We start from the raw sequence: 111367 nt of genomic DNA, 5'->3' as shown, positions 1-111367 counted from the left end.
TTTGATTTTTTTCCTCGGTCCTTAGAGTCAATACAGAATGGGTATCTGATCACTGGAAGGTCACTGTTGAAAAGATACAGGAAGTTTAGATGGGAGGAAGTGGAAAAAAAAGCCAAGCACCTGGAAAACACTTCATTGCTTCTTTTATTTAGATGCACCCACAGTACAGAGCCTCTTCAGCATGTGCAGAAGAGGAAGATCACACATTTATAGCTGGGAGCACCACTGAGTTTGAGTTTCTTTGATACCATTTTTGAGAAAGTAAACTATTTCCAAAGAATTACATTTGAATCCAAGAACTTAAGACCTGCTTGTACTTTATCCATCAGTGGAGATTATTTTTCTTTTATTATTACTTCAATGTAAAGTAGAAGACATTTTCAAAGTCTGGTTGAACCAGTCTACGTATTTTCATATGCACCTTCTAATTTATATGAAAAAGGCTTCGTTCCCCCCCCCAGTTAAATGCATCTAAATTTAAAACCAGTAATCAACCAGAGCATTCCTTTGGGGAAAAATGAACTTTTGCTGCCCTCTCCTGCTTAAACAATGAAATGCTAAAATATTAAGATCTATTAATCTAATGCTAACCTTCAACAAAAAGCATGACAGGTCATCTGCTATACTAGAATCAAAAATAGGACAACAAGAAGAAATGTATTGGTACTATTTATATTTGAAAATTCCTCATCATTACATGAGGTTACGAATACAACATATTTACAGTAAGTGATCCAAGTAACAAAACCTTGTATTCAGAGAGGTCATGATAAAAAGTGTTTGCTTCTGTGGATAGGAAGCAACAGTTGGATAAAAGTTTTCAATGAGAATTAGCTCCATTCTGTTTCAAAATACTGTTTCATAGACTTCAAAACAAAAAAAATGGGCTATGCAAAATCTGCTCACATTAGCAACTAGCAAAACTAATCCATGGCTCAATCCAGAGCTGCTAAGGGAAGAGGGTGAGCCAAAATAAAAAAGCCACATCTAAATAAACACATTCTTCAGTCCTGAGCATTGTCACCTTTGTCTTGTTTTAGGGGAACTGCTTCGGGATGGTATTGTAACAGTTAAGAGAATAGGCCATCTTTGTTTTCCAAGACAGAAATAAAAGCAAATTATTTCAGTTTTACTTGAAGGAGAGAAGAAACTTGTCTTTCTCCCTCCTCAAAAACAAAGTTTTTAGAACTCCTAATGTATTCTCCTTTCCACAAAGTGAGAGAGCCTGAGGCTGTACTTAATGCACTTACAATATAAGTACAGCTGCTATATTTCTTACTCAAGCAATTCTTGGCTCTAACACCCTAAATTTTTCCATAAATAGGAGGAAATAAAAAAAAATTAAATCCTTTTATTTATGCTAACAAAACCAAGATTAAATTTACTGTAAGCCTTCTAGTGAATACTTCAACAGCATTAGAATACTTTTATTTAAAGCATTCCAACCTTTTGAAGAGACACAAAAAACACTCAAAAGCAAGGAAAGAAAAAAAATAAGGGAGACTTGCAACATAAAGGTTGGACTCGGTGATCTTAAAGGTCTTTTCCAACCTAAACTATTCGATGAATCTATGAAGAAAGCAATGTGTGCTCAATTTAAAGTATAAACTTTACTTTTACAGTTGGTATATCCCCATGACCTGATGCAATGCCCTAGCATTGAAAATGCAGCTCTTTCCTTTTACCAGAGAGCATTCAATCCTTTCTCCTGAAATCAATATGGTACAGGACACGAGTGATCACCCAACAACCACCGTATGAGCAGTTAATAAAAACATTTACACAAATAAAGGTAGCTTCTGGAACTCAAGAAGCAAATGAAAGCATAATTAAATAGACACACTGATCACACTTGGGCCCATACACTGCCACCTTCTTTGCCTACAACTCCAACTGATGGGAGCATTGCAGAGTGGCAGGAAATTGCATTTGGATTGTGGCAAAGAGTGGACCCTGGGGATGAGGTCGTATCATTGTGGCAAGTGCTTCTTTCATGTACATCATACAGTGCAACCTAGCGCCGTATCAGCCTTTTAAACTCAAGTGACTAATATCACATCATCTCATTCACTTTAAAGAAACGTCCCTTCTTGGAAGTGACAAATCATCTATGAACTTTAGGTACTTCCCACCATCCCCACATCAGAGGTAACATTAGAGGTAACAAAATATTGCAACCCATCAGGTTCTCATCAGTTTCGCATGATCAATACCGGAATGTCAGGTCAAAATCAAAAATAGTTATGAACAAACAACACTCACCTAAACTCTAAGTACAGGACAAGGTGCTTTTTCTAATTTCACATTGTTGTGTTCTACTCCACCAGCTGGAAAACATTAATCTTTTTTCCTCCATTCTATCTCAGTTTTTCACAACTGAACATTAGTCTTTGAGCATGAGTTTGGGTCCACCCCTCTTGTAAAGCATGATCATTTCACACAAAAATCACACTGTCTAGTATTTTTTTGGTAACAGAAATAAAAGACTGTCAAAATCAATGGGCTAAGGGACACGATTTGTTATAAATTTATTTAATCTTCAGTATTTCAGCTTGCACCTTTGCTTCAGCACTTTAAAATAAAATGTTTCAACTATGACAGTAACTGCCTAATTTACATTGCGTCCCAGTCAATGTTCTTAAAAGAAGCTTGTACTAATCCCACTAAACCATGTTGTGTTTGGTGTTGCATATGACTAGTTCCACTTTTTTTTTTCCAGAATTAACAGTGTCAAGTTTTTACAAAATTGTTGAGTTTACAACACCTGTGTGCGCGGACCCGGGAATACAAACCGTGACCTGATAATCCTGAAACAGTCAGTAGTCTAGGAGGGAATTCTTTTTTACCTCTTTTCCATGCCTGAAAACAAGAAAACTTCAAATCCTACTGTATATTTAAATGGTAGGAAGAAAAATATACAAGCTTGTATTTATACTGTATTTCTATCAATGGCAACAGGTCATAAATTCATGTTTGCAACTATCACAAAGACTCAAGAACACCAATTCAGTTTTATACTGTAAATACTGCTGGATTGATGGTTTAGGATTATCAACTCACTGTTATCATATGTCTGTAACAGTTCAAAAGCATCCTGGAGAAAAATCCTGAAACACATACCTTTCGGTATATAATAATGCAACTGCATTAGCTAAATATATACTGTACATAAATCTTATCAGCATTTTACCTACCAAAGATGTAAGATTCCACTTTCAGATACAAAGCAGATAGCCAATAATGTATACTTATAATACAGCCCTCTCCTTTGTTTTCGTATTTTTTCTTTAGTTTTAAACAATTTGGTCACAATGCACCTTTGATATAAAAGCATTTTAAACTTTATTATTAATACTCAGAACATTAGGATTTCCAGAATTTTTTTCAGTAGCATTTGTAGAACCAGTTTTGGTAACAAATACAGTAGTTAGGAATGAGCATCCAGATGAGAATGCATAAGTATATTACCCAGAATCCTTTCCAGCTAAGACCATAGGGCTGGTACTGTGATGAATAATAGTACTAGAACCACAAAAACACTATAGTATGTTTCTTAGAGGCTACATCCTCTTTTGCTGGAACACTTTATAAATACATATTAAAAAGTAAGGCAACAACTCCAAACAGTCCAAACTGCTATCTCAACTCAATTTCCAATTAGATTCATGACCACTGGAAACTAATTTCATGCTCACACTGTTTAGCATTTGTCTTCATTCTTTCAAAATGGTCCAATAAAAACATACTGTAATAATTTAGCAATTAGTATTTCTAAAACAACTCTGGTACGTGTGTCCAATGCCACATCACTAATACTGGTTAGGTACTGAAGTCCAGGGTGTTACCACTGCCTGTTTTTAAAGGATTGTGGACACTACTTTGGATTTGCAATAAATTGGTGCTCAAATCCAAAGCTCCCTTTCCTACTATGTTTATCACCTACTTGTTTTTTTTAACTCCTAATGTTCAAATTAAGGAAGCACCAGAGACAGGCTGGTACTAAAAAAATGCTCACACCAGTAAACAAAACTTTTATTCAGGACCTATGTTTTTCATGGCCCTGATCTGAATGGACATTCAACTTATGAAGATGTGCAAAAGGAAAAAAAAAGTCAAATTACAGTAAAGTTATCCAGAGAAGGAGGATGTTACACAAACTCATAAGGAAATGACAGTCTTTTTTCTCTTTTACTATAAATACATTTAACAGTTTAGCAGAAAGACAAGCTAAATTTTAAGATTGTTCACATTTGAAAGTTGTATTATACTCTCTGCTAACGATAAATAAGGAACAGGTCCTGACAATGGAATTTGACATCGCAATTTTCATCAACATATCTTTGAAGACTGGTTTTAAAGAAGGGTTAAAACAATGACTATGTTTGTAAAGTTCTGAGAAGTCCATCTGCTGTCCAAACTTTGGATTAAAGTCCTTATTTTTTCCTTTACTTAGAGACAGGTATATACAGTGCTGTTGTAATAATGAAACAAATGTGAAATCTACTGTAAAGTTGCACAATACAGAAAACTGTTGCTCCATCTTCTACTACATAAATGTGTGACTCCACAGGTTAATAATGCTGTTTTGTTGGGTTTTTTTGTTAAGTTGGAATTATTCCATCACGTCTAAGACCTCTCTTTAATTCCAAATCCTCCAGTTTTTTCCACAGTTCTTCACGTTCTTTCTCCTTCTTCTTCTCACTGACAGATGAAATAAAACAAAAAGTTAGCACAAGAGAATACTGTAGAATGTTTATGTTAAAATATCTACAGCTGACATGAATTAGCAGCACTGATTTTGTTAAACATAACTGCAATTTTCCTAACGTATTTAAGTTTCTAAAAAATTTTGTTACCTACGTATCACTGAACAAAGCAGCACAAACAGAATATAAACCATAAGCTGACTGAAGTGACAGCATGCACTGACACTAATTTGTAATGCAGAAGAAAAAAAATGGGCTTTTACTATGGAACATTTTAAAATATTGGATATATTATGGAACAAAGATATCATAATTACAAAAACTAATGTTTCGGGACTGGCTTGCATTTAATTATTTTCAAGATACTTCTAAGAAAGGTATTTTTTAATCTTATAAATAGCCACTTTCTGGAACAAGCATTCCCTTATTCTTTTGGAATCACTGTTCTAACTTACATTGACTGGTGGCTTTCATATCACTTAGGTAGCAGCCAAGGAAAAGTTCAAGCTACAAGATGTGCCTTTCAGTGATTTATTCCTTTTCCTTACAAATTCCTACAAGATCTATGTAGCATTTGCTTTAACAACAGACTTTAACAACTAACCTAACATTTACTTTACCTGCATTATTTACTTTCTGAACTTCTGTCTCTGACATATCTTACTCTGAATAAACCTCCTTGATATTGCAAGGTACAAAATCCTTTCCATTTCTACTACATCACCTTGTAGGTTCAGATGAAATGGAAATCTTAACAATTACAGACACATTCTCTGCCAGTCACATTAAAGAATTCTTGAAAAATATTTCAGTGGATTAGAAAATTCCTACTCATCTTGATTCAGTCAAAATGCCAATATCTGGCTCATTTATCTGAAATTTTTATTTCCCAAGTGTATTTTAAACATATAAAAATACAATCCACTTTCAGATAAATCCCTGAAGAATGTTAAAGGGAAAAAGAAAAACAAACAAAAAACCAAGCCCATTGTCACTAAAAGTATTTCAAATTAAATATAAGAATAAATGAAATAGCCTGACATTCTCAGGCTACTTACCAATATTTACCTTTTAAGCACTATGAAATACATGCCTGCTTACCTAAAAGACTGTTAGAAGATGATCACCTTATTCAACTTACCTATTTGACCTATGAAAGTCATTAATATCTAACATATTTCTCCTCAATATTTAAGTCGTATCAAGTTACCTTTTGAAATGCAGTTCTATTAAGATGCTGAACATTTTCTGTAAACATTAAGGCTTTACATGTTTTAAAATGCTAAGTAGTAAATAAAAATGATGAAATGGTTAGCATCAGCCTTGACAGGAGCTACAACATCAGTAGGTTCAAGGGAAATTCTTTGTGCAGTTCAGACAGTAAGCCTCATGCATTATCCAGACATGGGACATACTAATACAGTGTCTGGTCCTGTTAAGAGCAGAGTTCCTCACCTTAAGGGGCAAAGTGCAATCTCAAATTGATGTTAAGTCACTGAGCTCCCTCAGTAAAAGGGTAGATTAGATGACTGGTCCTAAGATTCTCTGCCTTTTCTACTAGAAAAGCATTCAGCATTGTCTCAACTGCACTAACGGATTGAGCCTTATTTATCCACACCTATCTGGAATTGATCTGGCATCTTAAATATATATCTACATCTCTAAAACTAAAATACTGTATTAATGAACTAACCTGTTAAGTGTAGACTTTTGTGTGTGTGTATAAAACTTTGTATTTTACAAAAATGAAGCAGAACAGAAGGACAGTGTGATTCCAGGCCTACAATTCAAAAAACATGGCCTCCAAGACTTTAGAGACAATGCTAACTAACAAGCTCAAATGACATACAGTACCCTTTGCTTTGCTTGGGAGAGCCCTGAGCCATAGAAAAGGTATGACGTAAATAAAACTGCAAACTGTTCAGAGTTCCTCAAGTTTCCTCATTTTTTTCACCTGACACTTTGGGTAAGCTTTAATTGCTCTTTAATTGGAAAATGACGATTAAGAAAAATGGGAGAAAAGACAAAAAACATTTTACTAGGGTGGAAGTGACATATATATGATTGGTGTATCTAATGGATCCTGCATGTTAGAAGACTCCAATATAGAGAGACCCAGAAATAAGAAATGAAAGGGTTAAGAGATGCTTTTTTGCTTTAAGACCGTATCTAGCCTATGGACAGTAGTTTGGCAAATCAAATCTTAGGATGTGCCCCCTCATGTTTCCAAACCTCAGTGTAACTTTTTTAAAAGTCTTTAAACAAAGTGTTAGCTTTAAACCCTTGTTCTTCTTTTGCTATTGAAGATCTTGATACTCTCAAGCCTTTTGGAATGTGGAGTCAAAAGGAACTCCAGGAGGAATGCAATTCCCAAGCAATGCAATGGATACTGTATTTCATAAGGGGTAAAGAACAACCTGTATATGATATTATCTTGCATCTTTCAAGCAGAAGGCTGAAGAGCATGCAAAGGGAAAAATGAAGCATTGTGTCTATTATGTGTGAGATTATGCAATTGCTCCTGAGTGTGAGGGAAAACCTAAAGAGCAGCCCGTGTGCACAGCTGACAAAAAAAGCTTTAAAAAGTTACCGCTGACGATCTGACTTGTAAGTGGCTGTCAGCTCATCAAACATGGTGCTGTTCATTTCCATAAATGCCTTCAACACATTGTAGACTAAAGCCACAATAGCTCTGTGAAACATTAAAACAGAAAAAAGAAAGGAGTCTATTAATTTCAGATGAAATCAAATACGAAATAAGTGTCTTCTCTTACCAGCATTGCCGCAAACAATTCTGCTCTTGCGAGTGTGATAATATAAATTCTTTGATTTCAGTGAAACTACTTCTGATTAACATATTTAAAGGTGAGAATCAGCTTTCATGTCTCTACTAACTTCTTCAATGGAGCAACCCAATACTCTAGGGTAAAAGGTAACAACAGAAAGCTATTACGTATAACTACAGACTCTTTCCCTTGTGCTGTGGAACAATTCTGAATTCATCTCCAGGGATTCAAATCATCAATGCTGTCAGAAAGAATAGAATTTAAACATGAAATGGGAATGATTCATATTTCCTTATGATTTCTCTATGAGGCTGAATATTCAGTGCATCTATGCAAAATAAAGCTGTGTTTCAAGCGTGATTTCCTTGTACTCATACATTTCATATTCATTTTGATATTGATACTGCAAAAAACTCTTAAAAAAACCCAAAACCACAGATCCTTGCAGTACCTGTGTAAAACTATGTGTTTATACATAAATACACATATACATTTTTTCATAGATATATAAAAAAAATGCATGTATCATATCTATATATCTGTCTCTAGATAACCTCGCCTACTTTGCATATTGCTGTTACTGACCCTACCCAAGACCCAGTACACTGCTGCTTATTTGAATTCAAGTTGCTTAATTGCATAAAACATAACAGGTATGATATGTTCACACAAGAAGAAATGATGTGTAATCATAATTTCATAAAGGCTTCAAAGGCATTCTGTCCCACAAAGGTTCCAAAAAGAGAGATACATTTTAGGCTTTTATATCATTTGACTGGATAACTAACCTAAAATATACTAGAATTACTAAATTAAGATGGATCTGCCAATCATCTGATTATCTAGAGGTCAAAACTTCTTTCTGGCAGAATTGGAAATAAAGAAACAACGAAGCAACTGAAAAAGGTGAACGGAAAGAGAAAAATCTAAAAACCTTTTGAAGAATTTCGAATAGATTATCAATCAAGAGATCCTAGTTCTGATCCACTACTATTCAGACATGGGGCTGCTTAAGAAACAGCTTAGAAGATGCTGAATTAGCCAGGAGACAGTGAATCACCATTACAGGTGATGGGAACCTTTGGAAAAAACCTATAAGGCAGGCAGATTCTGTGCCATTTCCTTTGCACCCTGTATATCATTCACTTCTTCCCATAAACTTTCATTTTTGTTGCGTACATTTAAAAATGATGTTACAAATATAAAAATTCTTTAAACACCTTCTTTATTTTACATTTATCTTAACCTGACTTGTGTGTCAAAGGTATGACACTTGTGTGTCAAAATTCCTGCAGGTATGAAAAACTCTGCAAACTGGGATAAGTGCAATATTCTCATTACCAGAAGCATCCCAGTGCTCAGTATAAAGAGTTGGGCAGGAGCACAGGCAGGTTGGAGAACGGTGATACAGTAATGCCATGAGAAGTGTCCTTTTGTGACCAGCATTATTTAAAGCTTTCCAGTAGCATTAGATTCATCATTCAGTCTCACAAATTTGAGAGTTTGGAGGGGTCCAGAACAAAAAGACTAATGTTTGAGAAGAGGAAATATTTTACAAATCCTTTACAGTAAGGTCTTACAGCAACTGGGACTTGAACATAGCATAGCTCATTAAAAATACTGGGTTTATTAAATGGTAGCCATCTTGACTTCAAAAAACTTCTCAACTATAGAATACATGGCATCTCAGTATAATAGTATTTTTCATTAAAATACTTTTTACTAGGTTGTTCAGTTTAAAAATAAAAATGCCAAATTAAGAGGATATCAATACAGATCAACTGCTCTATTATTGTGTGTAACAGAGACCAGCTGTGTTTAAATCAATTCAGAAAAAAACAACCCAGCCCAATGACTATATGCTTCATAAGACGTTTATAAAAATGCCAGTACCAGAGGTCTACCACAGGTGTCAGTATCATCCACGATACAGCCACAAAGCTTTGTTAATGCCAAGCAACATTCTTCTAGACAAGCTACAATCAGGCTTAAGATGTTAACCAGTTTATACAAAACTGTGTAGGAGAAATGCTTGATGAGCAACACTTTTTCTTCAATAACAACCTAACATCTAATTTCTCTTTTTTCCAACTTGTGGCAAAGTCTATTTTTATCTCACAAGGTACTGATTTTTGTACACATACCAGATAATTAAAATCATTTTGAGATAAACTCAAGTAAAGACTAATTTATCCTGGCATTAACAGAGTTGCACCTGTTTATGCCAGCTTTGAATCTCGATCCCTCCTGTTCTGATGTTCTCCAGCAGACAATCCCCAAGTTTATCAGAGGCATATCAAATGGTAAGATAAAGTATAATGGCAAAAAACTTACGGATTCCAGTGCTCTTTAGAAATCCTATAAAGGCTGGAAAACATGATGGGAAGTATAACATTTGAATTCTCCTCTATCAAACTCATGATGTATTCATTATTCCAATAATATAGCGCTCTTTCGGCCACCTTTGCGTCAAAGGAATAAATATTAACAGGAATTCAGATAGCTGTAATTTTGCAATTTTCTCAAGGAAAAATAAATCACAAAAATTTTGTGAAGATGTTTTAACAGGAATCATTAACTTTGGAATTAAAACTCTACTTTAATCAGTAGCATAACATGCATTAATGGAATTAAGTTTTTATCCTCTAATTCAAATCACCCAGCATCCACTCTCTGTTTCCCCTGAGCATGGTATGTTGCTACTCACTGAGGACCAGGTGCAGATAGTACATTAATGCTGCAGCTGTGGAGGGGAAGGGAGAGCAGACAGACTTCCCATCACCCCTTTCCCTCAATCCTGTGACTGCAGTCAGAAGGAAGAGAACTGTGCTGGGATACCAGGGGAAGGAGAAGAGAAAGGTCCAGCAGCTGAGCTCCATGAGGGAGGAGGGATCTTAAATGTGAGTAAGGTGCCAATGATAATAATCACGTTGGGGAGGAGCTGGGGGGGGGGGGGTAAGGGCTGTCTTAGGAGGGAAAACACTGATCTAAAGTATGCTAAATACAAATGTAGTCCAAGAAAGAGATGAAAACAGACATATCTGCCTCTGAGACAGGATAAGTCACCTAGCTTAATATGAAGGCACTACAGGTCATACATCCTACCTCCTTCACATATGATTCAATTTAAATCCTATTCATTCCCCTCCTTTCTGCTATGCAACGTGAACAGGCTATGGGTAATACCATCTCTAACCAGACATCTCCTTACAGAAGGAGGTAAATAGGAAAACAAGAATGGTGCACAATACTGCGTTAAAAAAGGAGCAAATACATCCTACATGGTCTATCAAACCCAAGGCCATATGGTGAGTACACATCACCTACAGTCAGAAGGGCTCAAAGCCTGCCTGGATACAACTAAAGGCCTTACATGGCTCAGAATAGCAAGTTCTGTGCTGTAACCCCAGATGTATCTAACAAGTTATTCATGGAGCTCAGAACTAAACTTCCACTGCAACATAACCTTTTCCATAGAGATCCAGAAGACAAGTATTTAAAACAATGTAACATGAAATTATATATACATTTGGAGGGGTGTTATGTTTGATACTGAGACAATACATTCCTATACAAACAATAACCTCTACAACTGACCTGAAAATGAGGGCTAGAGACACACTTGGCAATTTGTTTAAACAAGGGTTCCTGGATTTTGACAAATTGTGATGGTTCGATTACATCCAAGATTTCCTCCAGCTCTCCAAGGAACATGACCTAAAGACAAGGAAGAAAGAATTGAATATAAAACATCTGAATCATCTTGATCAGCAAAATGCTGATAACTCTCAAATTCTACTTCAGGGAGAAATGGAGGCCACACTAGCTTAGAAAGACCCTCTCTCAAAAAACATGATCAGTTCTACCTTTAACAACTTCTAGATTCAGTCTCATAAAAGAATGAGGACCAGTGTGTGCAAACACTGTATTTAAAGTAGTCCTTTCCAACAAAATTCAGAATTGCACCAGTATATCCATGCTGAAAACCCAGCCTAATACAGTCAAAGAATTTGGTCAAGGCTTTAACTTCGTGAAGCAAGGATAGTATCTTAATTTCACCTCAGTTTCAGAAGCAGTGTTCAAAATAACGGTTTCATTGTGGCACAGCATCTCATTAGGGAATCTCAGATTTGCATCAAGGATTTGAAACAAAAATATAAAGATCTAACTGCACCTTTTACATGTTTACTAGGTAAATGCTAGACAATAAAATATCTTTAATCCTCCCTGGAAAAATACTACCCTCATATATAAACAATTCCAAATCTAACAGAATTTACCAGTCTATCCTCAACTTTATGTTCTTCTTCTGAAACAAAAAGAAATTCTCTGCAGAAGAACCAGTGAATAGTCAAACATGGTTATCAAACTTTTCACAGTTAAAACTGGCAAAAAAACCACCCATAATTCAAGTAGGGAAAATCAGCTACAAGAATTAATACCAGGATCCACCACAGCATGTGCTATCTACCTGGAAATATCTAAAGATTGCCTGCCTATTATATTGTAGAACAAAATAATAGTTGTGTTTTGTTAATACAAATAATACACACCCTTAACCCTTTTGTTAAGGGTGGTGAGGCACTGGAATGGGTTGCCCAAGGAAGTTGTGAATGCTCCATCCCTGGCGGTGTTCAAGTCCAGGTTGGACAGAGCCTTGGGTGACATGGTTTAGTGTGAGGTGTCCCTGCCCATGGCAGGGGGGGGCTGGAACTAGATGATCTTAAGGTTCTTTACAACCCTAACTATTCTATGATTATGTAATACTATAATATCACTTACCTCTTTCTGACTGCAGGTTTTAGGCCAGAATTTCATTAAACCTCTAATGACCTAAATTAAAGGGAAAAAAGTTAGATTTTTTTTCTTTTCCTTTCCTCTCAACAGGGTTAGCCATTTATGATACAAAAAAAAAAAAAGTATGAAAGAAATATTTACTGGTTCTGTGAGTGAAGGGTCTTTTTCCAGAAACTGTACTATGCAATACGCCAGCTGTGAAGCAGTAAAGATTTAAGAAAATGAAGTTAGAACATTTCTATAAAGAAAGCACAACAAAACCGTTATTTTTAAAAGAGGGACTCAAGACAAGATGCTACAATAGCTTTCTCCAACTGCATCCAATTTTAAACTGAGATGCATGGTTTGCACTGTGCAAATCCACCCAAAGAGCAGTTCAAAAGAAACAACAGAACACATTACAAAAAAAAATAAATAAAGGTGACAACGTAGCATATAGAACAATCAGAGCAACTTAGAATTCTAAATACAGTCATACAACCAATGTTTAAAAGCTTCTGTTACTCTCTGAAATTGTGTCTTTTTACACATTTTATACATCAGCAAAATCATGAAAACTCTTGGCAAGATGAGCTGAGACAGCTAAAAACTGGAATAACTATTTAGAAAGTACAGCTTTATCAGCACTACCTGAAAATTGGAGAAAAAGGCAACAGGTATCACTTATCAGAGGAAAAATTACATCATGAAAGCTAGATGTATAAAAAGATACATGAGAGCATAAATACAGTATTGAGAAATATGTGAGCGAGAATGTTAAAGATTATGCAAAAATGTGGGTATTGGTATTCAGAAAGTTGCCAGGGTGAAGAAGAGCCTTGACAGCACAAGACTAAGGAAACCCAAATATCCTCTTGGGAGAGGAATGGAAAACGCAAACTTGTGAGAATGAGAAAGTATCAAAGAGAAATCTAAAGAGTTTACTAAACAAAATCCCCAAAATAGAACCAATTTCTGTTATACTTTTAATTATCTAATCAGAAGGAAGACATTTATAATACAAAGGACATTAAAGGAAAAGAAAAAAAAAATCACATTTTTTTCTACATTTCAAAACTTTCCCCCATCTTCCATTTAACATGCAATTAAATTTCCAATGCAACCTTAAAAAAAAGTATCTTCCTGTATCACCCCACTGAGCAGAAAATATTTGTATTAATTTCTACCTGTGCATGGAAGAGTGATAAACTCCTGACAGTATGTAAAGGGATCAGCACCTTCACCAGAAACTGTTTATGCTCTGCCTTAAGAGGTAAAGCAAACCCATTGATAATACTGGAAATTAGAATAGAAATACTTGTTAGTGTTATCATCACAGAAAACATTCTTGAAGTCTGAACAAGCACTTCCTAGATTAAAATAATTTAACAGTCAGCACCTGTTTACAAATAGCAGGCTCATCCCATTTGTAAACAGGTGCTGACTTTCATCCTGCTTTATATTAGCAGTGCAGTACATATCTAGGTAGCAATTCAGCTCTGACTTAGGAATAATCATATAAACAACTGCACAAACCTGTTGCCAAACAGATAAGACCTTGTCTATGTGGTCTGTAAATTCATATAAGCAAGATGTTCTGGAGCAATTAACTTAGAAAAGTAGATTTCCTTAAAATATTAGCACTGTTAGTGTGCTCAAGATAACGTAATTATTTCTACAGCATGTAAGGATGAAGTGCACAAAATTTAACACACACATACAGAAAGTCAATCCTACACTTTTGGCTCTAACTTGCATCCAGTTATATATTCTTGGCAAAGACATGACAGAGATTTGCACATGGGCATAAATATGAGCATGTGCGCACATCTGTTTTCAGAATCAGGGCTTATAGTTACACTTTTTCCAAATCTGACGCTATTCTGATGTGTCCAGAAGGGAAGTTCGAGATAGGTAACAAATAAACACTCATTTACCTTCCTAAAATTTCCAACAGTTCAGCTACGCCATTGAAGTGTTCAGTTTCATAAACAAATCTGAAAAAAAAAAAGTTAAATATAAGTAATATATTGGTTTCCTAAAGTGTTCATAAGCAAAATGTACCTTCTTCCACAACTCACCGTAGAAAAATATTATTAATCTGTTTTCGGATAAATGCTCTAAGACCCAGAAACTTGCCATAAATTCTGTGCAAGACTGTTTTCAGGTAGTCTCGTTCCCGAGGGTCTTCGCTGTCAAACAGCTCCAACAGCTGTGTTTAAAGGAAAAAGAGAACTGAAGCAGTAGACATTTGACAAGTATGACACGCAGACTTCTATATAAAAGAAAAATTACATATTCATGCATGTAAAAATGCAGTATCAGTTACCCAAGGTGTAGAAATACAGTATTAAAAAAATCTGTAGCTGTAACCCCACTACATCACCACAAAACTCAGTTTATTAATTTCCACTTCTGGCATAACAAAACTTTGGCAACCTCAAACAACGATAAACTTTTGATTAACTGGCTCCAAAATGCTGCCTTCATTCTCCTCCTCCAAATAAATAAATTCTTAGACGTTGCCATATCTACAAAATAGGACAGTTTACCCCTTACCATTCCCCATTCCCTCAGGCTGCAGAAATAAAAGATCCTCATTTGGTCTTATTTGTTCCCAAAACATTGTGTCAAGGTCACATTTTTCTAATTGCTTGCAATTTATATTGCGAATTCTTAAGCCTTCCTAGTGATTGCATGGCCTTCACACTCTGGAAAGGCTCAACAGTGAAGCCTATGCCAGCACTGGATCTGTGGTTACATAATCTCCACCAATCAACTGAAATCAAAGCACCAGGTGGAATTAATCCTCCATGTTGAACACAATGGTAACTTCAATACCCAGTTTAAACAAACAAACCTCAGAAAACCTACAAAAACAGAAAACCTACATTTACTAAGTAACTTATAAGTACCATTTTAAAACAGCAGAATGATTATGTGGTACTCGGTGAAAAGAGAATGCCATCCCATGTCTTTCACTGTACAAAATATATCCTGAAACACTGACACCTAAAGTTGTGTCTAAGAACTAAGGCATGACATGAGCAGCAGGAATATCACCTGCAGATCTTTCTTCTATTCCCCTTGAATCCCCTACCACAGAAGTATGAGCTTCCCCTTATCCCGTCTTCACCTTTTCTGACACCACAGCATTGGCTATTCTGGCAGACAACTGGAATGAGTTAGAAAGTAAACTTTTATTTAAAACACAAAACCAACCAAAACACAAAAACCAACCACCACCCCTCTAGTGCACAGATAAAAGGTAAGTTTAAGGTAGTTATCATGAGCAACCACTTGTTTGCATGAAAAAGAAATTAACTGTCAACCAGTACCTGTCTTGCAAGAGAAATTAAGAGTTTGTCAAAGAGTTCTGACAAATGCATAAGATGCTGTCAGAAAATTACTACAGGAGTGGTAGAAAACAATGTTATCTTGGATTCACAAATGGATACTGACATGTATAAGTACATATGGCAGTGTATGTATACTACCTGACCTCTGTTAAACTCCTACAAAACTTTGAGAAGATAAAATGAAAAGACAGAAAAATATGATTAAAATACGTTGTCTGGCATTTTGCTTTCTAATATCCAGATTTAGGACTGACGTATATATCCTTTCACACTATTCTGGATTTTTCTGTAGCTTGTAATAAGATCCCACTATCTCTTCCTTGCAGTAAGAATCTGTGCTGGGAATTTCATGTGGAAACAATGAGGTATATCAACTGCCCTCCAGAGGTTATGAACATATTGCTTTGGTCAATTAGCTCTACAGTTAAATAAATAAACAGTCACCTCATCCTTCCGCAAATAGTAAATTTCACCCAAATGCAACAAACAGCTGGAAACACTTATGTTTTTAATTTTCTTATTGGACTGCTTTTAGGAGCAAAGTATTTATATTTCCAGTTCTCTCACACAGATCCTCTATGGAAACATTGCTGAATTAAGACTTGGTCTCTCGTTTAAAGAAGGACAATTATTTTGATATGCCAAATTTGTTACCAGGTTTCAACAATAAAGACTTATTTTTATGGATAAGGTGCAAGACTTTTGTAATTTACGTGACTGTTCTGACACTAAGCATACGTAGAGAAGGGAAATAAATTTTCCAAAATAGCAACCTACATAACACAGACACTTGTGGATATATTAGAATAGTATGTCTCTTAGCAACCACTGCCAACCATTTCAGACTGTATATACACAGGCTTTGGAAATGAACAGTTACATTGTTAAACACAGCATTTTATCAAAACATACAGCTGAAATCCAGAAACACATCCATATTCAAAAAAACAAAAGCAAAAAACAAGTAAATAAGAAAAAGCCTAAAAGACACCCATTAAAGTGTCATTTTTTTATAAAGGCATTCTTATCGCTAAGAAATACTTCAATAAAGATCCTCACATTTAAAAAAAAATAATTTAGAGAGAAAGCTGATTTCAGACTGTCAACACTTGTGTTGTCATGAAACAAACATGCTTAATGTCCTTAAGTCTCAAATTGGCTTCCTATGTAAATGGTCTATAGTCACAGATTCAAAGGAATTGCTCTAAACACACAACAAATACAATAAGAAGTGGAATAAGAAGTGGAAGGACAAGCTGGTACTTACACGCTGAAGACAAACACACACACAGAGATGTATTTCCTTACATGTATCTACACAGCTCAACATTAACTTCTCACAGAAAAAAGGTGAATTTTAAATCAACACACTGTGCACAACAATACGTAAAAATGCGACACTTAACCATATGGCCAGAACTTAGGGCTTCTTAGAATTCTTTTGAACTCTAAACTGTAATATCATACATTTTCAGATACGATGGTTTTAAAATGTTGTATTTCCCTCTTTCAGTAGGTATCATTCTTTCACTTAGTAGATTTAATAAACACTATCAGGATTTAAAATAAGAAAGTAAAATCCTTGTTTAGACCCATTCTACCATTCCAAACTCTTAACATGTTTGAACACCTTGAAAGGGCATGAGTGGAATGCCACCAGTCATGACCAAGTCCAGCAGCACATAACAGAAGCATCCAGGAATTATTTTCTCTAGATTTCTAAGTGGAACACAAATATTTCTTCTAATGCAATCCTACTAAAGAAAATAAAATCAGTCTGGAAAAACCTGTAGACTGATTATCTCCCCATGCATATTCTTACATCTCCACCAGGTAACTGTATGATCAGACTGGTGTAGCCCCTTGTTCAAGTCAGCATTTAGATGAACAAAAACGGAACTCCACCACAGAGGCTTTATCTGGATGAAAAACATTGTACTTAGAAAATGGATAAAACATAAACATCATGTTGCTTCTATAGGGTGAAGAAGGTCTGTAATATTAAGAAGGAAACTTAAGTCCCTCATTTGAATCTTTGAATTTAGGGACAGAAGTTGTTCTATGGTTTTAGTTATCCATAAAAATAATACACATGGACAGGAAAAGCACTACTTTTATTGCCGGACCACTACAGGGGAAAATAAAAGCTGTAGGCCAGAGTGTCTGGTCTTCACAAATGCCAAGTGTCTCCTGACAGTTTTAGTTTGGCTTCGATTCAAGTTTCAGCCCACAAGGAAATTTCTTTTTCTGACTAAGTAGGAATCTTTCTAAATTTCCCTGATTTCAAAAGCAAGCTATAGACAGCATTAAAATTCTTTCTGACTTTGCAGTTATACAAAAATTCATGATGGGAACAGAGAACACAAGACAGGCCTATTCCCAAAAGCTGAAGACAAAAGTCTTATCTGTGGAATTTCCTGGCTTATCCCAAGAAACACCTTCCATCAGCCACCTGTGTTCTGGTGTCTGGACAAAAATTCCTCCCCATAGAGGAGCAAATACTGTAGTTTCAAGTGAAATAACAATGCATACACGAAGCCTAGCTTGTACAAAAGGAGGAAGAAGGTTAAATCTGAAACACAAAAACCCTGGCTACCAGCTGACCGAGTAACAGCACCCAACTCTTCCATTTAGCCATAACAATGGTGAGCAAACTACAAAAATAAAGGTACACATTCTTTGCCAATGTTGTTTATTATTGATGCTACTTCTTCCATGCTTTTAATAGAGCTTGAACTTCATATAGCCTTTTGATTTACTTCCTCCCCAACCACTACAGCATCACTGTTTTCAGAACTGCACTGGGAATAGGTTTCCTGATGAACTTCTGTCCCTGTTGCTAACTCTCCAGCAGAGACAGAAGGGAGAAATACTCTCCCTTTCCAACAGAAATATTTTAACAATATTAAGACACCTTAAAACAGGCATTTAAGTAGTCTTTCTAGATAGCAGCATTTTTGGACTACCTGACAGCAAACCTTTCATTTTTCAACAATTACTACTTCAGCTCCCTCTCATAACCGGTAAGTCAAATATTTTGATTAAGGTATCAAAACTGGATACAAACCATCCATTTTATATATCTATAGCAACAAGACTGACATATAAAGACACACACACACACTTCCCCTACCTCCATAGACTGAAAACTCTCACTGTATATGCTTGTTTAGCCTTTTTCTGTTCCAAATAAAATTACATTTTCAAATTCTAAACAAAATATTTTTAAAGACTTTTTTTTCAAAAGCAGAATGAAGCCTTAAATTTAGAATAAACGCCAGCTTACCTGCAATACAAATTTCTGATCTATGTATTTTTTGGCAATGCTGGGCTGAAATTCTTGGCTTTCCAAAAATCGTATGAAAAACTCATATACAAGCTGCAAAAGAAAAAAAAAAAAGGTCCACAGTTTAGTTTTTGAGTTTATTGCTCTTTCTATTTTAAAGTCTTTCTCTAAATTTTTTTGCTAGAAGATAAAATGCTTATTTTTCCACAGAGCAAAAGGTTGAAAAAAATGAAAAAGGTTTTTCTCCTTTATCAAACTGCTATCTTAGAGTTACAATTAATTATACAAGCTTTTAAAGTTAGTTTTGCTTATTTAAGTCCAGTCAAAGACACTTCATCACCAAGAACAGGCACTGCCATTTTGTAATGCTTATTATCAACTTGTAAAGCTTCCAAGAGTAATTGGAAAGCACATTTAAACTGCCCTCTGAATGCCTGAAGTCACATCAAATACAGACATTACAATTCTGAAAGGGCTGGGGAAACAGTTGGAAATATTTAAATTAAATTAGAAACTGCTTAGAGTAGCTTTTACTACAACTTGAAACAAAGAAGAAGAATACAAACCAGAATTTATTCAGAAGTTCCTAACTTACTGTAAAGATTAGCCTCAGGCTGGAGAAAACCTGCTTACTTTCAAGCAATTCCATTTCTGCCTCAACTATTCAGCGGGACAGTAACAGACTTTCAGTATAGTGGAGAAAAAGAAGAGTATGAAAAACAGGCAAAAAGGAAGGGAAGTGAAACAGAGACTGCTGTGGCCTTTTTGTTGAACCTTTTCAAGAGGAACAGCTATTTAAAACTTCTTTTCTGACTTAAGAGTATGAATATTGATACTGAAAGGAGAAAGGAAGCTAAAAATTACATCTTAAAATAATTTTTAACTTTTCTACGCTAACACCAATATGCTGAAATACTGTTGCTGCTTTACATCAGTGTTCTCTGACTTCTAAGAGGATAGGAAATCAAAAAGGGGGAGAGAGGTTTAGAAATAGGATATGGAAAAAGTGACAGCTTACATAACTAATATTAAATCATCAGGAGATCGATTCCATCAACTCCTGACAAATACTTTGGTGCATTTCTTTCTTCCTGACAAGGGTAAATCACCCACCAGCTAAGAAATGCCATAATTTCCATGTAAATAATGACTTTTAAAATTACAGCACTGCTGTCAATGAACATAAGATAGCAGATACACATGCCCGTGCTGTTTCCTGGAAGGCAGAGCTGTTCAGAGCTGCCTTGAAGCTTTTAAGAGTCTTTTTTTTTTTTTTTTTTAAATATGAGAGATAAAACCTACATTTCAACAAATTCTAAATTCGTAGCACAAAAGAGTGAAACAAACTGCTCACAGGCAAGGACTGTGCATGCAACTGTCCAGTAAAATCCTCATTTCAAGCTGAGATCAGCTGTGCTCCTTTGCTCACAGAAACTCCCAGATTCCACAAACTGTTACCTCTCAGGCAAACTTCTTCTAAATTTACTAGTGATGTAAGCTGTTGTCCTGACTAACACAGCCAGAATCCGCATCTGTATTTTCTATATAGGATTCTACTGCATTAGCATCAGTGATTCTTTCTCCAAAATTAGTTTATGGTCTTTGCTCAAAATACCTTGTGTTGGCACGTGAGGTACAGAGGAAGGGATGATACACAACAGTGAGCATGCATCCTGCTACAAACACCAGAAGGCAAATCTCGATGAGGGAAGAGGAAGGAAGACTTAGATAGGCATGTAGATTCTCATTCATATTTCTGATCACCTACCAACACCAGTGGACTTTTGTATGAAAATTAACTACCCTCTGTAAAGCAAAACTGAGAGCAGTATCATCCTCACAATGCCCTCGCTGAAATTGCTGAAAGGCACTTGTGCAATGGAACAGTTTGGAAAGCAGAATAGTCTTTAAATCAGTGAAGGAAAACATGAATATGAGTGGCACCATCAATACAACTGTGAAAGAAAGCTTCAAATTTTGCAAATTTCATAAAAGTACTCTCCCGTCTTTGTAGGTACTATACTATGGCCATGAACAATATTAGTAAATGTGTCTTACAGACCAGTTCAGATTCACAGGGTAAAAAGCAGCTGAGAAAATTAGATACATTAAGCAGTGATGAACATTTCTGAGATAAATTATCAAAAACCTGTAAATGTGGCCATGATGCCTCCAAGGTGGGCTCATCTTCTTCTGGATCAAATTCATTGCTGTCACTAGGTGGGAGAGTTCTGAATATATTGCAAGATACCTGGAAAGTGAAAAGAAAGAATTATGAGATCTGTTTTTCAAATAGGTACTAGATCTCAGGACTCTGTATGTCTGTACCTACTCTCTCCTCCATCACGTAAGCAGTGTTTCTTTTGGCTGCTGTCTAATAAAGTTCTTTAGCAAAAGCACAGGTCTAAGGAACTTGACACTTTACAAACCTCCCATGAGCCTTGCCCTTCTCCACAGTGTTTTCGTTTCTTCTTTCCACTACTATGCTGGCATTACCATCTGCCACCATTTCTGTCCACCATGTTCCAGATGTGCCTACCGAATTGTAATTCCCAATCCTGTCAGGCACCGGTGAGTTGAGAGCCACAACTGTTTAGGAGTTGCAGGAAACGCCATCAACACATATAAGTGTTTTCATACAAACTTATTTCCTGTTACGCAGGGAAAACATTGATGATATCCGATTAAGGTCTCATTTATCAGCACTTGTTAAGAATTGTGAGTGCTATTTACACATTGTATGCCTGGACACCTCATGCCAAGCACAGAAATCGGTCCTAAATAAAAGCAACAAATAGTATTTGCTCAACACTTAGCCTGCAATTTATTTCATGGTCCTTTCACTTTGCCTAATCTTATTTAGAGGAATTTTGATGAGATTGCTTGGCTTTCTGAGGTTCATGCTACCAGCAAAGGCTGAACCAGAGTGCTTTCCTGGGTTAATTATAGTGCTGAATGGAGTGTACAGCTTATTATGCAGCAAATCTGATAAACTGCAAACATGGTGTACAGCCTTTTCTGCACTTTGAAGGTGATGTTGTGCCTTCTTTGCACTCTGCTACTGCATTTGACCCACCTCTAAGCTGTTAATCAAACAGCTGGGAAAAGCAGCATGCTATCTCCTAATCCTGTCTATATATGACCCGTTCATTGCAGTTCAGACAAACTAAGCTATTTAAGAAACAAAGCTAGTATATTCTGCAACATCCTTATTTATTTTTCCAGCTTTTACTCCTGTAAACATTTACAAGTTAGTCTGTAAAGCGTATTTTCAATATATCGATAATTCAGTAAGAAAGAACACTTTAAAGTCAAGAGTTTAAATACAATTCAAACACTGTAAAAAATTGACTGAAATAGAAAAAGTAAAGCTTTGCAAGAAAATATTTTCAAGAAAATCAGAACAGATTCAGGTACTGCATAAACAGAGAGATAAAACAATGCAAAACTGTAGGAAAGCACATGTGGTGCATACCAGCGAGGAATATTCACTGAGCACACGGCAAAGATAAAAGAAAAGGAAGGCAAACAAGTGAGCAGAGGAAAAAGATAAAGAAAACACAACCAAAACCAAACCCAACACAAACATAAAGGGGTCACATGGGGTCTCTGCTTGGACTTCTCCCTTCTTGCCACAAGAGGGTGCCTTTCACTACAGTTACAGTAAAACACTTTCAGACGCCTCCACTGTGTACATATATCTCATGTTTTCAAGTCACGTGGCTTTCAACCTTAACAGATAGAGCTCTTATTATAGTCTGTGCTGATACTGAACTCTGCTTGCCCTGTGGGCGTACCTGCCAAGTGACTACTAGTATTTATTAGGAGACACTCTTTTCCTCCCTTCTCCATCCTCTTCCCCTGACTCATTTACTTCTCTCAAGAGCCCCTCATGAAAAGACTTGCATGAGGAGAGGTCAAATAACTATTCCAGGAATACACATTCCTGAGCTCCTCCTTCTACTATCCCTGATTAAAAAAAAAAAAAAAAAGAAAAAAGACAAAAAAAAAAAAAGACACAAAAAAACAGGGAGAGGAGGAAAGTTCTCAGAATTGGCATGACAGTTGTTCCTGTGTTAAGAGCACACGGCAAAATAGGGTAGATGGCCCAAAGGATTATTCCCAAGTAAAAAAGTTAAAATGTACTTATTGGGGCCTTGGTTCTGAACATCTGGGATTCTGCAATACTTACTGAAGCATTTTTGGTTAATGCTTCACATTCAAAAATCTCAGCCTTCCCAGGATTTGGACCAAAATAGGAAACTAGCAAAACCAAAGGCATTCCAGAGCTATTTTCTTTCTTTTTCCCCTGCTTTAAACTACTTGAAACAAGAAAGAAATTTTCATGCAAATTTAACCATACATAAATTATTGAAACTTGTACCAACAGATCAGAGAAAATGTAAGTATTCATCAGCTGTTGTGTTTAGAAACTCAAACAGATATTGAATTACGGCACAAGCAAATCCTGCAAGGAAAAGTGCCTACTTTCAGAATTAAAAGCTAAACTAAGACAAATTCCTCTAAGATTTAAATTAAGTCAAACCAAGCCTCAAGCAGTTAGTGCCAGGGCCTTAACAGCATGACAAAAGTATGAGGGGTTCAGCAACAATTAGTTAAGTGCCAGCACTGACATCTGAGTCTTGAGCTTGTAACAAAACCAGTATTTCTGGAGAGCACCTATTAAAAAGAGGCCAGTCTCAAGGCAACTCTAAAGCAGTATTTTTGCATAAGAAAATTAACATACAAGAGTAAATGAACAAAGTAGAATATGGTCCTAGTATACAGTTTGCTCTCTTTCATTTTCCTTTTTGCATTAGGAGAAAAGATAAGCTATATGAAACCAAAATGCAGATATTCTCTGAAGAAGAACAGACAGAACAGGTTATCTTTAAGCGATTTCCCCAGGTTATCATAATTTTAAAAGATAATGTGTGTCATTACCGTTACATTAATCACCACAACACAGCACGATAGCTCATTTACATACAGTGTCAATTTTATAGCATGCTTATCTGAATCAGTAGCCTCTGGGTGGCTGATGTTATAAGCCTCTAAGGGAGAAGTGAAGGCAACAAGTTCTTCCATGCATGAACTGCCCAGCTGTACATTAGAGACTTTGACAGCCACCACACAAAGATGGGAATACGCTACATCAAATCCAAAAGAATAATTTTTTCTCAGATGGGCATAAGGTAGCTATTTAATATTTATCCCTGGACCCACTCAGCATGCCAAAATTCCTTCAGCTGGATAGCTAAATCGTTTCTCTTCTGACCTCTGTTGCACCATCAAGCCAAAGGACATGACTGCCAGCCGGCATATAGAGTCCCAGATGATTTGTCTCCCATAGCCAACACAAATGACTATTGATCATACTGACTTCCGTCTTCCACTAGTTAGGAACACCTCCAAGCCTGGATGCTATTTTTGTAAAGCAAACCACAACTGTAATGTTGTAGAAAGTTGCATGATGACAGATCTCCTCTTATATTCTCCATTACTGTCCCTTTTAGAAGCAAACGTCAAACTGGGCGTAGAAAAGTACATCACTGCTCCCCTGGTATGCAGAATTTAAACACCCAAGTGCCAGAAACCAGTTTAACAGATCAGTAATATCTACCAACTGGCACTGAATCTAAAATTTCCATGATCAAGTTGGAAATGCCAAAATGACAGATTTTTAAATTCAAGATGCCAGAAGCCTCTATGCCCCATGTCAGTGTGGCAGTCAGGCACAACTCTGACCAGAAGAAAAATGAAAACGAGTTCTTCCCTGTGAGGATGGTAAGCCGCTGGAACAGGTTCCCCAGAGAAGGTGTGGGTGCCCCATCTCCAAAAGTGTTCAAAGCCAGGTTGGACGGGGCTTTGAGCAACCTGGCCTAGAGGAAGGTGTCCCTGCTCAGACAAGGGGGCTGGAATAAGATGAGATTGAAGGTTCCTTCCAACCCAAACCATTCTATAAAAACCTTTCCAGGCTATTACAAGTCAGTGTCAATTCATTAAAAACAAACAAGATAGGGAAGGCTGCTCTGATACTCCCACACAGAATGAGCTGCAAATTCTGTATAGATCGGATGACTAGTACCTGGCAATGCAGAACTATGAATATACAGTTAAAGTAATGAGCTTCAGGAAAGCTTTGATTTTATCACCAGATTTATATTTTTAATAGCTTTTAGGAAAGAAAATACTAAAAAGCTTAAGTCTGACGGTAGGAATAAATGTTTTGAGAAGTCCATTCTCTGTCCCTCACCAGAGTGCTATGAAAATGACAATGCTGTAACAGAAACACTTCACAAATTTAATTTCAGCTCAGCACTCCTACTCTGTGCTGTTCAAAACAAAGATTTTCATCAGTAATAGTTTTCCTGAATGGAACCTGAAAACAAACATGCACGCAGGGAAGCTTAGTATATTAGCTATAAAAAAAACAGGATAAGTGAATAGCCAACTAGTTCATAGGAAATGCCTCTTCTTCTATTATCAATAGGTGGAATCATCTAAATAAACCCTGTGTGCATATGAAATTGAAACCGGATATCTCTGTACATGCAATGTTTTAACTACTATGCATATTAACAACATACAGTAACAGTAACATGTAACTAAGTCGTAACATGAAGCCATGTTAACTGGGAGACAACAATGGCCCATGGAACAGACACTAAACTTGTCCTTCTTAAATGTATTTCTGTGTGATTTTTTAATATTGTTTATGGATTTACATATTTTAGAGCCTGAAATGACTACTGCAGTCATCCAGCTATGTCTCTATATAATCCATTGAATTGTTCCCAGAAGCTTGACTAAAGTACATCTTACAAAAAGTAACACCTACTTTTATCTTAAAAGATTATAAATGATTCCACCACTCTCCTAGTTTTACTACTAATCTAACGACAGCCTGCTTCACATTTCGAGGTTGAATTTGCCCGATTCCCTGATGGTTCTCGTTAAATCACCAGATCTATTTCACATCTGCATATATATTTACATATGCAGTATATATCTATTTATACGTAGGTACTTTTATATAGACATGACAATTCTTGAACTCTGTGCTGCTAAATGAAGACCTAGAGCTTCTGAACCCAGGCAGTTGTTAGTTTCTTTGCTTGTTTATAATCCTGTGATTACTCTTGCTTCCTTCCTTTGAGCTCCCATCTGTGCACAGCAAGGATACTGGGGTAGGTATAAAACACCAGACCCTCTCCATCTTTTTTTCCTGCATGTTGCCATTTTTATCAACATTCATTTCTTTGAACAGGGCACTGTACCAGAAACTCACATTAAGATACTCATGATAATAAACCACAATGCCCAGGTCCTTTTCTGCACCACTGCTTGCCCGAATGCAGTCTTTCAAGGCTTAGTATTATGAACCTTCTTTTTGCCCAGCAGCATTACTTCTGACTTGGCTGCACTAAATTTACTACAATGGACTGCAAACACAGTCAACAATCCAGATCGCAGGGTGGGGGGAAAAGAGTCCTGCTCATCTTTTCTTGATCTTTAAGTCTTCCAAAGATCTAATCAATAACCTGTAGGAATTTAGCTGTAGATCAGGGTTCTCCTAAACTTGTCAGCTTACCATCACCTACTTCCATAGTGGTAGCAGCTTCCATCCCTACAGATGAGCAAGCAGCAAAATTGAGATCCTTAGAATTCTGTTGGCTGACAAGTGCAACAGGAGCAAGTTTGTAGAACAAAATTTCTGGTGCTCAGCTGCAATGTCTACAACATGAACGTTTGGAGAGGAGTTTTTCTAGTGATCCCTTGCACTGAAGCCCATTAGCAAGTTGGCAAGCATTAGGTACACTCCTTTAGCAGACATTTTGTCCAAAATTAACTGAATTTTCAAACCCTAACATTCCCCTGTCACAAACATGCAAGTGGAGTGAGAACAAATGGGAGATCCACTTCAAGAGCACACTCAGGATCTGAGTTAGTAGCACCAGCACAGACCCATCCCCAGGCAGCATCCCTGGAAACTGCTCTGAAATCCCACTGCGTCACCTAAACCTGCACCATAACAGGATACCCTACTAGTAACAATCCTGTTCCTCACTACCTACATGTAACTACAGTTCCGAGATGATCCAGGGAACACTTATTTATGTAATGTGTCCCCAACTAATTCTATACAATGCAGTCGTAAAAATTCACAGCAGAAACCCAAGCATCTTGGAAAAATTAAAGCACGGTACCAGCAGAAGGAGCCCCTCACCTCTAGAGCAGGCATCAGATGAAGTGAAAGCCTGCCAATATCTGAACTTGAACTCTAGACAGCATTACAAAACTCACACTGTCTCAGACTCCAAACTGAAGAACAAAACAAACCAAACCCCAAGAAAACAATCCCCCAGAAGATTCATACTGTCCTTGTCTACAGACACAATGCTTGAAAGGTGTTTTAGAAGATGACACAGCCAAAATGGGGGTAGAGATGTGCACTCCTTAAAAAAACAAAAAAACCCCAGCTGCAGTCAGCACACGTATTTCTTGGAAAAAGAAACAAGAAACTGTTTTTCCAGTTTATTTCTTTGTTTTAGACCTAGTGACTGTACTATTATGCAGATAAGGTCTGACGAATGAAAGGCCTATGTAACCAGCAGGAGGAATAATGGATACGGGTAAATGTAATTACATACTGTCGGGAAAAATTATTAGGGACAACTACCACAAGAGGAGCTGCCTCCAACTGATTTTTTGAGAGGCGCACAGAACATCAGAGCCTCTTCTTTTAATAAGCATTGTGGGTTTTGTACAAACCAGGTGCATAAAGAATGTGAATAACAAAATGCATCTAACAGAGGGATTTGCAAATAATGCATAAAAGAAGCTAAAGTTAGATTCTTCTCCTGCTTCTACAGAATTGATAGCCCTCACATTAAAGATACAAGAACAGAAATTAAAATATGATGTGATGCTTATCTTTTTTTTTTTTTTCTAATTTCCATAGCATGCTTGCTCCATCACGCTGCATCTAGATGACAATTTTTAATCCAAGTCCATTTTGGGGGTCAAAGGATATTGCATCTTCCTTTCAGCATTTCAGATGGTTTCAGAACAATCCATTCAGCTTCTACTGATTAGAGTTTAAAATTAATTCGTAACAATTTACAGAATTCCTAATGGTACATAAAATTCATATTAGAAAAGAAACATTATTTGTTAATCCTTGTAAGACTGTATGATCTCATTTACTGCCCTTAAACTTGAAATTACATTCAGCATTATATTTTTAACTCTAATACAAGAACCAACAGGAACATGCACATGGGTTTTGCTAAATCAAAACAGTAAGACTGAGTATAGGTACATTTGCACAAAAAACTTAATCCAAGAACATTTTAACATTGAAAACCCTATACAAGATGACCAGTTAGCAAGCAGGGTGTCATACTTAGTCAGAAGCTATAGCTAAAGCTGTAGAAAATTTAAAGATTCGGAATTCCCATGAAGTCAAACAGCTAGAACACTTCCAAAAAATACGTTCTTAAGCCATGGCTTTTTTACATGTTAACAAGATAGTGTTTAACAGGTCTGTCACAAAAACTCCTGATCAGATTCTGCTCTCACTTCTGTTGAGACAAACCTGCAGTAGAAGGGATTCAATCCTGCTATATTTATGTCAATAGAAAGAAGAAAAATAAATAAATAAAAATGCAAATTTGGTATTTATTTGGGTATTCATTTAACCAAGTTCCTTTCACTGTGTAACTCAACACAGCTTCTAAGGCACAAGACATCTAATATGATGTTTCACTTTGGCTATGGAGATTAGAGTCTTATTTAACTTGATTTGTCATTACAAAAAAAAATAAAAACAACAACAGGAAGTCAAAGGCATTTCTGCACTTAAAAGAGAGGAGAACAAAGTAACAATATTCCATTCTAAAACATGTATCTCAAAAATGTTTCATTAGCCATCTCTTATGGGCTGACAACCATCCATGGCTGCTGCATAAACAGCATGGTAAATGTCAGGGGTCAGGTTTACAATTTTTGAAGCAGCAACAGAAGAGCTGAAATGCTGCTCACCAACAAACAGCTTCATCCAGACTTCTCAGTTTAACAGCTTGTCATTTTTTTCCATCCGATTTTTAAATTGAAAGGCATCAGCTTTCTTAATCTATGTCTTAATACCCAGGAAACGAAAAGCTCTACTTCATACACCCTTTAGGATACCACAGATAATAACAAACATTTAATTCATTCAACTACTATTGCTTAATCTACCAGCAATATCAGCATCATTAGTTTAAGCCTCCACATTTTGCTCAGACAGGATCACATTTTAGATTAAGCATCCAATTATGGGCTCATAAAGCCACATTACTGGCATTTCCTTCTTAGCAGAGTGTGGTTTAATTGGCAAGGGCCTTTTTTCCTATGACTAGCCTAATTCTAAAGAATGTCATATGCCCTTCCGAACAACACATCAAACTGCAGGGGAAGCGCTCTGAGCAATACCCTCCTGAATAAATCTGTCCAGCTTACAGCCATTAACACAAATCCCAACTGCTCTTCCCATCAACTGATATTGATGACAGTGACAAGGACACTGCAAGCTTGCTTTGGTGGCCATTAGTAAATTCAATTTCATTCTTTAAAAAAAAAACAACACAATAACATGCCAAACACTTGTGTATATATCAAGCTAAAGACAATGGTTTAAAGAAGCACAGGTTGACAAATAGCCAAATGACCTCACATTTAGCTATATTCAGCATCATATTATATGCTCAAGAGAACAAGATGCAAATATGTGATATTACAATTAGGGATTAAGGTTTTAATGCCATGAATTTAGGATAATTGGCAGTAAAAATATTGAGGAGCTGTTATGCTGGTTACAACAAATGACTTTTTCAAACCCTTATAACATAACACCACCACATTTTATAAGCAATTAAAAATCTCAGAGTTTCTGAAGAACTTTACAGGCAATCTCTCTCTATTTTAGCATCTATAAAGCCAAACTCCTTTTGGGTCATGAACAGAGAGTACTAATATACAAATACGTTATAAAAGTTTAAAGCAAAAAAGGCTCTCCCACAGATAACTATATTTTTTGACATTCTAGATTATTAAGATAGGAAATCACTTTTTAGCCATTAATGCTTCTTTATAAATACTATTAACTTTTAAAATATCAGCTTCAGACCTTTTCTTATGCACCTTTTCTTATGCTCTTACATGACAAAAAACCTCACAAAATAGCTTCTTTCTTTTTTCCCTGTTTACAGTACTTCACCTCCAAAAGGTGAAGCCCAAAGTGCCAAGCAGGAAATATTAATTCCTGGATCCAAAAACACTAAACATAAGGGAGTATACCTTCCAAGGGGACAAAGAACACTTCTGCTCCATTTTGATCAGTTTTAAGATACTGTTTTTTCAATCACAACACTCCTGTGACAATTGTGGCAGGCAGTCCATGGGGACACTCATTTGCTCAGGACATACATACTGCTGGTTTCTTTACTATCATGACAGATCTGAGATTGCCAATGTGACAGCTCCTTTGTGTACACAGTTGGAGACTTAGATGAAAATCCACAAAAACAGATAAAGGCAGCAGTTGCACTCATGAAGTCAACTATGTGCAGTTGAGTCTCTCTTAAGTATACGATTGCAAGCACAGTTCCTCTTGAAACAAGAATACGCACTTCCTGAAAAAACAAGTTACACCAAACATCATGCTTCAGAACAAAGTGACTAATGCTGTCCCTTCACCAGGCAATATGCACTGAAAACTTCTTTCATACAATATTGTAAGTCCTACTTTTCCCTCTAGGGCCTGTTTAACTGAAGACAATGTGATGAGGAAGTCTTGCTTTTATAAGCAAAGACCAGGAGTTAAAAAAAAAAAATCATTTTTTTACCTGTAAAATACAAAATACGTGCAGCCCACAAAAGCCCTGATGATGTGGTTCACTAGAAACACTTCATTAGCATTCACTGGGATGACAGATAGAAATCATTCATGTGTTTGCCATGGATTCACTCTAACAAATTCAATTCCAGAGCACAGCATCCTGCCCACATGGGATACAACCACCAAAGGGTTTTTCCAAGAGCACATGCAGCAAGAATGCTGCTGGCTGCAACAGGCACAATTAGGGGACTCCAACTTTCCAATAGCTTCATCAGCACACAGGTGTCTGTTGCAGGCTGAAGTTTCTTGCGAAATTTAAATATTAGGACTTTCTCAGGAAATTCTTTAGGGAAATAAGCATGTCCACTTCCAAAACTATTTAGGTATCTTTTTATCAGTTAAAACTAAAAAACCAAAACAACCCACGTTTTGGCAGTCAAGTGTCACAGAGTAGCCACATAGACTTGAGAGTATTAGCAGTCTTCCCCTGCTTAGGTACCCTGGCACTAAAAAGAAAACATAGCTTGAGCTCAGCATTGGAGCACAAACGCAAGGCAGAAGCAAGAAATATGAAGGGCATGATGCAATGAAAGGATCAGGGGAATACTGGAGAAAAGACAGAACAGTATTCCATCAAAAATGAGCTAAACTGAAACTGAACTCTTGAAGCTCCATTAGCAAGTACCTGTAAAATCCACTAGAAAAATTCAAATGGTATCTTTACTTCCAATGACTCCCTCCTTATTGTAGTTACAGACTATTTGAAGAAAATTATTTAGAACTATGCTCTTCAAACTATTTAGGCAATGCATCACTTCCTTAAGATAAAAGCTGTTTTATGAATGAACATAAATGACTGCAAAGACAGTGGGACATACAGCAGAGAGGTGCTGTGTCTCTTCCAAAGTTCAAGTTCAGACTGCTTCATAGGTTATGATTTACGATTCAAACTGGAATATATGAGCAGTTACATATCAAATTTTTCCTTCTTGGGACCCAACAGACAACACTAACTTGCAGCATCTTTATTCTACAAATATTGCTGCAGTAAACAACTATAACTGAAGTCAACGTGAGAATACAATCTCGATAACAGAAATGCTAAAATAAATACCAAATTATCCCAGGAGGTGAGTCTGGAGGCATCTGCTACACACAGAAAAAATACCTGATTTTATTGAAGTTACCTGTGCACCAGTGTCCTGTCTATACAAAGGGTATTATATACTTTGCTTATCATATGGGATACAAGTAAGATTAAGCTAATGTTTGCAAACCCTTTAGATACTACAGTGCAGCACCAGTGGAAGAACTGAGCAAAGCAGCAGTAATTCTGTATTCAGACTGGTATTTGAATGATGCATTAGACCACATGCTGAATAAAACAGCACAACAGACTGAAAGCAGTTTGTTCAGAAGATTGGTCCAGTACAGAAGGGAGAAAGGGAGGGTGAAAGAGAAGTGGAAGAATCTGGTCAGATAATTACAGGCTTTCTGACAATGCACACACACAAAGCAGCCATATCAAGATTTTTCTATACACCCTTAACTCTGTTCTATTTTTCTTCATTATTAGCTGCTTGATAGTTCTGTCACTATTTACAGCTATTTGTAAATATTTCAGACAAACAACACAGCATGTGTCCATGTGTGTCAGAAAAGAAGTTAAGGAGTAAAATCTATTCATGTTTACATGCTTACAGCACACAGCCAGTGGATTCCATGATCACATACTACCATTAGGAAACCAACATCACCAGATTTATATGTAACTAACTGCCTTCACATTTAGATAAGGGTTACAGAACCCTTATAACCTGTTATGAAAGCAGTGACTGATTTTGCAAATCACAATGAGCATTTTTTCACCATATAGCTAGCATCTGTTACTGCTTCCATTTTTACATTAAAAACACTATTTTACAATCTATATATACAAGGTATGGCTTTATTACCACATAACCCTGCTCACTCTAATGGCAGCTATGATGAATCCACATAATACAACCAGGAAATTTCCATATTGACGCTATACAACACTTTTAGCATTTATTCTTTAAAAATCATTACCTGTGTATACTTTAGGTTATCTCCACCTAAAGTACACTCTCAAGACCTTGGATAAATTTCAAAGAAAGACATTACATTATTTATACTGGAGTGGCAGAGAGGGTGGATAGATGGTGTGGAACTCTGATTTTACAGTCCTTCCCCAACAAGAAACAATCCAGGTTTCCTTTCATGCATTTGTGACACTGTAATAACCATCATCTACTTGACTTTAATTAAGAATATATAAAAATTAATATTTTTCTCTTTGGAGAATTATCCCCAAGTGATGTCTACGAGAAAAAACAAACCAAAGGCCTCATTTAATCCACCTACTCCAGCGTTCAATTTCGCCCACAATGCGTAACTGGAATTGCAAGTGGATTTAAAGAGACCATGAGAAAGAAGGAACTCACCATTCTAACTACTTCAGGGTAAGTCTGCTCTGTCAAACAGCCTCTGCTTATTGTAATGTAGTCCACCAGTTCATTAAGAGTGGAGCGCTTGTATTCTTTCATTTTAAGGTCTGAAAGCGTGTCCATGAAGTCAAAAATGACACAGCACTGTTGAAGTTTCTTTAGGAACAGTTCAGGCTGCTCTGAAGATGGAACGTCTATGAAACAAGAAAGGAAATATTTGTGAGTCTGACATCTTATTATACAAAACAGGATTTCTTTCTGAAGATCAATTTCAAAGGAAAGCAGCATTCATATAATTTTTGTAAAACAGAGCTCAGATTAACAAACAAACCCCTTATAGAAACTGTATTACTACTGTGCATTTCAGATCTCTAACAACATGCTGTAGAAGTAATTTAATCATCACCTGCTATTAAGAAAATAAAGTTCACCAATAAAGTGCAGGCTGAAGCAGCAAATGCGCACACAACGGCATTCAAGATGTAATTCTGTGATATACCACTGTTTTCACTGAAGGCTGACATTCACCATCAATAACATACACTCTGAAGAAGGATGAAAGAACTGTCAAACAGATCAAGCTTGATTAATTTATATTTCTAAACACCCTATATGAATATACATAAATATGCATATGAATACACAGCAAGACTATAATTCTGCAAACAAGTTTTCAGATTCAATCATTACCCCAATGTTGACACTTTCCATAGCAAAATCAATTTTACTGAACCATAGTGAGGACTATTTGCTGTACTATGAAGACATAACATACATCAATAGGAACATTTTCACAGAAAATGATGATACGTGCTTGACCAGGGAAGTATGAGAACATACTACTTTTGCTCTGTTTTCTTAATTCTTAGCAAATAAAAGACTTAATAAAATAGGAAAAGGAATGTAAACTTCCTCATGGTTTGTTAGTTTACCAAGTTCATCAAAAGAGCACACAGAAAGCTTAGTTTATCCAACATTCATGTACACCAGAGGCTAACAGCAGCAGAAAGTTGCAGAAATTAAATATGAATTTCTACTCTGAAAGTATGCCCTCAAACTAGAGGACACTTCACTTCCTTTGGTCAACTTTCTAAAGGCAAAAATGGTCTGTCAGCACCAGAATCCAGCAAATTACCTTCCAAGCCACAACACATAAATTAAAACTTTTGCTGATTTCAACTAGAAAATTTTAATAGTAAAGAATTGATGTTCATTTCCTAAAACTTGTACATACTTAAAAAAAGCCAGTCTAAGGCAGAACTTCTTATGGCTGACACGAGAGTATGTTGAGTTAAGGAATACTTGTCAAACACTGGAAACTGTTAGTAATTGTAGAGTAGTTTTAAGGACAAAGTACCATGAATCTGTTTTAATTAAAACATACAAAACAGTTATTAATTTGAAGTTCAAAAAGCCTATGAAATATTACAAGGTCACAGTACATAGTTCCTAAGAAGTACTGATAGAGATGCAAGGACCCCAAGGCACTTCACATCAACTCTCTGCATTGCTTAAACACTGAGAAGAATAAATACGGACTGCAGTATAAATAACTTTCTGACCTGACATGATGAAGTACAACAGTTTATTCAACCTTTTTCTGCTTATAGTACTGCAGTAGTGACAGGATTCAATAGGTTGTGCAAACTGCATCCCAGAAAACACAACCACGATCCGGGTAAAGTTTAACTGATGGTATCAGGCAGTACACACCAATCTCTTATTCATTAGGCTTGGGTAAACTCTGCAACAGCTGTGTCCAAGGGAGATTAAGGGAGAGGAGGGAAGCTTTATAGTTATGACACCACACTTCATATCATCAGAATTGTTCGCCCCATGTTCCCAAAGGAACGGTGGAACATCTGTGGCACAGAAGATGCAAGTGGACCTACAGACTCCCAACAGCAGCAGCTATGCAAGAAAAGAATCTTCCTCAAACACCTCTGGAAAAATGAAGGTCCCAAAACCAGGTCACCCTAAAGCTATTCCTCTGGCCAGCTCTCTTACACAGGTTCCTCTTGCCTCACAGCAGGCAGTGGGGAAACCTAAAATAAGCCGGAGTCAGAGAAACTCATTAGCCTTCACCCATTACAAAAACCGACCACTTCTGTGAGCAGCCCCTTTCTCAGGTTACAGCCTCACAGGAGATAAAGGGCCTGGGGAAGCAAAGTACTTGTTTTCTTGACTACTCGCCTTCAAATAATACAAGAAAGTAGAGCAGACTTCAGAATTCACTGTTATTAGCATGCAGGCAACAGTTAATCAATTAACAATTTCTTTCCGAAGCTGGACTGTAAATACCAGCTGAAAAGAGAAGAACAACAAGGGAAAACAGAGAGAGAGATAAAACTGCAATTAGTTACTTTTCAAGAGTATTGTTTTTAATTGTAGCTTCCACTCTTTCGTATACGATCTATAATCCACCACAGAACTTGACAACATGTAAATGGTATCAATAAAATCTATGATGTTACATGAACATCGTTTTAGTTGCATTGTTCTACATGGCTTTCACACATTCACTTTGACCAACAAGACTATCATGGTCAAAATGAAAAACAGACTGAAATCAAACAGGACTCCATTAAGACACAGTTCAGCACAAGTTACAACCAAACTCATATGACTCAAGGCAACACTCATTTTAAGGTAGGGTTGGTGTTAAATAAAAATTTAAAAATGACTAAAGCATTAAAATAACTAATAAAAGTTTGTTTTCATTTTTCCTCAAGTTAAGTGTCTGGATGTGTGGGAACACAATGAAAAATATAATTAAGTTCTTCTCAAGAAAAACCACTCTAAAGCAGTAGATGAAATTCATTGCTGCCTTACTACATTGAGCCATGTGAACTACAGTGGTAAACCAAAAAAATAAACTCAATCATAAAACCCCACAAATAACCAACAAAAAGAAAAAACTACTAAAGCCCCCTGAAATAAACCTCGCAAATCAATTATTCTGGTTAGATCCGCTTTTCTTTATTAAGCAAGCTGCCATTTACAGTAAAAAACAAAACTTCAAGAAATGTCATGCAATATTTCTCGTTGCTCCTCGGGATTCAGAGTGCCACCACATGCCTTCGTTTTTCTACTTGGAAACAGCAAAAGTATATGAGTGTAAATTTTAAGGGGTCCTAATGTGCACAGCACAAGAAAAGGGCATCGGAAATCAGTAAAAGCAGCATTCCATGTTCCCAGTCTTCCCACAGAGACCATACTATTAGTTGGCTTGGGTTTGGGGTGGTTTTGTGTTTTCTTGCTTATTTGTTTGTTGGGGGGGGGAGGGGGAAGAGGGTTTGGGTTTTTTTTTTGTGTGTGTGTTTCACTGTTGTACAGACCTTACCGAAAGGTCACTAAGAGTGGACTTTCCCAGCCATCCTCTTGCTATTTGGAGCAGGAAGCAAACTGGTGCTTGGGGTACAGACCTATTGAGCTCCATAGCAGAGCTGAGCTCCTTAATGCAATGACTTGAAAAGAAATGTGCAGCTCCTTACAGATGTTCACAGTTTGCAGATGAAAAACAGCAAATAATTTCTTCTCAGCAGAAGCATACTCAGAACTTTCAATGAATTCTGCATCACTTTACTCTTGCACTAAGGTGCAGCCAAACATTTAGGGCCCAAAATTTGACAACCTGCAATATTACATTGTATCTACTTTTAGTTGAAAGAACTGAAAACTCAGCAACTGCTCTGATAAATCTGTGTAAATACCAGTAATACTTTAATAATCTAAAAAGTTAAACGGAAATGACACAATTAACTGGTGTGTGTGATTTATGTCAAATGCACAGGAGAGTATATATTTATTAAAATAAAGATTTAAAGAAAGATAAACTTCCATCTGGATGACTGTGAGAACCCTCCTCATTTTCAGAAGGTCTTTGCTACAAGTTAATTTTCAGGCTTGTCAGTTTTCTTTTTGGCCACTGAAACCTATACAGAGCTTTTGAAATACACTGCGTATTCAAAGATTCAAAGGAAACTGGTTTAGTGAAAGCAAGTACTAATACATTGGAACAATGATAATCAAGAGAGCATCAGAGCCTTTAACAAAAGAAACTCTTTCACAAAGTTATCAGGAAAATTGTCTGAAAGTAGTGTAATCGGGTTTTTTAGACATGGACGAACAATTGTTACTACAAGGGCTGAAATACTAATTCTAAAATGGCCAAAGCAATTCAGTTTTTCTCTTAATAGTCTCTCCCAAAATAATCCTAATCCAAGCAGCCCATCCCTTCTCATCAACCATCTCTGCAGTCTCTGCCTTCTGTATCTTTCATCAAATACAGAGTAAAAATCTGACACCATACTACTTCTGCAAATCTCCTACATGCATAAAAAATATTCATGTTTAGACTACATTCATATTTAATTGATGTTATGTACAAGTAAATAATTTTGGATCATAAAAAACTAAAACTATGCATTAGACCAGCAAAACTGCATATAGAGGACTAAGCTATGGTTCTCCTCTCAGTGGTTAAAAGCAAGAATGGAGAGAAACTAAACAGCTGGATCAGTTCCCTGATCCGTTTCAGCCTGTAGTTCTCCAATGAAAGGTATAATGCTAGGAAGTGAAGATGGTGGAAGGGATTGAGCTGCTTAAAACCAGCATGGCAACTATAAGGAAAAGTCCCAGGACTGCACATGCAAGAGATAATAGGGCTTTGAATTAGAAGAAAACAGGACAAATAATGCAGATCACATATAAAATATTAAGCAAAACTAGGATATGCTCACAAATGCTACCCTGCACCCACATAGGTACTATCAAACATTTATTAATAATTAAAACAAAAATGCCCTCAGAATTAACTATTGCTTCCAGTATGTAAGTTACTGTTATTAATCAGCTTGAAGGTGACATTTGCATACGGAACTAGCATCACCTTCTTGTCTGACAGTAAAAGCAAGCTCCACATTAAGCATGAAAAATAAGAACACACACACAAAACCCAAAGTATGTCCAGAATGTGGGACAGTGAGATTAATACTAACTTTTTTACTCACATTAATTTTAAGAACTTACTTACAGTTTCCCAGCATCTAAGAACTCTATATTCAATTGCCTCTGCCCACTGGGATTCTTTCATGTATTCTTTCCCTATCAACTTAATGCAAAATAATTCCCCAACTTTTCTTCAGTTTCCGTATCTTCCAGTTATTAAATAAACCTAGGACCATCATCTTTCTAGTTCACTAAAATTTCCTTGTGACAAAAAAGCCCTAAAAAAAAAAAAACCCAACTGCTCCCACTTTGCTGCCACTTGCCAAGTCACCAATTTAAACACAACCAACTACTGAAGCAAGAACCTACCTGAACAAAGCAGGCAGCTGTGCATAAATCTGTCCCCCACAGGTCACTATGAAGATTCTACTTGGTAAGAATCTAACTTTCTAGTTTTTATTCAAATAAAACTTGCAAATTTGAATTTGAAAGCCTTTTTTGCCTGCTTTGAGAAGTTGTCTTCAAGAGGAGGTCTAGCGACACCCAACTCAAAGCTTTCACTAATTCAAGGTCCTGTCATACATATACCTGAGTACATAACAAGCCACATTTCTATAAGCCACTTTTTACAGTAGAATATTGGTCTTAAGATGTCAAGAAGTACAAATGTTTGCCCTCTCTTTCTTACACATACTTCTTGAGAAAAGTAATCACTATCCTGATTACATTCATTTAATTTTCCTGACTGGCTGTCGATACTATGAATGCTTTGTGAAGTCAGCAATCACTCATTTATAATAGGTGTTTTTTTCAAAGCTGTTTTCTCAAACCATTCTCTCTACTTAATAATTATACAGGCAGGGCAGTAGTTAAGCACTGTGTTCAAAATACATAGTCTAACCACTACCACCTTCATTCACTCAGCAATAAATATAGTGGGACAAACTCAAGCTGATTTTTATGAGTGAACATGCACAAAACGATAAGCACAACATGAACATACTGTTTCCAGCACGTTCAAAATGCACTATTAGAAGTGCAACACAGGACATACTCCACCAGTTTTCCAGATAAACAGTGTCTCTCCAGATAACCAATCACAAAATTGAGAATTAGTTCCCTGACCATAAATTTCTTCTGATCAAACCGAATAAAGGTCTCACCAAGTGGCAGTCTCCTGGGTAGTTTCACAAGGATCCTAGATATTACAAATCCCTCTACTGCTTGCAAATGCTCCCCAGTCATTTCACAGAGGTTTTCAACAAACTTCATTTACGAGGATGAGTAGTCTGAAAGCAGAGATCCAGCATTTCATCTGAGTGCCTTGAGCAGCACTAAAAGCAACAGGGGATACTCCTTATTAGACATATACACTGCCAAATTTTATAGCATAGATCTACTTTTAAATATATTAATCAAAATTCTGCCTTTAATCATGTATGTAGAATCTGACAAGCTTCAGCACCTTAACAGAATGCATGGATGAAGGGCTGCTGCCTCCATCACAAGACCAAAAGTTAAAACCAAATAGACAATTAAAAAAATTTCAATAAAGCGCATTTTTAGACCAGATACTTCTAAATTTTGTTAAGCTTCAATTATACTTTTTTCCTACTTCCACAGCAGCCAAAGTGCAGGCAACACTTTAAGGCTCCTCACTTTCACCTCTATGGCTCAATCCAGAGCCACAGCAGCAAAGCTTTCAGTGAAAAAAGACTCCTTTAGGCTAGGCTTTATCATTCTGCGACCAACACTTGTTCATCCCACTACTGACTACACCAGTGGTGTGTGTGCTGTGAATATCTTTCAACCTGGAAGTGAACAAAGATCACAAGCTTGATTGTCAAAGCTACTGATGAGCCATAGTAAAGTACTATTACATCCATACTTGTTGCAAAAAGACTGTATTATTGCAAATTAGCACCAGTGACGTGTCATTCACAAGTGAGTAGAGCGCTTCCAGGGTGAGCGCTAGGTTTTAAAGGTTTGGGTCCTCTTACTCATCACTAACTCAACATGATGAATCCATTATGAAGCAGAGCTATATCAAACACTTTGGATAATAAGCAATCAAGTAAATATACTTGAATTCATGAGCAGCTACTGGAAGACATGATTATCAGGGTATCTGGGTACACCAACTGTTGCTCTGGGTCCCACAAAAATACAAGAGTTTTGGTAGTATACAGTGTCTGTCACACTAGTACTAATAATAACCACTTAGTAGTAATCGTGTCTTCTCATAGTCAAGCAGCAATGCCTTCTTCCACAGGTAAGCAATGCCTTCTTCCACAGGTAAGCTGACAACACTTCTCAACCCATCCTCACAACTTCTTCAATGAATGGGAGGAGTTTAGGTTAATGGAGTAACCCAAGACAAAATTTACCTATTCTACCTACAAGTACGTTCAAGCCAAAATCATGCAGGTCAAAGAAAATAACAGAGAAGGTATGGAAAAGGACTGAGATTAAGCCAATTTTGGAGAAAAACTGATGGGGCAAAAGCAAGTAGATGAGTGGACCAAAAGAGGTGGAAGAACAGCAAAGCACCTATGAGTATTATGACAAGGGGATAGAATGGGAAGCCAAAGAAGGCAGAGCAACAACATAACAAAGTTTTAAAAGATGAAGAGGGAAAAAGAATGAGGTAGAGCATGAGCAGAAAGCCTGTAAAAAACAGAGAGGAAAAAATTGTTCAGAGAACAGGTAACACAAAGAAAGTAGTAGAATATTTTTAAAGGAAAAAAACATGAACTCAAAGTGTTTAAGCAAACAAGAATGAATGAGTTAGGGGCTAGATTTGATTAAACATCTACATACCTGGAGGTTCTGACACTCTTGTGACATCTGCAATATATCCCATTACATTATTTATGGTAAGTGTGCCTAGACATCAAATGAACACTTATTTCGTAGCCCCAAGCTGATCGCAGGTCTTGTAGGTTGCCTTCTCTCTGCTCCCTCTCTCCCAAATTTTTATTATTATTTCAAAAACAATTATTAGCAATTTCTGCTTTTAAGGGAAGCAGAAAGGCAGGCAAAAATACACAGAAATGTCATTTCAATTTCCAAAAATGAATACGTGGCATAAAATCCCAAGATAAGACAAAAATACTTTGCCAAAACACCAAGAGCTATTGTGGCCAATTTTCCTGGACTGACTCAAGGATTTTTATACTGGCTCAGAAAGTTTATGGTAGATAAGTAGGTTATTACTGAATTGCACTTTTTAAGAACAAGCTAACCTTTACTCGGAAGAGCTGAAGTCACTAGGTTTGCTGAACAGTCACTAGAGAGAGCTGCTGCCCATGTGTCCTGCCACTTGAGAATACTGACCTGCTATACAACTTCCACCTAAACTTATGCCGAATCTTCTACCATTAGATATGAAAGACATAATTGTTATTTTTCAAAACCTTCTCCAAGGGGGAGGGGAAAAAAGAAAACGAGATTAACTTCAAATATTCTTAAAACAAACAAAACAAATCAAATAAACATAAAACCACACCAAAAAAAAAACAAAACCAAAACCACTCAAATGATAAACCTCCTGTTTGTCTTCTTCTTTCCACATTTGTATAAACATAAACATATCTATACTTATAGGATTTGTGGTTGTTTTGGTTTTTGTTTGTTGGTTAGCGTTTTCTTGGGATTTTTTTGGCACTGACCTGTTAATTTCATATGCTGTGGTTTTTTACCATGCCTAGTTATGCTGGGAGACAACACTTAAACGCAGCTCACCAGCTCCCAGAGCTGTTATAACATCCTTAGTCTAAGAATCAAAATATCCACAAACTTAAAAGATCTCCGAGTTCTAACAAAATGCTCCATTACAAACAAAAAATTGATTCTACATGAAAAATCTTTGTAGTTAGGTTTTCTGAGACTCCACAATTAGTATTACTCCTTATACCTTTGCTCAATTCTAGCTGGTAATGCCTTCAGTGCTGAATCCTCAACTGGTTCCTTTCAGCTGTTGAAGGAGCAGCTGTACATGAGAACTGAATTCAGGTTTTCCTGTAGACATTGTAATAGCAAAAGCTATATAGGTAGCGCAAATGTAAATCTAAACCAAGCTGAACTTACCCAGTTGCTCAGCTCCTCTACCCTAAAGGAGAAGACCAGAGACAGGAACCCAATGTAAACAGAGCCATCTCAGTTTTCAAAGTGATTTCTCAAATTACAGCATAGAGCAGAGCTACACAATAGCAGCTCAGTGCTCTGCTGGGTCACCCTACCACTATCTTCCTTTCCTTTAAGATCACCAACAGTGCTTCAGGCTGGTTTTCAGTGTATTTTTAACTGCCTTGCTAGTCTCTAGGACCCTGCCATCTTCCATCTGTTCCTAAATTCTTAGTAGAGCACTGGAATTCCAAATGTCAACAGACACAAGCCAGCCTCGGCCCATTACTTCAACTTTGTTATGCTGTGCTTATATCACTTTTATCTTAGTCTGTTTCTGTTAATTTTAGGGAGAATGATGGATTACACTGCAGCTTCAACTTTCCCTGGCTACATCATGTGGGTTTTGGGGGTTTGGGGTTTTGGATTTCTTTTTTTAATGTAAATTAATGGCAAATATCACAAAATTACAAGACCAGCAATTTATAACAAACACCTCATTATTTCCCTCTACCATGGCCTTGTGAGAGCCCAGCTGGAGTACTGCGTTCCACTCTGGGGCCCTCAACAAAAGAGGATGTGGACGTGCTGCAGCAAGTCCAGAAAAGGCCACAAAGATGATCAGAGAGCTGGTGCACCACTCCTATGGAGGCAGGCTGAGAGAGCTGGGGTTGCTCAGCCTGGAGAAGAGAAGGCTCCGGGGAGACCTTACAGCAGCTTCCAGTACCTAAAGGAGGGCTACAAGAAAGCTGGAAAGGGGCTTCTAATGAGAGCACGTAGTGATAGGACAAGGGGAAATGGCTTTAAACTGACAGAGGGGAGATTTAGATTAGATCTTAGGCAGCACTTCTTCCCTGTGAGGGTGATGAGGCACTGGCACAGGCTGCCCAGAGAAACTGTGCCTGCCCCATCCCTGACAGTATTCAAGGCCAGGTTGGACAGGGCTTTGAACAGCCTGGTCTAGTGGAAGGTGTCCCTGCCCATGGAACTAGATGATCTTTAAGGTTCCTTCCAACCCAAACCAGTCTATGATTCCAGGTTCCTTGGATGGCAAGAAATCTAAAACCCAGAATAAGGTTTACAAATTCCAGGCTACTAAGAAACACGTTTGCAATAAAACCCTCATCATGGCCTGCTGAACAGGCAGACAGAAGAATCCGAAGAGGACTGTCTTCCTTTTCATAAGATTCTTATCAGATTCCTTTTTTTTTTTCCAGCATGACATGGGAAGCTTTTGCACTATAACAATCATTACATGTAAAAACACAAAGGTGTCACAGAAGTCTTATAGTTACTTTCCATTCTACCTGGGGTCACAAGGCAGTTCAGGATTTGCACTGGAATTTCTTGGTGCATTAAGCACATAACAAAATAATGATTAATTATGTATGCGTACATAGAATCATAGAATAGTTAGGGTTGGAAAGGACCTTAAGATCATCTAGTTCCAACCTCCCTGCCATGGGCAGGGACACCTTATGCTAAATCATATCACTCAAGGCCTCGTCCAAACAGGTCTTGAACACTACCAGGGATGGAGCATTCACAACCTCCCCGGGCAACCCATTCCAGTGCCTCACCACCCTTACAGGAAAGAATTTCCTCTGTATATCCAAACTAAACTTCCCCTGTTTAAGTTTGAACCCGTTACCCCTTGTCCTATCACTACAGTCTCTAATGAAGGTTCCCTCCCCAGCATCCCTATAGGCCCCCTTTCAGATACTGGAAGGCTGCTATGAGGTCTCCACACAGCCTTCTCTTCTCCAGGCTGAACAGCCGCAACTTCCTCAGCCTGTCTTCATACGGGAGGCGCTCCAGTCTCCTGATCATCCTCGTGGCCCTTCTCTGGACTTGTTCCAACAGTTCCATGTCCTTTTTATGTTGAGGACACCAGAACTGCACACAATACTCCAGGTGAGGTCTCACAAGAGAAGAGTAGGGGGGCAGGATCACCTCCTTCGACCTGCTGGTCACACTCCTTTTGATGCAGCCCAGGATACGGTTGGCTTTCTGGGCTGTAAGCACACACTGATGCCAGCTCCTGTTCATTTCCTCATCGACCAACACCCCCAAGTCCTTCTCTGCAGGGCTGCTCTGAATCTCTTCTCTGCCCAACCTGTAGCTGTGCCTGGCATTGCTCCGACCCTTGCACTTGGCATGGTTAAACTTCATCAGGTTGGCATCAGTCCACCTCACAAGCGTGTCAGGGTCGCTCTGGATGGCATTTCTTCCCTTCAGGGTATCAACTGAGCCGCATATCTTGGTGTCATCGGCAAACTTCCTGAGAGTGCACTCAATCCCACTGTCCATGTCAGCGACAAAGATGTTGAACAAGACCGGTCCCAACACCGATCCCTGAGGGACACCACTCGTTACTGGTCTCCAGCCGGACATTGAGCCATTGACCACAACTCTTTGTGTGCGGCCATCCAGCCAGTTCTTTATCCACCGAGTGGTCCATCCATCAAATTGATGTTGCTCCAATTTAGAGACAAGGATGTCGTGTGGGACTTTACACAAGTCCAGGTGGATGACATCAACTGCTCTACCCCTGTCCATCAGTTCTGTAGCCCCATCATAGAAGGCCACCAAATTGGTCAGGCAGGATTTCCCTTTAGTGAAGCCATGCTGGCTGTCACCAAACACCTTGTTGTCTTTCATGTGCCTTAGCATGCCTTCCAGGAGAATCTGCTCCAAGATTTTGCCAGGCACAGAGGTGAGACTGACTGGTCTGTAATTCCCTGGGTCATCCATTTTCCCCTTCTTGAAAATGGGGGTTATATTTCCCTTTTTCCAGTCATCGGGAACTTCACCTGACTGCCATGATTTCTGAAATATGATGGCCAGCAGCTTAGGAACTTCATTTGCCAGCTCCTTCAGGACCCGCGGATGGATCTCATCAGGTCCCATGGACTCGCGCACATTCAGATTTTTAAGATGGTCTCGAACCAGTTCCTCTCCTACAGTGGGTGCAAGGTCTTCATTCTCACAGTCCCTGAATCTGCCTTCCAAGACTTGTGTGGTTTGGTCAGAGCCTTTGCCAGTGAAGACCGAGGCAAAGAAGTCATTCAGAACCTCAGCCTTCTCCAAATCCTGGGTAGCCAGCTCTTCCGAGAGCTTCCTGAGGGGGCCTACATTCTCCCTAGTCTGTTTTTTATTTGCTATCTATCTGTAGAATCCCTTCCCGTTATCTTTAATACCTCTAGCTAAGTTTAATTCTAACTGGGCCTTAGCTTTCCTAACCTGGTCCCTAGCTTCCCAGGCAACATCCCTGTAGTCTTCCCATGCCGCCTGTCCTTGCTTCCACTTACTATAAGCCTCTTTTTTCATTTGAATTTTCCTCAGTAGCTCCTTATCCATCCAAGCAGGTCTCCTGGCCCTCCTGCTGCACTTCCTTCTGGTTGGGATGCAACACTCCTGAGCTTGTAGCAGGTGATCCTTGAATATTAACCAACAGTCTTGGGCCCCACTGCCCTCTAGGGCTGTATCCCATGGAACCTTCCGAAGCAGGTTCCTGAAGAGGCCAGAGTCTGCTCTTTTGAAGCCCAGGGCAGTGAGCTTGCTGCATGCTCTTCTCACTGTCCTGAGGATCTCGAATTCGACCATCTCATGATTGCTGCATCCAAGGCTGCCCTGGAGAGTCACATTTCCAACGAGCCCTTCCCTGTTGGTGAGCACAAGGTCAAGCATGGCACCTCTCCTTGTCAGCTCCTCTATTACTTGCAGAAGGAAGTTGTCTTCCACACAATCGAGGAACCTCCTGGATTGCTTGTGCCGGGCCATACCGTCCTTCCAACAGATGTCAGGGTGGTTGAAGTCCCCCATGAGAACAAGGGCCTGCAAGCGTGAGGCTTTTCCTATCTGTCTATAGAGTGCTTCATCCGCAGGTTCTCCTTGATCAGGTGGTCTGTAACAGATCCCCACAGTAATGTGTCCCATAGCTATATTCCCTTTAACCCTGACCCACAAACTCTCTGTGGACTGCTCACCTGTCCCCAGACAGAGTTCCATACTCTCCAGCCTATCCCTAACATAAAGGGCAACTCCCCCTCCCCGCCTGCCAGGCGTGTCCTTTCTAAACAGCCTGTAACCTTCCATTCCAACACTCCAGTCATAGGAGCCATCCCACTATGTTTCTGTGATGCCTATTATATCATACTCCCATACACGTGCACACATCTCTAATTCCTCGTTTGTTCCCCAACCAAGGCTTCCTGGGAGACAACACTAAGACCCAGTTCATCATTTCCTAGAGCTGTGTAACAAAATCCTTAGACTAAGAATCAAAATCTCCACAAACTTAAAAGATCTCTGAATTTTAACATCACGCTGTATTACAAACAAATAACTTATTCTACATGAAAAATCTTTGTAGTTGGGTTTTCTGAGACTCCAAAAACTACACCTTGCTCTGAAACTGCCATCTTTCCAAATCACAGAACAGTTAGGGTTGGAAAGGACCTTAAGATCATCTAGTTCCAACCCCCAAATAAAACTATGCAGCATTCATTTTGCTCAAACTACAGAGTTGCTCTATGAAATTAATGCAAAAACAGACTCTTCAAAAAAAAAAAAAAAACACAAAAAAACCAACCAAACAAACAACCCTGAACCAAGAACACAGGAAACCCAAAACATAACTCTCATCCAAAAGGGGTCAGAACCAGTGCCAGCATTGCTACTCTGCTTGGTACTGACCCACTAATTTATCACAGAAGTCACAGGAGTACTTGATTCCCCAGTGGAAGAAGTAATTAAGTGAAAGCTATTCTACAAACACAACCCCCTAAGAGCTCAGGCTTATATTTAAAAATATTTACATTTATTAACTTAAATAATATACATACATATAAAATACAGATTTCTCTAACCATATTTATACATTGAGAAGAGTTTAATTGAACCCTGAAAACACAACTTCCATTCCCTTCTCATTTGGTAGTATAAATTTAGTCAAGAACATATTCTACTCTATGCTAATTTACCACAATAGTCTCCAAGCATTTTCCAGTAATGCAGTATGCAATCCCACTGCCTGTCATTAGTTTGCTCTCTCATTCTTTCCATTGAAGGAGCAATGTTTGTAATGTATTAAGAATTTTATGATTTTAAGGAACTGCACACATGTAAGATGCTATGTTTGTGAAAGAAAAAGACAGGATTTAATAAACATACCCAAAGTTATGACGGAAGATGTGGAAAGAAGATGGGAATTCAATCTAAAGTCCCAAAATGGACCCCCCTGAAAGCTCGACTTCTTACACACATTTCCTCTTCACTGCAGAAACTCAGGCACAACAGAAGGCCAAAATTATTTGGTTTGGCTTTCATTATTCATTCAGTCTTCTAAATACTAGTTTCAGCCCACTAAGATCCTCTGAGATCAGAATCAACACCTCAAGCTGGATTTAAATGTATGCCAAAGACAAGCTGGGGTTGCAGGGCATGATGAATCTGCAGCGACATGTCCCTCAGGAATACGAGTCACAGCACTCGCTGCTCATCTGCATTTCCTGAGCACAAGAACCTAACCCCCACTACATCCTGGCTGAGCCACGAGAAAACACAGGAAAACCTGAAGGTATATCTTGGTCACACTGGAATAACATCTCTTTGACAACTTGAAACTAGAAAGCATTACTCAAAGGATGCTGTATGAGGACTTTGCACCCACAAGCAAACCACACGGTTTCTTTGTCAAAAAAGGAGGTTACCACATCATTCCCTCCTTCAAGATATGTTCCTTGCATAAGGCCTTCCAGTGCTTTGGCTTGCTCAGCTGCCCTGTGATATGGTCATTTGTAAGGCTCAGACTATGTTATTCAATGCCTTATGACAATAACTCAAATTAGTCAAGCTCTTTGTTAAGGGAACACCCTTCTCATGGCCAAGCCCAGTAGATCTGTCTAAACGACAGAAAATAAATAATCTATTTTCTTTTGCTTTTGTAGTTACTGTAGATTGTCTCAGATTCCCCAATGCACAGAAATATATCCCCGTTCTAGACCACATCTACAGCAGCTTCTTGATCTGGATCAGTTCACCAACAGAAAGGAAAAAAATGCCTTTATATAACTCTCCCCTATACCTTGTCAAGTTAAATCTGTGTTATGCTGGATATTTTATGTTACTTGTAGTATCTTTACATATGTCTACATAAAAATACCAGCTGTTCCTTTAAAAATCAGGATCCCCTCTATCACAGAAGGGTTCAGCTCAGTTTAAAGGAATGTAAATGAGAGACTCACTTACTAGTAATTATCATTCACCTTTAGAGTCCACTGTTATGTTATACCTAAACCGGGTATTATTGCTAAAACTTAGAAACTTGACTGACAGAGTATTTAGGCCACTTTTCTACCTTTTAAACAGCAACTTTACTTTTGCTGCAGGAATCCTAAACAGGGTAGACATTTTATCTCCCCAACACAAGGTTCTAGAGGGCAAAGACCTCCTTTCTGAATATCTGCAATTGTCTAAAGAACCACCCTTATCATAGCCTTGCATTACCATAACGTGCATGGATGATTTTCTTTACTCTGACCTCGTCCAAAATCACTGAATTTTAAAAATGCAGTTTTCGTTTGGGAGAATATATTTACCTGCATGCATACACATCAGTCATAGGGGTTTTGTGCCTCAGAAATGCCACCTGCTACTGGACAGACAGATCTATCACTGGGCCTTGGCAACTGAAGTGAATTTCTCTAGAGATTACTTAGCTCCTCTGAAATATGACTATAGGTCTACAACATTGTATCACCTTCAAAATACATATTTGACCCATTACAAATAAAGAGTTTTGTATTATGTTCTTAAGATTCATAAACAAGTTTGAGAAAACTGAAAAATACAGAGACTACAAGTTTATGTCACACAACTAATATAACCACAGGTATTGCTCTGCTGTGCTTATCAAAGTCACTTGCAAAACATTTTTAGTTTAGACTGTTACAAATATCAACCAGACATAACATTTTAGGCATTAAATACAATTAAAACGTATCTTCCCTGGTTACCAAATAACACTGCTACCCTATCTCTTCCAAGCTACTCATCAGTAAAGGTGCTTCTCTTTTGAAGATGATAAGCTGATTACCAACAGCTTATTTATCCTCAGCTGTGCTGTGGTCACAGACTTCATTTTCAGTTGGCATCCTTGCCAAACTGAAGTCAATGGGAGTGTTACGTTGGTTCTTTAGAACTGCAATTACACCTTTGCTCTAATTGGCAGAAAGCTCATTGCTTACTAATCAAAAAAAGAACAGCAATCTCAGCATTTTGCATTCCATGAAAAATTAACGGAGAAAAACTCAGTAGGAAAAGTGTGTATTTTGCAGATTTATACATACACAAGTAGAATCTGAAAGCTCCTCTTCATAAGTGAGATGATCCAAATACATTATTGGTGAATTAGCATAACTTTTAAAAGGCATTTTTACAGAGTCTCTGCAGGTACAGATCACTGATCAGGAAAGCATGTACAGGACAGCAAACATGCTTTTTACCTGATCATATGAATACACAAGCTCCTACACTCTCTAGCTTGCTCATACTTTTTAGGAATTGCCAATCTCACGATTAGGCTACTAGCAATAGTTCAGATCTTGCACATATCCTTTGTGCATTTAAATCTAGGACTTCAGGTGCAGCCTTCTTGACTTTTTTTTCTCCTCCCCCCACATGATATACCAAATTCACTAATACAAGTAAAGCATGCCATTTAAAATAAAAATAAGTAATTACTGCCACTGAACTGAAGTTTATCAAGAGAAAGCAAACAGCATTTGACATTCTCTTTACATTCAGGCTATATCAGCAGGCACATGCACAGATGGCCTTTCCCCAATCCAATGTCTAATGCACAGTCAAATTAGGCGAGTAAGGAACAAGAGTTTTAAACTACACTAATCCTGTGGCTTCAGTATCCTACAGAAATAACAGACAAGGAACATCAAAACTCTCATCACAGGATGAAGTTATAACTGAAAAGACTAGAAAGCAAGATACAATCCCATGCCATCAAGTTCTCTGCCCTGTACCTGGAATATTAATTGTTTGGTCTAGGAGACTCCAGCAATAGTCAACTAATTGCCTTCAAGCTAACCTGCTGAAGCAGCACTTCTGTGTGCCTTACTCCTTTCTCTGACTGAGACATTGAAGTATCAATCCCTAACATAAGACCTACCAATTGAGAGAGCTGTACACCCACTTCTCTGGTTCCTGTATTTTCAGAGGATATTACAGCTTGTTTCATTTTAATATCAATACTAATATTATTTGTTTTGTCAGAAGGGAGTGAGGAAGAATCCAGCTTAGGCATTCCATCAGCAGCAGAGGCCCTTCAGTTTTAGGGTCCAATTCGGTATTGCTTCCTGACATTTCTCTGGGCTAATCCTACCTTTGCCTGTGTGTGGAGTTTCTCACAATCATGTCTGTAATACTCCTTTCTGAAGCTTGCCTCTTTGTCTTGCTTCTCTCAGTCTGCAGCTGAAGACCTTCTCCAAAACAGCCCCTAGCTTCTCCAAATGCCATCTATTTTTACCTAGGCGCTGCCGTCTCACTCCGGATGCTGCTAATTGGCCCCTTAGTCACAACTGGAGAAGTAACCTAGTTGAGTAACTCTTTCTGAGCTGCTGCACTGAGGAATCTGTATGTCTCATACTTGCATTAACTCAATTGAGGAAGCTTCCAGTGAATTTGTTCCCATTCAAGATAAAGCCCAAAGTGTAACACAAATTAACCAGAATTTAGCCTCCAAGATTCTATTTCAAGTTCACTCACACACTTTTAAGTAATGACCTCACACTTTTAAGTAATGACCTTCCTGCACAAGAGTTTAGGCATTTAAAGTTCTAAATCCTGTAAGGAAGCAATACATAACACATGAGATTAACTGTAGTACTAGAGATCAACTGTACTTGACCTATTCACCAGTCTTCCCCACACACACACACATATTACCTGTAAACTTGCAGGTATCTTCTCAAAAGAACTGACATAAAAAACATGTATAGTTAGATCTTTAATGAGTGAAACGAGTGATGACAATGCACACACATAAGCAGCCTATTCTGAAACAGTTTTTTTTTTCCACACAGACTTCTTACATACTCAACAGAAAACAGCTGGCTTCACAGCTACAAAATGATGTTTCAGACAACTCAGCAAGCCCTGCTTGCTTCTTAATCACTTCGCTAATGAAAAGTTAAGTTGGAGCATCTTGGAATTTCCTCCTAACTATTCTGTTTCTGTGTAGTTATCAACCAAATTGGTACAAACAGGAAAAATGGATCATGAGACAGACTAGTTAGGCAGTTCTTGCTAGGAAAACACTGGGAAAAAGTAAATAACTAAATTATCTAAATTCATTCTAAATTACTTTACAGTGATGGTAACACTTTATTATTTGACTAGAATGGCAAATTTAAATGCTAAGTATTTAAAAGCCATTACCTCAGAAATATAGAACGTAAGTGAGAAAATTACCATTTATTAAGAGAACTTGGCTCATTTTCACTAATGAAGACTGCAGTCGTTTAATACTAATATAATGAATCCCTTTTAGAAATTTCGAGGTTACCACAGACAAACACAACATGCGCTTTTGACAACATGAATGCAACTATAAGATGTCATGAACATCATCTGTAAAAACTAAGAGCAGAGCTTTTCCATACATTGGTAATCCTGGATTCAGTTAAATACTGGCAGGATTAATACTATTTCCTAGGACAAAAAAGGATCCTGTTCCACCCCATGAAGACAGCATACACTGCCAAGAGAACAGGGAAGGGCCTTCAGCTGCGAATCATTAAAAAACAGCCATTTTAAAAAAATGGGATGTTTTGGAGAACACAGCATCCGGTAAAACGGTGGAGTACTTTTTCCATGTGGACCCAAGAGAACTTGAAATCATTTATTCTGCAAATGAGAAACTGAATGCTCCTATGATGATCTGTTTTGCTGAGAAAGGACCTTCTTTTCACTTGAAAAGAAGGCAAAAAGGATCTGCTTTAAGTGTGAATCTGCTAAAAAGAATGAACATATATAGCAGACTGCAAAATCCTTGCCCTGCAAACCACCACCATTAGCCCTGTGCATCCCTACCTCCCACTCCCTCATTAGTTTGGTTTGGGTTTGGTTATTTTTGTTTTTAAAGAAACAGGTCTGTATGGCTGTGTATAACTTTGGTCCAGAATGAAGACTCCAGTAATACAGAAGTAATACAGCAAGAACTCCAGTAAATTATATTACAGAAAAGGCATGCACATCTATTTGGGTTCAAACATATGGTGCCCCAAAACCAATGAGAAATACTCACTTCTCACGACAGCACCGTGACAGACATTCTGTTCCTGGAAGAAGCGAGGAGTGAGCAGAGAGCAAGCTCCCATAGGACAAACAGAGACCATCACAGGAGTACCAGGCAATCTGGGCCCTCGAACCCAGCTCAAGAGCATCCCTCTCACTGTTCAACTCCTAGACTTCATGCTTGTTGATCCAAAATGTTGGAAAAATGTAGGAGTTTCTAGCTGTGGACACAACTGTAATGGGACAGGACATGGTTAGTCCCAGTTACGTTCTTGGATTATCCATGGGGTGTTCAGGCACAGCCAAAATAGTTTCTACACAGACCAAGGCCTGATGGTGACTGATCATTTTACAGGAGGCTATTCTCCAATGTTCAAAGCAGATGTGGCAGGCAGGTGCTATGGTGATCTGTGACCAGCCTAGAAACTTAAGGGATCTCTGAGGGTACTCAGCTTCAATCAATCCCAATGTCCTGCGCTGACCTCAGTACAGGAAAGGAAACCACTGACTCTCCATGGCACTCTTTCCGGAGGGGGCTCACAGGTCCCTGCTCCCCACGGGGCTTTTCTACCATTTCAGTGCCATCTCCTGCACTCACCCAGGCCTACCAGAGATGGCTGAGCTCTCCTGAGTTGTTTGTCCCCACTCACATTAGGTGCAAAGAACAGCCCAGTTTGTCCTCTTTCGCTGCACACAGCCTTACCTGGACACACAGGTTTTCTTGGCCTAATGCAAGGGTTTGATCAGGATACAGCAAGGCAAAGGAAATTAAAAAAGGCTTGCTTGTGCAATGAAGAGGAAAATGGCAGGTTCTTCTGCTTTGAGCACTACTCTTCCCAACTATGAGATAATCCTTGCTTGAGGCATCAGCACCACCTTAGGGCACTCATGGTGCAAGTATCCATCCCTGGCCCTCCCTGCAATAGCTCAGATCACCTGAAAAAAAAATAAATTACTCAAAAACTCAACCAGCTTGTAGACAGATGCAAATTTATTGGTATTTTTGATAAAAGTACTTGTAAAAAAAAAAAACTGTATTATTGTACAGTAATGTACTTCACCTGTTCAGGAATAAAATTTTATTATCATTTTTCTACATCCTCAACTATCTCCAAGTAACAGCATACTAAGTAACTCTTGAATTTTCTTCTTATTTTTCCAATGTTACAAAAATGCACAGAGTTTCAAAAAGTTGTGGAAAAAGTGGTTTAGATATTAGAGCAAGCTCAGATACCTCAGCAGTTTGCCTGCAGTAGCACTTCCCTCCTCTCTCACACAGAACACATTCACTCAAGCAGAGCTCTCTGTTCCTCAGTACTCAGCCCAGTTCTGGTACCAGTAAGCTCTAATTCCCCTCCACTGCCCTGCACCTGTCCCTCCAACTCCTCCTATACAACAGGTCTGTCTAGTTCCTCTCAACTTCCTCTGTGACTGAGCAACAACTCCCCTTTGCTTTCCCTTCCCTGATCATCCTACCTTTTCTTGTCACTATTTAGCAAGCTGCTACCTACTTCTGGGTATGTCTAAGCTAACAAACTTTGGCCATTTTATGTTTCTGGGCTTCCTGCACATTTGAAAAATAAATTTAAAAAAAAATGAAGTTTTCTCCCTTGGTATAAGGAATGAACTCATTCAAATCTGTAGGAAGAATAATTTTACAACTACTTGAAAATGTTTAGGTAAAAACCAAACAACAAAACCAAAAACTAATGACTGAAGAAATACCTGAACTATAATTGAAACTCTTAACGTTTTCTGAATGTCCAAGGAGTAGAATACACAATGTGTACAAAATTCTTGTTGGATCGCTCTTTTGAAAGTAGAGCTTTTTTATTATACTGTTCTATGATTCTATGGCTAATAAGCAATGCTGATGTCCTTTCTTAAACCAAACAGAAACAAAGAATTTTTTTCCTATGGAAATATTTGAGAGCACATTACTGGTATGAAAACATCTGGATTTATAACTTTCACATAAAAACTTGGAAAATTGGAAATCCAACTTGTTTTTACAATTTTACCTTTATTCTGTACAGAATACTCTACCTCCAACTGGAGGAGAATCAAGTCATGTTCAATGACAACTTCAAAACTTGTCTTCACCACAGCAAAAAAAAAAAAAAGTGCAAAAAATAAAATACACTGCAATCTCTTTTTTGAATTAAAATACAAGTACAGTCCCTCTTAATGTTCTTCAACACAGCAATCAGACTTTGCCTTGTTGATGTTACCACATAGCACACTAGCTAGGGTAACACACATTAACACACATCTCCCTCTACATGACTACCTGTCAAATAGTTAACCTGATTCAGCAGTCCTTAATCAGGAAAAGTGCAAATGTAACCAAATTACACTTGGTTCTGAATAACACAGAAATTGGCCTTAATTCTGAAATGCAGGGAAAACTGTTAAAATGTGGAGACTGATGATCCTACGCATCCCCAGCTCTTAGGGCTCTCAAGGCTAGAAGATTCTGAATATAGGATCAGGTTATAAGTTGATCTAATTTTGACTCACTGTCTCATAAAGCTCTGCAAATACAAGCCAAATAAAACCATCATTTAAAAAAATAAGGATCAGCTTTCCTCCGAGTCCACAGCTTTGCTACAGCTTTGCTACAGCATGCGCAGACAGTATTTTTAAGTGATACCCGTCACTGAAAGTTTACAGCTGCTAAAGTTTACAGCTGCTAAAGACAGCCATCTCAAGCTGTAAAGCAAATAAAGCATCCTATTCAAATCTTAGCACCTGAAACATGAGTAATTAGAAAAAGCAAATAACAAAAACAACAACAAAGCCCTACCAAAAACTCACAATACCTTATGCTTTGATTACGCTTGAAAAATTGACAGGTAGTCACTCAAAATAATATCTTAGGAAATCCATCTTTTAAGCATATAAAAAACTATAATAATAATAAAAAAAATTCTTATTTTTCAGACACCTTTAAGAACCTTACCTTCATTACATCCACAAGATGAGCATTGCTTCTTTCCATCAATGGAGCACTCTAAAGAGCATACCTCCTTCTAACCTGACTGCTGGCTGAAGGTATGTTTAAAAGTCCAACACTAGCCTATAGACTAATTCACTTGCCTAACAAGTGAATTATATTCATAACTGGATGGTGATTAACATTAAACAAACCAACACTCACACAAACAGCACAGCAAATCATTCTTTTCAAACTACCAATCCTTGAGGTCAAAACATCCATGCTTTTAAGTCAAATTACAATCAACTTCCTCCCCACCCATTCTATTATTTGTTATTCATGCATTGACAAGAGCATGGAAACCACTTCACAAAAAAATCATAAGTAGCTTGGAAGAACTTACACTACTTAGAAATGAAACACCCTTTAAAAAACAAGAGAGGGAAAGGGCTTGAGTTTAAAAAAAAAAAAAAGCCACGAAACAAACCCCAACCAAACTTATTTTCCCCTTTCACTTCCTCAAATACTTCCCATTATCCTCTCATCATTTTACCCATTACTTTGCCCCCCAATTACACTCACATTCAAATATCGAGCCAAGCAATTGCTTTCAACTCCAAAATTTAAAATAAAGTTATCCAAAGATAACAACACTTTGAATCACAGATGATTCACAAAGGTTTGGTGCTGGCCTCTGAGAAAAATGTTTGGTTTAGAATCTAAAATTGCAGTTATCAATTGAAAAAAAAAAAAGAAAAAAGAAAAGAAAAGAGAAAAGAAAAGAAAAGAAAAGAAAAGAAAAGAAAAGAAAAGAAAAGAAAAGAAAAGAAAAGAAAAGAAAAGAAAAGAAAAGAAAAGAAAAGAAAAGAAAAGAAAAGAAAAGAAAAAACAAATCTGGTTTTCTGTTTTATTTGCATTCAGATTCATGCTACACCCCCTCTTTATCTTTCTAATCTATGTTAATGTCCAGGAAACTGCTAGCTTATAAATCAAGTATTTTCTAATCAAATGTTAGTAACCTCCTTCAAATACTACTTTTGACAGCAGCAACAGCAAACAAAAGACAACATTACTACAGATTTGTAAGAGATTAAGTTTTTCATGGCGAAAACTCCAAATAGTAGTGCTGACACACGGCCCTGAACCCGAGAGCGCTCTCGGTTTCTCCTTACCCACCCTGGATCTCTAGAGCAGCCGTGACGTAGGAGTGACGGCCATCGTCCAGCGCTGAAGGCAGCTCCCCGGCTGTTTACTGCCTCTAACTTCATTCCAGTTCTCGTGGGTAAACACACGCTGGGCAGTCCTTTCATTATCTGCATAATCCCAGCCTCTTTGATTACTGGACTGTAATACCAGTGCCCAAGTGAGCTTTCATTGCTGAATTATGGCCACACATAACATGAAGAGAGGAGTGCCAAACAAGATGATTAAGTAGCAAACTATGACAAGGCATGAATTACATTATTCCTATCTATCATTAGCCACAGAAACGAGGGGTTTGTGTAGCCAATAGTAACTATGTGTAAAGAAAGCTCCTCCACTTTGACACGGTTTCAAAATAAAAGCAACCATTTATTTTGAGTAATTTTCTTCTTTGGTTGCTTTGACACTGAACTGGATTTCAACAGCCTACAAATTACTTCCTTTTTCAGACTCTACTTTGAAACGTCAGAGGAAAGTCTTTTAAAAAGGGAGGCTCAGATTACAGCCCTTTATTTTCAGACAACAAGAGCATAATCATTTTTCGAAAACTACACTGAACAGCTTTCATTTCAGCAACTCACTGCCTCTATATAAGTATATATCAAATCTCCACAAGTTCTGGATTCACCAGCATATCATGTTTCATTTCACCAAATTCCTAAAAAGAATAAATCAAAAAGTGAGTTTTAAGGAGTCTGTAACAGCCATGAAACCTTAGGTTTTTTGTTTTGGTTTGGTTTAAATCACATCATCTGAGGTTTCACTCATTTCTGCAAAGGCGGAGGTTCCCTTCTACCTTCAATGGTCTGCTTTACTGGTTTTAACACATATGTTTGGAAATGGAGAAGGACAAAAGTTAATGTAAGGACGCACAACTCATCACACTAAATTACTGCATGTTACACCACGAAACTGGTGGAACAAACACACCAGAAGTCCACAGAGATGAACTTTTTAGTGCTGTAAAATATCATTTCACAGCACTGGGAGAAGCTGTTCAATGTTCTCTAAGATTTAGAACCAAAGAAGGGAATACCAAGCAAACATACAAAGCATTTGCTACCAGACAGTTTACAGTTGACAGTGAAGATCACAAATGCAGGTGGCATCAGCATTCTCCCCAGCAGTAAAGGACAAAGAGAGAAAAGGCATGCAAAGACAGTTGTACTCGGGACAGGCAGAGGGAAGTGAGAAAATAGAAAAGCTTACATAGAATCACAGTTTAAAATTATTTTAAATCTACAGCCCTAATTTAACCTGGTGAGGTTTGCTAGAATGTGCTAATAAGAAGGACCAGATCCTGGAAGCAACAAAACCAACTATGGATTTCAGTTAAAAAAAGGTGTTGTTTTTTTTTTTTTCAAAAAAACCCACAGCACATTACCCTCAGGAAGAAAAAGTAATGCAACAATGAATTATTATAGTGAATTAAAAACCAAGATAATTCATTTAAAAGTTTTATTACTTTAAACAAATAAAAAATCTGATTGAGAAGGAAGGAACCTCATGCTTCAGATGAGTCAATGAAGCAACAGTGCTCCAGTCTGGCTCAGACCTGAATTTCACTAGGCTGTATCATCACCTTCAGCTGTGACTTTAAAAATGTCAATGACAGTCTATAATTTTTGAAAAGAAAACCAAAAATAATTAAATCAGATTTGTTTCTATTAAAATAAGATGAGAGCAATCTTTCAGTTACTCAGCTGTAATGAAAGCAAAGAATCATAAAGAGTTTGTATAATGTCATATTTAATTTTTATCTCGTTTTGCTCAAATCAGACATTTTTAAAGACTATCATTTTTACGCTGTACTACTCACAAGATATTAATTTAAAAGAACATGGAGAAATAAAAAGATTCAGATTGAAAGCATCCATTAATTTTTCAATGCCCAATTTGAGACATCCTGATTTCTCTGAATGTTTACTTAGCACTATGTAGTATTTAGGACTAGTTCCCACCAAGTTCACTTGTATTTTGAGTCATCATCCACTCTGTAAATCACGACCCAGCGTCTCAGACTGAGCAGCAAAAAGAGCAAGCACTTCTGAACAACAAGCAGAGTATAACTGAAGATATAAAAAGCAGAGGAATCAACACATTCTAATTCTTCCGAGGAAATATCCAACTACTCTTAACACATGAAAGCCTCACTTTTCTTCCCAAATCACTCACTGCCTTACCTACAAACTTTCAAGGCTTCTGAAATGGGTAAAGCTGGGGCTGTTACAACTGCGTATGTAGGAAACTGCAAGCCAGAAGGGGCTACCAGAGCATATAGCCCAAGCTAAATGAAACAGCCCCCAAGATTCCCTAATGAAGCAATCCTCTGTGAATTCAGTCTAACAACCGGTGTTCAACTACAATATAACTTTCAGAAAAGTCGTGACTCTTGATTTGGAAGCACAAAACCAGAAATCACTTTGAAGAGTTCCTGCCAGCACATATTTCTCCTCATTATTAAAAATGCATGCCTAATTTCTGGCTTTAGCTGACAGCATTAGTTCTTCTTGTGTTTGACCACTATTTTCTCCACGTAAGACACTATGACTATATCAGACCTCAAGCTTTTCAATAAACTATTCAAACAGATTATATTTTTTTAACTGTACTGCATAAAGCATTTTCTCTGAATCTTCGATCATTTAATGGGTCTGTGTCACTTGCTATATCTTCTTCAATTAGTTCAAGTCCCAAACTCCACGATGCATCCTAGTACTGATCTTACTAGGGCCACACACAGGAGTAACACTAATGCCTCTGTCACACCTAAGAGGAAACAAATAATTTGCTCTGCAAGGATGACACATGTACACTCTGGTTAATAACAGATGCTAAATTGCCTGATGATTCTTAATTATGATAACCCTATCTCTTTCTGTTACTCACAAAATTATCTTACTCCATCAAAGAACTATGCCAAATTTGGGCTGGTATTCATGCACAAAGCAAAAGGCTGACCCAGGGCAAAAAACTATCCCCAACAAACCGCAAGGGACCACTAGAGAAATTCTAAAGCAACCATTTCACACAGGCAGAAGGGCACTCTTTCAGAAATAAGTTTCTAGAAATTCTACAAGACTTACTGAAACTTTATGAAACTGTATACTGAAACTTTAGCCATGTTAGTGCATAGTGTAGTAACAAGAGAAATAGTAAATAAATCACACAGAACATATTTATGATACTAGTAGAGACAGATCAACACAGACTCTGTGAGAAAGTTCCTGCTATTTCGTTGCCTCATTTTAAAAGAGAATTGTATTTTTTTTCTTTCAGGTAGTTTTGCAGAAATCTCCCAGGTTTTAGTTCAACTTGTCTACAATGAAATGATCATTTTTGGCATCATCAGGACATCGAAAACTGCATTTTCAATTTAGATTCAGACAAGAGATTCTTGTTCATTTGGATATTATTTTGTGGTTCAATGTGAAGACATGCTGAAAAGGTAATTTATCTTTTTTCTTCCATTTCTATACAGCACCTGCCTGAAGATTTGGGCACACAAAATTAAACCGATTTCAAAAGGTACAAAACATTAATCATCTCTTTTGACTTTTTTCCAGGTTCACTGGATCTGGAAACGCTTATAACCACACATGTACATATCTCTGCTTCTGAAGCATAAGTATCTCCATTGATGTTACCTATTTAATGACCCAGCACAGAGATCCTGTAATCAACTCTCCCCATGGAACAGGTCATAAAGGGAACTGCACTTAGAAACGAATTATAAATTCATACTTCCTGTTAGAATCAAGTCCCCTGGTCCTGAGCAATGGCTTCCTAGGCTTTTTCTCTCTGCTTAGTCACACAGCACAACAGCTTCACACAACCTCTTTATCTCCCTTCTTCGCCCACCAAATGAAAAACCAAAAAATGCTGGGGTAGCTTATTTCATGAGTCCCTCACAGCATCTCACAGGTCACAGATGGTATGGCTAAGGACACTTTGCCTTGGCAAGAAACAAGGGCAGCTCCCAGGACCATGCAAACCTGCAGAGGAGGCCAGTGCAAGGGATGAGGAAGGAGCAGATGAAGAAAGCTTTCCCTCTTGGCCTGTACACCCAGCTCCACATGCAGCCAGTAGAAATTCAGGCCTAGTCCCACTACCTCACTTCTGGCCTCCTTATGGTGCTCTCACAGGCTGGAGTGCAAAATAAACCCTTTGAAGTAAAATTTCACATTGTTATAGCTTAGAAAAACATTAATAGCAGCAGCTGCTCTGAGCTTTGTGAAAACTTCAGAAGACAACACTCCACAGCTTTCAGCCTTACATAATCAGAAATGTTATTACTCCTCTTGAAAAGGAAAGTCACATAAACTGATATAATCCACAAAAAAAAAAGACACGTAAGAAGAGAAGGAAGAGCTTGCAGATGGATTTTTTTACCCTCACATCAACACCAGCAAAATATTTGTAGCTGAACTCTGCTTTTTTGTTCTTTTTCAACATGAACAGAAATTACATCCAGACATTAAGTACATTTTTAAACCAAAACTCCTCTGTCATATTTTTCCAGCAATTCTTCCAGCCATTAAATGGGTTTTAGGCAAACCTACTAAACAGCTGCTTAATATTTTCAAGTAGGTTTGGTCCAGGTAGCATCTGCCAACCTCTTAGCTACATTTAGTATCCTCCCACAGTTGAAGCCTAACAGACTTCTCTGTTGAGACTTAAATCAGCAGCCTCTTTGTCTCCATGCAACTGCTCTTTTACTGAAAATGGTATGGCATCACAGAAAGCACAATATGAATTTAAGCAGTGAAGCTGATAGAAAACTTGTCTAAATGAAAAGAAAAAAAAAAAAGGGGCAAATTCCCACTTACTTCCTCACTGGAGCAACCAAAACACAGGCCAGCCCTCCCTGCAGCCATATGGATGTTCGCGCAATGGCATTTGCAGGTACAAAATAAACATTTCAGTGTTCACATTCACTTGCTGCCCTGTTAGCCAGTTCCTATCCCTTCCACGGGATGGATTAGATGACATCATGTAAGGGCAAGTAACAGACTATGACCGTTGCTGCTTTACATGGTATCTTTTTTTTCTGTATAAAGTAAATCTCTACTCAACTAAATAAGGTCCCCTGCAATTTACATCTCCTCACAGGATTCTCAGAAGTTTTACAAATATAGAATGCTGAAATTCCACACTATCTTTTTCCTTCTGTTTAGTATTATAAGAATGTGGGAGTTTCAGTGTCATGCGTGTTCCTAACCATTTGTAAGAACAACAAACATTAAGAGAGATATGCCAGATTTATTTAACATTGCTGATCTTCATCATCTTCTAAATATGAAACCATGAATACTCGTGCTTAACACCAACTACGTAAAAAAAATAGAAAATAGAAGTACTGGTGGTGTTTGAACCCAGGCCTGCTATGTAGTGTGGCTTCACTACAACGGAAGTTTACCATTTCACATGATCACTATCCCCACCCCTCCCCAAACTCAAAGACCGTGTAAAATCAGATTATTTGTCACTAGGTGAAATGAGAAATCAGTCATTCCCTGACAAATGGTACCTGATACTTTAGTATCAGATAAACACAGAAACCTGACCTTTAATAACTTGTTGCGTTTAATAATCTTCAACTGCTGTCTTACCAAAAACTACAAAAGCAACAGCAACAATTGGAAAAAAGATTTACCTGCCTTTGCATCTAATACTACAATACTTATAAAATAAAATATCTGAAGTTTACAACCAAAAAACCAGTAGTTTTAATAAAGCTTGTTTAGGGTTAATTAAAAAAAAAAAATCTTCTTAAATTTTGATAGCTGCTTGTTGATGACTGGTCTTCCCTATTCTCCTACTTGAAAAATGTGCAGTCTATCAAGTCCTTCAAAATAGACGTCCCCAGCAGCATCAATAATTTTGCTCAAGAGTCACATTTTGCGTATTAATACTTTAATACTTGCCTATTAATACTAATAATATTTAGGCTACAGTCAATCTTTTTCCAAAATTTTTCTCCTCCCGTATTCAAATGAAGCAATCGCAACAGAAGCTCTTGGTGCAATCCTTAACAAAACCAGCATATCAGATTGTCAAAAAGACTACTAACCAACACCAGGACACACTCGTTCTTCCAATAATAGACTTCTAAACATGCATGTGCATGTGTGCACACACTGCCCTCCTTGAACCCACGGCTATATTAGTTTCAGGTTAATGCATCCACTCAATCTCAAGTGGCGAGTGTTAAGGAACATGCACTCTGGTTTCCACCTGAGTCATGCATACAAAGGTAAAAAAAAGTAAACATTTTCAATTTCAATTCAACTTCACACAATAATCATAAAGAATCAAAAGAAAAATAAATCATTTCCCTTAACACTGTAAAACTTTCAGATAAGCCAGGTGATAAATTCTACCTTTGATTTTATCCTGTTTCCAGATACGAAATACTGTAAAGCTTCTTTATTATTTGTTCATTTAATAGGAATGAAAATATGCGTAGTATTTCATTTTCTTCACTAGTCATTTCTTCTACCAGTTATTTGGCAAGATCTATAAATGCTGACCTCAGAAATGGATTTAAACTTCCTAAATTTTATGCCCTTAGATTCTGTCTCTCACACTATATTCTTCCCTATTCCAAAGACATAGTTCTGTAGGAGATAAAGTGGATTAAAGACATATTGAGGATTATAGATTATGTAGTTAGAACAAACACAGTCAAGTATTTCAAATAGCTGACCCTACAGAAAGGAATCACATTCTGTTCTCAAGATGATATACAAAAATAGAAAGCATATTCCACTAGAAAAATATTTACTTAATAATTTATCATTTAAGAACTACTACTGTACAAATTAAAGTACAAAGCCAGCATGTTGAAATCAATGCGAAGATATAATACAGCTTCAATTTTGATTGTAATTGGGTTTACAAAGTTTACTCTATTCCAGCATGAATCACACTTCTGTTTTCCCCTACAGTCCTACATCTAAAACTTATTCCAATTTTTGGGGGTAGGAGAGGCTGAGAAACACTGTACTGCCAAAAAGTCTAGAAATAAAAGGATAAAAATCTCTAAGTATCCAGCTGGAAAGAAATGCCAGTGAGATATAAGATTCAATTTAGTCCAGACATTAATAACTTCCTTAATGATCTATATGATTAAAATAGCATATAGATAACATCTTCTGAGGATATTAAATAAGGAACTTTGAGCAGCAGTAAAGTCAGAAACAATACAAAGGAACCTAAGCAAATTCCTTACATAGTCTGAAAATAAAGTGAAATTCAGTATGAAAAACCACCATACTGATTTATCTGGGAAAAAATAATCCCAAATACAGATATTCAGTATGGACAAGAAACCTGGGAAACAACAATGCAGAAAAACTGCATTAACCACAAATGCAGCATGAGCTCAAAAAAAGACGGGATAGTCTAGCTGGCCACCAAATATAGGAATAGGGGAGAAGGCTGAATTACTTTCCTTTTGCCTATTTGACTCCTCTCCTGAAAATAAGTACACGTGGGTGGGCAATCTATTCAACTATCGTTGCTGCAGCTCTGGACACAAGATAGGTCCTGTTGTTCAAGACAATTAAAACAACATGGGCAAAAATATTATTAAGTACTGAATACTCCCTCTAAAGAGACTAACTGTAATGAAAAATAGTCTGTGCTTTATTATTGAATATTATGTGGTGGTGTAGAACTGTTCTGTCATATTGGAAATATCAGGGGTTTTCATCCAGAAGTATCCAAACAACAAATAAACATGAAAATACATTCATTTCCAAACTATGTGCTTTTTATTGACCATGAAGGCTTGGCACATTTCACCACAAGTGAAATAACTTTGAAAATGTTGGCTCTCAAATGACTTTTTGCTGTAGTGCAGTATCTGTTCATGCTAGGATGCAAAACAAGGGGAGATCAACAATGAACTCCTAGCAAATGAGGTCACCTCAGAATCTATTCTGAAGGGCATGTCAGTCCGCATCTCTGAAAAATCCTGGATTGGGAGAGTTTCTGCAACAGGAATGACTGTTTCTTACCAAGCAGGAGAAAAAAGAAACTTGCCGAGGACACACTTCAAAACCTGCTTTTAGCCACCTCTGTTTCTAGATATTATGCCATTCCTTCATCAGAATACCCTAAAAACTTAGGAAAAATACTGTTACATTGCTAATATAAATTTGAACCTCTCCAATCCCCTTACATTCTAGCTAAGAAGGCCAATGGCATCCTGGGATGTATTAGAAGGGCGGTGGTTAGTAGGTCGAGAGAGGTCCTCCTTCCCCTCTACTCTGCCCTGGTGAGACCCCATCTGGAATATTGTGTCCAGTTCTGGGCCCCTCAGTTCAAGAAGGACAGGGAGCTGCTGGAGAGAGTCCAGCGCAGGGCAACCAAGATGATTAAGGGAGTGGAGCATCTCCCTTATGAGGAAAGACTGAGGGAGCTGGGTCTCTGTAGTTTAGAGAAGAGGAGACTGAGGGGTGACCTTATTAGTGTCTATAAATATATAAAGGGGGAATGTCACGAGGATGGAGCCAGGCTCTACTCAGTGGCAAACAATGATAGGACAAGGGGTAATGGGTGCAAACTGGAACACAAGAGGTTCCACTTAAACTTGAGAAGGAACTTCTTCTCAGTGAGGGTGACGGAACACTGGAACAGGCTGCCCAGGGAGGTTGTGGAGTCTCCTTCCCTGGAGACATTCAAAGCCCGCCTGGACACATTCCTGTGTAACGTTATCTAGGTGTTCCTGCTCTGGCAGGGGGATTGGACTAGATGATCTTTTGAGGTCCCTTCCAATCTCCAGCATACTGTGATACTGTGATACTGTGATACATTCTGTCAGAACCAGATTATAAGTATATACAGAAATTCTAAGTATTATTTGGGTTTCATAAGGGTTAGTTTTAATTTTGTAGAAGGGCTGCTTTGGGGTAGGGATGTCCGTCGTTGTCCCCCCCAGGTGTGTTAGTTGGAAGAATCTGTCCCACTTGAGATCCAGAGCTACCTTAACCAAACCTTAAACTTAGCCCTTCTTGCCCATGAAGCATGGTGCTCCAAATGCCGTTTGTTGAACTTGACTGTGTGCATTATGGACGTGGTAGTTTAGGAACAACAGGACACTGAAGGAACAGGAAGGGGAACAGACTTGTCCTGTGGAATTCAACACATTTTTCCTGCCTTTGGAACTCCCTACTATTAGGAGGAGACAAAATACTGAGATACTCTAATGAGATTACTGACTCTGCAGTTGTCTTTTTGTTAAAAGACTGAAACCTTTTGATTTACACCTCACAGCTCTGCTCCTGTACCTTTGCATCCAACATACCATGAGACAACTGCACTGCTTAAGTTCTGACTTTAGCCACTTAAATCCATCAAAAGACAGACAATTCTGGAGCTACTCTTCTCAGGAGGACCAATAACCACTTCTCTCCATCATCATTTCTAGTACTAAAAATAGAATCTAAAACTATAGTGGTGTTTATTCTTGAGTAAAATACCTGTTAAGGTCTAGGTTCAGCCAAAAGCAGATACAGATTTCTGCTAGAACCTCTATGAGAGGTAAATCACAGCAGTGGTTATTTATTTTCTCGCCCTCTTTGCTTTGCCTTTTAACCCTTTCTGCACCTTTAGAACATGAACAGAAATCCCAACCACTGCAGTTTCTTAGCACTGGTGGAGAGGAAGGTTCTGTTTCCTCTAATAATAAGGTGGGGGGGGGGGGGGGGGGGGGGGAAGGGAAGGCTAAAAAATAAAAACCCAACAAAACCAACAGAAACACCAAGAGAGTGCATGCAGGAGAAAGCACAGATAAAATTATGGCACAAATAACAGAAAGGGAAGACTGTCTTGCAGTATGGTCTGATTACTGAAACAGAGGAATCATGGAGCTGGCGTGTTTTTCACAGGGTGGATCTCCATCCTGACAGGTCTAGTCTTGTCTCCAGAGGTGCAACCACTATTAACACACTGATGGAGCTTGGGAAGAATAGACTATGTTGCTTTTCTTTAGAAATATAGCTAATTTTATCATTTTGAGATTTTGAATAACCTCTGCTATCCACCCCACCTGGAGCTTGTTTTCACATGTATCAGTGAGTTTTATCACCCTCTTGTGGAAAAATAAGGGAATTGTACCCATCAGAGGTTATAGGAAGAAGAAGTGGGAGTAAGGAAAGCAGTGATAAACAAGCAAAGGAAGAAGAAAGGAGAAGTATGGGTTGGGTGGGATAAAGGGAAAGTGAAGGAGAACCATATGACTAGTTACACAGTACCACCTCAACTTCTGCAAAAAGCTATCCCAAAAATGCTATTTGAAAACACCAAAGATAACATGCTGCCAAATTTATTCCCTTAGTAACAGACAATATTCAACAAATAAGTTATGTTCTCTACAGTGATTCAAGTACTGTCTCAGCTGTAATCACCACCTTTTGCACCTTTGTTTCCACATAGATAGGAAAACAGATTCTCTGTAAACAGCTTTGAACAGTTAACCTTGTGAAAAGTCGGAAAACACATACTAGATAGACTTTATAATTTATAGAGACTGCATCTAACATCTATGCCCTGCTGCTGGAACGTGAAAGGGGAGAGCATGTGAGATAAACTGCCCAAGAAAACTAATGGAAGTTTAGGCATTCACATTACATCCTACTGGGCAACATAAAAGAAAAATAATAATATTTAATTCCTCTAAAATCTGGAATCATCCTTTTGTCAGTTTCTGACTATTCCTAGTATCAATTTGTAATATGAGAAACTTAAGTTGCAGCAGTTTTCCTTTACAACCTAATCCATATATAATTAACAATATATTCAAAATCTTGAGAGCAACAAACAAATTTACTGCCACCTGCATTTTAAAACTTAAAAACTTTAAAACTTAATCCAAGTTTCGTATAAGCACACATGAAAAAGAAGCCAAGAAAGTCACAATAATATTAAATTTGTGACACTGCGAAGAGGTACAAAAATCCCAACCCACAAAAGGCCAGTTCAGATCAGGTAAATATCAGAAGCATGGTGAAAAACTTAGAGGACCCACAGAACGTATTGTTAGAACTCCCTGAAAATCTTTCAGGAATCCCACAGAAAACTACAGCCTACATACAACGCAAACCACTGTTACACTGCCAGGGATAGAGCATTTACCACTACTTTTAGCAACCTGTTCCAGAGCCTCACCACCCTCACAGTAGAGAACTTCTTTCTTACATTCAACCTGGACTTCCCCTGTTTTAGTTTAAACCCATTACCCCATGTCCTATCACTACAGTCCCTGATGAAGAGTCCTTCTCCAGCATCCTTACAGGCCCCCTTTAGATGTTGGAAGGCTTCTGTGAGGTCTCCACGCAGCTTCTCTTCTCCAGGCTGAACAGCCCCAGCTTCCTGAGCCTGTCTTCATATGGGAGGTGCTCCAGTTAAAGTGTTTTAAAATAAAATTATTCCATTACATTGTTTTCAAGCAATACAACTTACTGTAAGACTTATTATCAGACATACTGTGACAACTGATTCCCCTATAGCTTGACTTCAAGACTTTGTTCAAACAGCCGATTTTTTCGATCAAGTGCAACAACTAAGGGCACAAAAGTCTTTTACACCAGCTCTTTGGACAGTCGCCTTATCTTTGGAAAATGCTTGATAAGTATTCTCAGACTGTAACTGCAGCAATTTTGGGTATTTTTTATTTTTAAGCAGATAACCACACACACAGAAGCCATCAACCCTGTATAAAAGTTCACCACTATTTCAGTTCTGCTTAATTAACTGTTTGAGAAGACACTGGAGCAACCACATCACTAAAATTAGGAGAAGGTGAAATGTTTTTTAACAATCTGTTTATACTGTGGCCCCACAAACACTTGTCTCAGCACAAATGAAAGGCAGTGCACTGTGGTATATGCTTGGGAACTTCTCAAAGAAGTTTCACCATCAGAAAAAGCCCTCATGTAACTGTATCTGCAATGATGACTGACACAACCAGTGAGGTTTCAAACTTGTATAAGCTCTGCCATATCCTTCTGAAAGAAGACTGTAGTATTTCTCTAAGAGATTTTCTTTAACTTCTAATGTTCATCCACTGCTGATATTTGTGAATTAGACAGTTACCAAGATTACATGGTGCCATCACTAATCCATTAAATGTCCAACCCTACCAAAACTCTTTTGAACTCTGAGTCCCCTCATCTGTTACTTTTTAAGGATTTTTGCCTGACTGAGCCGAAGAAACAGTAATAACTGAATGAAAAAACTGTAGGTGAAAGGGAATTACCCTGCATGTAAAAATAGTTTTCTGTCCTCCCACTCCCCAGAAAGCATAAATGAAAGTGCTCTTTTCTCAGGGAGGCAGTAGCTTACAACAGATGAATGTGAAGGGACTGCTTCCTAACTATAGTGCTTTATCAATTAACAGAATTAGTATCTCACTAAAAGTATTGAGTTTTAAAAACAGAACAGAAAATTAAATAAGCTCACACTCTAAACTTTATATAGATATATATCTGCATATAAACAAGTTATATATATTTACTATTATACACATTTGATGTAAAACCACAAATTTTATATACACAAAATTCCAGAGATATTAAAAAATATACCTTTTACAACAGTAAAGTTCCATATCAAAATCAATTATAAAGGTAGTATACATCATTGTTGAAGTATAATGCTAAATAGAAATAATTGCATGGCTAAACCAGAAGATTTATTTCTCAAAGGAAAGGAAAATAAAGGAGGTACTTACTACAGAAATAGGAGGTCCTATTACAGACCCATAAGGTTACACTTGAACACAGAGAAGAAAAATGTAATATTACTAAAGAAATAAATAATACTGGGAAACATATTAGAGAGACCCATTGTACAAGTACAGACTGAAAACTAAAGTTTCTAATGATGGTAAAGTCTAAGTGCTCCTGCAGAAAATTACCAAGATTTTAGACTCAATGTTGTGAAGAGTACAGAAATACATTTTACAGAGTGATTACAAGTTACTTCACTGTTTAAACAACTTAAAAATAACTTAAAAAAAAAAAAAAAGAAAGAAAATAGAAAAGGAAGATGCAGGAATGATGATCATTCCTTAACATTTCCAATTCCCAGCAGGTAGACTTAGAAATTCTGGAAGTAAAACAATTATACTGAAGGCTTCAGATTAAAAAGCAAAGCAAACCGAAACAAGCCCACCTTCCCCAGCTTCTCACCTTTCTTCCCCCCCCCCCCCATTAAAAAAAAACCAAAAAAAACCCACCACCACCACTATGGCTATAGGAAAATCACCAGACCTAAAGAGACTTAGAAATAAATAAAGACAACTGAATGGAAATATTAGAAGATCAAGGCTAAGCTGACAGTTTCTCAGCAACCACAGTTTCACTAATACACTGTTAAGGCAAGGAAGTATTCTTTTATTATGATCTAAAGTTTAAGTCAGCATTTCTACACATTCTCTACAAATGTGGCTACACAAAACTACATTTCAATTGTAGGAGACAACAAGCAGAAAAAAATTCAAAAAGACATAATGTTATTAGTAATGGCCCTTTCTAAACACCATCAAATAAATACCTTTTAGAAACAATCAGAAATCTTTAAGATTATTGCAAAGAATTTTCCTACAACCCCCAGATGTTGAAAAAAAGTATATATTAAAAAATCAACTATCAAGACCACAAGAGGAAAGTGAAGAAATTAATTACATATGACAAGAACCTCATATATCAATACCTCATACAAGAAAGCTGGAGAGAGACTTTTTGTAAGAGCATGTAGTAACAGGACAAGAGGGAATGGCTTTAAACTGACAGGGGAGATCTAGGATAGATATTAGGAAGAAATTCTTCCCTGTGAGGGTGGTGAGATACTGGAACAGGTTGGCCAGAGAAGCTGTGGCTGCCCCATCCCTGAAATGTTCAAGGCCAAATTGGATGAGGCATTGAGCAATTTGGTCTAGTGCAAGGTGTCCCTACCTGTGGCAGGGGGGTTAGTTAGAACTAGATGATCCTTAAGGTTGCTTCCATCCCAAACCATTCTATGATTCTGCGAAGTCCTTCTCCCATTTGGGATTGTAGCCCTATTCCTATAATATAATGATCAAAAGCAAACAAGTGAAAAAGATACTTTCCCTTTTTGACTATGCAATGCTCTTTTGTTGCCACTACAGCAACTCCTTAATGCCATAGAAACTATCTGATAAATGTATTAGAAGCTCAATAAATTTCATAATATTGAGGTAGCAAAGGAATTGGTATTGTTGACTGAGAAGTTCTGTTCCAAGTGCCTATTTTAAGGAAGAAAAGTTTTCTAAAAATAACAATCATACTTTGAGCTGTTTTCAACAAAAATACATAATAGTTTCAGAAAACCTGAAAGTAACTTACACTAATCATATCAGATCACTGGAAAACGTGGGAGGATGATAGGAAAACGTAGGCACACCTTGAAATTACAAAAATGGGATACATGGATTTAAAATTTAACAGTCTTACTTTTGGATGGTTTGCTTTACCCAACTTATATATTTTTAATGAGGGCAAGGGGGATGGGAACAATACTGTGAATTGTATGCTAATGTTTTGTCCAATTTCTCAAGATGCTAAAAGTACACATAAGGTGTATGATCTTTTTAGACATCTATATGTATATCTTCATCATCTGGGTACTCCCATGCCATTACAGATACTGGCAGAAACACAAATTAACTCCCCCTTATACAGGCAAAAATGAAACTGCTCTGTTTTCACGTGTCCAGTACTACAGTATACTTTTTTCCTACCAACTGCTTTCTAACATTGCACTCCTACTGATCTACCTCTAGAGACCAAGTAAAAAGGGTACAAAGAAAATAATACATCTGTGCAGTGCACACACAGTACTATCTTTCTCTACAGAGCAAGCATGATTTGATGCATGCCACAGACTTGGTTAACAAATTTGGGCTGGGTTTGACTCAGGCTCAGAGGTGGAAATACTCAATCCTGGAAAAGGGCCTTTCACCAGGACTGCTGTTCAACATCCAGATACCTAAGGCACCTGCCAGCCTTGATGATACCAACAGCCCCTTTAAAAATAAAGCAAAAATCAAAAGCCATAATGCAGTGCAACATACAGTTGCAGGCAAGAGCCTGCAAACATTTAAAAATGCATGTGAGATTGAAACATTTGTAAGAGTACACATAGTGAAAATACAGGCCAATTGTATCACAACTCTCATGCACTTCTCATCCCATTCCTCTACACTTGAAACAAAGGAGGAAGGCTGGGTTTAAAATGTTCTATTGGATATTAGTCATATTTAAAAAGATAACTCCAAATTGAAGTCACAACACAATAAACAAAAATAATTAATTTTTCTGAAAAGTTAAGACCTTACTGTAGGCAAACAGCACTGCTTTTTGGCTTCTGGCTTTTTAAAGCCTAAACCCAACCCAGCAGAGCCTTAGAAGACACATTATTTTCTAAATACATCAAATGTTTGTTTACAAAAAGATACAGTACACACTTTAAAGCAAACAAACACCACAGTAACAACTTCATTTCTCTATACTTTTTTCTTACAATAAGCAATACGGAAAATTCCAGTTCTTCTTATTACATTTTCTAAGTAGCAGCTTATCCCTCAGACTTGTACACAGCATCAAAATGCAGCATCTTTTCTATTTTTCCCTCATGAAATATTTTTTTTACCAAATGAACAACAACAACACTGACTTATCTGTTTTTGCAATACAGGCATGTATGTTCACAGAAGGCAACAGACTGCATTAAAACACTACCAAAACAAGCCATTTCACTATATATGACTCTGCCCCTAGGGAAAGGAATGAGAGCAGATAGGATGTGACAGATGTGTAGTCACGTCACTTAATACACTACTGGAAGGTGCTCAAATCATTATGGTGACAGGCATAGTATAAAAACTTGCAAAGAATGGACTAAGCATTTATCTAGCTTTCTGCATACATGGTTCTTGTAATCAAAGAAGATACTGAAGTCCATAAAGGTGCCGTATGAGAGAAGGCAGCCTGGGAATGCCAATATGCAAAATAGCTACTAAAAAAAAAAAAAGGAAAAAAAAAAAGAGGGGACATAGCATGTCTGTTTCTGTCAGCAAAGTTCCTGCATCATGAATATGGGATGGGAATTCTAAGGTTGAATTCAAAGTCTGTCCTCTAAAAATTTCCTTTACAAGAGTATTTCTTAAGAGGTTTAATTAAACTTGAAATTCACCCAAACCAAGAAATTTAAATAAGCACCTATAGATCTCCAAACTGATTTCATTTTTCTGAAAAAGCTGTTTTGTTGAAATCTCTGCTCTACTTTGGTTTGAAAGACACAAACAATAAGGATAAAACCAGAAATCATATGGTTACTGGACTTAAGTAATAGGACTAGTCACTTGTTTGAAGGTAAGTGCAAACCTAAGAGATTAAAAAAATTAGGATTTTGGGGCAACTGGCCAAGAAAAGTATGAAAAATGCAGGAGAAAATTGTTATCTCACTTCCTTCAGGTTTAATAATCCTGACTGTTACAAATCTAATGTAGGTCAAGAATATTTCCAAACAGTAGCATGATTTTTAACTGCAAGTATCCCTTCAGCAGAGACCAATACCACTGCAGTTTCAGATAGACTGTTAGGCCCAAATCATGCAAATTAATCTGCATAGGTAGACCCCTGCGCCTCTGAGAATATGCATTAAGTCAAAGAGGGAAAACTAACTCACAGGATAAGATTCTTAATTTGAAGCTGGACCGCTATAACTCATTATGACGCTAATCATAAATGCCTCATCACCGATCTCTGCTCCCCATCTGTTTGCTTTATCTTATTATGGTTTTATATCTCAATCCATGGGACTAACTACAGTTGTCAAATTAAGCACCTGTATATGCCTCCGTTTCTGCAAGACCAGGTCTTCAGACAACGGCAGTAACATTTTTCTTATGCTTGTGCATATGCCTGGTTTATTCCCTGAATGGGGCTATACAACAGAAAAAAATTATTGTAACATCAGTTTCTTCATTTATACAAATCTCAGTGTTTTCCAGTAATTCACCCACTTAAACCAAAGGATAAACTCCATTCACCTTCTGAAGTGTAACAACTAGTATTTTCAAAGGAAATTACCTGCATACCAAAAGTGACCTGAAGAATATAAAACTGAGCTTTAAAATTAATTGAAAAGATGCATTTGCTTCTTTATCATACCATCACAAAACAAGAAAATGTCAGAAAATAATATTGCAGACTAAGTCAAAGCTACTGGCACCAACTGACCCTACACTGAGAAATGCTGAACAGGGGGAGCACTCCAGTACAGCACCACTCTGTCCCTCCTATTCTACTCTCTCTGCTTCCAAGTTGGTCACTGTCAGCATAATGCAGTAGGGCTTTCTTTTGACCCAGTATGGCCATTTGTGCATTCTTACAGGTATCTCACAGAAAGAAGTCCCTGATACTTTAATGACAACTCCACTAGAACTAATCCTAGAATCCTACTTTTTACTAAATTAAAAGCCACACATTTTTACTAAATTAAAGACACACCAGCCCCCCTTGGGGGGGGGGGGGGGGGGGGGGGGGCTGGTATGGTTTTGTGGGAGGGTTTTTGCAACTTCTCTCTTCTTATAAAAAAGTGGGGTTAAGAATGAAACCAAAGTGCAATTACATATTTATTACGTATTTCAATACTCTGATTAACAAATCTATCAAACAGGTAGAGGAGAGAAAGTGGGAGTTACGCTGGCTCACTAAAAAAAATGGGACAAACATAATATTAAACCTATTAATCTTCCTATTTTCCAGAATTATGAGCACCAACCATGCTTATTTTCACCATTTATAGCAGAAGATAAGAATATCAATGAAAGAGATCCACAAATCTAAATAAACAATTTGAGAATTCAGTGTAAAAGCAGTGCTTCTGAAAGGCAATTCCCGCTTCTTCAACAGACAGACATAATTCTAATAGGTGCTTTTGGCCCCTGGATTTGTACTGAAATTCAGTGACAACTGGAATTTAGGGGAAGCATTCAATATATTACAGAGATATTGGCATCCTTTCAAGAGTAGTAAGCTGGATCATAATTTTCTTTCCCAAATTAGAGGTTAAATCTGCCAGCAGAAACTCAACCAGAGCTGGGATACACAGGCTCTCAAAACAGTAGTGTCTTGCCTAAGACCTGATTGGCAGCATCTTCCCCCTTGAGAGGCTGCAGCTCATGGGACCTTTCGATTTCAAAACTCAGCAGAAATTAAGAGCTTGGAGCTACCAGTTCACAAGAGGTATGAGAGGGGGTCCCATCTCCTCACTAATACCTTGCTGTAGGGCATTCAAAATATGCCTGTGGGCTGAATTTGGCCCCACTGTCTCAGGCTGCAAGCCCACAAATCATGGAAAGATTCCAAAAAAAAGTTTCCCTCTGCTCACAAGTCAATTTACCCTTACCAAAATTATTCTTCATCTACATCAACTGTTGAGGATTCACTAACTAAAATACTCATGCATAGCCTGAGTACCTTGAAAATTCAAGTCATGGTACAGGTCAACATCAGCATTTAAAACTTTCAAAAGTATTGCAAACAATTACCACACCCTCAAATCACTGATAAAATATTTTGCAGATCTTAAATGCATACATTTCTAGCATGAAACATTTCTCATTGGTGACAAAATCTCCTTGTGATTTCAGGCAATAGAATACTTTGATTTTGGAAGTTGAATGTAGAGTAAAATTGCTATTGTTTTATTTATTAAAACTCATTCTTGATCTTACCTTTTAGCAGAGGCAGGGGAGTTAACTCGATAGGCTTGCCCTGAGACCTAAACTGGGAGGAGCTTTGTGACCTCTTCTGTCTGGCTTTTCTGACGGACTTCCGAGAAAATCCGTCTACTTTATCCACTGATGGAGGAGTAGTTGGTGCTGAGGACATATCCCTACTGAAGGAAAACAAATGTTACCAACATATTCCAAGTGGGTAAAGATTAACTTAAATTTTCAAAAACTCATCTTTCAACACCACTCCCCTATCGACAAGTCACCCAGACAGACTGAGAGCTAACCACCAATGTACGTACAAATTGCATGGAATAAACTTAATGCAACAATGTAATAATTCTCACTTTTTTCATCTGTGTCTCCCATTTTTCAAAAATCCTGTCACAGAAAAATTCAGACCTAGTACTGACATCATTAAGTCAATAGAACTTCATAAACCTGTAGAATTGACATAGGATTGTAGCCTTAACCACATATTCTTTGGGTAAAGTAATTTCAACTCATTCTGCAAAGGACCACACATGCAAGAGAATGGGTACACAAAAAGGGCAACTGTTTTTTTTGCCATTACAGTCATCAACATGCATAGGACAAAAAAAAAAAGTATGACAGAAGAAATGTTCAGTTTATTTTTTGCCACACCTGAATACAAGTTATTATTTAAATTTAAGAAAGTATAGCAAAAAGTACTGCTATGCTTCACAATTTCACTAACACCGACAAATTCTATATATTACCTCTTTATTCTCCACTTTAGAAATACTCAGTTATTTTCTTGTAAGCCTCTTTATACACAGTTATTCCACCTTCTGGCATTTCTGTAAGAACTGCAGTGTGGTAACCATAACTTTCTAAGGGCATAAACCAAACAAGGTTTGCAGGAGAGGCAAAGAGCCAAAAAAAGGTTTCTGCAAGCAAAAGTTTGTTTGTTTCCCAGCTCTGTTAGCCAGTCTAAGAAATAAGTGTTGCTTCTTTCTAAAAAACTTGCCTTAGTAGTACTCCTGTATCTGATTCCCTACTACTATGAAATAATGAAAGGAAACATTTAAACAGTGAATTAATCATCCAGCTATTGTATTTACCAGTCTTGTCCTGCTGCTAAAAAGGCCCATCACATCTTTGTGAAACACATGAGTAATACTTAAGGGAAATGAGACAGGAGGAATTTAGGCCTACATATTCCACGCAGCTCTGTGTACAGTTAACTTCACCAGCATGTGCACCTCTGCTGAAATCAACAGAGCTATATGCATTAATAACATGATCATTAAAAACAGCAGCTCTGTTGATTTCAGTAGGGCTACCCACTTGTGCAAAGTTAAGCATCGGCATAAGCATTTGCAGGATCAGGGTCTTAGAACATGTCCTTGGAAAGCATTACTCATCCTCAATGTCTGTTGACTTCAATTACCAAAGTGACTCGTATGCTAAAAGAAGTTGATTCCACAATATAGAGAACACTTTAGAGTGCTGGCTTTATTAAAATATTTGGTTACTCATATGCTTCATAAATTATTAAATCCATTGAAACACATTTGGGTTTGTCTTTTGTAAGAAAAGCTTTAGAAAGTATTATTTATTGCAACAGTGTAAACAAGTTCCAAAAGATAAGAACTATTTAATACAAAATTACATATATGTGCACTAAATCTATCAAAAATGGAAGTATAAACTCCATAGCTTCTTCCAGGAAGTATGTGCAGCACCCAGAAGCTGAACTGTGCAGCTGGCATTACAATAATGAAAAAGCCTTGTTCCATCTTTTTGATTTGTAGATATGCTGTCTAAATATACTATCAGCAACATCAACTCGTACCTTAAACTGGTCTTGTTTATCATTCGGGGAAAAAAAATGCCACCATCATCACCAGGGCATTCAGGCCCCAGCCAAGATTAATAAATTGAAAAGATAAACTGAAATAGAATGGTCTTTAGCAACCCACTTCTAAGATTTCAACAGTCCACCAAAAAACATGCAAACACAAAGTTACCTGTTACATAAACCAAATTTTGGAAATATCAGCAAAAATACATTCTTAAAACCTGAATTGCTTGGCCCTATTTCATCTCATAAAAAAAGATTTACCTCCTCATCACGTGCATCAGTAAAGTGGAACCATTTCTGCAGAAATGTTTCCATGCTCTCTCAAAATTAAATTACAAAAAATAAATAATAATAATAATGGGCAGGGGCTAAAGTAGATCACTTAAACTGCAGGATCATTGTGTCAGCAAGAAGCTTTACTGACACTTCTCTGCTGTAAATTTAGTAACAGTTTCCCTAACCTGCTTTATAAATTATTAAAATCTAATTCTAATTCAACAAGAATACATCCAGCCTAACAACCTTACAGTAAACACTGATCTCTTTTTTTATCTCTCCAAATGAACATTCGCTTCCCTGAATACACTATCACAGTGAAATACACTGTTTCAAAGAACGGCGGGGGGGTGGTGGTGGAGATTATTTATTGTGTGCGAATGGGAAAGCTGCAAACACAGCCACTGCTTCTTGGTTCTTTCAGCAGGGGATCTTAATTTATTCCCCAAGTATTTTGGTAAAGAGGAAGCCACGCACATCAGATCTGCTGGTCCCCGGGGTACGGGGGGGTGCAATGCACAGACAGGCGAGTGAACGTGAAAATACCGACGGATATCACCACCAGGGAAGGAGCCGGAGGCTCGCTCCCCGCCCGGGAAGCAGAGGTGTAATTAGCTGCCTCCCGCCTGCTGCTATCGGCTGTCAATTCCAGAACGGAGCCGCGAAGCACCGCAGCTGGAACATGTCCTCCCCGCAGCCCCCCGCGCCTCCCTCATCGTCGCTCGGCCTCCCCCTCCACGGCCCGCCCGCGCCTCCTGCCCGCACCGCCGCCGCCTCACCTCTCCCCCGCGGGCCGGCGCAGAGGGACGGACGGATGGAGTTACCTTGACTCTCCTGGTAGAGAAGCCGGAGACGGGAGGGAGGCGGTGGCTTGAGCCGGGCTTGGTGAAGTGCGGCCGATGCCTGGCGGCGGCGGCCCAACTGTACTACGCGCCGGGCTCGGTCCCTGCCGCGGCGGCGGCGCAGGAGCCTGTAGGCCTCGGCGGCGTTGGCGGCCTCCCCAGCGCAGGGCGGCGTTGGCGGCGGGTTCAGGAGCGGGCGACTGCTCGGGCTCCGCTCAGTCCCATGCACTCGGCGCGGCCCGCTGCCTGCGATGCCTGCTGCCTCTTTCACATTCCCGGCGGAGCCCTGCGGAGGGGCCCTGAGGAGGCTGGGGGGGGGGGGGGGGGGCGCGAGGGGAGCCGAATGCGGGCCGAGCCGAGGGGGAGCGTCGGGCGCGGCGAGGGCGGCCGGGGGGGGGGGGGGGGGCAGGCCGGGCTGGCGGCGCGGCGGTGCTGTGAGGGGAGGGAAGGCCTCTTCCGCCGGCGGCTGGCTCAGGTAAGAGGGGGGATCCCGGTGGGCTTCGGGGTCGCGCTCCGGCTCACTCCTATTGTCACTCTCAGCGGGCTCCGGCCATGGCACTCACTCACATACACTCACTCACTCACTCACAACCGAGCGTGCTGCCACCGCCCCCCCCCCGGCCAACGACCCGCCCCCCGCGCCCGCCCACTGGATCCTGCCGTCGGGACGCGCCGCCTCATTGGCGCCCGCCGCCGCCGCCGGGACAGCCGGGAAAGGGGATCGTTGCTGGAGGAGGCGGTGCCGACTGGGGCGGCGGCGGTGCCCGTGCCTGGTAGTTTGTTATCGCCAGCTCTCTTCTCGTCTCTCTGCGGGCCCGGGGGCGAGGTGGATGAGGGGCGGTTACTGCCGCCAGAGCGAGGCCCGTCGGCTGAGGTAAAAAACCCGGCAATGCTGAGGTAAAACCTTGCTAATGTTGAGGTAAAAGCTCCTGTCCCGCCGCACCAGGCCTCTGACGGAGGCGCGGAGCCCTCTTGCCGGGGAGGTCAGCGGGCAGGAGGCGTCTCCTTCCGGGCTGCTGCCGGGCCCTGGCGCTGGCTCCGCCGCCGGAGGGACTGAGCCGCCTCAGGTACGGCCCGCAGCGCCCTCGGCTTGCCCCGCTGCAGCGGCTCGTTTCTCAGTGGCAGGGCTCTGCAGCCCTGCACCTCCTGGTTTTGTGTTTCTTTAGCCACTGTGTGATTGCTTTCCGAGTCATTTTGTGCCTTTTTTTTTAAGTGTATTTATATGTATAGCTCAAGGAGCGTTTGTAGATAGTATTGTTAAATATCATAGATCTTGTTTAAACTTATTTCCCTGTTAGCTTGGTGTTTGGTGGTTGTGTCTTGTTGCTTTTTTTTTTCTTTTTCAAATAAAACTAGTGGTGTTCGTATGGCTGTTATGTTTAGAAATATTATCCACGATTTCCCCTGTGTTTCTGGAAGAAAAAAATACCCAACTATTCATACGAGCAGCAGTCCTGTGTTGATGTGACCAAAAGCCTCTGAGGTACAGTCATTCTCCTTAGGAAGTGGCTTTAAGGGCTGTTTGAGAGCTGGTTGCTTTGATGGGTCAATCACATTCCTCCTGTGCAGTGCAGGTAATGAGTACCTGAACCCTCTAAACATTACTGATCCTACAAAGGACGCCTAGTTTTTGTTCCACTCAGCTTCTTGATTCAGCTTACTCTCTAGGTATGTGAGTACCGATGTTGGGCTAATAGAGGAGGTGGGGCTCTGGCAGACTTGATTTAGAGTTATTTAAGCTGTTGTGAAGCCATTTTCATAATTGCTCATTTTCAGCCAGGTCAGTTCCCTGGTCCAGCTCACACTGAGGAACCTGGAACACTAGTTAAAATAAAAGCTCCCTGCTACTGAAGTACAGCTGTAATGGACATGAACAATATGCTTCTTGCATATCATAAGACATACATCTCCCCCTATTTTTTTTTAACTGTAGACTAATCAATTCCACATTGTTTCAGTCCTTGTGTGTCACAGTTGTAAACTTCTTAAGATGCATATTTCTTATTCCCGTGTTGTTTCAAAATCATTCACATCTATTTCGAACTGCAGCACCCAAGAGTGGAAACTACTACAATTAAGGACTCGACAGCTCCAGCATCTGCTGTCATACCTGTTGCAGACTACATTCCTGTTTACACATGCCAATACAAATGCTTTTGAGTCAGTATGATCTATTCATGGTTTTGCTGTCCTGTTTTACCCTCGCATCCATTTCTGCTGACCTACCGTGCCAGTTATTTCTCCCTCAAGTAGACAGAAATGCTACTTGAGATTTACTGCAACAGACCTAACACTATCCTTTCATTTTTTCTTGCTGGAAATGGACAATCAAGCAGTCAAGATATCTGTTAAAATAAAATTCCACATGATTTTACATCAGAAAACTGTAGAATTTGTCATCCTTTGTAATCAGTTGCATTTCTCAGAAGAATTGTATTTAAAATCCAAAACTTAACTAAGATTGAATGGTTCTACAGTTACAGAATGGTTCTATAAGTCAAAGTTAGAAGAGATATATGTCCATATTTGTAAATTCACTTAAACCAACTTAAACCAAACCACCTAAACAATCTTAAGTGCAAGCAGGGGTTGATAACCATGATTGGTAAGTGTTCAAGGCCAGGCTGGATGAGGCTTTGAGCAACCTGGTCTAGTGGAAGGTGTACCTGCCTGTGGTGGCAGGATTGGAACCAAATGAGCTTTAAGGCCCCTTCTAAACCAAACCATTCCATGACTTCATGATTCTCTGAACAAAGAATGTAGGTCAGCGGATTTTGTACTAATATAAGGTAGCATTTGGCAAAAAACAGTGTAACCTCTGGTTGCTCCTGTCAATGAGGGACAGAACTTGCAGATACTTAATTTTGTTAGTTGTGTTCGTCAGTGACATATTTTAATTCTCAGAGTTATTCACTGCCCTGTGCACTGCTTCTGATCGGGACTGAATAGTGCAATGAGCAGCTTGTAAAGTACTGATGGTATACTCTGCAAATTGTAAGGTTTTGTAGGTGAAGTTGAGCATGTCATTTTACATGGTCATACTTTGGTCTTCACTGTATGAAATGAAATCTGTCTTTTTAAACACTAAGAATCGAAACCTGAAGCATGTGTTGTGGGTGTTTATTAAAATAACTGCCACAGAAGGGATAAAAATGAAGCCTGTCCAGGTCCGCTAGCCTGTGTACACAGAGCTTTTCACTTCTTATGATGTCTTTCTATAACAGCTATGGAATTAGTTCTTCAGTATAGCTGAATGAACTGGTAATGCATTCAGCTAGTTTATTTCTTAAATGAAAAACACATCATGTAGTATGTTTTGTCCATTTTGATTGTGTAAACTATTTGTATGATATATTCTGTATCAGGTAATCTTTGTATGGTAACAATTCAAGAAAAATACAGGCTTTGTAAGTGAATAAACAGCAATTTTGCCTTTTTTTGTCACTTGGTCAGCAGAGTTTACAGAGTTGTCTTCTCTTTTCTTTCCAGTTTGCATTCTGTTTTTCCACTTTGGTCTTTGAAGTCTCCATCTGTGAGGAGATTTAAGACCACAACATAAGATATGAATTTAAAACTGCTAATATTTCAAAGGGGCACTGTTGTGTGGCCTTCTGCTAGTCTCTGTTTAGTCTGTATTTTGTAAAAATTGCTACTTTAAAAATGATGACATGAATCCCAAGCAAAGATGGAGAAGAAAGAAGTAACACAGGTGTTTTACATAGGTGTGTTATCTGTTTATATATGCATTTGTATAAATACATATAATATCAATTTGCAAGTATAAAAAATAACTATCATCAGATAAAGTTCACATGACCAACATCTCACATGCAAGTGTGTAGGCATGCATATGTATATGTATGTGTTCAATACCTACAGCCCTTCTTGAAGACCTACAAGTAATAAGAAGTTATTTTGATCACTGGTTCTCTACTGTTATCAAAGGCATAAGACAAGCCTATCTTTTTTTTTTGAAGTTATACTGCCTTACTGTCCTATAAAAGGGATTTTAAAATTCAGCTTAGAAAGACATTTCCAAGGCCAGCTCCTCAGCAGTTAGGCACTGTGCTTTTTAGCACCCAGTCAGAATATCAGTCAAGGGTCCTCCAAAACAGAGTTTTTTGTACTGGTGACTCAGATTTGTGCTGCTTCATGGTTTTTTTTGTGTGACTGAAGTTCCACTATAGACCATCTGTTATGGCCACCCAGGCAGGAATACAGAGCTCATATCCACATTGGCATTCCGCTCTTTACGTAGCAGCTTATCAAACAGGATTGCTACATAGATAGCACTGTGGAAGTCCTGCTCCATTGAGCGATAAACATAAGTGGATCTAGCTGGAGCTTGTAAATGTTTCACATAGCACATCTGATGCATAGTTGTCTACAGTAAAGGTCATGTAATGCCCCGTAAAGGATCTCCTGTGTGTCAAAAGGAGCATTATCAGGGCTGCTGTGGGATTAGTTCAGATATTCCCTGTTCCAATGCCAGTAAGCAAGAAAAGACTTGATCTCCCCAGAGAACTAATTATTCAGACCAGCAAGAAAAAGACCAGAAAGTGTTATGGAGGGAGCAGCAGTGCTGTTTGAAGAGGCAAATCAGCATGCGAGCAAGGCTTTTCTGATACACTTTTTAACAGAAATGAACACAGTGAAATAGTGCATCAAAGTAACTGTCTTGCTCCATCAGTTTGATTGAAACAGCGCAATCTGAGATTTTTTGTTTCCTTTTGAATCAACTTCATGTGTAACAAAAAAGCATTCTATTTAGTCTGTTTACCCTCCAGTTAACTTCTGATTGATACATTTACATTCTGGGGAGGAATGGTTATGCCCAACTTTTGGGCAACATTTGTAATTGCTGTACCAGGTATTTGTAATAACAAGCACATCTTTATTACTTTTTGCCTCTCCCCCTTGTATCAGCTGTGCAATAATACTTGTCAGTGTCCTGTTAGATACTAGAAGTGTTCTGTAGCTCAGCTCAGAATTGTAGGGAATGCTTAAAAACAGAGGGAATCTTACAGCACTTAAATAAGTTTAAAATGTAAGTTGTAATGGGTTTTCCAAAGTTTGCGGTACAAAGCTGGGCAGAGGAAGGGCTGTACAGGTGCTGAGAGCACTTTCACAGAGCTTTTGAACAACTTGTTATGGAGCAAACCTGCTTGGAAAGAAGTGGCTGGGTATTAGTTACAGGTCGAAACACAAATCTTCCTGGGAGTCTGCTGCACACACAGGTGTGCCCTCACATGGAGCAAAACCAAGTAGTCCCTGGTATATATCCACTTTCGGTGGCTGGCTGTTCCCTGCCTGTCAGATACAACAGTAGAGATGTTGCTCTAGGGAAGCACTGGAAAGGAATCTACATACTGCTGAAATAGGAAGGACAGGAAAAGAAAGGTTATAAGAGCACTTTCTAAAATCCTTCCAGATCCACAGTCAAGGTTAAACAAATAGGATAATTTTACCACTGAGAAAGTTATGTGAATAAGGAGGCTTGTAATTCCTTCATGATGCTGTACAGGAAGTACAGATACCCTATAAATTACCTGCAGTAAAGGACTTTACATGAGACAGGAACTGGAGTTGAAATCCAAGTGCTATGAATCCTAGAAAAAGGTAGAAATTGATTAGATTTAGACAGAAAATAGCAAAGAACCACCTGAACAATCTCCTGACCAAGCAGACCACACAAAAATAGATTATTGGAACAGGAACAAAAACGGTGTTTAAAAACTTAGTTGAAGAGATGAGAATGTCCCACTTTAAAGGAGCACATTGTTAGAACTGATTTTTAGGAAACAGAAGGAATGGCATTAAAGCCTCTCCAGTACTTGATGACAAAAAGAGATGAGAATGCTAAGGGTAGGAAAGGAATAATGAATAAAACAGGAAACATAGTCTACCATTGTACAAACCTATCATGCATCCTTTCTTATATCTTTAACTCTGTGTAATTTGGTGTAGACTGTATTTAGAAAAGAGAATATAGAGAAAGCTGAGAAATAAAATGACTCGGTACAATTCCTGCATGAGGAGAGGCTTAATACACTGCAGATATTGAGCTCAGAATTAAAAAGCTCCAGGATCAATTTGATAGAGGTCTGTCAAGACCTTCAGTGGAATGGAGATGGGTGAATGAGTGACTTATTTTTCAAAATCCCTTTGCGTTTCTTTTTTTTCTGGTGTCTGGCAAGGTGGAATATTACAACTTTTCATGTCCTCTTACAGAAGCAAAAGGTATGAACAGGTTAAAATGAAACAAAATTTTAAAAACCCAGGAGTACCAAGGAGGTTAAATGTCCTTGTACTTTAAGAGGCTACCATAATTGCAATATACATGACATATATACCACATTAATAAGTTTAGAAGCTTATTTGCCACTAAACAAACATGCACCACTATTAACTTGAAAAATGTGTTCAAGAGAGAAGTCTAGACACCAGATTTAGGGTATGAAAACTTGGTAAACATAGAAGAATTTGAGCCAATATGAAATCTATGATATGCTGTGATAAGATTTGGTATATTATTATTAACTGGCTTCTTTGACATGTTATCCAGTCCCCACACTTCGAGAATTTTCAACGTTATCTGGTGTCAGGTATGTCCAGGAAGAGTTTATCGAAAGAATCAATAGTCAAGACTTGAACGAGAGAAGGATCAAAAATAGAGTTGAGATTTTCCTCTTTAAGAAGATGCAAGGAGGAGTTAAAACCATGATTTGCTAAGGCACCAAGTAGTACCAGCTGGCACCTCTGGAAAATTAATCTTAAGCTATATTTAGTATGTTAAAAGAAATTATGGCTCCCACTTGAGCCATTTCAGCTGATGCAGATAAAAAATTATCAGATCTCATGGAGTGTTCACTCATCTTGAGTAAATAAATATTTTAACAGAATTGTGCACTTCTGAGTCATATTTGGTTCCAATATGTGTCTTTCTACACAGAACTCCTGCCTCTGAGCAGATTCATCTCTTAACTGTGATTCTGTAAGTGTGCATCCCTACTTTGTGTGTTAAAGTCCATGAAAAATACACTAGATAATGAAATTCTAATATTGACAGCTTTTAGGGCACAAATGGCTAATGAAGAGTCCTTCAAACAAGCTCTTCCTCACAAGTTTGTTTTAGAAGAATTTAGAATAATTAAATTCAGCTACTGGGTTTTAATGATAGGCTGTTGAGATGTGTTTTTTTTAGTCCTATAATCTTTGTAGAGCTTAGTTCTTAAAATTTTATCACCATCTTGTAGCCTGAGTGTGAGATATTCCTGGGCAGCACTGTTCAATGCCTGCTTTAGTACAATTTTTAAATGTGTTTTTTTTTCTTTTTCACTCATTTATGCCTAGGTCAAATTCATATTATGATCTTATGTTCCTTTCTTGAAAACTCACTGGAGCTTCATGTAGGATCTTAAAATACTATGTAAGCTGCATCCTGGAAAATATCAAAATAGATTTTCTCCATCTTCTACATAAAACATCCTCTCTGAATTACCAAACTTTCTTCCAAAGTACACTGGTTTTGACCCAGAATTGAATTCCTTGACATTCAAACTGTTCTGATTGTATCAAATGTAATTCCACACCCACTGAAACCCAGCTCAAGCCTTTACCCTATGTCATCCCACCATTTTCAGGGGGATTTTATAGGAAGTTACCATTCTAATACACAACAGTGAATATGCTTTAGACTTTTTTAATAATTCCTGGTGGCATTGCAGTTAACAAACTGTTTTAATATATATATGTAAGCAATTTAAGTTGCCTCCTGTTCCCCACTTTTGCTTTTAACAAATTGACAGAATTATAACAAATATGCATGTCAAAGCTTTCATATGGTACCATTGCCTATCATCCCATTCAAATTCTTTCTTCAAGAAAATTACCATCTAGCATTGGTTCTGCTGGTGATTATCTACATGATGTTTCAACCAGAAAGCCATGCATGCAGAATCCTTTGTTTTATTTTAGTTGCAAAAGTATTTGCCCTCTGAAATGTTACCTGCTGATTCAACCCATTAGTCAGAAATACAAGTAAGATAGTCTGCTTTCAACTGAGATTTACAAAAATACTCATTACCTCTTGGGGAAAAAAAAAGGTAAAAAACATTTGCAGAAAAAAGTAGGGCATCTGCTGCTGCTACATGTTTAATTTTATTTGATTTACTATACTTAACTTTTTTCTTTGTTGGCAAAAACAACCTTAGCTGTTGCTAATGCTGTTTGCCAGCATCTCTGTCTGCATCTTTGGTTACTTCTTGGATTCATTCTCTTAGCATTTGCAGAATTCCGCTTGCGTCCTCTGAACTCTCATGGGAATTTTTCTTCTTTGGTGGTTAACATTCACAGCAGCATCAAGTTATTCACATTGTGGGTGACAATTTCCTGTAGTCAAAGACATGTGAACCCAGTTCCCTCTCAAGTGTCTTGGTGATCACTGTCAATCATGAGGGAATGCCTTTGTCTCATCTTCAGAGGTCTTGGATTCTTGCTGTACACACCCACAATTCAGTTTTGTCAGTAATGCCAAATCCCCTTCTGGAGAGTTTATCTAAATTAATCTCAGCTCATAATTTTACCATGTAGATTTATTTTGAAACCGGACTTTTCCTTATCTTACCTTTTATAGATTATTTCTTTAGGGAGTGGTTTCTGTAGAGCACCTTGGAAAGTAGCCAGTTTAGTCTCTGAGTTAGTGCTGTGTTTGTTTGTTCTGAATTTCTGTCTGGCCTGTTTTCTGCTGACCTTTACTGAAGTGATCATGTATATGTGTGCGTGCATGTATATTTGTTACGTTTTCTATCTTGCTCAAGTTCTGTTTTACTACATAAAACAAGCTTTTCTCCTGAGTTTAACATCCCAGTTGTTTTATTAGTATGGTAACAAGTCTGCTCATACAAGGCACATCACTGCACATCTGAATAAAAGTAAACATCCTGTGTTTCTCAGCCTGCTATAAACCCCAGCAGATGGCTGCTACTTTTACAAACTGTGCTGAATAGCATGGCTCACATTTCCCGTGCAACGGACTTATTTCTGGCATCCAACCCAGTATACTTCTTGCAGGTGGGAACACTGATCTAACCACAAAGCAGTTTAGCCCAAATCAGTCCTACATGACAACTCTTCACAGCTCAGACCTTGCTTTCTGGAATGGATGTACAATGGGCTGCACCTTATATTGCTGATCCATCCAAAGTTGCAAGAGGACTGATAGCTTCTACGTGTAGGTAGGTCAGCGATCATCAAGCCTAAAGGTCCTTTGTATAATATTTCTGTTTGTTAGAATCTTTGTGTGTTTACTTATTTTCCCAAGAATAAGTATTTTTTGGAGATAGATGGTATTTCTAAGAATGACTGGATTTCATCTTAATCCTCAGAGCCAGTCCCTGGTCAGGAGACCGTCTGAATCTGCAGGAGGTGGTGTATGTTTTCTCTACCTCAGCTAACATTCAGGAGACAGGTGCCACAGGTGTATGTCTTGGCCTGGTTGTCCTGCAGCAGCAGCACACTGATGTTGTCTGTGCTTAGCTCCATCTCTGGAATCAAGGGCATTTCAATGCCAGCATTGAATTGGCAGCAATGTCAGCTTCAGGCTTGACCCTTTGTTGTGTGTGTTTGTTCAGGGAACCATTCCCATCACAATTTCTTTTCCTAAAAAGAAGCAATAAGGGAGCTACTTTGGCTGCAAGTCCAGGCAAGTAGTCCCTGTTAAGTCTTAAAAACAATGTTGAGGATATTTTGTCATGAGGGAAAGGTAGTTTGGGAGTGGACCTCATCTTTTCTTGTTTAAAATGTTTCTCCACTGCATAACAGGCTTGGTCTCAGCTGCTTGCACCCACTTCCCATTGCATGTTGGAGTATTCAACATCAAAGGAAAAATGTTTTGAAAGACCACCTTCTAGAACTTGTGTACTAACCTTCTTGCATGGATGATCTTCAGTGAGCTACATGTCTGTTCTATTGCATTCAGAAGCCCTAAAAATGATGCCATTTGTTTACCAAAAAGGCTGAGTGCAAGTTAGCATAGCATTAGCTATCCTTGGGTACCTTCATCGGCCAGAACCCCTGTGATTTATGAAAACAAATATATGATGGGTGTATAACATGGGATATTTTCCTCTGTCATATGAGTATAGAAAGCTCCCAGTAGCTTTTGAATTCCTATTTTAATTAAGGATCCAGTAGACTGGTCACTCCCATCGAGTCTTTATTACTTCCTAAATCAAAGTTATTTACATTTGACAGTTGTTTTTTTTATGTTTTCTGTTTGGTTTTTTTTTTCAACAAACTATTGTTAACCCAAATTTCATTCTATTTTAAGGTATTCTGGACCATGTGCATTTCACTCTTTCAGCCATCTTGTCCTTCAATTCACTATTTGGTCATTTCAGAGTGACCCGGGAGGTGAGAGCTGTGAAACCAGAGATTTTACAGGTCTCTTGCCAGTGTTCGTGTCACAATGGTATCTCTTGTGTACCTCCCCATAATGGGAACTTCCTCTTGGAGCAGTTTTTCTGTGGTTAAACAGAATATACTGTTGGTCAAAATCTCTAACTAGTTTGAGTAAGTAATGAGACTTTATTCAGCCTGTCTTCCAACAGCTCTTCTGATTCCTTGAGGAGAGACTCCCTGGGTGGTTATGTATGTCCATTTTCCCACTAATGGGACTAAGTGTCATTGACTGGTGTATGCAGCCAGAGTTTCTTGAGATTACGGCTTTTTTACAAAAGGTTGTGCTCAGAAAAATCAATATTACACTAAAAAAATAACCTATCAACATTTTCCATTGTATAGAGAGGAGTTTCCGTTTGCTTTATCTTATGTGTCCTGGCCATATAAAGATAAGCGCTGAAATCAGGTGGACTGCCTGCATTCACTGAACTCTGCCATAATTTAGTATATCCTGCTAATTGCGATTCCAGTTCTCAGTTTGGTTCTTTAACCCAAAAGATCTTAGAACTGCTTGTACTGCCCCCCTTGCAAGTGTGTTTATTGAACCACAGAGTTGTATCTACTTCTTGCCCTTTTTTTTGCAGCTTTTTACAACAGCCATGCCTCTCCAGCTTTTGCACGGAGGTTTTCAAATTCAACCAAAGCATCTGTGAACCATTTTGCCTACTACAGTAAGACACATTTCTCCATGTGGACTTCCCTCCCCATCTGGGAAGCTGGGCAGTAGTATAAACCTGTGTACTACCAAACCAGACTAACTTTTCCACCTGTACAAAAAAATACAGTTCTTGTGCTTGAATAAAAACAATATAAATTATATCAGTGATCAAATGAGGCATCAGAATAAGTTACTCCTTACCGAGAAAGTTGGATTCAAGTGTGAGCCAAGTCAGTTTCTACTGATGTTTGCTATATTAAGAAGCAATGGGGCATGTGCACAGCCTTGCAAATTTTAAGTGGGAGAGAAGCTTCATATGAAAGCACTAACTGTAATCACAGCCTAAAACACATGCTGCCAGAAGCCTTTAGTAACCACACTCAGCTTCTCGCCTTCTTGCTCCGTACTCACATGTAGATCCTGCATTATATGTCTATCCTACATCTAGCTTGTGGTTTTCCCCCATTAATTTGTAACTGTTGTGCATGTCTCCCTCACCACTGGCCAAAATCTATTCTACCCAGTCAGAGGCTACATCCCTGCTAGAAAGGATGAAAGCAAGGTTGCTAATCAAGCCTTTGAAGAGGGCAGCAACTTGTGAGACTATTAAAGAAGGTTACAGTAGGTTCAAACTGCTAGGAGTGAAATACAAATAACTTATGAGTGTAAATAAGACACTTTCAAATGTGTTTAATATTGCATGCCTGTCTGGAAATCTGGCTCATGATTCTTCTTTCTATTTCTAACTCAAGAGGGTCACTAGTGCCTGAAAACACTGATATGCCAAGGAAGCCAATTCCTCATGGGAGCGTGACTCTGTTCCACACAGACATTTTCCCTTCTGTCACTTGGCATAATTCAGTATGTGACTTGCAAACTCAAAATATAAACAAGAGGGAGGAACCAGGGCCAACAGTGTTGCAAGCAGAATTCTCAGACCTTCCCAGTGACTGAGAAATACCTCTCCTCTAGAAATACCACCCATTTCTCTGTTCTTTTTAGCTTAACCGGAACTATTTCTTTGCAGCTCTTAACCGGAACTATTTCTTTGCAGCTCTTTCCTTACAAGGAAGCTGGGGCAAAAATACCATAGTCAAACTTATATGATTAGACTGTAAAACCACACCACTCGCTGCCTCACTGTGCAATACACAATTTAGCAGGTAAATTTCTCCTATCTTGTAGTTCTCTTCCTGTGAATGGTTTATTTCTTTTTCTTTCTCAAGATCATTTTCTCCCGTAATTTTGTTGTTCTTTAACAGCTTTTAAATATAGTTATGAAATATGAAAGCACATATTTAAATATATATTTGTTCCTGCTGCTCACATCTGTTACAAATGCAAGTTAAAAACCTTCAGTGTGTTTGCACATCATTCTAAGGAGAAAAGAACTGTTCCCTGTACCATGCTTCACTGGCTTCCAGTCATTCCCATTTCCCAGGATGCACAAAATTACTGCAATTTTGCAGGTTTTTCCTTAAGATTGGTAAACGATACACCTGAGCAAAACAAATGGGAAGTACTCCAGGAGCACAGACGTATCTTCTGAACACCAAATCTGAGGTGTCACATATCCTTCAGTTCCTTATCCAACCCCAGTGAGTGCTGACCCTCTCCCGGTGTGGCAGCGAGCAGCCCGAGGCAGCAATGTGAAGATATTACTGGAATAGTTGCTTAAACAATGGTGTATCTTCTTCGTTCTCCAGCTGGAGCACCTGGTTCTGCTCTGGAAGGTGAATCCTAAGCAATTTCCTGCTTAGGGTCACACTGTGCTACCTGTGGAGATTCTTTACTAACAGTTCTGGCACCTTCCTCAGCAATTGCCTTGGTTATTGTGCCACTACCTCTTTATACAATTTGCTCTTTTGGTACTCACCAAATCCTTCCAACATCTGTTCAGCACTGGTAATGCTTTAATGACCTGGTGCTATCAGGGCAACCAAGTGAATGGGGAAGTGGTTGCAAAAGCTACTTGCTGCTTTGGCTCCTTCCTTTGTGCAGAGGAGCTCTTGTCTGTAGTTCTATTATGAAAAATACTCAAAATCTAAAAGAGACTAAGCACGTGCAACTTCATTCACTCATGGAGCTGCACCTGCACCACGGAGCATATCCATGCACTCCTGAAACAGTCCAGTGTTACTGACAACTCAAGTGTCGCTTTAGAGCTGGATTTAGCAAGGTCAGGCTAGCACAGGTGTTTTAAGGGAGACAGTTTCATCTTTTAAGTGTTTGAATCTGAATTTCAAACAATCTTTCGAATTAAGGAAGATGAGAATTTATGGGAGGGTAGAGGGCCTGAGACCTTTAAGAGAATTATTAAACTGAGTTATCAAGACTGACAGTTTCTTAACCGGGGGGGGGGGGGGGGGGGGGGAGAGAAAACACAAGTTGCTGGAATGGTTAATTTTGGCCCCTGCCTTTACAACATACCTTATTTCTAATTCACATGATGTCCGATTTCATCTCCCAGGCAGTCATCTTGTCATACATTGATTATTGTAATAAACATTGCTATTACCAAATGTTATTCCTACATGCAGTAATGAACTAAAGAGCAGAGTCTGCAGAGCTCACAGGCTGTTCAAGTAGACATAAGCAGCCTCTGTACAGCCTTGTGTCTTCTCTCCCATGGTTTTCTTCAGTGCGTGGGGGAGGTGGAGGACTACAAGGGTCTCGCAGAGGAGAAGCCATGGGGCTGGCCTGGTATATTCTAGGGGATCATATTAGAACCTCAGGTCTCAAACCAGCTCATTTCCCCAGTACCGGGCAGACATCCTGTCTTAAATGGCCTGCACTCACGTGCACTTCAGAGAGACTGTAAGCTGCCTATCATCTTAATGTTACACGGAACATAATTCTACAAAGGTTGATTTCTATAATGTACACATATAAACCACAACGTGCTGCAGGGGAGGGGGAGTTGTGGGTTGTTTTCTTTACATTATGACCTCTGTGAGGAAAGTTTAGGACTCCCATTCTGAGTAGTCATCCCACCAAACCTGAATTCAGCAGTGCACACAGAGGTGTGGCAGAGTTAGAGACTTACATTCTTGGCTGTTAGTTAATTTTACCATTAATTCTAATGTATTCACAGAAGCCTCTGTTCCACAAGAAATTTTACACATGGCTGAAGCTGAGTTTTATACATTCAAGGCTGTAAGTTTCTGTGGCACACAAGCTGTATTATAAATTATACTTGAGTTAAAGCACCATAAACAACAGTTTAGGGAAATGACAGTTATTTGTAGAGTTCATTTGGTTGTGTATATTTCTATATTGCTAATACAGGCTGTGTTCCTATCTGCACATTTCAAGCCAACTTGCAGGGATGTCATGATGTTACTCTTTGTAATGTCCAATGGCAGAGCCTGGCTCAACCATGAGTGGTTCTGGTTGAGCGCAAGCAGCAGAAACCTGTTCAGAGAGAGTCTGAATGATGGTAGAGAGAAAAGTCAACGCTGTGATCTTAAAGAGCCCCGAGATAAAGTTGAATGAAGGCTTTTTACCATGGATGATGCTAAAGCAATCTTTTTGGTTTTTATTTGTGTGCTTGTGTTCTTTAAAGAGCCATCAGGGAGAGCAGTAACAATGAGTCTGACACATGGATATGAAGGAGATGGTATGAACCGAGAGACTGTAGGGCACAGAGGTTGCCACCTTCTGACCCACTGACTGATTTGCCTGCTGTATTCCTGTGTGGATTTTATAAATAGCTCTTAATACCACACACGCTTGAGCTAACAGCTTGAGGTGTGTGCAGGAGCCAAGGCTGTGCTTGGTTGCCACTGTACATTATGTAAGAAGAGATGATAGAACAGGTTTGTTTCATTTCACTTATTTGATAAATCCATGGAGCTCTCCTGTGGGTTTGTTTGGTTACTAACAGTTTAGTAGTGTTATATTTAGCACCTTGAAAGCACTGATAATCCCTTTAAAATCATCATTCTTGGAAGCCAGAGCAGGTCATAAATGGCTGTGACTATTCATAGCCTCCATCATGGGAAGGTTGAAGATGGTTTTTAGTTCTGTGTTGTGCCTGGCTGTGACGGAGTTGATTTTCCCTGTAGCAGCCCCGACAGTGCTATGCTTTGTAATGCTACCTAGAAAAGTGCTGGTAACACACCAGTGTTTTGGCTGCTGCTGAAGAGTGCTCCACAGCAGCAAGGCTGCCCCTCCAGCACTCCCCCCATACCAGTAGGCTGAGGGTGAGCAAGATCTGGGATGAGACACAGCCAGGACAGCTGAACCCAATGGGCCAAAGGAACATTCCATACTGTATGGAATGCTCAGCAATAAAAGCTAAAAGAAAGGAGGAGGAAGGAGAGCATTTGTTATTATGACGTTTGTCTTCTGGAGCAACTGAAGCCTGGCTTCCCAGGAAGTGGCTGGACACCACCTGCTGATGGGAAGTAGAGAATAAATCTGTTGTTTTCCTTTGCTTCTGCACATGGCTTTTGCTTTATTAACCTGCCTTTATCTTGACCAGCAAGTTATTTTCCATCTTACTTTCTCCCCTCCCTGTCTAGCTGAGGAGGGGAATGATAGAGTGGCTTGGTGGGAACCTGGTGTCCAGCCAGGGTCAACCCACCACCAGTAGACATTTAGGTTTTCCCAAAGCCATGGAAAATACTTGGGAAACATAAGAGGCAAACCCTAAAACCTATAAACCTAAACCCTAAAACAAATATCAATTGGGAAGCAAAATCACATATTGCCCTTGTCTCTTTGTATATTTACATGGGAGAATACCTCACACAACTGCAGACCTCGCATTTGCAGATGCTCGCAGGTGAAGCAAAGGGCAGCCGTTGTCCTTTCAGAAAGATGTCCAAATGCCCTGGTGTAATGCTGCCTCTGAATGCTTTGTAACATTTATATTTGCTTCTTGTAATGCTGCTTTGTAATAAAATTGTACCCTAGGTGTTTGGGATGTACCAGTGGGCTTCAGCCAGCTTCATCAGTGCCAGTATTGCCCAAAGCCCTTTGCTGAGGCAACTGGTAGGAGACTCGTCTGTAAGAGCAGGGGGTGGTGGTGGTACTCTACCACTTGTACCATCAGCCTCTGACTGTGCATATTGAAATGGATTCCCTTAGTCCTGGGCTGTATGAAATAATGAGATTTTTCCAGAAATAAAATGGGGTTGGTCAAACTGGCAACGCTGAGTGAGACACAAATTCCTTTGGTTTAAAAAAACCCTCAACACTAGCTTCCTGTGAAAAGTTTGCTCTCATTTTGAAGGCATTTCTGGGGTTCTGTAAGTGGTCAGAGCAATCCCAGGCACAGCTACAGGCTGGGCAGAGAAAAGATTCAGAGCAGCCCTGCGGAGAAGGACTTGGGGGTGTTGGTTGATGAGAAAATGAACATGAGCCGGCTGCAGTGTGTTCTCGCAGCCCAGAAAGCCAACCGTATCCTGGGCTGCATCAAAAAGTGCATTAGCAGCAGGTCAAAGGAGGTGATCCTGCCCCTTTGCTCTCATGAGACCTCAGCTGGAGTATTGTGTGCAGTTCTGGTGTCCTCAACATAAAAAGGACATGGAACTGTTGGAACAAGTCCAGAGAAGGGCCACGAGGATGATCAGGGGACTGGAGCACCTCCTGTATGAAGACAGGCTGAGAAAGTTGGGGCTGTTCAGCCTGGAGAAGAGAAGGCTGCATGGAGACCTCATAGCAGCCTTCCAGTATCTGAAGGGGGCCTATAGGGATGCTGGGGATGGACTCTTCATTAGGGACTGTAGTGGTAGGACAAGGGGTAATGGGTTAAAACTTAAGAAGGGGAAGTTTAGATTGGATATAAGAAGGAAATTCTTTCCTGTGAGGGTGGTGAGGCACTGGAATGGGTTGCCCAGGGAGGTTGTGAATGCTCCATCCCTGGCAGTGTTCAAGGCCAGGTTGGACAGAGCCTTGGGTGACATGGTTTAGTGTGAGGTGTCCCTGCCCATGGCAGGGGGGTTGGAACTAGATGATCTTAAGGTCCTTTCCAACCCTAACTATTCTATGATTCTATGATTTTTTGCCACCTCCTGAAACTGTAGCAGTCCTGCAGGCACTACCGTGTCTGCTGAGCTGCTCTGAGTTTGAATCAGGCAGATCCCCCTTCAGGGTTCCTAACCCTACATCACTAAACTGTGCAAAATGGCAACTTGTGGCGTTTGCAGCGTGGCCCCAGGAGGCTGCAGCTGGGCAATGGGAGGGAAAGCAGGACAGAGCTCTGTGGTGCTTCACTGGGACGGTCTATACTCTGGTAACGTGACATGCGCATATGGGTGCAGAGTATAAGGAGGTCTGAGGGCAGAGCCTTGCTTGGGAGAAGAGTTGAGCTAAGCATAAACTTCAGCCCTGTTTCCCCCATACCCAGGCCCAGCTACCTGTCGGACTGGCACAAGCAGTTGCTTGCCTGTGCTTGCCTTCCACCAGCACTCATCAGCAAGGAAAACAAAGTTAGTTGAACAGAGCTGCCAGGAATCCTACCTCTGCGTTTGTTAAATGGATCTGTTAAAATGTAAACAGAGATCACATTGCAGGGCATCATCATAAAACACCACGGGTGACAGCTGATTCCCAAACAGCATTGCTTCCTCCCATGGTCCTGTTGACTTTGACACTGGTGGCTGCTACACAGCTGCTCATCTTGCCCATCTTGTTCACAGTTATCTCAGTTTTTCCTCCTCTCCCCAGATGGCTGCTCCCTGGGTCCTTTGAAGGCTCCTCACTATCCATGCAGCATGGTACTGCAGTCACACCCCACAGAGGCAGCGCTACAGCTCAGGCACATTTTGGAGACATGCAATCTGGGGCTTTCTGCTTTAGGGAGATAGGAGTCTGGGACCCTAGTGTCGCCTTGCCATCCCTACAGGAACCCTTGAACTTGCAATTTAGCCTTGACAGAGCACATGACAGGCCACACAGGTTACACCCGTCCTACTCCTGCCTCGCTGATACACATCTAATAGGAGTTTCTATCACCTCTTCGTCTGACTTTCAAATGAGTGTTCTGCTTTCTCCCCTGCTTCCGCCCCTCATACTGCCCAGGGGCTCCCAGGAATCAAACCACAACGTTGTTCTTTTTCAAGAACTCTTTAAAGCCATTGCTCTCCCTGCCACCCAGGCCCACAAAAGCTTGACAGATTTGTGGAGGGCTAGGTAAGGGTCAGGGTTTTCTGGTTTCACACCTGACTTGGCTATTGCTGCCCTCTTCACCCTTCCTCTTCTGCCCATGTGTGATACATTCTGTCTGGTGCATCAACTGCATGCTCCTTGTCTCCCTGTCCTTTGGGGGTTCTAGACCTCAACAGAAGCTTCAGAGCTTTAAATTATCAGAACAAATTACCTCTAATGGTAACATTATAAACTCCAGGAGAGGCCAAAGCAGCAGCCTTGTAGTGCAGGGGAGTGGGAGCGGAGCAGCAGTTCTCGGCTCCAATCCAGTTCTGGTACAGATTTCTTACTGTGCAGATGGGGAGCTTTTTGCCTCACTTTCCCTGTTTGCAAGTGAAAAATACAACATCTGCTCTGTTTGACACACTGAAGTGGTGAGCACTCTGGCAGGACAGTTCACTGTTCACCCATAGAGCACCACTTACAGCAGGCACAGAGCAGTTTATCTGTATGGGGAAACCTGGGCTCTGCCAGTGCCTCCAGCCACGACAAGCCGATGGAGCAGGTAGGAACACAGATTAGGAGTAAGTTAGTTCCCTTAGCTTAGGGAAGCTAAAGAGAGATGCTATTTTGTACCGTTCTCTAAAATTGATGTATAGTAACGGTTTTCAAGACCATTCTGCTCATGAAATATGTAATAATGAAACCATCTTAATGGAACAGAATGCCTGTTGTATATCTAAAAAAGCTGCACTTTTAGAAACCCAGTTTCCACTTAGGTTCTTCAGTTTAGAAGTTTTAATTTCACTCCTTGAGAATAACTGTGTAACATATGTCTGAAGATGAGCTGGTTTATTTTAGTTGTACTGGAGATAATGGGGGGGGGGGGGGGGGGAGAGAGCTTAAATCCTGTCTAAAATCTTAGGAAAATAGTCTTTGAATGACAGAGCACCATTTTCTACCAGAAGATTCGCAATAGTTTATTATTCCAAGTATATATTTAGACCGTTCCACTTACACAGTTGCTTTCCTATCAACCATCTTAAAAACTTTCCAATAGCTGATCACATTCCCAGGCGTTTCCAAACTCCTCTGTGTGATCTGTTACATGAAGTCCCCCTCAGAAAGGCATTTCAGCAGGCATGCGTACACACAGGATCCCTTTGCACTCCTCTTTCAATATGCTGCATAAAGCCACGTGGTCCAGAACGTCAGCAAGCAAGTCCAATGCCTTTAGAGCACTTACTTGGGAACATTCTTGCTGTTTGGGGATTAAAAACATCTATTTTAAACCAGTATGTTTCCTGTTTCTTTGGTGCTGTCCCAGTGCTTGTGCTGGTAAGCCAGACAGTTGGAAATCATCCTGGTAACTGTCAAATTCACCTTCGCCTAAAGAGCAGAAATATTCTGAGGCCAAGAAGAGCAAGGCAGGGAACACATACAGGAGGTCCTTAGAGTTACTGAAGAACTTTAGTAACCCTTTCTCTTTTGTAGTAAGATGACCCCGGATTGCACAGTGAGTTAAACCAACTTTTAAAATACTAGGAAAAAGGATGGAGACATGACACAAACACAGAAGTAACCGCTCTTCATATCTTCTGCTGTAGGCCAGCTACACACGTACACTTTATTCTCCTATACGCTGGGCTCTGATGCAGCAGAATGCTCTGTTTTGCATCGGCAGGAACTGTCTAGAGCTAACGGTGTGCAGCCTTCCTTCTCTGAGGTTTTGTAGGAGGGTTCATGAACATGGGACGCGTGGAAACCTGCGATGGACAAGAAAAACCTGCGCAGTAGCTTAACTCGCCCAGCAGGATGGAAAAAACGTTACGAAGTTGAGGGGTTTTGTATTCTGCAAACAAAAGGAAGTTCATTTCCTCTGCTAGCTCAGGACGGCGTTATGTGCAAAAACACGCCTGGAGCTTCAAAATACCTTTGCTTATTTCTGCATCTACTAAATTTATTTATAGAGCCATCTGGAAAACACTGGCTTTTCATTTACAAGATACTGTGGAGCTTTTTGGAATTGTTTCATAAACCAAACTCTCTAGAAATACCCACACCTACAGAAATTGTCAACTATAATCAAGTCTCAGGCCTTTCCTTGGTGATTTTAAGGAGTATTGACAGGACAGTTAAAACTGCCATATTAATGTATAAATAGGTAACTTTCCATGTGCTAACTTTACCACATTAATAAATCTAGCTATCAGCAAATGTGTCTAATATATCACACATCCCTGAAAGAAACCACAAACACTTCAGTTATGTCTCGTTCGAATACAGGCTTGGGGTATTTTAAGAGTCTAGAAAATAAAAGCAGTCAAATTCTTAACTGAAATACAATAAACAGGCAGGCTTAGCACATCTGGAAGAGAAGCAAGGTGAAAATACAAGTGTCCTGGATGGCAGGTGAATGCATAAAGGGAAGAGAAGCTCGGACATGCTGCACATGCCACTGAGCTAGCTCCTAACAACCGGGAGTTACCGTTCACTCACTGTCTGGGCATCCTGGCAATAAACCACAACAGAAATGTTAAAATAATAACACTAATAAAAATAAATAAGCATTTGGGCTTATTTTAACCAAGATGTTCTAACAAAATGCCACCACTCATTCCTTGGCATGTGGTGGGATGCCTGTGTTCTCCTATTACATTCCTTAATTGCCTTCATACTTTCTACTGTTTGCAACAGTTATGACTCAATAAATTCAACCCAACTATAAGAATTAACTCCAACAAGCATTTAATTTTCTTGTCACTCTAATACCATATGCATATAGAAGACTACCCAAAACGTGTTGCTACCGTGTTAATGGTTTGCTGTCTAGAGGTGCTTCTTCTGACCCATACATAGAATCACAGAATGGTTTGGGTTGGTAAGGAACTTAAAGCTCATCCAGTTCCAACTCCCTGGCATGGACAGGGACACCTTCCAGTAGGCCATGCTGCTCAAAGCCCCATCCAACCCTGGCCTTGAATGCTGCCAGGGATGGGGCAGCTACAGCTTCTCTGGGCAACCTGTGCCAGTGCCTCACCACCCTCACAGGGAAGAGCTTCTTCCTTAGAGCTAATCTAAATCTACCCCCTTTAAAGCCGTTCCCCCTTGTCCTGTCACTACAGGCCCTTGTCCAAAGCCCCTCTCCAGCTTTCTTGTAGGTCGCCTTTAGGCGCTAGAAGCTGCTCTAAGGTCTCCCCAAAATCTTCTGTTTTCCAAGCTGAACAACCCCAATTCTCTCAGTCTGTCTCCATAGGAGAGGTGCTCCAGCCGCCTGAGCATCTTTGTGTCCTTCTCTGGACTCACTACAACAGCTCTATGTCCTTCCTAACAAAACAAGGTTGTTTTATAAAATGCTCGTTTATTTCTGAGAAACATGTGGTTGTCCAGTACTGGCCTCATCTAGACTTTGATTTGTGGGGTGTGAAGCACAAACAGCACTCTGGTTGATCCAAGGCACTGTTGTCCTCGTGGGTGTTGTCTCTGCTGTCTTGGCATAATAACAAACAGGATTGTTCCCTGCTTCGTTTTGTCAAAAAGATCTAATGTTGAAACATAAAACTGCTCAGCGTCTAAGTGCTCATTTGGTAGCATAATTGTTATATTTACATGTTCAGGTATGTTTTTAAAGAGTAGCATAGGAAATGCAAGTCTGTTTTTATGTGTTCCCAAAATCCATAGCTACACAAACTTGAAAAAATACTGTAGCAGGGCAGGAGACATCTCTCTGTTTCTACAGCCCTCATTTCTGGCTCCTAAATTGAGCCAGTTCACCAAGGCCGTTGTTATAGTGAAGTCTTGAGGCTCCCTTCTTCAAGTGATCCCCAAATCACTGTCAGAAAATGTTGCGCTATGCATTCTGCAGATGTCTGAGTAAAAGAATTTAAAGCAACACTTAAGAGCTCCCTGTATAAGAGTTGCCCTCCTCAAAACGTGTCAGCCTCAGTTTCTCTCAAGACACAGCTATCAGCTCACCTAGCAGCTAGTATCCTCCGCAGCATTCTGGTGAGCACTGCAGGCTTTGCTGTGCTGAGAGGTACCCGAGAGACACCAATTGTTACCAGCTCCAAACACAGGCAATGCCTTTCAGGGGCATTTGTAGCTGGGCACTTGCTAACAGAGCATCAGCAGAACCACAGTTCCCAGCCCAGGGTCCACACTTCCTCCTTTCTTCTGATTTGATAAACCGAAACAAAAGCACATAAGAAAGAAACCATTCTTTCCAAGATGAGAGACACGAGACTCTGAATGCAGACTTTACATGCATCAGCCCAGGATTTGGGGCAGGAATCATTACAGTTGAAGGTAATGTTACAAGCACTTTATTGGTTTCCCTGTCTGCCTTCATTCCTTATACACCCCCAGTGCTGGAGTCAAAGAAGTCAATTCTAAGCATTGTTCTCCAGCACCCTCCAGAAGTCCCAGTAGAAGTTAAACGTCCCTTCCAGCTTGTTTATATGCTCTGTGTGTATTCAGTGATCTTTAATCTGGATCTGAAGTGGTGAGCACTGCTGTACACTGTACTCCCAGGTACTCAACTCCATCAGGAATTAAGAATACCTGTATTGAAACCATCCAGAAAAGTGAATTGTGGGTCTGCATTTGTGCTTCAGCTTCAGTATAACACACTTGCTAGTACTAGTAATAGCAAATACCTGACCTGGGATGCAATAGGCCCTTGGTGATCTACTGCTTAGTTTGAGTTCCATGGACCTTGGTTTTGTCCACTGTTATTAGACTTCCCCTAATGATCATTTACAATAAAGCAATGAGAACTCTCATGAACTCTTCCAGCATTCCTCACTGCCAGTTCGGAGTTCCTGTGGCAAAAGGCTGCTCAAGTACTACCTTCATGGGATTTTAGCAGCATCAAATCTTCATTCAGAGCACAAGACTTGAAGTTTACACTGAATTGAAAATGTAACACATTCCCATGAAAGTTCTGGTGCCAAGACTGCAGCAGGAGTGCACAGAGAGTATTTTCAGTCACTCCATTTGCAAAAAAAGTAGGTAACTTCCAAAATACAAATTTCAAAGTATCTAAAGGCATGAGGACATATGACTGGAAGAAATGCATGTGTTTAAATCTTGAGTAGGACAGAACATGCTAATGGCAAGCTGAGGTGATGCAGGCAGCAGCAGTAACTGAAGATGACCCCACTCGGCCCCCATCAGCCAACATATCTGTGCTGCTTATGAACTGGTGTCGAAAAAGGAAACAGAAAATGAGAAGTACCAAAGATCCTCACAACTGATTGCCAAGTTATCTGCAAATAATTCTGGTAAGGAACCAAGGAATGCAGCACTGCATTGTCACCTGACAGCTCTCAGTTCACAGCCTGAATTGCTGCCTTCAGCTGTCATCTCCACACTCACTTTTGCCTCCCTTTTTTCCAAGGAATTTGAAATCCCCAAATCCATTGGCTCCTGCAGAACCAAGCAGCAGCAGTACTGGCTTGAACAGCGGCTTTCCTCATTGCCAGCACAAGTTAGAGACACCCAGCCCCTGTGAGCAAGGGCCAACCTCCCTTCTCTCTTCCCTCTTTCTGCTTCCCACCCCCCACCTGGTGCAATATGAAGTGCAGAGCCGAGCAGCCTACACACAAGACAGGAGAGCCCATGGGGAAAGGGATGGGACCTGTTACCCCCAGAAAAGCAGACACCAGGACACAACTCATGATAACCCCCCAAAAAAGGCTAAGCAGCCAAATAATGGAACAGTATTTTGAAGGGATGGAGAGAATTAACTCCAAAATAGCCACGGCAGATGTAGACAAGCTTTATGAGGTGGGCCAGAAGTGTCAGCTCTTTCAGGAGTGCAAAAGCTTTGCCATTAAGTGACCTGGCAATTACCTGCATCCATACCAACACCAACATTTGGGCCAGGCTCCCTCGGGACAGGCGTGAGCCCCAGCACCAAAGACAAGATGTGGCTACAGGAGCGTGCAGGTGCCCAGCCTTGAACACCACAAAAGAACCACTCCTGAGTCAGCACTTCACAGGACAAAATCTATTGCTTTATACAAGAGTATGGCCTACAGAGTTGCACAAGATCACTAGCCGAGAGAAAGCCACCTTTCAAAAACATAACATAAAGCTTACACTTTATGTCTTTAAAATCTATTGCTGCATCAGCATCTTTGCTAATAAGGATTTCAATGTAGATATGCAGTTACGTCCATTTGAATACATGGCACACACGCTGTACACTATCTGTTCACGAAATTGTTTCTGGCTGGTTACTGGCTAACTAAATTCCACCTAGAAATGAATCCACATCTTTAGTTTGTCAAATAATTTCCACCGCAGTTCCAGAGTGTGGGTAAAATCCTACACTCTACTGAAAGAATTGCTGAAATCACTCGCTGCCTATGGGACGTCATCCTGATACGTCTTTTACTTGAACACACGAAACTGTAAACCCGTACTTCAAGAAAAGGCAGCCAGCTCGTGTTCAACGTGGTGTTCACCCTCACAACATGGTAAGGGTGCAAGTATTGGATTTTACTTACAGAGAAGAGAAAAAGAAACAGAGGAAATTGAGGAACGTGCCAAATGCAAGGAAGTTTATTCTCATGTGTTCACAGCAGGATAATCTCCTGCTGCTCAGAAATACTCCGTGACAGGTTTACTATAATCTCTGAATGAAGATGGACGTTTTTGTGCACTTAGGTAGCCTATCTGGATTTTCACTTTTCATTTACTGGAAAAAAATCTGATCCTGCTTCCGGAATGAAAGCTTCCCCTGGGGTTAAACATTCACACGGAGATGATTCCTGAACGCCAGCTGCTGCATAGAGCTTCAATTACATAAGTTTTATAAAGGTCAAATCTGGACTTCTGTAAGGCCTTTGACACAGTCCCCACGGCATTCTTCTCTCTAAACTGGAGAGGTGTGGATTTAATCAGCGGACTGCTCAGTAGACAAGGAATTGGATGGCCAGTCACATCCAGAGAGTAGTGGGTAACAGCTCCATGTCCAGATGGAGCTCAGTGATGAGTGGTGTCCCTCAGGTGTCTGTACTGAGACCAATATTGTTTAGTATCTTCACCAGCGACACGGACAATGGGATCGAGTGCTCCCTCAGCCAGTTTGCAGATGACACCAAGATGCATGGTGTGGCTGACACGCCTGAGGGACAGGATACCATCCAGAGGGAGCTGGACAGGCTCCAGAGGTAGGCCTATGCAAACCTCAGGAGGTTACACAAGGCCAAGGGCAAAGCCCTGCACTTGGGTTGGGACTACCCTGGTACCAACACAGGCTGGAGATGAAGGGATTGAGAGCAAACCTGTGGACAAGGACTTGGGGTGCTGGTGGATGAAAAGCTGGACAGGACCCAGAAGTGTGCGCTCACAGTCCAGAAAGCCAAACATGACCAGCAGGGCGAGAGAAGTGATTCTCCCCCTCTGCTCCTCTGAAACCCCACCTGGAGTACTGCATCCAGCTCTGCAGCCTCTGACACATGGACACAAACCTGTGGGAGCAAGTCCAGAGGAAGGCCACGAAGATGATCAGAGATCGCAGTCCCTATGGAGACAGGCTAAGAGTTGGGCTTGTTCAGCCTGGAGAAGAGAAGGCTCCAGGGAGACCTTATTGCAGTGTTTCAATACTTGAAGGTGGCTTATAAGAAAGATGGGGACAAACTGTTTTGCAGGGCCAGTAGCAACAGGACAAGGCACAATGGTTTTAAACTAAACGAGGGTACACTCAGACTAGGTATGAGGGAGAGCTTTTTTATGATGAGGGTGGTGAAACACTGGCACAGGCTGCCCAGAGAGGTGGCAGATGCGCCATCCCTGGAAACATTCAACGCCAGGTTGGACAGGGCTGTGAGCAACCTGCTCTAGCCGAAGATGTTCCTGCTCATTGCAGTGGGGGATGGATTAAATGGCATTTAAAGGTCACTTCCAACCCAAACCATTCTGTGATTCTCTGTTTCTTAACAATGCTGAAGTCAATTTACAGACATGAAAACTAATCCAAGAGATTAAACACAGACAAGTCAACCTGCCTAATTTCAAGTCTGTTATTTATGATTATATATGTATTGTGCCTGTGCTCTGTGGTCTATGAAACAGCCTTTGCAGTTTACAAAAGCAAGCAATGCTATTTACTAGTTAACATGTAGTTTCCATCTCTATAGATGTTAACCTGAAATTAAGTCAACACAAAAGAAATCAAGCATTTTCAGAGGCAACACAAGCCTGAGATTCCTGACAGCTGCCGTGCTTTTGCAGAATTTTAAGACATATACATACATTTTTTCCCTTCCACTACTGCTGAAGTTATGCATATAAATGGGAGAAATAAACTTAGGGAAAAGCATAGCTTTAACTGTGATGATATCGATTTGTTATGACAGATTGATCTAATTCAGAAACAAGCTAGCAGATACAGGTTGCATACTTCAAGCACTCCAGTACCAGCACTCCCATCTCTGCTGCTTTAAATTGGAGAGAGCTGGCAGAGCAGACCTTCACCTGCTCAGCAGACACCTCGGAGCAGGCAGAGGCAACCAGGAGCTCCTGCACTGGGCATTCCTCTATGTAGCAAACAAAACCTTTCAAATCAAGCATTAGACAAAGCCAATGACCCTACTCCACTGTGTGCATCAAGATACCAGAAAGAGAGTGGCAGAACACCTGAAAAGCAAGTTACTTGCTGTACTTGCCATGAAGTAAGTCTCAATCATCCTTTAGTTCCCCACTCCCCAGCTACTGGTACTGAACCCCATCAGGCCCATGAGGGCTTCCGGTCCACTCACAGAATTCCACAGAAATGGGCAATATCGAGTGATCTAGGAGAATAAATCTCAAAAGGGCACATGATCCAGGTGCATCACAGTCCTGACACTGCCCAAATGGTCTCAAATTGCACAGAGCAATTTGAAAAGCACCAGACAAGGATGTTGGGTGGAACTTGAATTTAACAGCAGGCATTAAAGGTTGAGAAATGTGATTTTTAAAGTGAAGCTGCATTTTTAAATAACCAGCAGTAACAAAAACAAGGGAACCATCTCAATTATCACCAATGCACAGACCCAAAACAACCATGGATGCATAATTGTGGCTCAAAGATATGAACAGTTTGGGAAATGTATTATGTGGAAACTTGATACTTGTGGTTGAATAGGATTTGTTTTCAGAGATGATGAGGACATCTTCAGTGCAGTTGCTAGCATCTACTAGAGTTATCCTCTGTGCCTTGGGAACCTTCTGAACTCCAGACTAATCTTCAAAACCTGACATTCAAGCTTGTTGTCAAAAGAATTACTTCTCCAGTCTCAGATGAAAAACTAAACCCAGCCCCTCTTTTGCCAACTATGCCATACCATAGCAATACTGAAACACTCTTGTGCTGTCTTCAGTTGTAGTCCACACGTTAATTATGGCATAGTTACCAACCACCATGCGACCTCCAACGATCCTCAGAAGGAAGAAGGTAATTGCATGTGCAGAGCCACACGCAGAGATTGTAGTCCGCTAGGGAAGAAGAATAAGCATAAAGACTCACCCATTTCGGAAGTACAGGGCAATTTTTGCATTACATAATAGGTATCTGATGGAACACTAAAACAGGGCTGTGCTGGGGAGATGTCTAAGCACAAAACCTCTCTGCAGAGAGAAACAGTTCTTAAAGGACACACACTAACCTCTAAAAGTTTTGTTACAGTCTCCTCATGTTGGCTGGCACTCTGTCCAGCCTCACAAGGCATCATTCATTTTTGGGTTTTAACATCCCCTCTTAGCATGTGGTACTGGCTTATTTTAAATGCAGGATTTGGGACTTGAAGCACAACCGCTGTAATTATACCTATCTATTTCTTTAACCAATGGAAGATTGCTGCAATCTTCCAGGTGTACCTCCCTGAGATGTACTTACCAGGAGAGAATGAAGCTCCTTACAAGGTTGTTGGGTATCTTCATGGAGGAACTATGCCCTAAATAATGCCAGTTTCACAGTTCTCATACACTTAAAAATGAGATGGTTGGAATCCTGTGTTCCTCTTTGGTTGAATACATTCATATCTTTGCTATGAAACATAGGGCTGTATCCACTGCTTCTTTATGAGCCTGTTATAAACCACTGACATGACGGTGCAAAACAGTGCTTACTTTCTGTTTTACCAAGAAGTAATTCCTTCAGACGTAAAGATGTGACATAAAATCTTTTATTATATTGAGCAATTTCATTAAAGTTTCTGTAAAGAAAGCAAAATACTGCATGAAATACAAAAGCATTTAAAACATGCCAGGGAATTTTAGTGGGAAGGTAACAAATTATGCAAGCCACAGGCCTGTACTACACATTAAAATTGTTGGCTGAGACATGAAACAACCACAGAAACATTTTTATATAATATAAGAAATATTTTTCAAGAATTCCAGGCAAACATGTACTCCTTTCTGATTAATATTCGCTACTTTAAAAAAATGCAAATACACAAAACAAACAAAACCCATAAAAAGGCATAAGTCATTTCTAATGACTGAAATACATCATTCCCGGGTAGAACTCAAGCACCACAGTTCCTTCCACAGAACACCTCCAAATAAAGCACAGCCGAGAATTGCCTGAGAGATTAAACACCGGGAAAGCTCTACACAGCAGAGATCCCCGCTTTCAGGATGCTACCTTTTCCTGCTTTTGAGGGAGCTCTTGTGAACTCTCACTCTTTTCTGCATGGAAGATGCAATCTTCATAGACGCCTTCTTTGTGAGGGCCCTTTCAGCAGCGCCGGGTTTCCATAGCAGCAGCTGCGCATCCTCTCCGCCCGTCAGCAGAGACTCATCTGTCAGGTTCCAGCAGAAAGAGCGAACAGGAGCAGAGTGTCCTCTGCAAAGGGTACCCACCAGGCTCAGGCCATCGGTGCTGCAGCTCATGAGGTGAATGTTTCCTCTGGATGTTCCCCCAATAAGGAAGAGTTTGTCTGCCTTTTCGTGGTACAAACCACCTAACAGGTAATGTAAGCTGTCATTTTCAGGATGGACTGCCTCTCTGACATCCACAACATGCAATAGTGTTATTGGGTCTTCAGTATCTAGCTGAGCCATGTCCCACCAACAAAATCCCTCATCATGTGTCACGCAGTAGACCTGTTTATAATCTTTCCCAGACCAGCCAATAAAACTTACTGATGAATCTGAATTGCAAGTTGATATCAAAGCATCATCTTCATTATCCTTGTTAATGTCAAACACATTAACCAACCCATCGGTTGACCCAGAAACTACCAAATTGGGTTTGATAGGATGAAAGCAAATTTTAGTGATATCATCATTGTGACTTTCAGAGTAGACTCCCAAGGGTTCTTTACTTGTGCTGGCGCAGTTCGCAACGCCTCTTGCATCCCAAAACACCAGAAATGTGTCCTTTTCGACTTTTTCTGTTCCAGCACAAAGTATGGTATCACTGCAGTTGACATCAAAACTGATGAGAACATTGGAAGGATAGCCATGGAATACCTGCACAGCTTTCTGAGTTGATAAACGAATATCCCAACACTTCACTGTACCATCACTGCATGCTGAAAACACTGTGCTGTCACATGTGTGTGCAAATCGGACTCCATTAAGTATCCCAGGATGGTTACTGTACTCCCGCAGGAAGCTTAATGTTTCCCTGTTATAGACCCTAATTGACTTATTGGAACATGAAACTGCCACAAAGCGACTGCTTTCGGATTGAGCTGGTTTGGAAACGTCTATATCTAGCAAGTAAGCAGGCTCCTCAAGTAGCATAGAACGTTTTGCTATGCTTAGACTAGCAAGCTGCTCCTCAATCTTCTCCACTGCTGTCATCTCAAATGCTGTTCCTAATGTTGTCAAAAACCTGTGATAAATACAAACCAAGGTGAGTTTTAATTATAGCATTCTTAAATAACACTAGCTTTAAAAATGTGTAAAAAAGCATCCTGCACAGAAATGATGTGTGCAGTTAAAACTTAATTATCCTGATGTCCTAGACACTACCACTTCATTTACAGAAACACAGAACTGGAAAGGGCTCCTCAAGTTAAGGAGTTCAGCCTCTTATGACTTGTAAGCACTACATCATAAGCCCCCCGTGAAAGATCCAATAGTCTGTCTGCAAATCCTGTGAAAGCCACTTCACTAAATTCACTTTTTTTTCATAAAGCAATGTTCCCCACAACTGGAAAGAAAATGAAGTCATCACTACGACCTGAGGAGGTGTCCTAAGAAGCTGCTAGAGGCACAGCCTACAAATAGCTGCTTCAATACAACTGCAGGAGACTTCTTGTGAGAACTTTTCTGCTGAGGGATGTGCAAAGGGTAGGCAGACAACGAGACCAAAATTACATACAACTACTCCCTGAAATGGCCAGATGAGATAAATTTTACAAGTATTTAGGTGCCCAATGACGCACATGAACCCCTGTCAGCATACCACAGACCACCTAAACAGGCCACATGACATCAGTGGAATTCACTGGAGTTAAGCACCTTTGCCTTTTTCATCAATTCTCCTAAGGCCCTAAATGGTTTTTGAGCCTCCTACAAAACCACAAAATGCTGGCTCTTTGTGCAACTGATAAAAATCTCCCCTTCAGAGGCAATTCTCCTCTAGCACAATTGAACCCTCCTAGACAACCCCCCCCCAAAAAAAGAGAGAGTTCTCTCCTGTAACACAAAGGCAAATTCAATTCTTCGACTGCAGTAAAGGCTTTCAGCAATTCAGAGTAAAAAAAAAAAAAAAACACTGAACAATTTAAATTTGAAAGAGATATTTGCATTCATAAACAATACATGGTTTTAGTGAGTTCACAAGCTACAACCATTTTGAAAAGGAAGCTGCAGTGGAGTACCTTAAGTAAGCACAATCATCCACCTGAATGACTCCTGTTAAAATTAAAGGCTCAATTAGATGACTTTCTTGTGTTAAACCCCCTCCCCCTGAACACTGAGGGTACCACAGCATGTTTTAGGGGGTCAACACCCCCATGACTTCCCACTGGTACAGACTGCTATGACAAAACTGCATTCTGCTGTTTGGTTGATTTTTTTCTTTGAGGTGCTGCTTGTACTTTCAGGGTTTTGCTTTCCCTCCTCCCATTTGGTACACATTCACAACAGCGTGTGACAAACGAGCAAATTCTTAAAAACAGCTTAAGTAGGCACACTCAATTCCCAAGTCACAAATAATCTCACTAAGCTATTTTCTTCAGTAACATCCTGACAACGAGGTCCTCAGGTTAATCTTTAAATCAAGGCAACCTTTCAGAGCACATCTACAAGTAATTTTTGCCATAAAACGCAGACATCCTGTGGAAACTCCTTTCCCCTCTGAAGAGAAGTTCAGCATGTTTTCTGGCATTAGCCTGCACAGAACCCTACCCACAGAGCTTGCTCCTTACTTGCTTTTCTGGGTATGTCCTCAAATGGAACAAGCTTTTACTAGAACTATTACATAAAGCAAACTGTTCTGAAAGACCTTGTGCCACACTGCTTAAGCACAAAACTACTGAACTCCCATGCAAAATAGTAATTTAAATTTAAGAAATAAAATATTTTAATATTATCTATAAGAACAACCTCTACTTAATCCAATTTACTGAAGAATTGCAACGGAAGCTTCAATTTAAATAGTATCTCAAAAGCATGTGCTTGAAGGTGGAGAAAGAAGTCTTCATAAACCAGCTATCCCGTAGTGATACAGTTACTAAAAAAAAAAATGGGTTCTCTCTGCAAACTTTTTGTGAGAAAAATGTACTTTTCCAGACTGACCTGAATTTCAAGCTCTAATATTCAGACTTTTTATACTCAAAAGGCCAAGTAAACTCAAACAGACGTGTTCCTGACAAATGTCATCCATTTGGAAAGCAAGCTGCACTTGTTTAAATATTACTGACTTTGATAGAGAATATTATTCAATAAGCTGTTTCTGCAACACTCATGTCGGAGCTTTTACTGCTGGGGAGAGGAAGGGAGGGAACTCTGCAAGTACCCAGAAGTTGTAAAAAGCCAGAGCCTGCAAAAGCATGTTCATTCAGATTTAATAATATTTTCTGGGAAATAAAATTAGCCCTGGATAGCTCTTATGCTTTTACCCCTGAATGACATCAGTACAGCTATTCTGAAATACCAGAAAATGCTGTTCATGTTTCCAGACAGATGTTCAATTTATACCATTAGGAAGCTGGAGGGTACAGTTTTCAATTCAATACAATTTTCAATGCTCAAAACTCAGTAAAATGTCTGCCCTAGTAAGAAAGTCTTCAGATTCCTATGAAATTGTGATTGAAGGTTATATAAACAATTCATGCTCAAACTTCAGGGTGTAGCTGCCAGCCCTTCCTTTTCAGGAGGGGAAGTCACTGTTGTATTTTGATGGGAAAATTTAAATGGCAGGAATAGGATCTGTGTTAAACTTATGAGACAAATAGGAAACAATGGTCTTCCAAACACAATAGAAGATAACTAAGCATTGGACTGCAGCCACTTACAAAGCACATAGTGCTCTGCACCACAGAAGTGAAGCACTTTTAGTTGAGCACTCTTTAACTTCAACAACTGTTTTGTTTCTGCCACAAAGAACCCTTTGAAACCTGACATATTTTGGATATAGCACAACAGCCCATTGCAATGATCAATAATGAAAACTTCATGTTAACGTGA

The 111367-nt window shown here is 39.3% G+C and overlaps 2 protein-coding genes and 1 long non-coding RNA gene across 12 annotated transcripts in view; 1 reads left to right on the top strand and 2 right to left on the bottom strand.

The window, feature by feature from the left end:
* Nucleotides 1-2504: 2504 nt before the first annotated feature.
* PPP2R5E (protein phosphatase 2 regulatory subunit B'epsilon) lies at nt 2505-78629 on the bottom strand. Of its 5 annotated transcripts, none has more exons than XM_062630750.1 (14): nt 78496-78629; nt 75568-75728; nt 33263-33459; nt 21063-21164; nt 18914-19006; nt 14350-14480; nt 14206-14265; nt 13456-13564; nt 12431-12484; nt 12275-12325; nt 11090-11209; nt 9827-9954; nt 7297-7398; nt 2505-4701 (listed from the first exon to the last, which is right to left on the bottom strand). In XM_062630750.1, the coding sequence occupies exons 2-14, from the start codon at nt 75722-75724 to the stop codon at nt 4602-4604; spliced, it is 1404 nt and encodes a 467-aa protein (XP_062486734.1). In that variant the 5' UTR covers nt 75725-75728; nt 78496-78629; the 3' UTR covers nt 2505-4601. The 5 variants fall into 5 exon arrangements, with proteins under 5 accessions (XP_062486734.1, XP_062486733.1, XP_062486735.1 ...); XM_062630749.1 differs by having other exon boundaries at nt 75568-75731; nt 78496-78624; XM_062630751.1 differs by lacking the exon at nt 12431-12484 and having other exon boundaries at nt 75568-75731; nt 78496-78624.
* Nucleotides 78630-79263: 634 nt separating this feature from the next.
* On the top strand, nt 79264-81970 carry LOC134169856 (uncharacterized). Its single transcript, XR_009967030.1, has 2 exons — nt 79264-79387; nt 80088-81970. It is a non-coding gene; the product is annotated as an uncharacterized LOC134169856 (long non-coding RNA).
* Nucleotides 81971-106886: 24916 nt separating this feature from the next.
* Nucleotides 106887-111367, bottom strand: part of WDR89 (WD repeat domain 89) — a 17110-nt gene continuing 12629 nt past the window's right edge. For 5 of the 6 annotated variants that reach the window (XM_062630741.1, XM_062630740.1, XM_062630745.1 and 2 more), the window contains exon 2: nt 106887-108563. In XM_062630741.1, the coding sequence (XP_062486725.1) occupies nt 107363-108532 (1170 nt within the window). In that variant the 5' untranslated portion in view covers nt 108533-108563 and the 3' untranslated portion in view covers nt 106887-107362. Of the gene's footprint in view, nt 108564-108914; nt 109439-111367 lie in introns of those variants that run through there. The other variant, XM_062630742.1, reaches the window with a different exon arrangement.

Source organism: Pezoporus occidentalis, unplaced genomic scaffold (genome assembly GCF_034315485.1).
Source record: "Pezoporus occidentalis ecotype Australia unplaced genomic scaffold, CSIRO_AGI_Poc_V1 ctg36, whole genome shotgun sequence".
Taxonomy (NCBI): Eukaryota; Metazoa; Chordata; class Aves; order Psittaciformes; family Psittacidae; genus Pezoporus; species Pezoporus occidentalis.
This window is presented reverse-complemented; position numbering and strand designations above follow the sequence as displayed.

Excerpts from the sequence above, each read along its gene's own strand:
- PPP2R5E (XM_062630750.1), bottom strand. The coding sequence starts at position 75,724 with ATGTCCTCAGCACCAACTACTCCTCCATCAGTGGATAAAGTAGACGGA. Across the intron at positions 7,399-9,826 it reads TCTAAAGAGCACTGGAATCC|AGCTATTGTGGCTTTAGTCT; the intron begins GTAAGTTTTTTG and ends AATGTTTCACAG. Across the intron at positions 4,702-7,296 it reads TACAAGTCAGATCGTCAGCG|TGAGAAGAAGAAGGAGAAAG; the intron begins GTAACTTTTTAA and ends TTCATCTGTCAG.